General features: G+C 41.7%; 3 protein-coding genes, 2 long non-coding RNA genes and 2 other non-coding genes across 25 annotated transcripts; 4 read left to right on the top strand and 3 right to left on the bottom strand.

Moving 5' to 3' along the window:
- The first annotated feature begins 7,164 nt into the window (after positions 1–7,164).
- On the top strand, positions 7,165–10,914 carry Egr1 (early growth response 1). Its single transcript, XM_046460407.2, has 2 exons — positions 7,165–7,714; positions 8,386–10,914. Exons 1-2 carry the CDS (start codon positions 7,408–7,410, stop codon positions 9,711–9,713), a joined length of 1,635 nt encoding a protein of 544 aa, XP_046316363.1. The 5' UTR covers positions 7,165–7,407; the 3' UTR covers positions 9,714–10,914.
- Positions 10,915–28,782: 17,868 nt separating this feature from the next.
- Positions 28,783–53,055, top strand: LOC124103583 (uncharacterized). Of its 18 annotated transcripts, XR_009228297.1 has the most exons (9): positions 28,783–29,209; positions 29,760–29,998; positions 30,206–30,363; positions 31,962–32,151; positions 32,823–32,993; positions 33,402–33,589; positions 33,688–33,713; positions 33,921–33,983; positions 34,079–34,868. It is a non-coding gene; the product is annotated as an uncharacterized LOC124103583 (long non-coding RNA). The 18 variants fall into 18 exon arrangements; XR_009228299.1 differs by lacking the exon at positions 33,688–33,713 and having other exon boundaries at positions 33,402–33,504; XR_009228301.1 differs by lacking the exons at positions 32,823–32,993; positions 33,402–33,589; positions 33,688–33,713 and adding an exon at positions 31,307–31,405 and having other exon boundaries at positions 30,206–30,287.
- On the bottom strand, positions 44,265–70,598 carry Etf1 (eukaryotic translation termination factor 1). 2 transcript variants are annotated; one of them, XM_046460264.2, is made up of 11 exons: positions 70,461–70,598; positions 70,197–70,300; positions 54,101–54,276; positions 53,654–53,793; positions 50,535–50,673; positions 50,127–50,317; positions 48,978–49,107; positions 48,242–48,397; positions 47,842–47,906; positions 46,999–47,146; positions 44,265–46,578 (listed from the first exon to the last, which is right to left on the bottom strand). In XM_046460264.2, the coding sequence occupies exons 2-11, from the start codon at positions 70,280–70,282 to the stop codon at positions 46,496–46,498; spliced, it is 1,314 nt and encodes a 437-aa protein (XP_046316220.1). In that variant the 5' UTR covers positions 70,283–70,300; positions 70,461–70,598; the 3' UTR covers positions 44,265–46,495. The 2 variants fall into 2 exon arrangements, with proteins under 2 accessions (XP_046316220.1, XP_046316221.1); XM_046460265.2 differs by lacking the exons at positions 70,197–70,300; positions 70,461–70,598 and adding an exon at positions 69,999–70,023.
- An 11-nt stretch (positions 70,599–70,609) lies between these two features.
- LOC124103581 (uncharacterized) lies at positions 70,610–74,813 on the top strand. The gene is made up of 2 exons (XR_006855221.2): positions 70,610–71,488; positions 74,181–74,813. It is a non-coding gene; the product is annotated as an uncharacterized LOC124103581 (long non-coding RNA).
- Positions 74,814–78,947: 4,134 nt separating this feature from the next.
- Hspa9 (heat shock protein family A (Hsp70) member 9) lies at positions 78,948–93,144 on the bottom strand. The gene is made up of 17 exons (XM_046460262.2): positions 92,961–93,144; positions 92,020–92,078; positions 91,702–91,789; positions 90,492–90,673; positions 89,418–89,542; positions 88,816–88,889; positions 88,625–88,731; positions 88,026–88,188; positions 87,264–87,356; positions 83,584–83,793; positions 82,291–82,518; positions 81,929–82,033; positions 81,272–81,389; positions 80,927–81,021; positions 80,324–80,416; positions 80,010–80,150; positions 78,948–79,724 (listed from the first exon to the last, which is right to left on the bottom strand). The coding sequence occupies exons 1-17, from the start codon at positions 93,039–93,041 to the stop codon at positions 79,647–79,649; spliced, it is 2,040 nt and encodes a 679-aa protein (XP_046316218.1). The 5' UTR covers positions 93,042–93,144; the 3' UTR covers positions 78,948–79,646.
- LOC124103796 (small nucleolar RNA SNORD63) lies at positions 82,137–82,208 on the bottom strand. Its single transcript, XR_006855278.1, has one exon. It is a non-coding gene; the product is annotated as a small nucleolar RNA SNORD63 (small nucleolar RNA).
- A 45,058-nt stretch (positions 93,145–138,202) lies between the features above and the next one.
- LOC124103810 (U6 spliceosomal RNA) lies at positions 138,203–138,308 on the top strand. The gene has a single exon (XR_006855289.1). It is a non-coding gene; the product is annotated as a U6 spliceosomal RNA (small nuclear RNA).
- The last annotated feature ends 5,871 nt before the right edge of the window (positions 138,309–144,179 follow it).

Below are 144,179 nucleotides of genomic sequence, written 5' to 3'. Positions count from 1 at the left end.
CTGTGAGAGAAGATGCATGTCTGAATTCCAGTGGCTGGGGAGGCTGAGATAGGAGGATCAAAGTTCAAAGCCAGCCTCAGCAATTTATCAAGGCCCTAAGCCACCTGGCGAAACCCGGTCTCAAAATAAAAAATAAAAATAAAAAGGGCTGGGGATGCGGTTCAGTGGTTAAACAGTCTTGGGTTCAATCCTTGGTATAAAAAAAAGAAAAAGAAAAAAGAGAGAGAGAGAGAGAAAAGACTCTCCTTAATTCTCTGTCTTTAATGCATACAGCAGAGATAATATTAAATAAATGAGTAATGAATGAGTAGAAAGAGCTATTCACTTGTCCATTCCCCCTCTCTGACTTGACTTAAGATTCTTTCCAAGTGAAAAATTTGCCTGATCCATTAGGGGACCCCAGAAAACAGTTCTTGGTTCATCCAGAGGATTCTGAAGTCAGACTGTCTGGATTGAAATTCTGGCTCCACTGTTGATCTTACCTGCCCTCTTTGAGCATGTTTCCTTTCCATGATAAAAGGATGAGAATAGTCCCTTCCTCATAAGCAATAGTGAAGACAAAAACCTGTCTGAATGTTTAGCACAGAGCTTGTCCCATAGTAAATGGATGCTGGGGTCAAGGTGGGCAAGGTGAATGCATCCAGAGATTAAGGAAAACCAGAGGAAATAAGCATCACTGATACTGTTAGTTTCCCCAGCATGCTGGGGTTTGTTAGTGTGGGGTGGGGATGGGTGAGGCTACTGCCAGAATGGGGTAATCCCAGAGGTTGCCTGTCTCCTCCCACCCTCCCCCTCCTGCCAGGGCTGCAGAGTCTAAGCTCACCCACCAAGAAGCTGAGCAGCCCCAGAACTGGGTGGTGGTGAGGGTCCAGAAATAACTGCTGTTGCTATTCCTGCCTTTCTGTGCTGGATGGAAACGCTGCCTTTCTAATCTAAAGGCTGCTCTCAACTTCCTGCACATCAGTGGGCTCTTATGTAATGCTCCCCTCCCTCTCCTGCCCAGCGAGCTTCCAGAGATTTCTGCAGCCGGCTGGCTTTGCTGCACATTCAGCAGGGGGTAGGGGGAGCAAAGAAGCCACCACAGGCTGGATTGTACTCTGATCCCAGGATCCTGCCAGCCTCAGACCTGGGAGAGGGGCCACCCAGCACAGGGCAGAGGGACTGACATCCAAGGACAGGCAGCAGCCTCTTTCTGAATCTGCAAGACACCCTCAGGCAGAGGAGACCCAGACAGCCCTACCTAAGTATTCAGACCGACCCCTCATCTGCCCTTCTTCCCCTTTTTTTTTTTTTAAAAAAAACTCTCTCTTTATTTATTTTAGTTTTTTTCGGCAGACACAACATCTTTGTTTGTATGTGGTGCTGAGGATCGAACCTGGGCCGCACGCATGCCAGGCGGACGTGCTACCGCTTGAGCCACATCCCCAGCCCCCCCTTCTTCCCCTTATAGGCCCTCTTAAAGACAGATTACTGTGCCAACCACCCCCCAAGTTATAATATTTTAGGCCTAACCTAATTGTTTGGCATAGTGGTCCTGAAGTAGACTCTGAGGACTTGACTCAAGCAGCCAAATCCTCCACAAGATGGAGCTGCCCCTAGACCCATTCAAGGCTAAGCCCCCCATGTTTCCAGTGAAGCCCATCAGCCATCGGAAAGTGTGACAGGCAACCCAGATAGAACCCAAGAGAGAGTCATTTCCTGAGCCCTGGGACAACCACAGTGGTGGCAAACCACAGCGAGCAGCACATGTGGGTGCTGACGTAGCACAGCGCTGGGAGGAGGAAGCGGCAATGGAAAAAGGGACTTGTTTTCCTCTGAAAGCTACACCTGCTAAACCCTGGGTTGGGTGTCTGGGACAAGATAGCTGCACTGGCTTTCTCCTGGAGCTTCAGCTGTCTGGGCAAGCCCCTTCTCTCACTTCTATCTTCTCCTCCTCTCCAGTTTGTAGACCTTCCCAGGGCCTCCCTCCATAGGGCTCCTTGCACCAGTCACCTGGCCAGCAATTTTGAGAACCCCAGGTCATCCCTTACCATCCCTTGAGGCCCAGTAGCCCCTCAGACCAGGGTGCAGGAGTGGCTCAGAGCCTTCCTTACCTCCAACATGGTTTCCCATAGGCCCAAGGCCAGTTGTTCCATCTGGGTTTTTAGGCACAAGTTAGATACTGACAAGCCCAAGCCGAGATTTGGTTCCTTGGGAGGGGCCAATTCTTTTTACTATGTCTCCTCCCCTCTCCCACTGCCCCAATCACAACAAGCTTAAGTGTGCCATTGGACAAAAGGCAGATTAGAGTGGGGATGCCCCTAGCACAGCTGCTAAGAAGCCAGGTCAGTAACATAAATCTCTCCAGGGGGCAAATTTTAGATTGTCCTTCTTGCTGACTGCCCCTCCACAGAGAGCTACAGCCTGGGCAGTGTGCAGGGCGATGAGCTCAGCTCCTCTCACGGTTCCCAGCAGAAGCTGTCTTACAGGGGGGCTTCTGCCATGGAGCTGGGCAGAGTTAAGAAAACCCACTTCCATGAATGAGCCTCAAGGGTAAAATAGGAGAGAGTGAGGATGGAGGGGTACAGTTTAACCCTGGACATTCTCACTGTCCACTCTGATCATGGCTCAATTTATTTCTCTTACGGACTTTGCAAGGCTATTGTCTACCTGGCCTCCTCCAAGATGCCTTCCCTCACCTCCAGAGTATATGAATTGTACTTACTATAATATGGAATTATTCTTTTTATTTGCATAACTTTATTTTTTATCTATTTTATTGACTAGTAGCTTCCACAAGGGCAAAGACTCTGTAAGACTTAGCACTGCATGGGCTTGGGATAGAACTCACTAGTAGAGTACTTCCCTAACATCCTCTATGCCCTGGGTTTGATCCTCAGCATTGCAAAAAAACAACAACAAAAAATCCTGTTTCCCCACTTTACACCCCATTTTCTCCAAACAGACCACCTATGGGCCCTCCTGGCCACTTTACCCCCAAGCCTAACCTGAAACAACTTTTCACGTCCCCACCAAAGATCGGTAGGTCCATATCATGTTCTTTTTTCTCCAAAATTTCTTTGACTCTGCTCTTTTTCTTAGAACCCCAGAATGTCTTCCTCCTTTTATCCCGTATGTCTCTTAGTGACACCAACTTTTGGTGGCTAACAAAACTCCTTTCTTCCTATTTTTAATTTTCTTGTAACACATAATCCAGGTTCCCTTCTACCCAAGTTTGCAAGCTCCTAAAGGCAGGGATCTAAGTCATAGACCTTATTCCCAGATCTTGCCAACAGTAACTCCTCCGAGAAGTTTTTGATTGTTGTCATTAAAGGGTACATTAATTGGAATCTGATCTGGGTGCAATGGCATATGCCTATAATCTCAGCAACTCAGGAGGCTGAGGCAGAAGGATCACAAGTTCAAAGCCAGCCTCAGCAACTTAGCAAGGCTTTCAGAAACTTAGTGAGACCCTGTCTCAATATAATAATTTTAAAAAGGGCTGGGGACATGGCTCAGTGGTTAAGCACCCCTGGGTTCAACCCATGGTACAGAAAAAAAAAAAAAAGGAATCTATTGGGCTACAAGTAACAGAAACCAAACTGAGGCTGTTGATTTTATTGAATAAAAAAAGGAAATGACCTGCAAAACTAAAAAGCACATGTCACATGCAGGCACTTACTCTCATGCATATCTCTGCTGACTTCCTATACATTGGCTTCATTCTTAAGCAGGCTCTCCAGTCCAGAGGACAAGATGCACTCCAGGTTTACATTCTTTTTTTCTTTTTTTGAGGGGGGATTATTGGGGGTTTGTTTACCTGGGATTGAATTTAGGGGCACTCAACCACTGAGCCACATCCCCAGCCCTATTTTGTATTTTATTTAGAGACAGGGTCTCACTGAGTTGCTAAGCACCTCACCATTACTGAGGCTGGCTTTGAACTCATAATCCTCCTGTTTCAGCTCCTCCAGCTGCTGGGATTACAGGTGTGTGCCACTGTATCAGTCTTTAATTCTATTGGTTGACTACCACCAAGGAAAGAGAATTCTTTCCCAAGAGTCCAGAAATGATTCTTATTTCCCTAGTTTGGGTCATGTGCCCATTGTGACTCAATCTATGACGAAGGAAATGCAATTCTTCTAGAGCATCCTAGATGGATGGCCAGGCCTGGATTATAGATTTACTCTTAGATTTTGAATGTGCTTATCTTTCCCCAACCACATGAATTGGGGTGGTTCCAATAGAAGTTGCTGGCTGCAAAATAGTTACCAACAAAAGGGTGGTGATATTGGGCATGCAAAACCAAAGATGTAGACTGTGATGACTTCTGGTGTCCAGCTTCAGCAAGAACCTGAAGATATTTCAGGTCAGGTTGCATATTAGAATCATTGGGGAATTGGTTTGCCCTGGCATGGGGAGTAAGATGTTCTCTGGGCAGCTCCCCAGAGACAGCACAAGGATCCTAGGCTGAGGTGTTTGCTTAGTGCTGTCACTTACAGATTGTGATTCTGTTGGTCTTTCCTTTCCAGAGCCGGACTGGTGATTCTGCTGCCCAGTCAAGACTGAAATATTCTGCTCTAGGATAAGATATTCTGTAAAAAAAAATTTAGATTTCCTCTTAGGGACAAGATCTTGTATCAAGATTGGAATGATTTTTCCCAATCAGCACAACTTTTCAGAAAAGAACCACTGGGGGTGCTGGGGTTGTGTAGCTCAGTGGTGGAAGGCTTGCCTGGTGCATGTGAGACATAGGGTTCGAGTCTCAGCATCACATAAAAATAAATAAATAAAAAAAAGTATAGTGTGAATCTACAACTAAAAAGAATATTTGGGGGAAGAAGAAGGAGGAGGAGAAGAAGAATCATCATCATCATCATCATCACTGGGGTTATCTTGGAGGCTCAAGATGCATGGGTGAATGGTGGGTGATGCTGTGGGTCCCATGCTCCTGAAAATAACAATAGCCACTGTTTATGGAATGCCAACTGCAAGACAGGCACTGTGCTCTGGGATTTAACAGATGGCAGCCCATGTAAATTTCAGTCTTCACAATAATCCACCCTGTGAATATCATGAATATTAACCCCATTTTACAGTTGAAAAGAGTGAGATACAAAAAGCTTGGCCAGCGTAACCCACCTTAGAGTGACAAATGGACATGCAGACACGGGGACCATCTGATCTTCTCTGGCCTGGCCCTCCTGCCCTACAACAGGAGGTAGATAACAATGGGAGTGGGCCCCCTCACCTTGCCCTAGCTCTTAGGACCAGGAGTTCAAATACAAGAATCTCGGATCACTGCGGGATTCTGTAAGTTGATTTTATAAGAAAATGAGGCGGGGGAGGGGGCAGTGGCAGAGGACAAATTCAGAGGGATGAAGCCCAGAGTCTCTGTTTCAGGAACGCTCATTTAAACCCGGTGTTCTGAGGCTGTTGGGGCTCATGAAGACCCTGACCCAATCGCTTCCCTCCAGTGTCAACACCCTCGCTCACATATATTACCTGCTTTCTTTTTAAATTAAAACGCCACCTCCCCCAAATTCAGAGCTAGAGCAGGAACCTTCTCTTCCCAGAATCCTTGGTCCCATTGGGATGCGCATTTGACTGTGTGGTGGGGGCGGGGAGGGCTTCCCTGTTTACGTCTTGCTCCCGGCAGACCTGCGGAAATCGCTTTCCCAGCACCCGCCCCCCTCCGCGCCCTTGGCCTGGCTCGAGGAGGGAAGTGTTATCCCGGAGTCTGGGCGCTTTGGCAGTAGCGGCCTCCCCAGGGACTGCAGGGAGAGCCCAGACAGTGGCGCCTGCTCAGTTCGCGCTCACTGCGTCTAAGGCTCCCCCGGCCTGGCTCCGCGCCCAGCACAGCAGCCGCGAGGGCAAGTGAGGAGGCGGCGGAAGAGCCCGCTCGGCCAGGGGCCGGGTAAAGGAGCTGGCAAAGGGACCTCTAGGGGGCAGCACCAAGCCGCTAAGCACGTCCTCTGTTCGCGCTAAGCCTGGGGTCCCCAGGCAGCCCTTAGGGAAGCCCTTCTTTAGAATCCTGCAGGGTCCGCCCCGCCTCCACCGGGATTGGATAAAAGTGGGGAAGTGCCCATCCATCAAAAGCTGGTGGGAATAGGACTCAGGACTGTCCTGGGGCAAACGAATTCCTTCTTCCTACCCCCCAAAGGTGGGTTCTTTTCCAGCAGGGTCCAGGAAGCAGCCTTAGGTTCTGGGTGGGGTATAGAAGACCCCAAGCCCTTACAGCCCCAGCCCATTGGCAGGTAGCGGGGAAGAAGACTGCTACGCAGTGTCCCAAGAACCATGTGGCCATAATTTCCTAGCCTCAGTTTCCCTAGCGACTTCTGGAAAGTCGCCATGTTATTGGTCGAGGCCCGGGGTCAGGGCCCCGCCCATCCTGGGCGGCCTCTGCCCCAGCCGGCTCAGCCGCTCCTCCCCTCAGCTACGGGTTCTCTCCCACGGTCCCTGAGGTGGGCGGGCGGGCACTGGATGACGGCTGCAGAACCCCGGCCCAACTCGCCCTCGCCTCCGCTCGGTGTCTGGGTTTCCCCAGCCCAGCTCACGCCCGGGGGCCGCCTGAACAGCCGCGCGCCCAGAGCTACCCGCCTCGCGCCTTCTCCTCCTGGGCGTCCCTGGCTCCTGCGCGTTGGGTCTCCAGGCTTGGAAACTGGGAGGAGGGAGGGAGCGCGGGAGCAACCAGCAGCGACCCGGAAACGCCATATAAGGAGCAGGAAGGATCCCCCGCCGGAACAGCCCTTATTTGGGCAGCGCCTTATTTGGAGTGGCCCGATATGGCCCGGCAGCTTCCGGCTCTGGGAGGAGGGGAAAAAGGAGGAGGGAAGGGGCGGGTGTAACGTCGGGAACTCCGAAGCTCTAGAGTCCGGGAGGCGCCAGCTGCGGCTCGAGCACTAGGTTTCCCCGAAGCCTGAGCCCTGGGGATGAGAAAGCGGTCGCGGGACCCGGGGTGCGGGATGTAGGTGTCCACCGCTCTTGGCTGGGGGCTTCACGTCACTCCGGGTCCTCCCCGCCGGTCCTGCCATATTAGGGCTTCCTGCTTTCCATATATGGCCATGTACGTCACGACGGAGGCGGATCCGTACTGTTCCAGACCCTTCAAATAGAGGCGGATCCGGGGAGTCGCGAGAGATCCCAGCGCGCAGAACTTGGGGAGCCGCCGCCGCCGTCCGCTACCCGCCGCTGCCAGCTTCCGCCGCCGTCGCAGGACCGGCCCCTGCCCCAGCCTCCGCAGCAGCGCCGCGTCCACACCAGCCCGCGGCGAAGGCGAACCTGGGGATTCCACTTGCGTTCTCCCCAGTGCACCCCACACCCCGCATGTGACCTGGCTAGTCCCCCGCAAGTGTGTCCCCCCGGCGGCTCCATCCCCGGGCTGCGCCCACCCGCCCCAACACCGGCTCTCCAGCCCGCTCGTTCGGGATGGCCGCGGCCAAGGCCGAGATGCAGCTGATGTCTCCGCTGCAGATCTCCGACCCATTCGGCTCTTTTCCTCACTCGCCCACCATGGACAACTACCCCAAGCTGGAGGAGATGATGCTGCTGAGCAACGGGGCACCCCAATTTCTCGGTGCTGCCGGGGCCCCAGAGGGCAACGGCAGTAGCAACAGCAGCAGCAGCAGCGGGGGCGGTGGAGGTGGAGGGGGCGGCAGCAACAGCAGCAGCAACAGCAGCGCCTTCAACCCTCAGGGGGAGCCAGGCGAGCAGCCCTATGAGCACCTGACCGCAGGTAAGCAGTGGCCTAGCCAACGACGAGCCCCCTTGTCTACTACCATTCTGACGGCCAATCCTTCACCGCAGGAGTGCTCCCATACCACAGGGATGCAATCGGGGTTTCCCTTCCATTCGCGCATCTCCAGGGGCATGTGTTAGAAGGAAGCCCGGAGACAACCCCCATCCTCGACCCTAGTGGTGCGCAGAAGACTGAGCTTTTGGATGGAGAGCTCTAGAGCTGCGTGGGTGGGTGGAGAGGGGGAGGGCTTGTTTTGATGAGCAGTGCTGGGCCCCCATCCCCCTCCTGAAAGGCTTGCCTTGCCTACTGCCTGTCCCCAAGGAAGGGCCGAGATTTGTGGCCTGGGATGTCCCGGCAGCCCAGGGTAGGGGGCGCGCACTAGCCCTGGCCGTGGGGGGTGCTGGCGGGAATCCCTCACCCGCGCAGCCGCTGCTGCGGAGCGCTGGGAGCTGCAGTGGAGGGGGATTCTCCGTATTTGCGTCAGCTGTTGAAACGGGCTCTGCCACTGGAGCAGGTCCAGGAACATTGCAATCTGCTGCTATCAATTATTAACCAGCTCAGGAGTCAATGGTAGCCTGCCGACCTCTTGCCTGGCAGCTCGAGTCCTCCTTGTTCTCCAGTGATTGTTCTCCAGTAACCAGGCCTCTCCCCTTTCTCTCTCCTGCCAGAGTCTTTTCCTGACATCTCCCTGAACAATGAGAAGGTGATGGTAGAGACAAGTTACCCCAGCCAAACCACTCGGCTGCCCCCCATCACCTACACTGGCCGCTTCTCTCTGGAGCCTGCACCCAACAGTGGCAACACCTTGTGGCCTGAGCCCCTCTTCAGTCTAGTTAGTGGCCTGGTGAGCATGACCAACCCACCGGCCTCCTCATCTTCACCACCATCTCCAGCGGCTTCCTCCTCTTCCTCTGCCTCCCAGAGCCCACCACTCAGCTGCGCAGTGCCATCCAATGACAGCAGTCCCATTTACTCAGCGGCACCCACCTTCCCCACGCCCAACACTGACATTTTCCCTGAGCCACAAGGCCAGGCCTTTCCGGGCTCTGCAAGCACAGCACTTCAGTACCCGCCTCCTGCCTACCCTGCTGCCAAGGGTGGCTTCCAGGTTCCCATGATCCCCGACTACCTGTTTCCACAGCAGCAAGGAGACCTGGGCCTGGGCACCCCAGATCAGAAGCCCTTCCAGGGCCTAGAGAGCCGTACCCAGCAGCCTTCACTTACTCCACTCTCTACTATAAAGGCCTTTGCCACTCAGTCGGGCTCTCAGGACCTAAAGGCCCTCAATACCACCTACCAGTCCCAGCTCATCAAACCAAGCCGCATGCGCAAGTACCCCAACCGACCCAGCAAGACGCCCCCTCACGAACGCCCTTATGCCTGCCCAGTGGAGTCTTGTGATCGCAGGTTCTCCCGTTCTGACGAGCTCACTCGCCACATCCGCATCCACACAGGCCAGAAGCCCTTCCAGTGTCGCATTTGCATGCGCAACTTCAGCCGCAGTGACCATCTTACCACTCACATTCGCACCCACACAGGCGAGAAGCCCTTTGCCTGTGACATCTGTGGGAGAAAGTTTGCCAGGAGTGACGAGAGGAAGAGGCATACCAAGATCCACTTGCGGCAGAAGGACAAGAAAGCAGACAAAAGTGTTGTGGCCTCTTCGGCCACCTCCTCCCTTTCTTCCTACTCATCCCCAGTTGCTACCTCTTACCCATCCCCTGTCACTACCTCTTACCCATCCCCTGCCACCACCTCATACCCATCTCCAGTGCCCACTTCCTACTCCTCTCCTGGCTCCTCAACCTATCCATCCCCTGTGCACAGTGGCTTCCCCTCACCCTCTGTGGCCACCACCTATGCCTCAGTTCCCCCTGCATTCCCCACCCAGGTCAGCAGCTTCCCTTCCTCGGCTGTCACCAACTCCTTCAGCGCCTCCACAGGTCTTTCAGACATGACTGCAACCTTTTCTCCCAGGACAATTGAAATTTGCTGAAGGAAAAATGAAAACAAAGGGAAAGGGAGAAAAAAGAAACACAAGAGACATAAAGGACAGCAGGAGGAGATGGTTGAGAAAGAGGGGGAATCTCCTAGATGGAGGTTCTCAGAGCCAAGTCCTCCCTCTCTACTCAGAGTGGAAGGTCTGTTGGCCAACAATCCTTTCTTCCTGATTCCCCTTCCTCCCTAATTCCTGTTCCCTTTGACTTCAGCTGCCTGAAACAGCCATGTCCAAGTTCTTCACCTCTATCCAAAGAACTTGATTTGCATGGATATTGGATAAATCATTTCAGTATCATCTCCATCGTATGCCTGACCCCTTGCTCCCTTCAATGCTAGAAAATTGAGTTGGCAAAATGGGGTTTGGGCCCCGTAGAGCCCTGCCCTGTACCCTTGTACAGTGTCTGTGCCATGGATTTTGTTTTTCTTGGGGTACTCTTGATGTGAAGATAATTTGCATATTCTATTGTATTTGGAGTTAGATTCTCACTTGGGGTGGGGGGGAAGAAAAGCCAAGCAAACCAATGGTGATCCTCTATTTTGTGATGATGCTGTGACAATAAGTTTGGAGCTTTTTTGAAACAGCAGTCCTAGGTATTAATCAGAGCATGTGTCAGAGTGTTGTTCCGTTAACCTTTTTGTAAATATTGCTCGACTGTACTCTCACATGTGGCAAAATATGGTTTGGTTTTTCTTTTCTTTTGAAAATTTTCTTCCGTCCTCTTGGTTTAAAAAGTTTCATGTCTTGGTGCCTTTTGTGTGATGCACCTTGCTGATGGCTTGACATGTGCAATTGTGAGGGACATGCTCACCTCTAGCCTTAAGGGGGGCAGGGAGTGCTGATTTGGGGGAGGCTTTGGGAGCAAAATAAGAAAGAGGGCTGAGCTGAGCCTTGGTTCTCCAGAATGTAAGAAAACAATCTAAAACAAAATCTGAACTCTCAAAAGTCTATTTTTTTAACTGAAAATGTAAATTTATACATATATTCAGGAGTTGGAATGTTGTAGTTACCTACTGAGTAGGCGGCAATTTTTGTATGTTATGAACATGCAGTTCATTATTTTGTGGTTTATTTTACTTTGTACTTGTGTTTGCTTAAACAAAGTGACTGTTTGGCTTATAAACACATTGAATGCGCTTTATTGCCCATGGGATATGTGGTGTATATCCTTCAGAAAAATTAAAAGGAAAATAAAGTAGATGTGAGTGGGTATATTTCCTGGGCTGAGGGAAGGGCTCCGCATTCTTAGTGAGAGGTTTGAGGTTTTCTCAAGATTCTGAACCATGTCCACTGTGTCCCTGGAGTGAATTTTTCTTTTCTTTTTTTGGGGGTGTTGGTGTTGGTGGTGGATAATACTAGGGTTTGAACCCAGGGGTTTTCTATTACTGAGTCATTTCCCCAGGCTTTTTAAGTTTTTATTTTGAGAAACAGGGTCTTGCTAAATTGCTGAGGCTGATCTTGAACTTGGTATCCTCCTGGGATTATAGGCACATGAGACTGTACCAGGTCTGAAGTGAATTTTTTTAAATTTGTTTATTTTTATGTGGTGCTGAGGATTGAATCCAGTGCCTCACACATGCTACGTGAGTATTCTGCCACTGAGCTATAGCCCCAGCGCTGAAGTAAATTCTTTTTTTTTTTTTTAAAGAGAGAGAGAGAGAATTTTTTAATATTTATTTTCTAGTTATCGGTAGACACAACATCTTTGTTTGTATGTGGTGCTGAGGATCGAACCGGGCCGCACGCATGCCAGGGGAGCGCGCTATCGCTTGAGCCACATCCCCAGCCCCGGAAGTAAATTCTTAATGAGGACTGAGTCTGGGTCTCTCTCTGTGGTGTTGAGGACTGAAACCACACCTCATGCAAGCCAAGCAAGATCTCCTCTTGATGCTGGGCTTGTTCTACCTCACTCTGATGGGCTTCCACTTTGATTTATCTTAGTTTAAGAAGGTCACAGCTGGGCATGGGACGTATGGCCAGAGGCAGTGCCACTCCTCTGGTATTAAATGTGTGGCCAGTGCCACCTTTCACCTCTACCCAGAGTTTGGAAAATCTGTTCTTGGGAATCCCTGCCATGTGCATTTGAGGGAGATAAGAGGTGGGAACAAGGGTTTTGAGAAATAGTAAAAAGCTGGGACTAATTCCTCTTTCCCTTTCTCCATGTCCCCAGCAACTTGAGGGCATCAAAGAAGCTTAGAAGAGGCAGGGGCCAGTTCTCAAGCCAAGAATCCTTCCAGGAAGAAATTCTTGCCACTTGCCAGCTGGAACTGCCATCCTTGGCAGCTTCCTGGGACATAGGGCAGAGTGGGCAGGAGGCTAGCCTGGTATCTAAAGTTCTCATCCAGGCCAAATTTGTCAGACAGTGCTAGGTTCTTTGGGCCCCACCCCCCTAAGGGCCCCCTGGAGCAATCCTTGTGGATATGTGAGCATTTGGCTACTCTGTGAGAGAGCTTAACCTGGCCATGACAGGCACAGCAAGAACAGTTCCTATTCCAGGAATACGTACTGTTGGTTGGAGAGACAGAGATTTAAGCCAAAAATTAGAACAAGATGTTATGTTATACAATATGGGCAAGCATGGGTCTTTGAAAGCACAAAAAAAGGGCACCCAACCCACCCAGGGTCTTAGCACAGGTGGGAAAGTGGAGATGAGAAGCCTGAATAAGACTCAACACAATTGCCTTGGTTGTTGTGGAGGCAGAGAGGACATTGGCTAAATTTTTAATCCAGGAGTATGGACGAAATGGAGTACTGAGCTACCTCCAGCCTTTATATCTGAGTGTTTTGTGGATTGGTCAGATATACCCATTAATCAGGTAGATGGTGCAATAGATTTGATGTCCTGGAATTGCCAAACCTTGGCTCTTCTCCCAACCTCTGAGCCCTGGAACTGGAATGACAATGAAGTATAGTTATCTAGTATAGTTATCAGGCCCTGAGTGAAATCAAGGTCAACCCATTCCACCCCTTCTCTCTTAAGTTCCCCAGGTTTCAACCCACACCTCTGAGGGCTAGGGGAAGTTCAATAGTCCCTTGGTATTAGCCCAATACTTTTATTTATTTATTTTTTAGTTTTCGGTGGACACAACATCTTTATTTTATTTTTATGTGGTGCTGAGGATCGAACCCAGCGCCTGGAGCATGCCAGGTGAGCGTGCTACCGCTTGAGCCACATCCCCAGCCCCTAGCCCAATACTTTCTCTTGCCTTCTAGCCCTCCCCCACCAATACTGTTGGTCTCTCTGTTATTTCCCATTACCCCTAACTCCTCAACCTGGAGCAAGGGGAACCAGGTACTTTCTCTAGACAAGGGCACATCCCTGCAAGCCTTGTTGGTGAAATTGCCAGGTCCAGATGGGACATTTGTCTTGGCACACCTCTTCCCAGCCCTACCTACCTGTCCTCACTATTAGCTCAGGAATACAAGTCTGTGCCTGTCACACATTCTTAAGAGTATCTCACTCCAGACTCCCAAGAAACAAAGCCCAGCAAGAGTAATATGTGAAAAAATAATCTAAGAGGTTATTCCTTTAAGCCAGAGTCTCATAAATTATAGTGCATCAGGATGGGATTCCCAGGCCCAGTTCCCAGAGCATCCCACTGATACCTTACATCTGGCACGGAGTCCTGATAAAAGGCCCTTCTGACACCAGCTACTTTTTGTTTTTTTGGTACTGGGGATTTAACCCAGGGGCGCTTAACTACTGAGCCACATCCCCAAACCCTTTTGGTTTTGTACTTTGAGACAGGGTCTTGCTTCATTGCTCAGGCTGGCAATTTAGCAATCCTCCTGCCTTAGCCTCCCAAGCTGCTGGAATTACAGACTTGTGCCACCAAGCCCCAGTTGCTAGTTACTATGTGTGTGTGTGTGTGTGTGTGTGTGTGTGTGTGTTAGTGTGTGTTACCAGAGACTGAAACCAGAGCCTCACAAATGCTAGTCAAGTGCTTTGCCACTGATACATCCCCAGCACTATTTTATATTATTTTATTTTATTTTGAGGCAGGTTATTGCTAAATTGCCCAGGCCTGCCTCACACTCAGAATCTTCTTGCCTCAGTATCCCAAACAGTACCTCGTGCCAGCCCATTTTTATTAACCCTGTTGCTAGGGTTTTCTTTAGGTTTAGATAGTCAAACTCAATATCCTTTGCATGATTGAAATAGGGCATGACTCAAAAAATTACCCCATCAGGCACAGTGGCACATACATATATTCTCAGTGATTTAGGAGTTTGAGGCAGGAGGACAGCAAATTTGAGGTCAGTCTCAGCAATTTAGTGAGGTCCTGTTTCAAAATAAAAAATATAAAGGGCTGGGGATGCAACTCAGTGGTAAAGCACCGTGGATTCAATCCCCAGTACGGGAAAAAAAAAATTGTCCCATTTTATAAACCTGTAATATAGTGAATATGTTGACTGATATTAAAAAAATAGTGAAAATGTGGGATTGGGTATGTAGTTCAGTCGTAGAGCACTTAGATGCAGGAAGCCCTAGGCTTGATCCCTAGCACCCAAAAGTATTGTTGAGGTATTTGGTGTTTTGTTTGGTACTGGAGATTGCACCAGGGGTGACCTACCACTGAGCAATGTCACAGCCCTTTTTATTTTTTGTTTTGAGATAGGGCCTCACTAAGTTGACCAGGCTGTCCTTGAACTTGATGTCAACCTCCAGAGTCAAAAGGATACCAAGTGCAGAGCAAAAGTGTTGATTTTAACTCCTGGGAAGGAAATCTGAAACTAAAGTCACAGGGAATACTGATAAAAATCTTTCATCATCATAAACATTGAGGTTTTGGAAAGGACCTAGAGAATGTTGAACAATTGATTGCTACCTGTGGACATTGTCTAGGACTTCAAGAATGTGGGAAGGATGGAGAGAAGTAGAGTGGAAAGGGGTGGGGAGGGAAGGGGGAAACTTGACCAGCTGAAGACAGGTTTAAAGCTGAATTAAAAGAACCAGGCCCTAAGAACCCTTGACCCTTCCCTTCCATCTAGTACCTGAGAAGTACTCTTTTAGCTTGAATTTCATGAGTGTTCAATCTCAACCATTTTGAAAGGTTCCAAGCACTCTGGAAGGCATAGTGGTCATACTGTTTGGAGTGTGCTTCATCCTACTTTCCCCAACTCACAGCCCCTAGCCCCACCAGAAAGATAGAGAGTCAGGTATGGTACTACAAGTTCAGAGGTATTCCCTGCCAGGTCTCCCTACCTCCATCCTAGCTTCATGCCACACTTAGTGTAGTTTGTGAGAGGAAGATACTGGACCCAGTGAGGTCCCACTTTCCTAGGGAAAATGAGGCCAAATCTAAAAGAATCAGATGTAGGGCTGGGGTTGTAGGTCAATAGTACAGCACTTGCCTAGCATGTGTGAGGCATTGGGTTCGATTCTCAGTACCACATATAAATAAATAAAATAAAGGTCCACTGACAACTAAAAAAATATTTAAAGAAAATTAAAAAAAAAAGAATCAGATGTCATGTAAATAAGATTCCCAACATTTTACCCATAAATCTTTGAGTGATAATAAGATTTTTGCACCCAAGTAGCAAATCTAGCTGACTGCTTCAGCAATTTTTCTTACCCAGTCTTCCTTTTCCCAATGCTGGAATCTAGGCGACACTTTTGTGGCTAAGCCTACTTGAGATGATCTCTTAGGCTGAGATTGTAGGTCAGCTCCTCAGTTCCAATAATTTTATGTCATTTACCTTTGGGTAAAATTCTCCAACAAGCCCATTCTCCTCAATACTAAGGATTTTTAAAAATATTACAATTTCACCTGGGTACAGTGATGTACTCTACCATTGAGCTATATCCTCAGTCTGCATCATTATTATTTTTTTTAACTTGACCTCAGAGACACATCACTGGATTTATTTACTTATTTTTTTAGAGAGAGAGACAGAGAGAGAATTTTAATATTTATTTTTTAGTTTTCGGCGGACACAACATCTTTGTTTGTATGTGGTGCTGAGGATCGAACCCCAGCCGCACGCATGCCAGGCGAGCGCGCTACCGCTTGAGCCACATCCCCAGCCCCCTCCATTCATTATTTTTGAGAGTCATTGATGCTGTGTGTCTTAATCGCTCAATCCTTTTTACTGCTGAGTGGTGTTCTAGTGTATGGCTATACCACACTTTGTTCATCCTTTCGCTTATGGATGAACATTTGTGTTGATTCCCTCCAGGACTATTACAAAGAAAGCTGTTGTGAACATTTGAGTACAAGTGTTTGTTGAATGTGTCCCCATTTACTCCAAAGTATTCCTCAAACTTTCTGATTCCTTCTTTGCACAACAACCTTATTTATTCACCTCCCTGGTTCATGAAGCAATAATCACCCATTTCCCCTCACAATCATAGTCAGGGTCCAGCCTGTTTCTTTTAATCTTTCTTGAGTAAACAGAGCCAATCCCTTCATCATTTTTATTGCTCTATTCCAAACTCTCTCCTATTTGTTTATCTCCTCCTGGTAATGAGATGTCTAGGCTAAGCAAAGTATATATTGATTCAACTTGGCAAATATACATAAGTTTTTGGAGATACTTTTCTAAGGAGAAAAGGTATATGATAGAGGGTGAGCCACCGAACTGATAAGACACTCCTCTTTCAAAAAGGAAGGGGTGAAGGACCAGATGTGTGGGAGTTGCCCCAGCAGACTGGTCCTGAGAGGTTGTCTGTACACTTTGCCTTTATTGCTCTTTCCTATGACTGTTCCCCAGTAGGTTTTCTGGAACTCTGGACCCACTTACCCACTAGTTGTCACGACTCTAATCTATCACATTTCCACACCTCTGAGTCCTGGGAGGGTGCTTCTCCTCAATGGGCACAGGGAGTCTGGGACTGTGGAGTCACCTGAGAATATAAAAGGCAACTGAGGCTAGAAGAGCGGTGTGGCCTGAGTTCCTAGCATCAATAAACTGGCACTTAATGATAGTCTAGCGTGCTGAAGTTGAATAGAGAGAGGATGGCTTCACCTATTCAAAAAATTATCCTGAGCTCGGTTCATGCCTTCAATTCCACCTACTTGGGAGACTGAGGAAGGTGGATTGTCAAATTCAAGGCCAATGTGGGCAACTTAGGTGAGATCCTGTCTCAAAATAAATAAAAAGAGTCAGGGATGTAGCTCAGTGGTAAAGTGCTCCTAGGTTCAAATCCCAGTACTGGGAACGGGGTATGAGTGGGGAAGAACTTTGACAAATCATTATGCATGAAATTCTTATGGGCTGATAAAGGGAGAACGAATTGGGGCCTGATTTATTTTGGGGCTTGCTGGAGATAGGAACCAGGGCTTCTTGCATGCCAGGCAAGCACTCTACCACTGAGCTACAAGGGGCCAGTTTTCCTGAGGTCAATTCAACAGCATGTGCCAAGAACCTTATAAAGTCTGTGCCCTCTCTCCTCGTCATTCTGCCAGGACTGCTGTTTATCAAAATATTATTTGTAATGGAGAAAAAATGGCAACAAGCATAAATGTCCAATGGGTGATAGCTAAAATAAATTGTCACATCATCTGATAGACTGTGAGGCAGTCATTATAAATCATGTTTTGAAATAATTGTTGGCCTGAAAACGACTCACAATATAATTCTAAGTAATTAAGGTAGGATATAAAATGTTACATGGCATTATTCCAGTTTTGTAAAATAAATATGCATATAGCATACATCAGATGTTAATGGTTTTTATATCTAGGCAATAGGAATGCAGTCATTTTATTTATTATTTTGCAGTAATTTTATTTATTTATTTATTTTGGTATTGGGGGTTGAACTAAGGGGTACAAAACCACGGAGCAACATCCCCAGCCCTATTTTGTATTTTATTTAGAGACAGGGTCTCACTGAGTTGCTTAGTGCCTTGCAGTTACTGAAGCTGGCTTTGAACTTGTGATTCTCCTGTCTTAGCATCCCAAGTCACTGGGATTATAGGCGTGCGCCACTGTGCCTAGCTTGATTTTATTTTTTATATTTTCCCATCTTTTCCAAATGAGCAGGTGTTTTTGTCATTAGAAAAAGAATCATTCTTGGGCTGGGGTTGTGGTTCAGTGGCCCTAGCACGCATGAGGCACTGGGCTTGATCTTCAGCACCACATATAACAAATAAATATAAACAAATAAATAAATAAAATATTGTATCCACCTACAACTAAAAAAATACATATATATTTAAAAAAGAAAAAATAATTTTGTTTAAGGAAGAAGAACAAAAATAGTTACGCAAATTAACATATTCTAGAATCTGGTGTCACATGGGATCTTTTTTTTCTTCTTTTTTTGTGGTGCTAGGGATTGAACCCAGGGCTTGTGCAAGCAAGGCAAGTGAGGCAAGCAGCGTACCAACTGAGCTATTATATTCGCAGCCCCTATGTGGGATCTTTATGAAGGTCTTCTGATGGATTATTTTCTTCCCTTGCAACTATCTGCTCCTTCAATAATAAGGTGTTAGCCCCATGCGTCTCACACCTGTAATCCCATTGGCTCTGGAGGCTGAAGCAGAAGGATCACAAGTTCAAAGCAAGCCTCAGCAATTTAGCGAGCACCTGAGCAACACAGCAAAACCCTGTCACAAAATAAAAAATAAAAAGGGCTGGGGATGTGACTCAGTGGTTGAGCACCCTTGTGTTCAATTCCTGATACTAATAATCATCATAATAATAACAATAATAATAATTATATGTTAAAGAAAAGTGCTAAGGGGCTGGGGATGTAGCTCGGCAGTAGAGCACTTACCTAGCATGTATGAGGTCCCAAGTTCAATCCTCATCTACCCCAAAACCAGAAAGAAAGAAAGAAGAGTACTAAAAATAAAGAAGAGAAAGTATTCCTACAGATTTGGGGCTGTAGGCTCTTTGCTGGTTGGATCCAAATTGGCTGTTTAATCCCAGTGGATGGTCTTTAGGAGTTGGCATGATAGAAGCACCAGGCAGCCACTGTTGGCTTCTAAATATCTAGGCTTTAGATTTTTTTAAAACCAGGAAGGGTGCAGAGTATGGTGGGACACACCCCCTGACTCAGTAGACTGAGGCAAGAGGATAGCAAGTTCAAAGCCAGCCTCAGCAATTTAGCAAGGCCCTAAGCAATTTAGTGAGACCCTGTCTCAAAATAAAAATAAAAAAGACTAGGGATATGGGGTTGGGGTTGTGGCTCAGCGGTAGAGTGCTCACCTAGCATGTGCAAGGCTCTGGGTTCGATCCTCAGCACCACATAAAAATTAAAAAATAAAATAAATATATTGTGTCCAACTACAACTTAAAAAAAAAAAAGACTAGGGATATAGCTCAGTGGTAAAGCTCCCTGGATTCAACCTCCAGTACCAAAAAATAAATAAATAAATAAAAATCAGGAAGGGGCCTAGGTGAGGTGGCACATGCCTATAATCCCAGAAGCTCGGAGGCTGAGGTAGAAGGATCATGAGTTCAAAGCCAGCCTCAGCAATTTAGTGAGGCACTAAGCAATTCAGTGAGACCCTGTCTCTAAATAAAATACAAAAAAAAGGGGGCTTGGAATGTGGCTCAGTGGTTAATCATCCCTGAGTTCAATCCCAGTATCAAAAACAAAACAAAACAAAACAGGAAAGTTTTTTTGTTTGTTTGTTTGTTTTTTAATTGTTGTTGTTGTTAATTCATGGCGCTCCCTCAACTTTATTTTATTTATCTATTTGTTTGTTTATTGAGATGAGAGTCTTGCTATATTATTCAGGCTGGCTTGAATTCCTGGGCCCAAGTACTCCTCCTGTCTCAAGTGTACACACACCCAACTTCCTCAACTACTTCTTAGAGAACTGGTGAGATCTTGTCTGTGTTTCTTAATTAATTTTCCACCCCATTTCCAATATACAATTCACACATATGACTAGACTCAAAGCTTTTCTCTTAAATTTCCTTTTCTTTTGCCAGGTGTAGTGGTGCCAGCCTATTATTTGTTATTCAGGTGGCTCATAGGAGAATTAAAAATTCAAGGCAAGCCTGGGAATCTTAGCAAGATCCTGTCTCAAAATTAAAAAAAAAAAAAATCAAAATGGTGTCACCAGTTGTGGTGGCACATACCTGTAATCCCAAGGACTCAGGAGGATGCCAAGTTCAAGGCCAGCCTCAGCAAATTAATGAGGCCCTAAGCAACTTAGTGAGACTCTGCCTCAAAATTTAAAAACTGAAAAGGGGTGAAAAACTCAGTGGTTAGGCACCCCTGGGTTCAATCCTCAGGGAAAAAAATTATTTTTCTCTCTTCAGCTTATTGCTGAGTTGATGTTAGTCCTGTGGCCTTTCTGGTGATTATTGGGTCTGTTTACTTTGTTGTTCCCCAATTTAGTGAGCATCTCTAGGAAGGAAGAGCCCAAGTCTGGGTAACTTTCTTGGGACCACACTCAGTACTGGTCCATCCAGAGTCTATGTTGCTCTTTTAGCCACTCAAACTTAAGATCTATGTATGTCCAGGTGATGTGGTGCACACCTGTAATACCATTGGATTGGGAGGCTGAGGCAGGAGGATTGCAAGTTCAAAGTCAGTTTCAGCAACTTAGTAAGGCTCTAAGCAATTCAATAAGACCTTGTCTCTAAATAGAATATAAAAAAACAGGGTTGGGATGTGGCTCAGTGGTCAAGTACCCCTGAGTTCAATCCCCAGTACCAAAAAAAAAAAAAAGTTTTGTCTAGAAAGCATTTACTAAATACCTGCTTTATGTCAGGCACTGAACACAGGAAGATAAACAGGATAAACAATGTAGGGCAGCACAAAATTGGGTGGGGGGGATTTGGAAATAAATAATTACCAGACAGTGTGATATATTAGAGGTGTGTACAGGTCAGGGAGTGACTAATTCTGTCCAGGAGGAGGATGTAGGAACAGGGTGGAGAAGGAAGACTGGGAGTCCACAGAGGATTCCCAGGCAGAGGGAACTGCAAAGCATGAAGGCAAAGAGGTGTGAAAGGCCACAATGCTCAGGTGCTCAGGAATGGTGAATTAATAGCAGTGTAGCCAGGAAACCAGGAGAGGAAGAGCAGGGAATAGCTGGAAAGACAGGTCAGGGCCAGATTTAGAAGGACCTCAGTGATAGTGCAATGGGTTGTATTTTTCCAGAAGACAATTTAGTTTGACTGTGTTTGTGGGTATGTGAAAGGCTGCATACTTCCACTTCCTCCTTCTCAGGAGGTCCTTGTGCCCCTATTCCACTTCTGATCCAGTTGTTGCAGTAATAACATTAATTGAGATTGATCACTTCAGATTCTATGCATGCTTTTCATGTTCAGTTTGTAATGCAGTATGAACAAACCAGAGATAGTACATACTTGTAATCCCAACTACTTGGAAGGCTGAGGTGGGAAGACTGCAAATGGAGTCCAGTCTGGGCAAGTTAGCAAGACCCTGTCTCAAAGTAAAATAATGGAAGGGAAGGGCCAAGGATGTAGTTCATTGACAGAGCACTTCTCTGGCATGTGCAAGGCTCTGTATTCAATTATCAGTACTGCCAAAAATAAATAAACAAATAAAGTATGAGCCACTTCAAACTCAATTATTCAAACTTAACCCATTTTTCTCCAAGTAAGATATGCCTACTAACTATGCTTTCATTTCATTTCTTTCTCTTTTATTTAATATAATTTATTTATTTTGTGTCAGAGTGTGCCTAACCTCTGAGTCACATTACCAGTCCCTTTTATTATTTTATTTTGAGATAGGTCTTACTAAGCTGCTTAGGGTCTTGCTAAATTGCTGAGTCTGGACCCAAACTTGTAATCCTCCTGCCTTTGCCTCTTGAGTTGCTGGGCTTATAGGCATGAGCCACCATGCTAGGCTTTTAAAAAATTTTTTCATGTGGTGCTGGGGATCAAACCCATGACCTAGTACATAGGATGCAAGTGTTCTACCACTGAGCTACATCCACAACCCCAAGCCTCATTTTTTTTTATTGCAGAAACTTTCAAACATTCATAAAAGTAGGAGGGAAATGCATAATGAACCTCCCTATCAACCAGTTCAACAATTATCAATTCAAATGTGGTCTTGTTTCTTCTACACACTGGATTATGATAAAGTAAATTCCAGACATTATATTATTTCTTCTGTAAAAACTTCACCGTACATCTTTTTTTTTTGTATTTATTTTTTAGTTGTAGTTGGACACAATACCTTTATTTCACTTATTTATTTTTATGTGGTGCTGAGGATCCATTTCAGTCATAATAATTCCTCTTGTTATTTACTGAAAAAACTGGGTTATTTATCTGAAGAATTTTCCACTTTCGGAATGTGTTAGATTGCATTGTATTTTAATTTTTGTTTAATATGTCTTTTTATCCCATGAATTTCCTGTTAACTAACTTTAGACCTAGAGAGTGGGTCAGATTCATGTGCAATACTTAGGTGATGCTTTATGTTTATATAATAAGTTTTTGGTTTTCTCTTTCCTCTAGCTCTTTAATTACCTGGATATGATTTTTTTTCTTTTTTTTTTGTGGGGGGGAGGGGCTGGGGCAGTAGTGTGGATTTAACCCAGAAGCACTCAACAACCCCTGAGCCAATCCCCAGCCCTTTTTATTTTATTTTTTAAAATTTTGAGACAGGGTCTTGCTAAGTTGCTTAGGGCCTTGTTAAATTGAACTTGCAATTCTCCTGCCTCAGCCTCCCAAGTCACTAGGATTACAGGTGTGTGCCATTGTGCCCAGCCTGGATATAATTTCTAAAAATTGCAATATAATTCATATAACATTAAATTCTCCATTTAAAAAAAAATCTTTTTTATTTTAGTTGTAGTTGGACACCATACCTTTAATTTATTTTTATGTGGTGCTGAGGATCAAACCTAGGGCCTTGCATGTGCTAGAGGAGCACTCTACTGCTGAGCCACAACTCCAGCTCTAAATTTTCCATTTTAAAGTGCACAATTTGGGGGCTGGGGATCTGGCTCAAGCAGTAGCGTGCTTGCCCGGGTTGGATCCTCAGCACCACATACAAACAAAGATGTGTGTCTGCCGAAAACTAAAAAATAAATATTAAAAAATTCTCTCTCTCTCTCTTAAAAAAAAAGTGCACAATTAAATGATTTCCAGTGTACAACCATTGCCACTATAAAATTTGAGAACATTACAATCACTTCCAAAAGAAACCTGCTACCTATTAGCAGTCACTCTCCTTTCCTTACCCCACCCATCAGTGCATCACCTGACAACTACCAATATACTTTCTATCTTTATAGATTTGTCTATTCTGGAAATTTCATACAAATGAAATCACATTGTATGTGGCTTTTTGTGTCTGACTCCATTCATTTAACATAAAGTTTTTAAGATTCACTTATGTAGCATGTGTCAGTACCTCATTCCTTTCAATGGATAAATAATATTCCATTATATGGACATGACACATTTTATTTATCCATTCATCAGTTGATAAACATTTGGATTGGTTCCACCTTTTGAGTATTGTGAATAATGCTGCTGCTATGAACATTTATGTACAAGCTTCCTTATGTGCATATTTTTCCAATTACTGTAGGGGTTGTCTGTTTTTGTGATGTTAAAGTTGATTGGTTCAGGTATCATTGGTAGTATATAAAGTGCTCCTCTGCTTTTCAGCCCACAGTTATAGGTATCTCCCCCACTTTTTAAAAATTTGTTTTTAGTTATACATGGACACAATATCTTTATTTTGCTTATCTATTTTTATGTGGTGCTGAGGATCGAACCCAGGGTCTCACATGTAAGAGGTGAGTGCTCTACCACAGAGCCACAACCCCAGCCCTCCCCCACTTTTTTTGAAAGAGTGGGTGCTGTGTTGTCCATGTTGACCCTAAACTCCTGAATTCAAAGGATCCTCCTGCTTTAGCCTCCAAGTGTTAGGACTATAGGTGGATCCCACCACAACCTGCCTTCCTCCACTATTGATGATACTTGTCTAACTCCATTATCTCATTAGGAGTTGCAAAATGGTGATTTTGTAATTCTATCATTCCATTTGCATTTATTAGCCAGAATTTTTCTCTACTGAATCATAGGTATAAAAAAAGGCAAGATAAATACTTGACTCCTTTCATTTATCAAATAATGATATTTTTTACTTTCCTGTATAGAATCTTAATAAAATTTTGAGTGTCTACATGGTTAAAGTTCTCCATATTGTTGAAAAGAAAGAATTATGATTCTGGAGTGAGAAAATGAAAAGTTATTCTGAACAGGTGTCCACTTAATGCCCCACAGCAATACTTTTAAACATCCTCTTTTCTTTCCTGGCTTACCTCTCTCTCTCCTTATTCCCTTCCCCTTCCCTGTTCTTTACTATATAGATCAATATAACTTCTCTGCCCAAACTCTCCTTCCTTCTGGCCTATTAGGCTCACATCTTGTTTTTTTCTCACAAACTAGCACCCTAGCACCCTATTTTCAAATCTACATTACAAAAGAGCTGGTAAAGGCCAAGCATTGCAGCTGGGGAGTGGGTCTGAATTCTAAGCTGGAAACCTTCTGTGGTTGGGTAAGAAAGTAACACTCACACTTAAAAATTTTATTTCCATCACATGTATTGTCTGCAATGAACATGCATCACATATGGTGGAATAAAAAATAAATAAGATGTTTTAAAAATAAATAAAAGAGATGGTAGGGAAGGAAGTGAGCACTATTCTTTCTCACTTTCCACTTTCCTTTCCTCTCCATAGAGACTGCTGCATCCTTGACTCTCTGTTCCAGGGAAAGTGGAGTGGAACCTTTCCTGTGACTCAGGATTTGAAGTGTTTCTCACCCCCACAGGCCTGCTGCGGGGGTGGGAGCAATGGAGTCATGCTCCTGTACCAGTGCAGAGGAGCTCTGAGAAGGGCTCTGGAATCAAGCTACCAAAGGCCTTCAGGGAGAGAGGAGCACAGCTCTCCCATCTCCTGGACTAGATCTGCTGGGCTCTCCATCCTGTCCTCAAGAAAGATCTCCCTGGGTCTGAGACCTCTGGAGGTTTGTTCAATTTCAACACCTTGGCATCCCTCAGGAAAATCTCAAGGCTTGGGAAGGATAGTGGAACTGTATCAAGGCCTCCTGCCTCAGGAGTCTGCGATTAGAATGGGAGGCCACTGACATTGAGTTCTAAGAAAGACCCAGACCCAGGGCCCCATATCACCCATCCATGCCTATATATCCTGATCCTATAAGCACTCTGGTGGTGAGTCTTGAATTAAGCCAAATGGACACTGGACAGTTTTTTTTTTTGTTTTTTTTTTTAAATCTGTGTGCTGAGCACAAGGAAAATGAAGTGTGGGCAGGTTTTTGTGATCTCAGTCTTTCTGAATAGGAGCCCCCACAGGAGTGAAGAAGCCCTGGTGAGTCAGGAGACGCAAGACAAAGTGGTTAAACTGCAAGTGCTCACACAGATCTAAACTCTAATCCTTCATTCTGCTCTTACATACTTACTGATTATAGGCAAGTTCCTGATGTCACTGAACCTTAGTTTTGTTTCATCCTTTTGTTTTCTATTTTGCAGTACTGGGGATCAAACTCAGGGTCTTATACATGCTAGACGAGTGTTCTACCACTGAGCCTCAGTTTTTATCCATAGAAAGTGTGCATATGTGTTCATATCATTGGTTTGCTGTGAGGATAAATGAAACAATGTCTATAGGATCCCCAGTCACTCTCATTAATTGAGTTATTAGTATTAAGGAACCTATAAACCTTACTTTTCTTTAAAACAGGAAATGTTTCCCCATTCATTTAGGCTTCTCAGAGGCCCAGTTAGTTGGAAAAAGGCTAAAGAGATTCAGACAGCTGGTGTCTGGGCAGACTGTCCTCGTCCACAGCTTCCAATAACCCAGTAGCCACCGCAGACCATGTCCTTCTAAGGAGGTGGTCCTGTGGCATCTTCTCATTTTATCCCCACCACCCTCCGCATAGTAGGGGCCGCTCAGAGACGAAAGCTCTCGCCCAAGGTAACAAGGTTGGGGATGGTTCAGAGGAACAGAGGCTTGACTGGGGATTAGGATTTATCTGAGGGATGGGGATTAAATGAAATAATAAATGAAGAGTAGTTGACACACTATGAATTATTGACCCCCTCCCTGTTTTTTTTTTTTTTTTAAGGTCACAGCTTGCGAGTTTCCTCCTCCTACTGCTTACCTCCTTAAAGTTTTCCAGCTGCCAGGAAATGACGCTTCTTATCTTTTTGAAGGAAGACTCACTGATAGAAGAATGACATCTAGAAAAAATCATGTAGGAAGCTGGGGACGGTGGCACACTCCTGTAATCCCTGCAGTTTGGGAGGCTGAGGCAGAAGGATCATGAGTTCAAAGCCAGCCTCAGCAACTTAGTGAGGCCCTGTCTCTAAATGAAATATTAAAAATGTTTTTAATACACAGTGTTTAAGCACTCTTGTGTTCAGTAGCAGGTACAAAAAAAAAAAATCATGTAGAGAGAGAAGAGATCCTGAAGTCTCTCTCCTCCCTGAGATCTGCCTCTCTGCATTCCAACCCAGGGTTTTCTTATTAGTGTTTCTTTTGGGCCAAGCTCTGCCCAAGGGTTCATTTTAGCATTTTCTGTAATCCCTAGAGGATCAGTATTAATTTTCCCTACCTGTAACATGGCAGCTCAAAGCCAAGGGCTTCCCAGCCAGGGAGAGAACGAAATGGAAGTTTCCTCTTTTTATCTGTGTCTCTCTCCCCTCCCTTTTGCGGGGGAGCTGACTGCTCGCTCTGGAGGGACTGAGGGAAGCCGGGCTGGCTCTAATGTGATTTTGCCTAGATGAAGCTGGCAGCTGGGAACCACTTTTCCTCGGCTTGCCCTCTGCTGGGGAAACTCCATGACGGAGATGAGGCAGCTGGCAGGGAGAAGCCTCTGGATTGAGGCTGCTGGGCTGCTGCAGAGCTAGGCAGGGACATGCAGGACCATGTGGGCACAGAGACAGATGCTGATGGCACCTTTCCTTTCTGAGCACTCCCTAGAAGGGCGATGCCTTGGTGAAGGATTACTTCCTCAGTAGCACAGAAGAAAATACAAAAGAGCACAGGACATCATGGAAAGGATTTGGTACCTGGTGTCTCAAGACTTTAATCCCAATCCTGGTGTTATCACTTCATGGCCATGTGATTTTTGCTCTCAAGTTGTTTAGTGTCTTTGCTCAAATTCTAACTTCCCAATTTAGAAAACGAGTGTCAAAAACCTTTCTCATAAAACTGTGGGGGAGAATTAGTTGAAATAACTATAGGAAACTGGAATATGGGCGATGGTTAATAAGTGTTCATTTATTCCACAGAGAGGCTGAAGCAAAAGGAAATCACTGGATTCTGTAGGTTTTGTGATTTATCAGCTTATTCTATAAGATGAGGCACTGAGGCATTGAGTGGGTGCCTGATTTTAGCGAAAATGTTTCTATCATTAACCATGGGATCCCCAGAGGCTCCTGATATTCTGTCTCAGAATTAGTTTCTCTGGGTATTGACACCCAGGGCAGGCGATCCAATCTGCATCTCCCTTGAGCCCTTGGCTGCCCTTCAGGAACCAGTCCTTCCTTTCTGGTACCAGAGCCACATTTCTGTTCTGGGGAGGACTCAATGACGCAGTTACCATGTCACCCTGTGGTGTGTATGTGTGTGTTGGGGAGCTGTGTCCATGCTGGAATTGAAAAGCATCCTTGAGGGCTTCGACTTTAACAGGGAAGGTTACCATGCCAACCACAGCTTCCTTGCCCTACAGGGATGAAGGGAAACAGGCCATGGGTGAGAGGCATCTATTGTGTATCCACAAACTTGTTTGGAGCCTATTAGGGGCTGCTAACTGCTGCTCAGCAGGACAGGGCAAGGGAGATTCAGGTTAGGTTTCAGTGGGACTTGGGACAGGCAGGTCTGATGAGGGCAGGGCAGAGTCAATGAGGGAGAATCAGGAAATGCTTTTCTGAGATTGATATCCATCTTCTGGTGAAATGTGTGGGTGTGGTACTGACAGCAGGTGTGGGAAGGGATGCTGTCCTAGATATAGGTTCTGGCTGTGATGGGAACTTCAACTTCTTCCAGGTTCTATTTGCCCTTTTCAGACCATACAGGAGGTCACCTATGCTTTAGAGGAAGTAGACAAGGGTAGGGACAATAGGTAGGTAGAGCAGTGGCTGAACTGAGAAAAAGAGGCATGCTCTGGTAAAGGCATTAAAATCTTGGCAATAAGGTCCCCAAGACCTGGGGGTGTGGCTCAGTGGTGGAACAGCATGTCTAGCTTGCTGGAGGCCCTGGGTTCAATCTCCCAAATCAAAAGAAAGAAAGAAAGAAAAAAAAAAAAGTTCTAGAAGGACAGGCTCACCCAGGGAGGGCAAAGCTCCCAGAAGAGCGGCCATGTGCACAAGCCTGCATTTCCAGGTTAGGCATTTTACACAAGTGCACACACTCCGTTTCGTTTGATTCTAACAGACTTGCAAAACAAGCATTGTTTCCCCCATTTAACTGAGGACTTGGAGGTTCGGAGGACATAAGCACCTCTTCCAGAGTCAATCCACTGGTAAGCGGAGAAGCTGGGATTGGAACTTCTTGTGTGAACCCCAAAAAACTCCAAACCTTAAGGGTGCCTTATTTTCTTCTGGAAAGATCTTTTTCGAAGCAGTCGGCTCCATGTTTCCCCATTCATTTAGGCTTCTCAGAGGCCCAGTTAGTTGGAAAAAGGCTAAAGAGATTCAGACAGCTGGTGTCTGGGCAGACTGTCCTCGTCCACAGCTTCCAATAACCCAGTGGCCACCGCGGACCATGTCCTTCTAAGGGGGTGGTCCTGCGGCATCTTCTCATTTTATCCCCACCACCCTCCGCATAGTAGGGGCCGCTCAGAGACGAAAGCTCTCGCCCAAGGTAACACAGCGACTGCGAGGCGGAGCGAGGTTCCCGGTAGGCTTCCTAAACGTCAGGGCAGCGCGGGGCCTCGGAGGGCCGGTCTGCAGTGCGCGCAACCCCGCCGGGCTGGTGTCCCGGGCTCTGGCCGCAGCGCGGGCTCAGAGGTCTGCGGCGGCGGAAGCACCTCCCTATCTGGCGGGATCCCCGCCCCCGGCCCGCCCCGGCCGCCCCGCGCCATGTATGGTGCTTCCTCCCCGAGCCCTACAAGGCGCTTCCTTCCAGCCCCAGGCCCATACAAGGCGTTTCCTTCCCGGCGCGTCTGGCTGGCGGCCCGCGGGCGGCCGCGGGCTAGGAGCCCAGCCCTCGGGGGCCGCCCGCGCCCGGGAGCCCGAGGCCAAGGGACCCAGCCAAGGAGGGGGCGGCCGGCCGGAGGGTCCGGAACGCGCGGCCTCGCCCCGTCGCCGTCCGGGCCCAGCTGAGGAAAACGCTGGACAGGCCGACTTGGGAGTCCCTTGGGAGGCGCCTTCCTCCACCCCGCTAAGGTCAGAGGCTCCCACTGTCCTCTATCGTTTTCCTGTTTGTCCCCACCCCTGAACGCAGCACATCCTTGTTGGAGATCCTTAAGCGGCCAGAAGCCCAAGACCTGAAGCCCACACTCCAAGCGTGGTGTCACAGCCTGCTGGCCCTCGATTTACCCTCCACCCCTTGCATTGGGCAGGTTGGTCTTTGGTAATATCTAATTGCTTCTATTTCTCTCTCCTTTTCTTTCCGTTTTTTCACTCCCCCCAGCCTTTAATCAAGCTGTTCCCTCTGCTGGAATGCCCTTCCCGCACCATTCTAGTGAAACGAATGCTGCTGCTACCCATCCTCTACTTGATTCAGTTGGCCTTGTGGAAATCCTTCCCACCCCACTCTATAGGTCCTCAGACCTAGGTACTTCCCAGTGTCACACATCATTTGTTTATTGCAACTGTGATTTGGTCTTACTCATCTTTGAACTTGTTCTTACCTCAGAAAATGAGTAAGCTTGAAGAGGAAGAGGACCCTGTTAACAGGCCTCTACAGACTGTTTTCACCTTGGATAGAGGTTCTTCACTTTAGGTCTGGTCTCCAGGATCTCTGGTCATGGCTCCCTGTGCTCTGGGGTTCACAAGCCCCAGGACCCTACAAGAGTAGTTTGGCTCTGTAGGGGATGTTGGGAGTGGGGTGGGGTAGTGCCCACTAGGTGCCCTCACCACTCAGAGGGCCTGTCTTGTTCACCCTGACAGCTCTGACTATCCACCTCTGTAAGAGCCTGCAAGCCCCCACAGGTGCTCCCTACAAAGCCTTAAATTTGGCCAGCCGCGTGGTTACTGTGATCTGCCATGAGCAAAGGTCAGAGGGACCAGATTTCAGCAGAGACCAACAACACAACTATCATCAAAGTCCAGACTCTACTGGGAGGAGACAAGCCAGCTCCCATATTGCCATCTGGACCAACCTGTGGCTCCTGATTTTTCTGCCTCAGGTGAGAACCAGAAAAAAAAGCAGAGCTTGGGGCTGGGTAGGGGGAATATGCCAGAGCAGGGGCTTCTAGTGCCAGGTAGCCTCTGGATTTGATCCAGAATAAAAATGACTCACAGGCTTGTAGTTTGTACTAGTTTGCAAGTGTGCACACACACATGCGTGCTATAACTACAGCACCAAAGTTAAGGAGTTTCATGTGTCTCCCCAGCTCCCTCAGAGAAGATCTCAAAGGTCTAGGAATTGGATTTCAGATAAGACCCGGTTTCAGGCTTCGGCAACCACCATCTATGGTACCTCTTGCTTTGTTTTGTACCTAGACTGTAGCTCCCCAAGCCTTCTCTGCCGGGCTCCTGTTTAGGATTGTGGGTAAGAGACCAGGCTCAAAGGGGTTCCTTTCCACCCCCTCTCCTACTCCTGCCTTCCGCCCCCTGCTGGCCACTGCCCTTTCCTGCTCCAAGCTGAGGGCAGTTCAGGGTGAGGAGGCGGTGCTTGCTCCTTACAGGGCTGGGAGATCCCCAGCTGGAAACCAGTTAGCTATTTATAACTGAGTCTAACTGAAGGGGAAGGCCTGAGAGGAGGTGTGGAGCTTCTGCAGGCTGCTACAGCATTTGCAAGAACCCCAGGCTTCTGCTTAGGCTGGCCTTTTGTTCTTTTCTGGGTGAGGGTACTTTGAGCCTCTGAAAGCTCTATGAAGCTTAAGGATCCCAGGCTGTTTTCTGACCTAAAAAATAGGACACGTACTCCAGTTGCCCTGCACTGGGCATTTAGGCCCTTCTCATGGGGAGTATTGAAAACTGGAATTGGTAAAATGAGACTTTTTTTTTCGGGTGGGGGTGGGAATACCATGTGATGCACAATAAGATGGTCTCTGATATTTCCATGCATTTTTCTTATTGTATTCCTATGCTTGCCTTCTCAACCAAATTATATACTCTATAGAAATAAAGAGAGAGGAACTAAATCTCTTGCTAATGGTACCAACCCCTCCTTACCAAGACTGGGTTGGGTGCAACTTTTGTTTCCTAACCCTACAAAACCTTTCCATTGCCTTTTGCTTTTGCTTGCCTGGTTTTGCTACTATTTGGTGACTTCTTATTGATATGGACTTATCTGCCTTCTTGATAATCCCATTGTGGCATAGTAAACAATTGTTGAATGACTGAATATGAATCAGTGATGGCTAATTCTGCTTGTGGAATGCTTGAAACATACTTAATTGTCACAGTTTTTCTTTAGTATCGGGGGTTGAACTCGGGGGTACTCAACCACTAAGCCACATCCCCAGCCCTATTTTGTATTTTATTTAAAGACGGAGTCTCACTGACTTGCTTAGCACCTCACTGTTGCTGAGGCTGGATTTGAACTCGAAATCCTCCTGCCTCAGCCTTCCGAGCCACTGGGATTACAGGTGTGTGCCTAACCAGCTCATTGTCACATTTAATCAGTGTTTTATAGGTTGGAAAATAAACTTGGCTGGGTGTAGTGCCAAACATCTGTAATCCCAGTGATTTAGTAGATTGAAGCAGTAGGATCACAACTTCAAAGCCAGCAATTTAGCAAGACCCTAAGCAATGTAGTGAGACCCTGTCCCAAAAGAAAGAAAATAAGCTGGCTGTGGTGGCACATTCTTGTAATCCCAGCAATCTGGGAAACTGGGGCAGGAAGATCGCAAGTTCAAGACCAGCCTCAGCAATTTAGCAAGGCCCTAAGCAATTTAGCGAGACTCTCTCAAAATAAAAAAGCAAAAGGGCTGGATCTGTGACTTAGTGCCCCTGGGTTCAATGGCCAGTACCATAAGAAAAAAAGATTAGCTTTGGTCATTATTTTTAAGTGCCTTCACCCAGATCTTTTTTTCTTTTCCTTTGGTGATAGTGGGGATTGAACCCAGGGCCTCATGCATTTTAGGCAAGTGCTTTACCACTGTACTACATCCCTGAGCCTTTTTAAAAAATTTTTTGAGACAGGGTCTCACAGAGTTGCCCTGACTGTCATGGAACTTGTGATCCTCTGCATCAGCCTCCTGAGTAGCTGGTTAGATCTTAAGTGGAGCTGTGATAAGACCTGGTGTCCGACTTCAGAGTAGTTCTTAGGAGGAGGCTGCCTCCGTGCTGGCATCCAGTCAGAACCTGGTACCTGTGACTGCACAGCAGCCAGGTAGGTGAGGAGGGACACATGGGGTATTTGGCTGGGTTCTGCTGGGAAACTGAGGCAACACAGAGACCTTCTTCAAACCCCAGTTCTTGTGATCAAATCAGAAAGATTTCAGATATGTTGCTTAGAGTGACAGGCATGAGTTTATTAGAATGGATAGGAATGGGGCTGACGATATAGCTCAGTTGGTAGAGTGTTTGCCTTGCATGCACAGGCCCTGGGTTCAGTCCCTAGCATCACACAAAAAACAGGGATAGGAATGGGGAAAAGGAGAAGGACAGTGCACTTCTCCTGCCTTCCAGTTTTTTTCCTCCACATTTTTTAAAATTGGTACATTATAGTTGTATATAATGATGGGATTTGTTGTTACATATTTGTACATGTATAATATAACTATATAATTTGGCTAATATCCTTCCCAGCACTTCTTCCCTCCCTCCCTTCTACCCCGCCTTTGTCCTTTTCCCCCATTCTATTAATCTCCTTTGCTTTTCATGCATGGCTTCCCACCTTTCTTTTTCTTTTTTCTCTCTGGCATCCACAAATGAGAGAAAACATACAATGCTTGACCTTCTGAGTTTCTGCCCTCCAGTTTTATTGAGGGTCCCAGGGAGGTTTCCAGAGAGTCCTGCCCAGGTGCGCTGCTTGGCTTTTTTTTTTTTTTTTTTTTGTAGCCATAGATGTGTTACCGCTGCTTGCTTCCCTGAATGCTGAAGTATAATACCAGAGAAGCACGCCGAGGCAAGTTTAGAGTGGAAAGTGGAAGCTTTATTAAAGGACAGCAGAAAAGACTTCTCTCCAGAGGAAGAAGGGGACCCAAAAGGCGGAACCCGTGGAAGGGGGAGGTCTTCCCTTTTTTATAACTAAGGTCTTCTTTCAGCTTTCCCACACTCCTGTCCTTTGTTTCCCTTTATCTTTCAGTGAAAGAATGCAGGTGGGAAGGCCCCAAAAGGTGGGAGATAGGTGGGCTGGAGGATTAATCTGGGCAGGAAGGGTCTGGGGTGGCTTTTGATTAGCATTTCCCTGTTTGCTGGGAGCTGTTTCATTAACAGTTCCTTAGAATGGGTTCCGGGCCTTGGGGACATTAACATTTCAATTTCCACAAGTGCTGCTTTGGTTTCCTGGACTCCATTCTCTATAATGGCCTCCATTTTATTTATCTTACTTGGTATTAGACCCGATTTACCTAACTACACTAACTACCTATCTGTAAATCTGGCCTCTTGGTTTGTTTAATTTTATGTGGTGCTAAGGATCAAACCCAGTGCCTCACTCTTGTGGACAAGTGCTCTGCCACTGAGCTACAGCCCCAGCCTGCTACCACTTGACTTTTGACTGACAGCAGGATGACATCAGGTTTTCAAGTCCCTACTGCCATTACCACTCTAAGTGACTTTGGCCCATGCTGACCCTGCTGGAACCTGTTCTTACAGATTTTATGGTTAGGGGGAATTATCCTTATCTACCCGAGTTCCAGGTGTAAGGGTCTCTCCTTCAGTGTAATTTGTGTTTTTTTTTTTTTTTTTTTTTTTGTACCAGGGATTAAACCCAGGGGTGCTAAAACAGTGAGTCATATCCCCAGCCCTTTTAATACATGTTTATTTTGGGACACGGTCTTGCTAAGTTACTGAGTCTGGCTTTGAACTTGTGATTCTCCTGCCTCAGCCTCTCAAGCCACTGGAATTATAGGCATGCACCACCTTGCTCAGCTAATTTGTGTTCTTATCGTTGGCATTTCATGCCTACATTTCATGCCTACATTTCTTCTGCAGATATCAGGTGGTTTGCTGAAGAATGTAACATATCCTGTTGACTCAAGCCAGGCAGTACCACAGGTAAATTGCTTTTCAAAAGAGAAAGAATGTGGGGGTCAGCACAGTGGGCTGGGTTTTATAGAATTCTTCCCTTAACCTCATGTTCCCACCCTCAGGTCTTTCTGTCCCCTATCAGCATGAGCCTCTCCCTGCCAAGCTTGCCTGTCTTGCGATTAGTGTTCCCCGGCCTGGCTCAATGACACAGATACTTCAGACGGCCAGGAAAGCTGCCAGGGAATCCTCCTCCTAAGAAGCTTATGGAGAGAAAGACCTGCTCTCATCTGCCAGTGGGAGGATCCTGAGGTAGCTGCTGTTGAGGCTGGAGTCAGTGGTTGGGCTGGAGGGCTGAGCGACAGGTCACTGGGATTACTGGCATGTGTGGCCACACATCCACCAGGCTAACACCTCTATTTAAACTTGAGGGAATGGAAAGAAAAGTTACAAAACATGTTCAAGACCACATAAGTATGTGTAAGAATTAAGATCTTACCCTGGACTGCTGGCTCCAGAATCCAGTTGTTAATCCTGAAGTACTTTTAAAAGTAAACAGGAAGGGTAAAAGAAAGGTGTTAGGGACAGAAAGGGGGCTGCTCCCCTCTCCAATCATGGAAATGCAAACGAAGATGTATTTCCACCAAAAAAAAAAAAAAAAGATACTTGAATAGTTAATAAGCATATGAAAAGATAATGTCATCAGAAAAATGAAAATCAAAAGCAGAATGACACCAGCCATGAACAATTTGAAAAAGAGATGAAAATAATTTAATTTTCAATACTATCCAGAAGAATAAAATACTAGGAATAAATTTAAGCAAGGACATAAAAGATTTATACACTGGAAACTATAAAATGTTGCTAAAATAGATTAAAGAAGTCCTAAATAAACAGAGAGACGTCTTAAGTTCATGGATTGGAAGACTTAATATTATTAAGAATGGAAATGCTATCTAAAACAATCTATAGATTCACTGAAATCCCTATCAAAATTCCAATGGCCTTTTTTGCAGAAATGGTAAAGCCCATCCTTAAATTCATATGGAATTATAAGGAGCACTAAATAGCTAAAACAGTACTGAAAAAGAAGAACAAATTTGGAAGGCTTGCACTTGTTTTAAAACAATGCAGTTGGGTGTGGGGTGCACACCTCTAATCCCAGCTACTTGGGAGGCTAAGGAAGGAAAATTGCAAGTTTCAAGCCAATCTCAGCAATATATGAAGACTTTGAGCAATTTAATGAGAACTTGTCTCAAAAAAATAAAAAGGTAAGGCATCCCTGGGATCATTCCCCGGTACCAACAACAACAAAAACCATTTACTATAAAACTACATAATTCAAAATAATATACTGTTATTAAGATTAGATATAGACTGATAGAATAGAATTCAGAGTTTAAAAACTATCCCACATGTCTGTGGCCAACTGATTTTCTTCAGTAGTGTCAGGACCATTTAATGGTAAAATAATAGTCTCATTAACAAATGGTGCTGTGCCATACATAGTGGCCCATCCTTGTAATCCTAGCTATTGAGGAGGCTGAGGCAGGATGATCAAAAGTTTGAGGTCAGTCTGAGCAAATTAATGAGACCTTGTTTCAAAATAAAAATCTGGAGATGTAGCTTAGTGGTAGGATGCTTTCCTAGCATATGCAAAGCACTGGGTTCAATCCCTGGGATCACAGAACAAAAACTGGGACTGGGACAACTGGGTATTCATATGCAAAAGTATGAAGTCAGACCCACCCTCCCATCTCACACCACATGTAAAACAAATAAATGAGCTAAAAGGTAAAATTCTTAGAAGAAAATATAAAAGTAAATCTTAATGACTTTGAAAGTTGCCAAAGGATTCTTAGATATGGCAAAAGAAAGAAAAAAGATAAATTGGATTTCATCAAAACAAAGTTTTAGCATGGTGGTACATGCCTGTAATCCCAGCAGCTCTGGAGGCTGAGGTAGGAGGATGGCGGGTTCAAAGCCTGCCTCAGAAATTTAGCCAGGCACTAAGCAACTTAGTGAGACCCTGTCTTTAAATAAAATATGAAAAAGGGTTGGGGATATGGGAGCGCCCCTGGGTTCAATTCTTAGTACCAAAAAATAAACAAATAAAATACAAAGTTTTGGGATTGGAATATAGCTTAGTGGTAGAACACTTTCCTAGTATGTGTGAGTCCCTAAATTAAATCCCCAGTAGAGCACAACAAAATAAATAAAAAGTTTTGTGCATCAAAGGACATAATCAAGAAAGTAAAACAACTTACAGAATGGGAGAAAATATTTCCAAATCATATATCTGGTGAAATTCTAGTATCCAGAAATATGTAAAGAATTCTTATAACTCAACAGCAAAAAGACAAACCAATTAAGAACAAGGAAAGGACTTGAACAAACATTTCTTTATAGACATACAAATGGCCAACCCACAACAAACAAAACCATTTATACAAAGATTTACATGTGAATTTTCATGGTGGCATGAGAATTCTTCCAGCTAAAAACTAGAAACCACCTAAATATCCACCAATGGAAGAGATAAAATGTGGTATACATACAATGGTATACTACTTCTCTGCTATTTTATTCATAGTTCTGACACCAGATATGTGGGATTTTGTTTCTATACCAAATAGTTCTCCAACTCTCCAAACACTATTTGGGTTTCCTACCATTCAAATAAATTCTGACACTCATTTACCTAGAGTTAGGGCAGACCCCATGGCTTTAAGGATCAGTCCCAGAAGACTGCCTCTATTTCAGAAGACAGGCACAACTCCCGGGTTGCCAACTATACTTTTTTTTTGGTACCCTGGATTGAACCCAGGAGTGAATAACCACTGAGCCATATCCCCAGCCCTTTTTTTTTTATATTTTATTTAGAGACAGGGCCTTGCTAAGTTGCTTAGGGCCTTGCTCAGTTTTTGAGCTGGTTTTGAACATGGGATCCTGCCTCAGCCTCCCAAGTTGCTGGAATAACAGCTCTGTGCCATGGTGCCCAGTCCAGCTATACCTCTGATTGACTCCTGGCTCTAAATCATGGGTTTCCATGACCCCCTCCTCAGGTTGGATAATTTGCTAGAATAGCTCACAGAACTCATGAAATTTGCTTACTGGTTTATTATAAAGGAATACAACTCCTGGGTGAGGAGGTGTAGGCCTGTAATCCCAGTGACTCAGGAAGCTGAGACAGGAGAATGGTAAATTCAAGGCCAGCCTCAGCAATTTAATAAAGACTGTCTCAAAGTAAAAAATAAGGCTGGGGCTGTAGCTCAGTGGCAGAGCGCTTGCCTAGCATGTGTAATGCACTGGGTTCTATCCTTAGCACCACATAAAAATAAACACATAAAATAAAGGCATTCTGTCCATCTACAACTATAAAAATAAAAGTTAAAAAAAAAAAAAGGAGTAGGGATGTGGCTCAATGGTAAAGTGCCCTGGGTTCAATCCCAAGTACCAAAAAAGCAATAAAATTTAGGGGCAGCCAATTGGAAGAGATGCATAAGGCCAGATATGGAAGGAAATGGGGGTTTAGAACTTCCACACCCTCTCTGGGTATGACCCCTCCCAGCATTTTAATGTGCTCTTCATCAACTTGGAAGCTCTGAGAACTGTCTTTAGGAGATTTTAGGGAGGTTTTGTTTTTGTTTTGTTTTTTTTTTTCGGTACTGGGGATTGAACCATTGAGATATATCCTAAGCACCTTCCCTTGTTTTTTTTTTTTTTTTGTACTGGGAGTTGAACTCAGAGGTACTTTACGACTGAGCTACATCCCCACACCTTTTTATTTTTATTCTGAGACAGGGCCTTGCTAAATTGCGTGCTAACCTCGAATTTGCTATCGTCCTGCCTTCCCTCCTGAGTTGCTGGGATTACAGGCTGCACTACTGCACCCAGCATCCTAAACCCTTTCATTTTTAATTTTGAGACAGAGTCTCACTAAGTTGCCCAGGCTGGTGTTTTTTTTTTTGGTACCCAGGATTGTTCAATCCATCAGGGGCACTCAACCACTGAGCCTCACATCCCCAGCCCTATTTTGCATTTTATTTAAAGACAGGGTCTCACTTGCTTAACTCCTCGCCATTGCTGAGGCTGGTTTTGAACTCCTCAGCCTTCTGAGCTGCTGGGATTATAGCACGCACCACCTAGTGCCCGCAGGCTGGTCTTGAACTTGCAGTTGTCCTGCTGTGACCTCCTGAGTAGCTGGGAGGTGCCACACTGTCAAGTTTTAAAATTTCAATATGGTAGACACCGTGGCACAGCCTATAATCCCAGTGAATCAGGAGGCTGAGGCAGGAAGAGTGCAAGTCCTGGGCCAGTTCTAACAATTTAGGACCTTCAGCAATGTAGCAAGACCCTGTCTCAAAATAAAAAATAAAAAGAATTGAGGATGTTGCCCTGTAGTATAAGCACCTTGTGTTTAATCCCCTCCTCAAAAAAGTTTCATTATGTAGGTGTGATTGATCACATCATTGGATATCAGTGATTAATTTAACTTCCAGCCCTGTTCCCTCTTTGGAGGTGGAAGGCTGAAATTTCAACTCTCTGACTGTGCTTTCCAATTAATCTTTTTGGTGAACAGTCCCCATTCTGAATCTATCTGTGCACACTCAATCACCAGCTCTTTCATTAACCTACAAAAGATAATATATTTATAATTTTATTATACTACCTAACAATAAAAATGAACAAACATGCAATAACAAATGTACTTAATCTTTATTTTTATTTATTTATATGTGGTGCCGAGAATTGAACCCAGTGCCTCACACGTAAAAGGCAAACACACTACCACTGAGCCACAACCCCAACCCAACATATGTATTTAAAAAAATTATTATTTGAGAGGATTAGGCAGGAGGTTCACAAATTTGAGGCCAGGCCTGGGGATATATGTGGCTCAGTGAGTACAGCCCTTGCCTGACATGCATGAGGTTCTGGGTTCAGGTTCCCCCCCAAACTTGCCTCGCAGAAAAGAAACAAAAACACACATTACAAGTTCAAGGCCAGCCTTAGCAATTCAGTGAGACCCACAGCAACTTAGGAAAACCTTGTCAAAAAATAAAGGGCTGGGGATATAGCACCCTGGGTTCAATCTCTAGGGCCAAAAACAAACAGAAACAAACAAAAAACAAGTCCAAGTCCAATTTAAGTAGCGGTAGCAGTGAGGTATGTTTGTGGGATAGATGTGTTACTAGCAGTTTAGACAGGGAGCATGCCTGGATCTCAACTGCCTGGATTAGACCACCTATCCACATAAGAAATAGGCAAATGAGGGACTGGGGCTGTGGCTCAGGGGTACAGTGCTTGCCTAGCACGTGTGAGGCCCTGGGTTTGAACCTCAGTACCACATAATAAATAAAATAAAGGTATTGTGTCCAACTACAACTAAAAATAAGTTAAGTATTAAAAAAAAAGAAAATAGGTAAATGGTATACAAAGGGAAAATTGATTTTATGCAGTTTGATCAAATTTGGCCAGCTAGGATCCAGGCAGGTTCCCTGACTTGACTGCCACTAACAGAAGGCTGGAGGAAACAGTTTCTGAAGGTCTTTGCTCAGCTCCCCAGAGAGAAGCAGAATTACCATGCTACTTCGGAGTTGAATTGGAGCAAGGAGCACAAGTATGCATTTTTTTTTTTTTTTCTGACGTTGCATATGGAACTCGGGTCCTTGGGCATGCTAGGCTAGTGCTGTTATCACTGAACCACATACCTAGTCCCAGAATGCAACTTTACTATGAGTATCTTTATGGCCGCCTCTTTATGCAACTCCTATCTTCTTACAGAACCCATTGTGTAGGCCTTCCAGGTGGCTCATCTTGTCCCCCTAGAGAGCCTAAGCTGGGGACTTATTTAGGTCTGGAAAGCCATTAATATGGGGCAGGTGTCCCGTCATCAAGCCTTGATTCCTCTGCATTTTCCAGCCTACCTCTTTCCCAGGCAGCAGCAGATCTGCAGCTTTGCCTGTAATTTAGGAGCATCTTGCCTCTCTAGCTTAAAACTTTCTCTGGGTTCAATCCCTAGGACATAGAGTGGGTTGGAGAGCCTGAGACCAGGTAAGGTATCTTAGCAGAGTGGAAAAGGGTGCTGGGAACCTGGCAGTTGGGGAAACTTAGGTTGAGCTATTTTAGAAACCTGGGGACTGAAGAATCAAGTTAATGTATAGTCAAGCCAACCCTGACTCAGGGAAGTGACTTCAAAATAGATTTCATAACCCCACCTAGATGTTAGCCACCTTTACCCTCCCCGCACTGACTTTGGTGTTATCCATTCACTTGCTCCCTCTGATCCTCCCTTTTCTATATCTGGAGAGAATGGGGCTTAGAAGAGTAACAAGATCATCCATCCAGATTTGGAGTTGTAACATCAGGTGCTCATGTTGGCTCTGCTAATTTGCTGAATGGGCCAACAGGCCATTCATTCTGTTGCTCTCTGGACTTCAGTTTTCTTCTCTCTTCAACAAGGGGATGAGGATGAAGTCCAAGGCTCTTTCCAGTATTAAAATGACGATTTCTTAAGGAATAAAAGTGTTAGGGTACCACAGAGAAGAACTATAGAAGGGTGTAGTGTAGACAGATTCTTAAAGAGATTCTTGTCCTTTCTGAGAATGGGCTGTTTCCAGGTATAGCTTTGCCTTCCCATCACCTAGCTAAGGGTCAACCCTTGCCCAGTTAGCCCTTGTATTTCACAGTACCCCATCTCCCCACCCAGCTCTGGACCAACCTCAAGGCCGATTCTATCACCAAGGCACATAGAACATGAGCACCTGATGTTACAACTCCAAATCTGGATGGATGATCTCCTTTATTGGTCCTGCCCCTGCTCCCTTCCAGCCTTGGCCCCAACTCCCAAGTCTCATCCTCCAGGCCCACTGGTTGACTCATGAAGAAGCAAATGAAAGTGTCAAGTAACTTGTGAACCATTTACAAACCCCAAACTACACATTGTTCTATAATGGGTGTTCATTAATGATCCTAAACTGTTAAAGACAATGGAATGATGCTGTTTTTCTTTATTTCTGATATTTCAAAAATTTCCTTAATGGATGTCTTATTTTAAGCTTCTTGATACATTAATATATATTTCCTAAGGAAATAAATAATATATAACCACAGAAGTTTTTAAATTTAGGAGCTTTAACATTGATACTTTTTTCTATAGTCCACGTCAGGTTTTGTTTTCATTTTTTGGTACTGGGGATTGGACCCAGAGACACTTAACCACTGAGCCACAGCCACAGTCAATTATTACTATTTTTTCGTATTGAGACAAGATCTTGCTAAGTTGCTGAGGTTCTTGCTAAACTGTTGAGGCTGGCTTTGAACTTGTGATCCTCCTGTCTCATTGGGATTATATGTGTGTGTCATCATGCCTGACTACATTTCAATTTTGTTAATTGTCCTATTAATGACATAATTTTAAGAGCAGGGACAAGTCAGGCAGGGTAGTGCCTGCTGGTACTCCGTGCTGGCCGGGGTGCTGAAGACAGAACTGCTTGAGCCCACGAACTTGAGCCCAGCCCAGGCAATGTAGCAGTGTAGCAAGACCTCATCTGTTAAAAAGGTAAACAAACAAACAAACAAACAAAAAAATGCAGGTGGTAGTGATACAGTGGTACATGCTTTTAACCCTCAGTGGTTTAGGAGACTGAGGCAGCATGATCAAAAAATTGAGGGCCAGCCTGGACAACTTAGTGAGAGACTATCTCATAAAAAGGGCTGGGATGTAATCTAGTGGCAGAGCACACCTGGGTTCAATCCCCAGTATTGCAAAAATAATAATAAAATGAAAGGGGTTGGGATTGTAGATCAGGGGTAGAATGCATGCTTAGGATGTATATGGCTCTGGGTTTGGTCCCCAGCAGCACCAGAAATTAATGTTTTACCCTCCCCACCCTTTTGTGGTATTGAGGATTGAACCCAGGAATGCTTTATCACAGCCACATCCCCAGCTCTTTTTATTTTGAGACAGGGTCTTCTAAGTTGCTTATGGTCTCGCTAAATTGCTGAGACTAGTCTCAAACTTGCAATCCTGCCTCAGCTTCCCAAGTTGCTGGGTAACAGGCATGTGCCACCACACCCAGCTTAAAACCCCTTTTTAACAACATTTTTTAAAAAAGAAAATTACATAACTTTTCAACAAATGTCATTGACTCTATCTATCTATCTATCTATCTATGTATCTGTCTATCTATTTTGGTGCTGGGATTGAACCCAGGGCCTTATGCATGCAAGGCAAACACTCTACCAGTGAGTTATATCCCCAGCCCCTGACTGTAGTTATTTTACAGATGGATAATTCAAAACCCAGATTGCAGAGTGCTAAGAAAACTGAGCAGACTCAGTGAGACTCCTAAGTGCTCCTCTCTGTTCCCTCATCCTTGCTTTCTTTAGTAGACTGCCCTCTCCATTTCTCCAAAATTTAAGGGCAAAGCAAGCTGTCCCAGGCACCTTTTAGAACTTGTTAGAAATCTGCTCCCCTTCAGATGAAGCAAAATTCTTCCACTGCCATTGTGGTCTAGCACCATCTTGTGGCCACCAGCACAAACTCACTCTCACCACTTTAAGTCTACAAGTTGGAAACAAAGCATTCACCAAGGCTCTCATCTGAACCCTAGCTAAGTTGCCAAGCACTGTACCATGGACTTCATATGTCTTTGTCTATTTAATGCTTATCAAGGCAGCATTACTACAGGTAGAAAAATTGAATCTTTGGCAAATTATCCCATGTCCCTATCTCCTGGAGAGTCAGGATGTCTATTCCTATGAGATGTGAAACTCCTGCTCCACACCATGCTAGCCTGATAAGTTTCACAGCTGGAAAAGCACTTCAGATTTAGGACCTGCCTTATAGTGAGAGGGAATCTGGACAGGAAGGGACTTGTTTGAAGTCAGAAGTCTAGCTAATGGCAGAGCCAGAAAAAGGGCTTTATTCTGGCCTCTTAACTGAACCTGCCACGCAAGTTCAGGGAAGTTTTGTTGAAGATGGCTCAACCTGAAACTGTTTGCACCTATACCCTCTGTTCAGTCACATCCTCAGCAACTTAAGGCACCAAAACACCTACAAAATGAGCACATAACTGGCCCTATTTCACTGGCTCTAGTATCAGTTCCACACCCTTTGGCTGGAGTCAGTTCCTAGGTCTCTTTAGGCACAGTCCCATCAGGATGGGGCTTGGAAGCTAGAAGTCTCAGATGGCACGCATTCAACTTGGCAACAAGGGAGAAGCTGGCATGAGGCTTTAATTCCACCTTGGCATTCAGCCCTGAATCTACTTGGCCTGTCTAGGAGTGCATGGTATGGGAATTAGAGCCAGGGAACAAAAGATGGCAAGAGCTGCAGGCCAAGACAGGTGAGCACTGCAGCCCACACATCCGGCTGGCACTACTGTGCTGCCTTCCAACAATTTGGCTTCAAGAACATCACCAAAAGATGAATTAGAAGGAAAACTACTTGCACAGGCATGCCGGCCTTCTTCTCAGAGTGACTAGTTTCATCAGGGGATTTTATGGATCAAATGAGAAAATGGGTGGCAGTATGCTGAAAGAGAAGTGACAGAAAAAATGTTAAACTGACCAGTAATGGCAGTTTATCTCAAATCTGGAGAAAGTAAACCATGCACCATCTTGATTCCTCAACTAGGCAGGCATCCTAAACTACCAAACAGGAGAGGCTCCAAGCAGCTTGAACTCTGGGGAAGGAAAAGAAATCCTCTTCTAACCTGGTCTAGAAGCTTTGCTCTACTGGGCCAGCCCAACTTGCTCTTGGATGGTCTTGTTATTCTCCTACCTACAGCAAGGTATTCAAGATAGGGGAAAGCAGTAGGAAAAGGCTCAGGCCTAGTTTCTGTTTTTATCAGAGATGTTCTATTATAGGACTCAAAGGCAAGCAGAATCAACTTTGTAATTGGGATAAATTTTTTTACTTTATCACTATTAAAACCTCTTGGTCCATTTTTCCCCCCCCCCCCCCCTTTTTTTGCAGTGCTGAGATGATGGGCATTTAAAGCTTCATGTTTGCTAGTCAAGTGCCCTATCACTGAGCCATACTCCCTACTTTTATCACCTGTTAATAGTTTGGCCTTATCAACTTGAATCTCTTTCCTCCAATATAACCTTGGGATCATGACCCCCAGACATTCCTTTGAATATACCTTTGCACAGGCCAATGTAGCGAAGAAACTAAAGTCTAAGGCTGCAAATTTATCAGCTATGACTAATCTGACATAAACTTCAAAGACCTCTCATACTGTCTCTAAAGTTCAGACTTTTCTAGGAAACAGTCCTAAAAAATCTCAAGCACACAAAGTATATTCTTAAATATGGTTTAATACTCTTCTCCATTTCTGTACATCACAACACCAAGATTTCGCTGCTTAGATCTCTCTGCAGAGGCTATAGAGAATGCAAAGGCTACGTTTTTCACCCCCTCTTATTTATGTGTTTGCATGTGTAAGTGTAATACATACCAGTATATATTGATACACACATCAATATATAATGCAATATATATCACCGAAGAGAACACATTGATTAAAGAAATACAAAAATTTGGCATCATTTCCAAACTTAAATAGTAAAAATAAAAACTACAAAAGGAGCTGCATACCCTAAATGTATCATGTGAAACAACAAGCATATTCAAAAATGTAAATTTACATCCAATTTCTCTGGTCTTATCATATCACATTAGACCCATTTACAATGGCAAAACCCTAAGGTACTGCTGTGAAGAGAGCATGTTTACTTGCTCTTGGGTGTTCTGCAAACAAACAGCAGAGCCCAAAGCAAAAGCCTGTTCCGGTGAAGCCTCCCACATCGGTGAACACCAAAGAATTGACTCTTCTCACTGGGGGTTGAGACATCAGGTTATACATTGACAGACAGTTATTTGGACCTCAGAGCACAGTGTGAGTACCAGAAGCTTTACATTTAAGACATACTCCCTTCATTCAAGTGAAACAGGATTATTGGAACGATAGGCAGGTCTGTAACCTGGGAACAAAGAGTTGGTTCAGACCAATAAAGCTACGAGTGACTGAATCAAGTCAGTGAAGAACAGCAGTCAGGCACTAAGTGTTGAAAGTACCCAATTTGAAAACCAAATGCACCCCACTACCCTAGTCACTGGGGTGGTGGTGATACCAATTGACTTAAAAAACCTTTGGTCCTTCAAAGTCCATTCGGTATACACTTTCTCATTGCTAGCACTGGGCACATCCTATACACTTTGTTCACTGTCACCACATCGAGCACGCCATGACTTGCATGGGCTGGGTTCTAGTCCACCTTATAGCCTAGCTATGAAGCATAAGCTTCAGGTTTTCAGGCCAACTTTTTAGATCCAACATGGTTTAGTCCATCGTGCCAGAAGCTGTGTCCCATCCCTTCCCACCCCTTCCCTTCCCACCCTCCTCCCATAATTTCTCATCTGAGAGGTGCTTTTAAGTCCCACATTTGAAACAGATGCTCAAACCCCACCAAGGGTTTATAATTCCATGCAATCATACATGTCTTGTCTGTCGTCCCGGTGAAAAATCTTGCATTTCATTAAAAAAAAAAAAAAAAAAAATCAAAACATTCACATAATCTCATGCCACCCAACACAAGGAAACACGACCACCTCCCTTTTTACCAAGGGTAGACCCAAGCAAAATAAAATAATCTTTAAATTTCTTTGCTTCCACTAAAATTGTTTGTTTTATTTCTCCCAATCCCAGCAAATAGCACAGAAGCCCAACCATATCCATCCCAAACTGATTTCTAGTAGGCTAGGTTTATGGGGACCCTTGTTAAAGTAAATGATACAAAGGGCTCCCAAACATCGGGCACAAATGTGTCTGCCAAACAGATGAAAGTAAACAGTGCACTGGCCTCAATGCTTCATGAGTCAGTTTGACTTTACAATGCAATCTGCATCCTTGAAACTGACAGTTTGGGGAAGGGGTGTGTGGGAGTGAGGTTGAAACTGCCTCCTATTAGCTCACCCTTTCAACATTAAACAGAGACCAAGAGAGAAATGGTTCCAACATTTCACCACATGTATTTCTTCTTATGCAGTCTAAGCTGAGAATGCCATGTAAATGGGTCACTGCGAAATGCAGCAATTTTAATTTTTCTCCAATCAAAATAAGAAACAAACCAGTATGATCTCGCTTCTATTAACTTTTGAAGGTTTACAGCAGTTAAAGTATTTTGCTTCTATGTATGAAGGTTAAAAAAATCATTTTTTTTTTCATAAAATACAAGAGCAACCAATTTCACCATCAAGTAAAAGTAAAAACTGGGATTCTTTTTAAATTAGTCCAAAGTGGCATTTAGGAACTTAGTTGCAGGCTGCTGCGCTGACACCATGACAAACCAATGTACAGGGTTGGGTCTGGTTTTGTTTCGGTTTTCTTTTCAGTATCCAATGCTCATGGATTAAGTTCTGGAAATGTTCCAATTGTAAGGCAGGGATCTGTTTGGATTCCACCACGGGTATGCTCCTTGGGTTGGATGCTGGAGGGTGAGGCACATTTTGCCGGACCCATGTCGACTACCTAGTAGTCATCAAGGTCAAAAAATTCATCGTCTCCTCCTTGGTATTCCATTCCCTGGAAATCTACTCGGTACCGCAAGATACCTAGAGAAAAAAATCAAAGGGTAAGTACCAATGTTCATGGAATAGGGAGGGGTTGCTCTATAAGGGTAGTCCATTCATTTGCAGAATTCTAGAAAGCAAAGAGTGACTGATTAAAATTGTTCCAGCTGGGTGTGGTGGTGCACACCTGTATTCCTATTGACTTGGGAGGCTGAGGAAGGACTGCCAAGTTTGAAACCTGCATTGATAACTTAAACTTCATCTCAAAATAAAATAAAAAGGGCTGTGTGAACCCCTTGGTTCATTCCCCAGTAATGGAGAGGGGAAAAAAATCCAAATCAAGTTGTGTAGCCACCTGCCTCAAGTAGACCATGAGTACACTTTACCTGAAATTACTTAATCCAGGAGAGGCCCTGGCCTGAAACCCTTGTTTTAAGTTATATTTGCTGATTTGCTACTCACCTCCAATTCCACCAAATCCTTTCACAAATTGGGATCCTTCTTGTGACTTATCTGTGACAATTTCCAATGTAGCTCCAAATTTTTTATAGTTGTTAGCAAACCATTCCAAAAGGGGCATGCTCTCAATCAGCTCATGTTCCTGCCCCGTCTATAGATGCGACCATGAGAAACAAAAACATTATACACAATGAAGTTCATCTTAACCCTCTCAATCCCTCTTTCCACCACTCTAATTCTCCTACTCATTATGCATATGTATAAAATGTGTGTAAAATAAAGTGAATTCTGGTTTCTGGTAACAGAACTGAAATAGCAGAGAAATTCTGATTACTTTATACTTTAATACTTCTCAGGCTCTACCCTTTAATGAAACATTAACAAATTCTTCAACTTATGATTCCTACTGTTGATTCCAGAAGTCATGCTGTTGCTCACTCATTCACACCCCAGAAGAAGCATGCCACAAATGCTTTTGGGAGCAGCTTCATAAAGGCCCAAGTCCTCCAACTCATAGAATTTTAAACTGGTATACATTTACATCAAATGCAGAGAAGCCACTGCAGTGGAAGAACTGATAAAAGCAAAGAAAGCAGTATAGGTTCACAGATAGCAGAAACTATTCAAATTATTTCAAGGATAACAACAATGTTTTCCTGACTGCTTAATTACTTAAAAAGATCTGCAGTAACCATTCCTAGGCCCCCTTCCTTGGAATCAGATCAGTGCATGGCAAATAGAAGCTGACCCCTTCCTGCTGACTCCCTAACTAGTATGAGGTTTGGTCTCCCAAGGCTGAGAGTCTGTGCTTCCTTGCGTTTACCACCAAAGAAAATAATCACATACCTCTTTGTCTGTGAAATGAGATTTATCCTTTTCTTGTTCTGGAGTTAAATAGAGAATTTTCTCCTCTGTAGTTTAAAATGAAACAACAACAACAACAAAAAGAACTTGTTAATCTGGCTCTCATGTATTAATAGGTATGAGCCCTGTGACATTAGATGAGAAAACGTCTCCTGGACTCATTGTATTAACCTCCTTTCCTACAGAGTTTAGCATGCACTCAGCATCTACCAGGTACACTACTTCTACCATAAAGACATATCAAACAACCAAAAGAGAGTGGTACATACAACTGCCTTCTGGTTGCTTCTGAAATCAGCCACATGTCCCCAAATGCCCACCCCAGATTTCCAGCATACACAAGAAAGTAACAAATAAGAATCTTATTTTCTAGTTTTCTTACCTTCTGTGCCTTGGCAATGAAGAACATATCTCATTATATCCAGATTTTCATAGACTATTAGAATCTCTACAGCGCCCATTTCCAAAGCCTTTAATGTATCTTCAACACCAAAGCAGTACTTGCCTGTGTCCTGACTAATTTCATCAAAGTATCGTCCTGTGGATTAGAGACAAGACAATAAAACATACAGTTGGCTGACTATCCACAAATTCAATGAACTTCAGATCAAAAATATTCAGGAAAAAAGTTACATTTGCTTATGTGTATTATGTACTTAGGTCTATGATGGATGCATCTGTACTGAACACATACACCTTTTCTTGACATTGTTCCTTAAACAATATATAGCATAACAATTATTTACATAGTATTTATGTTGTAGTGGTTATTATACATAATAATCTAGAGATAATTTAAAGTATACAGGAGGATGTGTGTAGATTATATGCAAATACTAAACCACATTTTATATAAAGGACTTGTATATTCAAGAAGATTCAAGATTGTGAATCTTCTGCAGATACTCAGGGATGATTATATATTACATTTTCTCTTGTAGCTACAAACACTTATTAGACCTAACTAAGGAAGATTAAAAATGATTCCATGAAGGCAGAAAATTTTATGAAAATGGTAAATCTTCTATATTTTCAGTGCCTTTTCATACATACAGTTATGTACGTACCTACATTTACACACAAATATAATGAGCAAAATAGTTGCATTTCATTGATACCTATTAATTTCTTCTCTTGAATGAATTTCACGTTGGAGAGGACTTCAGTAGATAACTCAATAGCTTGGTTGAATCCATTTTCACCACCATAGGATATATCAACTAATTTTAAAACTTTTGATTGCAACCTCTGATACAATTAAAAACAAAAACAAAAACATTAGCACTTCAAAATACCCAGAGGTGTTCAACCTCTCAGCCACATTCCTAGCCCTTTTTATTTTGAGACAGGTCTTGCAAAACTGCTTAGGGCCTTGCTAAGTTTCTGAAACTGGCTTTGAACTTCCTATCCTCCTGCCTCAGTCTCCTCACAGGCATGTACCACTGTGCCTTGCTAGCTCTTTCACTTAAATAAAAAAAAAAAAAAAAAAAGGAAGAAAAATTTTTAAGTTGCAAGCAACACTGAGCCTCAGCCCCACCCCCAGCTCTCACTTCTGAACCCCTATCACAAACCAAAAGATCCTCTGAATTTAAATGCTTTGATCCTTTTTTGGGGGTACCAGGCATTGAATCCAGGGCACTCAAACACTGGGCCATATCCACCCCCCCCCTCTTTTTGTATTTTATTTAGAGACAGGGTCTTGCTGAGTTGCCCAGGGCTTTACTAAGTTATTGAGGCTGGCTTTGAACTCAAGATCCTCTTGCCTCAGCCTCTGGAGCTGCTAGGACCTGGCAATGCTTTGGTCTTAAAATTCTGCCTGTCATACAGCTGAATTTCACTACTTGATTTAATTGCAGTTATAACTCAGGAAAAAAAAAAAAAGAGCTGCTAGTTTCTCTGAAATCAAACCATTTTAAAGCTAATTATGGCAACCTGCCTAAAAATGATTTCAACAGAGAAAGTATCCAGAAAAGAATGAGGCATTTTAAACTAAATGCCTATAAACCTGTTACTGTTTAATTCAGAGCTAAGTTTTTTCTTTTTCTTTCCTTTGCAGTGCTACAAGATTGAACCTAGGGCCTCATGCATGCTAGGCAAGCACTCTACCACTGAGCTATACCTCTAGCTCTCATAGCAAGGTTTTTTAAAGTCAGGGAAATATTTATGTAAATTCAAAAAGATATGCATGTCCCAGGGTAAATACAGAGGACTTACCTATTCCCACTTAGAGACTTACATAAAAATTGATCCATCTATTTCTCACTTACCTGATCAAACATATCAGATTGACTTAGTTCAGTTTTAAAGTCAGCTGATCCAGCTAAAACGAGACCAGCCACATTCACTTTGTCCCCAGAAATAAACAGCTGCACAGCAGTCTCTGCTACTTTCCGAACATAGTTATGTCGTTTTTCCATTCTTAAACGGGCAAAACGCAAGGCTGACTGACCTCCTCTACCTATGACACAAAAGGGTGATTATTGAGAAGTTATCCAAACACAAAAAGTGAAAGTAAAAGAGAAAAACAACAACAAGAAAAAAATCTATCCGAGAAATGAACAGAGAAATATAAATGTCCCCATTCCCTTAACCACATGTTTAGCAGAATAAAATGCTCCTTGTTTTCAGAAACTGACTTTCTTGCTAGACACAAAGTTAAAGGGCTCATGCATTACCATGTTTCTTTGGGAGATCCACAGTGAATTTGTGCAGGACTTCTCTTGTGTTTCCTTGGAGTGTGCCAAAAAGTGCACCACTGCCATCTATTACAATGAAGCCAAATTTGCTGTCATCTGAAAGTAGTGCTGTAAGAGCCTGAAAAATAAACGTAAGTATCACATAATAAACTCTATAGCTTTGCTAAGGTCAATACAAAACCTAGGAGGACACATGAGCCCTTTTACCCAACTCGGTATCGTATAAATACTGTGGTAAAACCATTTTATGGAATAATTTGTAGACTTCAGCTATAAACATGTAACTTATGTAAAATGGTGGTTGCCAGGGACTGCAGAGAAGAGGGGAATAGGGAGTCATTTCTTGTTTATTGTTTATAGAGTTTTATATGATGAAAAGGACTTTGGAGATGGATGGTAGTAATGGTTGAATAACATGAACGCATTTAATACCACTGGACTGTACACTTAAAATAGTTATGATAAATTTTATTCAATTTTTAAATTATTTTGGGTTACCAGGGATTGAACCCAGGAGCACTTGGCTACATCCCAACCAATATATTTTGTATTTTATTTTGAGACAGGGTCTCTCTGAGTTGCTTAGAACCTCACTTTTGCTGAGGCTGACTTTGGACTCATGATCATCCTGTCTCAAGTCTCTAGAGCCACTGGGATTAGAGGCGTGTGGCACTGTGCCTGGCATAATAATTTTTTATGTACTTTGCCACTCCCCCACACACACATAAAAAGGAAAGGCGAGGTTGCACATGCCTGTAAATCCCAGGAGCTTGGGAGGCTGAGGTGCTATAAACCCAGTGGGACCCTGCATCTAAATAAAATATAAAAAAGGGCTGGGGATGTGGCTCCAGGGTTAAGCATCCCTGTTCAATACGCAGTACCAATAAAACAAACAAAAACAACAATTAAAAAAAAAAAAAAGAGAGAGAGAGAGAGAAAAGAAAACAACAACAAAAATCCATCCAAAATCCAAACTCAAGGGTTATAACTTCAACTTCTTCCTATTCCTTAATTTCATTTAGATAGTTTGTGGAACATTAACATTCAAATCTACCTTCCAAAAGTTGGACTTAAGCAGAGTTCTTGATCTATTGTAACAAATAAGATGATACTGTACCATCAACTCCAAAGCAGAAGTACATAAGCACAAAACTCAAACTATCTTTAAAAATATCTTCTAGTTTTGAAATGTTTAATTCCTGTGGTCTTGGGCAACATTAATATTATCTGGAAACAATTTCAAAATAGTTTCAAGGCTAACAATTCTGAATTTAATGCAGAAAACTTCTGGGTTAGTATTAAATGTCCTATTACTATTTCTCTGAAGAAAAAATGTTTATATAGTCCTAGAGCCCACATAAGATATGTTTGCATGGTGAATTCCTTACCCCACCCCCAAGCACTGGAGACTGAGCCCAAGGGTGTTGTACCAATGAGCTACATCCCAGTCCTTTTTATTTTTATTTTTTTAAATTGTTAAAGGTAGGCCTTGAATTTGTAATCCTCTTGCCTCAGCCTCCAGAGTAGCCAGGAATACAGCAGCGTGCCACTGTACCTGGTCTTCACAATGGATTTTTGAAAACTACAGGCTTGGTAATCACTAATTGCCAGATAGCAATCTACTTAGAAATAAAGAATTATTATCCATTCCATTTTAACTAAGGAAAAAAACAGTTCCTTCAAAGGAATGTCTGGGAAGCAAATTAACCAACTAAGAATCTATTTTCAACCACACCATGCTTAATAATTAGCATTAAGACATGAATACTGCACGCTAAAAACAGGCTAGGGTTTTATCTTAGTGGTAGAGAGCATGTACAGCATGCACAATGTCCTGGGTTCAACCCCCAATACCCCCAAACAAAAATAGCCTTGTATTATCATAATCATGTCTGTTAGCTTAATTAAGGTTTTCAACGAATCTGCTAAGAAAGATTTTATTATTATTATTATTATTTTTTCCAGTACTGGAGGAATTGAACTCAAGAGCTTTCTGCATGCTAATTACTTTTTATAAGAATGTATAATTACCTTATTAAACTGGACACAAATTGCAACATCAACATACCTCAATCATTTCTAGTTATTGATATCATATCAGTTATAGCCAAAATATGAAAAGCCAGTAAGATTAAACAGTATCTTAAGAGAAACTGAGATTTAAAAAAATTAATTAGGAGGCAGACAACATAAGTAGCATATACTATTTAAATCAATAAAAATCTGCTTTCATCAACCCAGATACAGGTAAAAGTGACAGAGTGGCTAAGAATCTCTTCAACAAAGCCTCTTCCAGAAGGAGACTGTGGTATCTAAGAAAAAAAAAAGTCTGGATCATCTATGCACTCAAACAAGATTCAACTGGAACCGGACTTCCTGTCAAGTTAGCAAAAATCATCTATTGTAAACAGTGTCGACAAATGTCAGTTCTAATTCCACCGTAGAGATTTTCCCCTAGGTCAATGAAAGGAAAGAGAATAAACTGGGAGCCAGCTGTGAATTCCTGATTGTTTTACTGTTGACTGATTTAGGTCACTCTAATGAGGTTTCCTTTCCACCATTAAAGTTCATCTTATGGCAGCTGTCACTCCAAAGTTTCATGGGGAAATGTAAAGGAAAAAACAAACAACAAGAAAAAAATACAAATACAACCATAAAAACTTCCATTATTAAAAAAATTATAACTCGCCAGCTGAAAATTGAGCATATAGAGAACATAGGCAAGTTATCACTGTAAATAGGAGGAGAGAAAGATTAACCAGCCAATTATTTCTTTATCTCTAATTAGTTCTCTAGGTTAGCACATTCTTTGAACATGAAGAATGACTAGTGTCATAATAAATGTGAGTTATTTTATTTTTTAAAAATAGCCAGCTGTGTAAAATGTACCATTATTTCCCATCATGGTTTGGAAAACCGTAACAACTTCTCAAAAAAAGGTTTGATACAGTTACTATATGACCTAGCAGTTCCATTCTTAGATATAGAATGAAATAAAATGAGAACATGGTCACACAAAAACCAGTACATGAATGGTCATAGTAACATTACTTATAAAAGGCAAACAGTGGAAACAACCCAAGTGTTCAAACTCTTACCTCTGTGTGGAATTTGTTGTCACACAAATACAATGACGTATTAATTGGTTTGAAAGGTTCAAAATCAATGTTGACTTTCTTTTCCTTTCCTTCTTCTGTTACAATTGTTCCACAGTAAACAACCAGACCATTTGGAGGTACTGCAAATAACAAACAATTTCTCTACTTTAAATGTTCCCAGTCAAAAATTTAAATAAAGCAGAAATATCCTTAAATCTCTCAGAACTCTCTCCTAAATTTAAAAATTCTCCTGAGGTATTTCAGTAGAATTTATTCCTTCAAGTAAAGTTAACTTTCTATAAATAAAAAAGTTAAACAGCAATGCTATGGAGACATTGATGATGGCTGGCTGCAGGAAAACTTAGTGAATAAATCACCATGTCAGAATCCGAGTGGAAGATGCAACCAAGATAAAGCAGAGAACAAAATGATCCAGTTCCAGATTACCTTTGTTATAAAGTTTGAGTCTTTGTTGTACAGATGTAATGGCTCCCAGGACTGAAAGGCGGTTTACTCGTGACTTAATGTTAGATGCAGTTCCAAACTCATCTGCTAACATTTTTGCCACTCGTGAAATCTGGTCTTTGGGAGGAATGATCAATGATATCATGCTGGTGCCATTGCTGTGAAAGAAAGAATAACTCATTAGAGGTTCAAAGACCACTAAAGCAGAATTTACACAAGTTAGGGTGAGCTGCCCTTAAGTAATTATAGAAATGTTATTCTCAATGTGACAAGGACTATACTAGTAATATACTGGCTCACACTGAAAGTGTTTAATTATTTGAATGAATACTGAGTAAGATTAGCCATGTGAGGAAGGCACTTGAAGGGGATGCTTGCCAAACAAGTTATTTCCCCGAAGATGAAGAAAGAAGCTGTAAGTAGGCCTTTGCATGGCAGAGACTTAGAATCTGGGGCTTTTCAGTGGGAGACACTATGCCAGGACAGTACAATAAGTCTTTCCAAAGTCTAGACAAAATTCCACTTATTATCCTCTAAATTCCAAGCTTGCCTTGAACATTTTTAAACAATAACTTAGCACCCTAAGTGCTTTGATGACAGCACTAGAATTTACACTATCCAAATTATGAGACCAAAAGAAAGAAAGTAAAAAGACAAAACTATGAAATGGGAGAAAATATTTGCAAACCATTGAACCCAGAGCCTTGTGCATGTGAGGAAAGCACTCTACCATCTGAGCTATATCCCCAGCCCTGAGGCATTACTCTTAACAGTAAAAAAGTAGAAACCCACAAATCTGAAGAATGAATGGATAAACAAAATGTGGTATAAAAATACAATGGATTATAGTGGCAAAGCGCTTGCCTAGCACCACATAAAAAATTAATAAAATAAAGGCATTCTGTTCATCTACAACTACAAAAAATAAAAATAAAAAATTACAATGGATTATTATTCAGCAGCAAAAAACCCCCCAATGATTTTATTTACATTATAATAAGTAAAACCAGTCACAAAAGATCACATATTGTACAGTTCTATTTAAATACGTAATGTCCAGAATAGGCAATCTAGATACAGAAAGTAGATTAGTGGTTGCCAGGGGATGGGGAGAGGAAGGAACAGGGTGTGATTATTAAAGGATATGTGTATGTGGTTTATTTCCAGGTTGATGGAAATATTTTAAAATTAATGGTGATGGTTGCATAACTCTGAAAGATTAGTGTACTGAGAATTTTAAAGGGGATAAGTTTTATGGCATGTAAATTAAATCTTAATAAAATTACCATTAAAGAATATATATATGGGGGATGGGTTGGTGGCTCAGTGGTAGAGTGCTTGCCTACCATGTGTGAGGCACTGGGTTCCATTCTCAGCACTGCATAAAAATAAATAAAATAAAGGCCCATTGACAACTAAAGAGTATTTAAAGGCTGGGGATGTGGCTCAGTGGTGGTGTGCTTGCCTAGCACATGCAAGGCCCTGGGTTCGATCCTCAGTACCACATAAAAATAAGTAAACAAAATAAAAGTATTGTGTCCAACTAAAAACAAAACAAAAAAACTATGGGAAAGACAACAGTACATAAGACATTGCTCTCTTTTTTAATATTTATTTTTTAGTTATGGGTGGACACAATGTCTTTATTTTATATTTATGTGGTGCTGAGGATTGAACCCAGTGCCTCACGCATGCTAGGCGAGCACTCTCTTGAGTCACAATCCCAGCCCCTCAAAGTGTTTTCCTGAGAAATGTGCTCATTAAATTACCAATGCTGTATATAAAGAAAACTATATTACATTGAAAATTAATTCCCAAAGCTGCCCTGACCAGGAAAAGAGGCTAGCTTTATTTATCACAATAGCTATTAGTATAAACTGAGAGGATTTACACTTTCAAGGAATCAAGTCTGATCTGATATGAACCAAAGCATGTTAAAAAATGTGACAATATGGGCTGGGGTTGTGTTGTGGCTCAGTGGTAGAGCAGCCCTCAGGGCCTAGCTTGTGTGAGGCCCTGGGTTCGTCCTCAGCACCACATAAAAATAAATAAATAAAACAAAGGTATTGTGTCCAACTACAACTAAAAATATAAATATTTTAAAAAATTGTGACGTCATTTTACAAACTGTGATACTTCAGTGTGAGTCTGTAAGAAAGTTACTTTTTTTTTTTAAAAGAGAGAGTGAGAGAGGGAGACAGAGAATTTTTTTTAAATATTTATTTTTTAGTTATCGGCGGACACAACATCTTTGTTTGTATGTGGTGCTGAGGATCGAACCCGGGCCGCACGCATGCCAGGCGAGCGCGCTACCTCTTGAGCCACATCCCCAGCCCCAGAAAGTTACTTCTTGAGATCCTTATAGATCAGGTCCTTAAAGACTATAGCGAGTTTCATACTTATATAATTATTAGTGTCATGGGGGAATTGGTGGGGTCAAATCAAGACACATTAAATTGGGAAGACTGCCAGAATGTTTAAGCTTTATCACTAATTACTGAGCTTGTGTATTTTCACAGTAGCCCAATATGCCAGTCTTGAAAGGTCCTGGGTTCGATCCTCAGCACCACATAAAAATAAACAAGGGTGCTGTGTCCCAAACTACAACTAAAAAATAAATATTAAAATAAAAAAATAAAAATAATAATAAATAAAAAGAGAAGAGGGACTGTGAGGGGGTAAGGGGAATAAAAACAAAAAGCAAACATTTCTCCTTTTTTTTTTTGTTACTGGGGATTGAACCTAGAGGCACTCAACCACATTCCTTGAGCTGCACCCCTCCATCCCTTTTGAGACAGGGTCTCATTGAGTTACTTAGGGCATAGTTAAATTACTGAGGCTGATTTGAATTTACAACCATCAACCTCAGCCTTCCAAACTGCTGGGATCATGGGTGTGCACCACCACACCTGGCTCTCCTTTTTTAAACAGTTCTGTGGAATGAACCCAGGTACTCTACCACTGAGTTACATCTCCAGCTCTTTATTGTTTAGGGTCTTGCTAAATTGCCCAGGCTGACCTTGAATTTGTGATTCTCCTGCCTTGGCCTCTGAAGCAGCCATGCCATGGCAGGCTCCCTTATTTAACTTTATTACTGCAGCTGGGCACAGTGGCTACACCTGTAATCCCAGCAATTTGGGAGGCTGAGGCAGAAGGATTGCAAGTTCAAGGTCACACTCAGCAAAAGAAAGGTGCTAAGCAACTCAGTAAGACCCCATGTCTAAATAAATACAAAATAGGGCTAGGGATGTGGCTCAGTGGTCCAGTGCCCCCGAGTTCCATCCCAAATTACCCTCCTTCCCTCAAAAGGGATTGCATTTCCAGAAGACCTTGCCCAGGATGTTTTTTTCCTAGCAGTAAATTCTACAAGTCCTCTAGACAGAGTTTTATTTACAAGCAGGCAATTTGCTTATCAAATCCTTTTCACTATCAAAAATGGTTACTTCCAGATTGTGAGTTCAAGCAACATCTCCAAAACCAGCAGTGTTTGCTTAAAACCAAGAAGGCTTGTTTATAATAAACTTTATGAAAAAATTCCCAATAATCTACGAATTGGATAAAAGCCAATAAATGTGGAGAGTATGGTGTGTACTTTGCTGCCACCCCTTGGATATGGGAGCAAGTATTCCAGCCAAACCAGGGAATCAAGGAAATTTATGATAAACAGCTTCAGCTCTCATCACACTTGGTATATGCTTCTAAAACCAAATTGCCAAAAATACCTTTCTGTAGTTTTATGTAAACTCTGTAGACTAAGGAGTAGAAAAGGAATTTTCTGAGGCTGGAAATATTGAATAAGCAAATTTAACCTAAAAAAATGATTCAGAGACAGGCACAATGGTGCATTCCTGTAATCCCAGTGGTTTGGGGAGATCTCGAGTTCAAAGCCAGCCTCAGCAAAATCAAGGTGCTAAGCAATGAAGTGAGACACTGTTTCTAAATAAAATACAAAATAGGGCTGGGGATGTGACTCAGTGGTTGAGTGCCCCTGAGTTCAATCTATGGTACTGAAAACAAAAACAAACAAACAAAAAAATGGTCTGGGGACCACGACATCACTGGGTAGGGTGATGTAATCCCAGTGACTTGGGAGGCTGAGGCAGGAGGATCAAGTTTAAAGCCAGCCTCAGAAACTGAGAGAGGCCCTATCTCAAAATAATAAAAAGGGATGTAGTTCAGTGCTAAAGCACCCCTGGTTCAATTCCCAGTACCAAAAAAGTCTGGTTTGGGAGCTGGAGGAGTAAGTAGCCCAGTGGCAGAGTGTATGCTTGGCATGGGGTGAAGCTTAGGTTCAATCCCCAACACCTAAACAACAGCAACGACAACCAAACCAGTCTAGACTGCAAGTGCCACGTATTTTCTATGTCAACTTATACACACAAGAACATGAAAAGATACAAGATGGCAAAATGAAGAAGACAAAAAAAGTTTTAATACCAGCTTTACTGGCTTGTGATTGTTTTCTGATAAAAGATTCTAAAGGGGGTATACATTACCACCCTAGGGGCTCTTGGAAACTGTAGGGACCAAGGGAATTCTTTCTTAAGGGCTCAGTTTTTTTTTTTAAAGCGAACATTCTCTGATTTACAAAATAGTTTCCTAGGAGATGGAACTGGCAAAGAGGCAATCAATAAGGAATGGAATGAGAAGGGGCTCTAAGAATGGCAGGGGTGAAGGCTAAGAGTTGAGGTGAGAACAGGCACCAAACCGCAAAGGATTGGAAACTTTCAGGCTAAAGAGAAGGTTGGGACAAATTAATTGAGTGAACCCAAAAATGCCTAAAGGCAATCCTTAAAGCAAGATAATGATATGGAGTGCACAGCAAAGATCTTAGATAATAAGCAGCTATTAGGGCTGGGACTCAGTGGTAGTGCACTTGCCTGGCTAGTGTGAGGCACCGGGTTCTATCAACTTAAAAAAAAAAAAAAAAGATAAGCAGCTATTTACTTCCTACTGCAGATAGGTTAAGAAGATAAACATCCATTAAGCAACTTTACTATATAATACAGTTGGGAGGCCATATACTCACATCCAATTAACACTTCAGAGAGGACAAAGTAGTGAATACACCTAAGGACATGATCTTGTTATAGATTCCATTTTTAAAATGGATTCAGAAATGTAACTAATAAGAACTTTTTTGTTTGGTAGGTTTCTACCAAGTTGCTAAAGTCTTGGACTCTCAGAATTTTGAATTTTAGGCACAAAACTACCTTTCATTACTTTCTCTGCATGCCTCTCCCTACTCTGTGTTGAAAACCTTAAAGTTTCTGAATTCACCTTTATTATAAGACATTGACTGGGAGAAATGCAGATTATTAAATATATGGTTTCTTTTAAAATTTAAAGGCTATTTTAATAACATCTACTGTTTATGTTTTTGTTTTAATACAAGAAGATCAGAAATTTTAGGAAAATTTTCAAACAAGATAAACATGCTTTTATCCCCCAGGCAAACCAATCAAAGTTGTTAGACCAGTTTGTGTAAACACAAAAATAAAGTCAAGGAAGCTCAATATTTCGAGTAGAGCCAATACCTCTCAGAGGAGAAATATATAAAGCTCTACAGAGCTGCTTGCTACAAAGGCAAACTGCAACCTTAAATTTTCCTCCATTTTCTGCTGTCATTATTTTTCTTTTCCAAAATCCAAAGACTCTCACCAAGAAGTCAGTGAATCATGGGGTACAGCAATGACTCATATGCAGGAACATTTCAGACTCCTTACCCAAATCCCAAATTAAAAATTAGAGTAGAGGCACCTTAAGAAGCTTTCATTCCAATGTTCAATAATTTGGTTGTGCCTAGGATATGGATGAACAAGGTTTTCACCATTCCCTCTTCCAAACTCACATTTACTCCTGTCCCACAAAGTTCAACTCAAAACAAAAATCAAATCAATCCCCCTCCAACTTCTACTCCATTTTCAAGTCGTCCTTATTTGATTCACTGTAGGTTTTCTATCTTTTTACCTCTTCTCCTAATTGTGCAAAACTAAGTTTAAACTTTTAAACCAAGACAATCAAGATATAGGTTAAATATGGGAACAGACTAGGAGGAATACAGGTTTTAGAATCATGAACATTCAGGCTCACGTCCTATTGTTATTTTTAGTTGTAGATGACACAATATATTTATTTATTTTTATGTGGTGCTGAGGACCAAACCCAGTGCCTCACATGTGTGCGAAGGAGGTGCTCCACCACTACAGCACCAGAACTCCTATTGTTATTCTGTGACCTAAAGCAAATTATATAAATCTCTGTGGGTCTCTGTATCTACTTATTTCACAAGGTCATGAAGGTCAGGCATGGTTGTGCATACCTGCAATCCCAGCTTTGAAGGCAACCTCTAGATAACTTAGCAAGACCCTGTCTCAAAACAAAAAAATAAAAAAAAAAAAAAGGCAGGGTGGAGCTTAGTAGCAGAGTGCTTGCCTGGAATGTATGAGGTCTTGAATTTAATCATCAATAATGCAAAAAAGAAAAACAAGGTTTGGTGCAGTGGTGCATGCATACCTGAAACCCTAACAACCTGGGAGGCTGAGGCAGGAGGATCACAAATTCAAGGCTAGCCTCAGCAACTTAGTGAGACCCTGTCTAAAAATAAAAAGGACTGGGTTATTGCTCAGTGGTAAAGTACCCATGGGTTAAATCCCCAATACCCCATTGGAGATACCAGAAGATCACTAAATGACAATGATGAAGCTCTAACTCTTTACCTCCCTCACCCAGCTTGGTAACAGTAAAAGTAAAAAAAGAAATATTACTGCACAACTAGAAATGGGAGGCGGAGGAGAGTAATGTCAGGTGGTGCTGAAGTCTTATCTGAATTTGGGTAAGCCCAAAGAAAGAGGTAAGAGTTGACTTTGTGGTAGATAGTAGCTACCTTTACGGGATGGGAGAACAAGAGATTCCTTTCCTTTAAAATAGCTATAAAATCTTCAGTGTCCTTATTCTACATTTATGGCTTGAGCTCAGTATTTTGATATAACCAAGGTCCTGTTAATTTCTATTTGTGCATCAGTCACTTCAAAGAAGCCTCATATTTGTTTTCTTTTCCATCAAGTATCAAAGAATGAAAAAATACATTGCATCAGGCACAGCAATCCATGCCTGTAATCCCAGCAAAATGGGAGGCTGAGGCAGGCCAGCTTCTGCAATTTAATGAGGTCCTAAGCAACCTAGTGAGACCCTGTCTCAAAAAAAAAAAAAAATAAATAAAAATAAATAAATAAAAAAAATCAAATACTGGGGATATGGCTCAGAGGTTGAGAGCCTTTGGGTTCAACTCCCTGTATAAACAACAAAAACAAAACAAAACAAAACAAAAAAAAAAAAACAGAAGAAACACTGATCATACTGCATCTACATAAGCTTCTTGACAGCAGAAATTTTAGGACATAATGGTGCTTAAACATTTGAGGAATAAAAAATTCCTAACAAAACTAGGGTCTTCTTTTTCCTTTTTAGGTATTTTTATTTGTAGATGAACACAATACCTTTATTTTATTTATTTTTATGTGGTGCTGAGGATCAAACCCCAGTGCCTTACACGTGGCTAGGCAAGCACGCTACCATTAAGCTACATCCCTAGCTCTCTATATACTGTTTTATAAAGCAGACCCCAGAAATTTAGTCTAAACTACCAAATAAAACATCAATTAAAAGTCTGCCACTCCATGCTGGTGCATTCCTATTATCCCAGCTCTTCCAGAAGCTGAGATAGGAGGACTGCAAGTTCAAGGCAAACTCAAGCAACATAGTGATAACGGGTCATAAAAAACAACCCCTGCCTCTATTCCTTGCAAAGGAACACACACGTGCCTTAAAAATAACTCACTGTCCCCAGATTCGCTTCATTAAAAAGCTCAAACCATCACTTCTAACAGTGTTTTTTATTTTGCGAATTCTCACTATAATGTCACCCCACCCCTATTCTGCAATTATCAATGAGGAAGGTCAGGAGGTAGATGGGGCTGCCTTTTATAAAAACAACTTGGTTAAAATAGCATGTAGAAGGGAGTATTCTGTTCCCGTTCCAGTTATCTGAAATTGGTTTGTCAATTGACCAGATACTACCGCCAGATGGGAGAAATATCAAGATTTGAACTTACTGAAACATTAAAGCAGCCTTCTGTCTCAGGTACAGAATAGCTCAAATTTCCCAGTATTTCAGCAGAAAGTTTGCAAATACCATTTTAGTGTTCTACCCTCAAAAGCACAAAAATTACTCAGTCATCTAAAATAAAAATGTAACATCTGGTAGAGTATTACTTTTTCTATAGTTATAGGCATTTACTAAAAGAACTTCATAAAAGTAAACTAGTGGAATATTCCACCAGGGAGCAGCAGAAGCTGAAAATTTCCTTTAGTTTTCTCACAACAGTGCAAAGCCAGGAAACAGCAATCACAAACAACATTAGGGACTTACTACCAGAGTTCTACATTGGACCCTGTGATAGAGTCATATATTTTTTTTAAACATTTTTTTTTAGTTGTAGATGGACACTATATCTTTGTTTTATTTATTTACGTGGTGCTGAGGATCAAACCCAGTGCCTCAGGCATGTAAGGCAAGTGCTTAACCACTGAGCCACGACCCTACCGAACTACTTTTCAAATAAACCCAAAGTCACAGCCTTCTCATTAATCACCTTTTTAATATACAAATGATGGGGCTGGGGATGTGGCTCAAGAGGTAGCATACTCTCCTGGCATGCGTGCGGCCCAGGTTCTATCCTCAGCACCACATACAAAACAAAGATGTTGTGTCCGCCGATAACTAAAAAATAAATATTAAAAGAAAAAAAAAATATATACAAATGAACATCCAGTGCAGCCACAAGTTATTTCCCTCATCACCAATGCTCATTAAGAGTAAACATGTTTGGTATTCAAGTTCTTTCTAAGGAAGATGTACAAATGGCATGCCTGTTTTCCTTTTATCTTGTTCCTGAATCTCAGCACACCTGCTCCCTCTAGAAAATTATAAATCTCCTTAGACAAAAGTCCTCCTTTCAAAAGAGAATGGGAGGATGTTTCCATTCAGCAAAAGAAATACCTGACAAAGAGCGATAGGGAGTAGAAGCACAGGCTTTGAAACTGGAAAAGCGGGAATAGAAGAATATGACACTGCCTCTCACTAGGCTGTGATACTAGGCAGCTACCTACTCTTTCTATACTTCATATTCTCCAACCATGAAACGGCAATATCTTCCCTCATACATCTGTTATAAGGAGTCAAAAATGTATGTTACTCATTTATTTATCCCTCCCCTACCCCTAGGGATTGAACCCAGGGGTGCTTAACCACTGAGCTACATCCCCAGGCCTTTTTAGATTTTGAAACAGTCTAAGTTGCTTAGGGCTTTGCTGTTGCAGATGCTAGCTTTGAATTTGCAATCCTCCTGCTTCAGCCTCCGTGCCACCGGGATTATAGGCATGTACACCACACCTGGCTCATTTACTTATCTTTGGAAAAGTAGTTTTATTACTTGATTAAAATAATCTCAGGGGGCTGGGGATGTGGCTCAAGAGGTAGCACGCTCGCCTGGCATGTGTGCGGCCCGGGTTCGATTCTCAGCACCACAAACAAAGATGTTGTGTCTGCGGAAAACTAAAAAAAATAAATAAATATTTTAAAAAATGTATCTCAGGGCTGTGGGTGTAGCTTAGTGGTACAATGTGCACTTGGCATGTGCAGAGTTCAATTCCCAGCACAAAAACACATCTCAAACTAAATCTCTAAATCTGCATCTTTCCTGAGTTAGACCCTAAAATACCACAAATATCAGAACATAGGTAAACCAAAGCTCTTCAGTAAAAATATCAGAAACATTAGTACCAGGCACAGTGGCACATGTCTGTAATCCAAGCTATTCAGAAGGCTGAGGCAGAAGGATCACAAATTCATGGCCAGCTTGGGCAACTTAGACCCTTTCTCAAAATGAAAAAGGGCTGGGGGTGTGCTCAATGGTAGAACATGTGCTTATTAGCAAGCAGCTCTGGGTACACCCCTAGGACCAAAAAAGAATGAATTACAATTTTAAAGTTGCAGATCAGGTATAGCTCTACTTTACTGCTGTATCAAAGACACTGTATCAGTCCAATAATACTAACATCTAAGTAACATTCTTTGACACTTGCCTTGCCTAGGAAATTGTTAAATTTTGCCCGAGTAGCTACACAGTCTCTTTTCCTTTTTTACAATGTCTAACACCTCATTCAAGATCCTAATCATCTGCTTATACTAAACCTCTTCAACATATACTGGCTATATCATTATTATAGGGATGTGTAGCTGACCATGTTCTCATTTTATTACACACTTCTTTCAAAATGTCTAGCCCAACTAAGAGCAGATGTTTGATGAATCCTGTTGGTTCACTGGTCAGTAGTAAGAATACATTTATAGTGCTGGGCTTGGTAGAGCATGCCTGTAATCCTAGGGACTCGGGAGGTCAAGGCAGGAGGATTCCAAGTTCAAAGCCAGCCTCAGCAACTTAGTGAGGCCCTGTGTCAAAATCCTGGGCTTGATCCCCAGCACTACAAAGTCAAACCTAGACATAGCAGGAAAGAGAACCTTTTGACTATGATAATTTTTTCTAAAGGAGAAATTAGAAGATCAAATGAAATATGAAATAAATATGGTTCTAGCATGCAAGTTATATGCATGGTAAGAATCAATTGCTGGGTACCTGAAAACGTCAAATCTTAAGTATGTCAAAGAGCATAAAATAAAGCTGTTTTCAGAGGCATTTTAATCATGCTGAGGACACAGCCCAAGTGAGAAACCTCACATTCATAATTTCTAACATGGTGAAAAATCTTAATCTCTTTTTACCCTAAGATAGTAGGCTGAAAAATGGAGAGACAGCTATAGAATGTATCCCAGGAGAAGGTTCTATTCTGAGATCCCTAGAGAATAGGCTGAACTCAGAAGAAACTTCTGTCCTTCCTATTCTTCAAATAGGATCTAAGACCATTTAGTCCTGCAAATCTCAAAATTTAAGTTTTTTTTCACAACCACACATCTTTCCAGGATAGGGGGTCTATGCTGAGCATAACTTCAATCCCAAATTTGGAGAAAAACAGCCTCCCCCCCCACCACCCGAAAAGGATCCAACTGGTGGAGGCAGGGGGCAGGACAAGCTTGTAACCTACAATGTACTCTGCTTTAAATGGTATTCTAATTAGTTATTCTTGCTTTACCTAGTGTGTGTTCAGAGAATGCCATCGTTCCCTGGAAGGATAAGTGTATCTGCTATTACAATGAGAAGTTTGTCAAGACTTGAAATTCAAAGAGTGATTGTTCCCTAAGTCCACAATGCACAGAACACCAAGCCAAAATACTACAGCTGTTACAACTAGTTCTAAGTTGAGACAGGAAGCCTATGACACTTGTGAAGACTGAGGAACACCAACACATCCCATTATATATACTCTGATCTCCCTCTTCCTTTTATCACCTCTTTTCTCATGGCTCAGATCTGCTGGTGGTATTTGTATCCTTACCCCTTAACAATTCTTTTATAATTTTTTTCTGGTTCTGGGAAATGAACCAAGGGGTGATCTACCACTCAGCCACATCCCTAGACCTTCTCCCCCCCCCCCCGCCCCGTATTAGGGGTTGAGTGCCCAGGGGCACTTAACCACTGAGTCTTACCCCCAAGACCTTTTGTGTATTTTATTTTAAGACAGGGTCTTATTGAGTTGCTTAGGGCCTAAGTTGCTAGGGCTGGCTTTGAACAGGCATGCCGCAGCACTTAACTCCAGTCCTTTTAAAGACAAGGTCTCACTAAGCAGCCAGAGCAGGCCTCAAATTTACAATCCTCAGTCCTTAGGCTCCTGAGTAGCTGGGATTACAGGCTTGTGCAACTGTACCTGGCTTCTATTTCTAAAGGCTCAGTATTTGTGTACACAAAGGAGAGAATTAACATTTGCAGAACACTCTATGGGATAAATGTAGTATTTGACTTTTAAACCCATATCACATTGACTGTTACCACCTAATCCAAGATATTGTTCATAGTTAAGCGTGAAAACCAAAGCTTTGAAAGAATAACTTGCTATAGGTCAAATAGGTAGTTGGGGCCACTAAGACCTCTGAAGTCTCATCTCTTTTGGAGAAACTTTTAAACATTCTAATTGTTGAGTTTTCTCTCAGTGGTCTTTTATCCCATCAGAGATGGGGGTGGAAGATGGAAGGAGCAAGAACCAAGGATAAAAAAGTCCTCTTGCTTGTAATCTCAGAGATTCTAGGATACAGAAGGAAGAGCTGAAGTCTTTGTTAAGCCAGGTGTGGTGGTGCATGCCTATAATCACAGCGACTCAAAGAGGCTGAGGTGGGAGGATTGATCCCCTGGGTGTATCAATCCCCACCACAAAACAACAAAAACTTCTTTAAAAACCTGATCCCAGCAGCTTGGGAGGCTGAGGCAGGAGTTTCACAATTTGAGACCAACCTCAGCAACTTAGTGAGGCCCTAAGGACTTACTAGACCCTGTCTCAAAAAATTAAAAGGGCTGGGAATGTGGGTCAGTTATTTAGCACCCCTGGGTTCAATCCCCAGCACAAACAAACAAACAATAAACAAACAAAAACCCAAACACTGAATAGTTCAATTATCTATATGAAAGATTACAAGGTATCCCTTAAAGGGTATTATAATTTTTGGCAGTGCTGGGGATTGTATCAAACCCAGGGCCTTATGCATGCTATGCATGTATTCTACTGCTAAACTAACGCCCAGCCCAGGGTATTACTTTAGTTAAAAATCAGCTCTCCAAGAATATTGAGGAATTAAAAAAACCAAATTATGCCTCAATAAGTTTATACTTGAAATATGCAAGATTTCTTCATGAAGATAAGTGAAAAATATTCTAAGATCTACAGACATAACCCAAACTAACACCATATTTTTCCTTGTCACATTCCTCATGACCATTGATTAGATGAGGCTTTGGTTATTTTATTACATAAACTATAAAGCTTCCAAACCATTTCTGGGGCTACCTCTTGCTTGCTTAGAAAACATCAGGGGAAACAAAAACAACCAGAAATCCGTACCTAACTTTCTTGTGACATGTTCACCTGCTTTAGTTCCTTATTTGAAACCAAGGACGGTTCAACTCACATGGCCCTATTCCCAGGCTATGTACACATTTGTCCTCATACGCCAACTGTGAAGAATATACCAGGAACAATCATAAGTAGGGAAAAACTACCATCAACTTTAAGTGAGGATTATGTTTAGCAAAAGAGCTGGCTGGTTATTTTACTTGTCAATATAGACTAACATTCAATCATACTTATATAAAACCAAAATAAAGTATGTTCCACCCAACTTAAAAAAATCGTATTAAGTATAATACTATGAGAATGTTAGCAAAGTTTCCCATTTCAGAAATGTCGCCTTTATAAATGTTCTTCCACAGGCATAACACAGTCTGTTATAGTTCAGATTATGTTGAATAAATCCAGACTTTCATATTTTGGAAAACATAAAATATATCCAGTAGAGCACACTGGTTCAAGTGCTGGACTATTATACATTATCACTCTATGACATTATGGACTGCAAGTTATCTAACTTCTCAGTCTGTTTCCTTGTCTATCAAATGGTGGCAGTATTTATTGTTGTGAATGATACAATGTATTTTTAAAAACAGTGTAATATACTAAGTGCTCAATAAATTATTTTATCTAGATACCTCATTCTGTTCTAATGTATCATCTTGCAGGTGGTTCTTTTTAAGCTACACTATGTTTGGGTCATATATCAAAAGATAATCATTTATTATCTAAATTTCAGAATAACACTCATATCTTAGAAATGTTAAAAATGAACTAATTCCTGATTCTCATGTTCAGAATTCTATACCGTTGGAGAAGTCATTTTTACATTCTGTTAACCCACCACTAAATTTCACCGTCTTGTGCTAATAAACATGCTTTAACACAACCCATTTTCTCCTGAAAGCTACACGGTAGCCCCGCAGACACCAGCACACATGGATTGACTCAGTTTGTCTTTATAGCTCATTACAATTACTCCTAAAATATTTAACTTTAGGTAAAGAAGAAAAACATTTCTCACTATACACTATGAAAAACTAGAGTTTGACTTTAACACAAAAAAGAATTGAAAATACAATATTTTTGTTTCCCATGAGAAAACGACATATACCAGGAACCTGGTGAGTCACAGAACAAACTTGACTCCCTAACCAACATGAGAAATGGCTAAGATTTTAAGTTTTCATGGAATCAAGATGCAACCAAAGCCTGACTAGAAGCAAACAGGACATGATCATTAACCACACTGTTTAGAGGAAGAGTCCCTACTATTTTAGACAGTTTAATCATGTCTAAAATGTTCAAACTACCACTTGGAAGAAGAGCTGTGCCTAATAGCTTCATTTTTTAGCATGCTTCAAACTTTACTAAACAAAGAGTTTAGTAAAGCCTTCAAACCTTTAAAAGGAGGTACTTATAACTTTCAAGTGGCTAGGTGACATGCTTAGGAACAAATTTAAGAATAAGCTTTCTTCATCAAAGAGTAGAAAGGAATATTGTTACTTATTAAGCAGCATTATCAATGTTACTTCACTCAGACAACAGGCCGATTAGTAATAAATTCATATTTTAGACTGCTTCAGAGAATATAATGTGAATCTTCCTCCAAACAAAAAGAACAAATACTTTAAACAACACTCTACAAAAATCAATATACAACTGAAGGCTTCAAGTAACATGACAGAAAATCCTAGTGACAAAAAAGTACTTGGCATCATAATGGCTCATGACCTACATTACTCTTTTACATTTTGGGAATTATTTTTTTTCTTCTATTGTAGTACAAATTCCCATAAAAATTAATAAGTAAATCTGATATTCATCCTATCACTGCAAATGCAATGCCAATGACAAGCATGAGCTGAAAACCAGAAACTCCAATTCTTGTGCTGAAATCAACTTTCCAAAGTCCTGGGACAAAACCACTATGCTAATCTAAGAATGCAGAGATTTAAGAATATGTAATGTTCCACTTTTGGGGGCCACTTCCGGTAAGTAAAAACTTTCTATGACTGGGAAAGCCAGGAAGTGAGGAAACAGGAATACTCTGGCACCTTCCTCAAATGAGCAATATTAAAAAAAAGAAAAAAAAAAAGGCTAATCTTAATCTAGTTTACTCTTCTCAGAATGGATACACCTAAAGTTTCTTACTAAAACTTAAAAACAGGAGACAAGAAGTTCACTTAATTCAGTTCTGAATTTCAACAAGCACCCTCTACAGTGATATCATAAGAAGTTCCACCGGAAGGTCAACAGGAACTCTATTATTATGGACCATATCAAATAGTCCCACTATCCGGAATTCTCCTGGATATACACATATAGGTTTGTCAACCAAAAGCAGCCCCCACTCCCCCATGCTGCACACGTTGGCATTTTCAGTTTATAGGCGGGTCCTGGAACAGCTAGAAACCAGGAAGCTCCAGGATAATTAGAGGACTTGAAGGAACTCATCCTGGGAGAGGTGGGAGACCCTCAGAAATCATAAGGAGCTAGAATGAGGATGTCCCTGTCCACCTCTCCTTCTCGCCCCATCCAAACTTCACCCGGGCCTTAAAGTCCAAGAGGGGGAGGCCATTTTAATAAGGCCTGGCTGAAGAACGTGAAGGGAGGAAACCAGGGAAGGACGTTCGGAAAGGAAAGCCAAGTACTTTTCCCCAAAAGCAGTCGAGTCTGGTGTCAGCACCTGGAGCCTGAAGAGTGAGGAGCAGGTCTTAAGGGCCTGAGAGGGGTACAAAAGTAGTAGTGGCTTATCACGAGGGGGGGTCGCATGGTCTGAGCCCAGGGAGCGCAGGCCCCTTACCCCCAAGGGGGGGAAAGACCCCTTCTCCGGCCAACAGCTCCGACCCTCGCCCCTGAGTCAGAGGCTACTACCCAGAAGTCCAGAAGGCGGGAGTTGGCTAGTGCCGGGTTCTCCTCATCCGGCCATGCGGCGCGGGGGCGGCCATCCTGAGGGGTCCGGGATCCAAGAGGGCACGGGGGGGCCGGACGCGGCGCTCACCCGCGGGCCGCCTCCAAGCTCTTAATGAGCTTCTTGATCTTCCAGATCTCCACGTTCCTGTCGGCAGCACTGGGGTCGTCCGCCATCTTCTCGCCTCCTCCTCCCTAGAGCGGCCCGGCGGGGCCCGGAGACACCAAGACCACAGAGTTAGCGCCGCCGCTGGGGCAGAGCGGCCCCCTTCCTTGCCACCCCCGAAAGGCCCTCCTCTCTCCGCCCCGCGCGGCCCGCCAGATAGGTCACTGGCCTTTCCCTTCCCTGTCTCACCTAAAGGCCCAGTCCTGGGCGGCAGCGGCTGCTCCTCCCCGGCGGCGGCTCCGCGGCGGCGGCGGCTCTGACGTAGGACACCGGCTCCCTCTCTCCAGGCAGCTGCATGTGTTGCAATCCGCTCACATGGGGCCTGTGATATCACTTCCTCCGCCAGGGGCGGAGTGGAAGGCGGCGGGCGGAAGGGAGGGGGCTGGTTCTGATGAAGAGAAGCTCTGCGCGCGCCGCGACTTTCCATTGGCCCTTTGTGCCGCGGCCTACAACGGGCCTGGTGATTGGTTGCAGCTGCGGCCGCACTGCCTTGTGAGGTAGAAGCAGGGGGCGGGAAGTACCGCGTTTCTTCCGTCCCGGCATGCAGAGAGTAGGAAGCGGGCGGAAGCCAGCGGCTCTCGCGACGATTTGCTTAGAGCTTCGCCAGGCTCCAATGGGGGCGGCTCTTAAAGGGCGAGGCACGGGGGTTGTCGTCTTTTGCTTTTTCTTGAGTGAACAGGGTAGGCACCTGAAGCTTTGCGACACCAGAGAGGAGCTTGGGGCTCGACGCGCACGTCCAGTGTTGCTTCAGAAGGCTCAAAGGAACGTCTCGGGCTAAGCGACTTCGCTGACGAAGTGTTTGGGCCTGTGTGCGTCACTGCTTCGAGGACTAGTGTTCAGAATCCTGGCCAGTGAGCCCGGATCAGGAGCCTGAACTAGCTGGTCGGGGACCCTCATCCACAGAGGCGAAGGAGGCACGTTCCTTGTCGCTCTGTATGGGTTCACTCTGGACTTGGAATTGTGTGAGGTTTAAGAAAGCACGAGTGCGGTATCTTGACTCCATGTATATAGTTTGGTCTGAGCTGTCTAGTCTTGACTCCATGTATGTTTGGTCTGGAGCAAAATTGGTAGCTGTATATATTAGAACTTTTTTCTATTTGAGCTAAATTTTTTTAGTTGGCCATTTGGTCCCTCTCATCTCAGGTTCATTCAAATATTTGAACCCAGACCGTGTGCTACATTCTGTTTTCCTGAGGATACAGGAGTGCATCAGACAGGTAACAGTGCCTACCCTGTTGGAATTTACTGTCTAGTTTGGTTTATAATCGTTTTCGGGTTTTTTTGGCGGGGGGTGGTGGTGGTGGTACCGGGGATTGAATCCAGGGGTGCTCAACTACTGGACCACAGTCCCAGCCCTTTTTTGTATTTCATTTAGAGGCAGGGTCTCGCTGAGTTGCTAAGTGGCTCGCCAAGTTGCTGAGGCTGGCTTTGAACTCGCAAATCCTCCTGTCTCAGCCTCCTGAGTCTATGGGATTACAGGTGTGCGCCACCGCGCCCGGCTTCTAATATCTTGGTGTAATAATCTAATTGTACAGATAAATTGTACTTAAGGCTCTGAGTGTGGATGATGGGAGATCCAACTCTGAAATGAGGCGTAAAAGATGAATAGAAGTTGGTTAGCGAGGCGCATAGCACATCTGAGGAACTACAAAATTAACCAGTGCTGGAGCATGGGTTGGGGAGTGTGGTTTGAGGAAGCAGCAGGGGAAGGGGTCACGTAGTGGCTTTTTAAGCTGTTTGGCTTTTTTCTCTAAATATTTTAAAGACTTTAGAGCCCTTGCTTGGATTGGAGAGGGCAAAAGTAGAAACCTATAGACCCTTTTGGTCGCTTCAGTACGATGTGAAAGATGACTGTAGCTTAGAAGAGGGTGGCGGCAGTGCAGATGGAAGTGAATGAATAACGATACGGTATATATGAGGTTAATCTGTATGGATTGGACCCATATATGGCCTGGATAAGAAAGGAAGAAAGGTTCCCATAGAGTACTGAAATTATGACATTTACTGAGGTAGGAAACAGGAAGAACAGGTTTTGCTCCGGGATAATTGAGAATTTCATCTTAGCTCTATTAAGTTTACAATGGTTGGAGCCTGGCTTGCAGCTCAGCGCCAGAGCATTCTCCTAGCATGTATGAGACTGTGGTTCAATCCGCAGCACCACAAAATAACTACTGCTAAGTTTGAGATTGCTTATAAGATGTTTAAGTAGTGATGTCAGTCATGCAGTTGCGTTTATTTGGGCTTTAAATACTTTTGGCATGTTTTCTCAACTTTGTCTACACTTTGGAAATGGGAGTGTCACCCCATTTCATGCATGGGAAAATTGAGGTAAAGAAAGGTGAAAAGGTCACTCAGTCACTCAGCTAGTTTGTGCTTTCCCAGCTCCATATTCATTATTCAGTGCATAATATCAATGATCTGATTACCTATCTCTCCATAGGGTGGGAACACAGACTTCTATGGGGCAAGTTTTCTTTCCCCCTAAAAGCATCTCTTTAGGTTCTGTTTTAATTTCTAGTATGTTGTGTCTCATTGTTTAACATTGTACTCCAGCTCTGCCTGTTATTCACTGTGCTTGGCAGTAAGGTCTTATTTTTTTTTTTTAGTTGTCTGTGGACCTTTATTTTATTTATTTACATGTGATGCTGAGAATCAAGCCCAGTGCCTCACACATACTAGGCAAGCGCTCTGCCACTGAGCCACAACCCCCGCCCCAGTAAGGTCTTCTTAAATATACTGTTTACTGACTAGGGTCTACTGTGTCCCAAGCTTTTCTCTATTTCATTTCCCTTACCCTACTTTCTATTTTCTATATTAGGTTTCCTTGCTTTGCCTTCCTTTTGTTATGTTTATATTGTGTCTTTAGGTTCCTTTGAATACTTTCCAAGCTTTTTAGACCAGCTCATGGTTTCATCTGGTCACATCTCAGGTGGAATTGGTATTTGTCAACCTTTGAATATTTTGGGGGGGCCGGTTACTGGGGATTGAACTTGGGGATGCTTGGCCACTGAGCCACATCCCCAGCCCTATTTTGTATTTTATTTAGAAACAGGGTCTCACTGAGTTGTTTAGCACCTTACATTGCTGAGGCTGGCTTTGAACTTGTGATCCTCCTGCCTCAGCCTTGCGAGCTGCTGGGATTATAGGTGTGCACCACCGTGTCTGGCTAACCTTTGAATTCTTGAAATGTGTTTCAATATTGCAGCTCCAGGCAGTTCAACTGTATCCCCAAAAGCTCATTTGCCTTATTGCTGCAAATTCACCATCTCTGCATTTAAACTTGGATATCAATGCATTAGAGGCAAAGGCTCTGATAGAGAGAATTTGGGAAGGAATGGAGTGGGAAGCTAGTAAGTAAAGGCTTTTAAATGGAATGATGGGGGCTGCTGGGGTTGTGGCTCAGTGGTAGAGCACTTGCCTAGCATGTGCAAGGCCCTGGGTTCAGTCCTCAGCACCACATTAAAATAAGGTACTATGTGGAACTAAAAAAAAAATATTAAAAAAAATAAAATGGAACTATGATCATTTAGGGTTGAGAAGGAAACTTGTGATGTCAGAGTGATGCTGATTTTTCAAACTGCTACATGGTAAGAGTAGAATATATAACCTCTGATTCTCTGAATAATGAAGGAGTTGTTCTTGATTATCAAATCTTGTTCAAGAGTTTTTATAAAACTTACTATAGATTATATAGAACTTATCTGGGTATATTGCAGCACATCTGTAATCTCAGCTACTCAGGATACTGAGGCAGGAGGACTGCAAATTCAAGGCCAGCCTGGGCCACTTAGCAAGACCCAGTCTTAAAAAGGGCTGGGGATGTAGCTCAGTAAGAGTAACCCTGGGTTCAATCCCTATTACTCCTACTCCCTGACCCTCACATCTCTAGAATCTCTCCTTTCTTCCCAGAGGTCTTTGCATTGGCTGAAAGTTCCAGCCCTCTAACCAGCTGGTCTTTCTCGTGATCGGCCCCTCCAGAGGTTTCCTTTGGGCCCCTCTCCTAAGTGCTTAAACTCAGTATAAACTGCGGCCATCTGAAGAGGCTCATATGAACAACAAAAGAAACTCAGAAAATTCCAAGGATTCAAGAGTTGTCACTGGAACTGAAAACTTCATCGTATACCACAGCTAGGGTATATAAAGACCCAATACTTTAAATTGTAATTCTGAAAGGCTCTAAATTCCTAACAGTTGTTAACACATCAGCCTCTTAGCAGGATGAAAGATCCTACATACCCATTCTACAGACTCCGTCTTTCTACCAGGATAAACAAATCTCCAGGAATTATACTTTGGATTTGCTTTATCTTAGTCTCATAACTTTATTTTCTGCCCCAGATTTGATGAGTTTCTGGGTTGGTGAATAAATCCTTGAACTAGGAAGATTCTGTACTCCAACTCTACAGGAATAGAAATTCCTGCACTCAGAGGACGCTCATGAACCAACTCTTGTGTACTTCTTCATTTGGCTGTCCATGTGCATCTGTTGTAATATCCTTTATAATGAATGGCTAAATTGAAATAAAGTTTCCCTGAATTCTCTGTTCCACCACCACAGCAAATTACCAAACGCAAGGAGGGTTAAAAGATCCCTGATTTTATAGTCACTTAGTCAAAAATAGGTCACAATCTGGAACTTGTGATTGGCATCAGAAGTGGGGATAATCTTATGAGGCAGAGCCATTAACTTGTGGGATTTGATTCAAATTCCAGGTTGATAATATCAGAAGTTAAAAGTGAATCATAGGATACCCAGCTCGTGTGCAGAAAGTTGAAGTGCTTGGTGTGGAAAAAACCCACCATTTGACCATGACCAAAGAAGTGTTCTGTGTTGAGTGTAGAAAAATGGAATTTGTATTTCTTCATTAATATAAATTAAATGAACAACATTTTCCTTGGGTGTCTTAATAGTTATATGTCTGTCTGTTCTGCCCCTGATCAGAGATTTTTTTGAGGGGAGGGGTACTGGGGATTGAACTCAGGGGCACTCAATCACAGAGCCACATCCCCAGCCCTATTTTTTAAAAATATTTCTTAGTTGTAGATGGACATAATATCTTTATTTCATTTTTTTTCACGTGGTGCTGAGGTTTGAACCCAGTGCCTTTCATGTGCTAGGTGAGCACTCTATCACTGAGCCACAACCCCAACGCCCTCCCAGCCCTATTTTGTATTTTATTTAGAGATACCACTGAGTTGCTTAACGCCTCAACGTTGCTGAAGCTGGCTTTGAACTCCATCCTCCTGCCTCACCCTCATGAGCTGCTGGGATTACAGGCGTGCACCACCATGCCTGTCCAGAGAGTTCTATATATTTTTAGAATTTTTAAATATTTTTTCACTTGTAGGTGGACACAAAACCTTTATTAAGTTTTTTTAGTTGTAGTTGACACAATACCTTATTTATTTATTTATTTATTTGTAGTTGACACAATACCTTTATTATTTATTTTTATGTGGTGATGAGGATCGAACCCACGGCCTCACCATGCAAGACAAGTGCTCCACCACTGAGCTATGACCCCAGCCCCAGAGTTCTGTATTGAGGCTGGGGTATACTCAGTGGTAGAGTGGAAAAAAATAGTTTGAAAAGTATCTGTGGATTTGGTTATCTCTAAGGCACTTACAACTTCACTAAGTCCCAGCAAGATGCAGTGGCACACACCTGTAATCCCAGCAATTTGCGGGGGGCTATATCCTGGAAAATTAAAACCAAATACATGGCCCAAGGTTTTTCTGGATAGCACACAGAATGGGAATGACCAGAATAAATGGCAATCCTATCTCAGTCCACTTTGTGCTGCTATTACAATACTGACTGGGTAATATATTATGAATATATTGGTTCAATTCTGCAATGTGGAGAAATCCCAGAATCAAGAGCCACCTTGCTGATACCAAGTGTGGTGATGTAATCCTGGCTACTAGAGAGGTTGAAGCAGGAGTATTACAAGTTTGAGGCCAGCCTGGGCAATTTAGTGAAACCCTGTTCTAAATTTTTAAAAGTGCTCTGGGTTTAGCTCAGGTATATAGTGTTTTTCTATCATGAGGTCCTGGGTTCAATCCCCAGTGTCACCAAATGGGGGCGGGGGAAGCATTGCTGCATAATCCAAACAGAAGGGCAGCAGGCAAGAGAGGAAAAAAGACAGACCTTGTAGCCTCAGTCTCTCATAACTGGCATTTGTGCATTCATGAGCCATGCAGACTTCCCTTGTATGATCTTAAAAAAAAAAAAATGTATGCCATTTACCTCAGTTGATTTTTTTTTTTTAATTTCATACATTCTTGGGAAAATAATATGGCTGAGCAGGGTGGTGCAAACTTTTAATCCCAATGGCTCAGGAGGCTGAGGCAGAAAGATTGCAAGTTCACAGCCAGCCTCAGCAACTTAGTGAGTCCCTAAGAAATTTGGTGAGACCCTGTCTCAAGGAAAAATGCTGGAGATGTGGCTCAGGGGTTAAGGGCCCCCTGGGTTCAAACCTTGGTACTTAAAAAGAATGGCACACACCAATAATCCCAGCTAAAGTGTAACCTTAGCTATTTGGGAGGCTGAGAAAGGAGACTTGCAAGTTTGAGATGAGCCTTTTCATCTTGTTGGCCATGGTGACACATGCCTGTAGTTCCAACTACAGAGGCTGGGAAAGGATTACCTGGGCTCATAAAATTATAATAGCCTGGGCAATGTGGAAGACCCCAATTTAAAATGAACCCAAATTCACCTTTTATCTTGGCCTGGAGATGGAGAGAAGCATACATGAACGCAAAAATTTGATCCACAGCACATTATCAATTAAATTTGGTATAAGCTCCCCCCCCCCATTGTGAGTTTGGCAGACAAGGATGTAATTTATAAATCAATAACCAAAAGGCTTTAATTTCTAAAATGGAAATGTAAAGCCACTCTGAATTTTGGACAGTAGAGGTATTTTGAAATATTTTAGTGTTTATGTGCTAGGAATTATTCTGGGTGCAGATACATTGTCAATGAACAATTTTTGGTGTTAATGTAGCTTACATTTTAGGTGGGGAAAGGACAAATTGAATAGTAAAAAATGCTAAGAGGAGAGTAGGAATAGGAAATGACAAACTTGAGAAGGGGGGGCTATTTTTATATTTCTCTTTCTCAAAAAAAAAAAGTGATAGGTGAGTCAAATGGAAATGTTGAGACTGTTCCATCAAGGGATAAAAGCCAGAAGATAAAATTTGGGAGAAAGGAGTAAAGTGGTAATGAGGGGCCACATGATGTGAAGCCTGTAGGCCTTGGGAAGAGCTTAGAGAAGGGGAGTGCCATCTCACTGCTGTGAGAAAATACCAATGTACCAATATAGCAATGGTTTAAGTGGATAGACTGGTCAAAACTCAGGGTAATCCAAGGTAATTTACAATAAAAATAGTAGAGATGGTAATTCTTTACATACTTTGGTAAGATTTGATGACTGCAGGTTTTGGTTTGAGCAACTTTAATTATAAGCAAATTTCTTATAGTGAGCCTCAGACTATATAATATCCTATGAGTTTATATCTCTGGGAAATCCTAATGAAATTTTTTATGCTATTACAGCTTAGATTGAGAGAGAACTGAATTACAGTTCAATGTGTTTTATTTCTCCCACTGGGCACCTTAAGACAATAGCTATAGACATCTACTCAAGTACCCTTTCCAGTAGAACCCAGATTCTGTTCAGGGCATGCTTCAGTCTCAAGGGTAAACCTTGATTAAAACATGCTATTAATGATCAGTCAGGGTACTTGGAAATCTTAGAGAACAGTTTAGCTACCATACTGATCTGAACACAGCAGAGGTCAATCAGAAAAGCATCTTCCAACATAACAAACCATCTTTTATGACAGAATCATTGTAGGTCCCTATCAAGTGTTCATGTGGCTGAAAACCTGAGTATCAACTCACACAAATCCTAATAATTTTCACATGGGTGTTACGAAGTAGACAAGTGAATTTTCTAGTTATACAATGTAGAAATCACTCACTTCCTCCACAGTAGGGCATTGAACTGATTTCTTGTATTGACCTTAAAAATGGAAATTTCTGATAGGCATGGTGGTACATGCCTGTAATCACAAGACGCTGAGGCTCTTAGCAATTTAGTGAGACCCCTATCCAAAATACACCTCCCCCAACAGAACCCTACATTTCTAAATACCATTAAATTATAAAGGAGCTATGTTACATGGTATAAGTTTACTTAAGTATCCATGAAATTCAAAGAGAAGTATGTTCAGAGACATGGGAAATAATTCTACTTAATGAGACATTCGAACAATATCACTTAAGTCATTGGCATGTGACATCGAAATTTGGGACAAGCCAATACACTGAGGATGGGAAAGCACAAACAGATCAAGAATCTGGGTTCCTTATTTTTGAAATCACTCAAAATACATCTTATGACTACTATATATCAGTTTCTTCAAGTAAGCCAGGCTTGGTTGTATACATTTCTAAGCTGACAGCAACCTGAATAAAAAGACCTGGTTTTTGTAATAGACATCTAAAATTTGCCTGTGACTTTTTATACCAATCCTTCTGAATCTTTGGATTTGTTCGTCTCTTTACCCAGTGCTAGAAAATCCCGTTTTCTTCCTTGGAAAATATGGAAAGTGTGACATGTCATAGTCCTGAAGCTAAACTGCAGCTCACACCATAAAAACAAGAAATCAAGATATTTTTCATATTTATTTTTTTAAAAATCCAGAATGGATCAGAAAGAACAATCTCAAGGATGTAGGTAGGTGCCAGATGGGCCAGAGGGTAGCTAGAAAAGTATGCCTTAGGAACATTAGGGATTTAAGAACTACCTTATTTTAAGCTACCTAACATAAATAGCTTAGTTTTCCACTGACCAGCTTCCTCTGTCCCACCTACTACAACCTTAGCACAGCTAGCTCTCTTGTGCTTCAAGGCCTCAGCCGAAGGACCCCGAGTACACATCGGCTATTACAGCAGTGCTCTTGACCAACTAGGATCTTCATCCTCATTATGGTCTCATTCCAGGTTATTATGGTACATCTCCTTTATTGTGTTTGATATAGTTTCACACCTTGAAAATATTGCCACTTTAGCACAAACCAACAGGAAGTCTTTATAATGATTAGTAAATCGTCTACCCCTAACCCTTTCACATGCAGCTGAAAATTAACAGGCCAGGGAGAGAACATTGTGAACTTTGTACTGCATAGAATTATTGCCCATTAAATGTTCATCAGCTAATGGTCACTAAATTTACATATCAAGGAAATTATATATTGAATACTGCAAAAATACAGTAAAGACTGAAGGTTGCCCATTTCTGCTCAGGAAGTGCCTTCACTCCTAAGCTTCATATAGAATGTGGTCTTTTTGGCTCCAATGTACTATTACTGTTTCTCCTCCTTTTGATCTTCCTTTTGTTCCCCAGTGCCAGAACTTCCAGAGCCTTCTCTCTCAGATGCCATCTGTTAAGAAAACATTTGATACCCATTCAGAATATTAAGCTAATACTTCAACACCAAAACAAAGGAGTCTCATCCCGTGCACTCCTGTTCCATCCCCTACACTAGTGCTTTCCCGATTCCTTTGACACTATCATCATTCCCTAAATAGAATCAAGATGGCAGGAGATGTTTTAAAATCCTATTCTCAATTCCATAAATGACATGGAGAGAAGAACACCAGTAACAGTAATTTAAAAAAGTTACAAGAAAAGTAATCAGGATCAAAATACCCGTCAGCCCTTGTACCTTTTTGTATGCCATTTCAAAGAGCTTTAATGATGCCTGCTGAAGGGAGGATGCTGCCTGCCTGATGTTTTCTCCCGTTTCACTGTCTTTTCGAGCCAGGAGCTCCCTCATTTTGGATATCTCTTCTTTAAGTTTGTTGCACTTAAAAAAAGACAAAAATTTTCATTTTCTCAGGTCTTCTGTCCCATTATGTGTTGCAGTAATATTCAGAACACTTAAAAAACTGATTACTTATATCATGATACACAGAAAAACAAACTTCACTCAGTGGTGATAATTCCCCCAATCTCTTCAATTGTTTGAGAACAGTTTACCTCATCAGCAGGTAATTGGTCCTTGAATTCTTCCATCTTGGTTTCTGTGTCATGAATGATTCCTTCAGCCATGTTAACTGCTTCAACTCGTTCCTTAGAGAAATGAAAAGTTTAATACAAATGTTTTTCCAATCAAAACTCTGAGAGAGGTTTGAGCTAGACTCTTTTCATAAGACTTCTGATAGAAGACTAAGAAAAAACATTTCAAGCAAGGGTGTTGTCATGCATACCTATATCCCAGCTACTCAGGTAGCTAAGTGGGACATTATTTGAGCCCAAGAGTTTGGGACCATAAAAAGACCCTATATGAAAGCAAAAGAGATCTGAGTAATAAGCAAAGGTGAAGATAGTGGTAAAAGAATTCAGCCAAATGTTCAACTCTACTTCCATGTGTCAGCTTTACTAAAATTAAGAAGCCAAGAAGATGGGCTGGGGTTGTAGCTCAGTGGTGGAATACTTGCCTAGCATTTGTGAGGTACTGGGTTTGATCCTCAACATCAAATAAAATTGAAATGAATAAAGGTACTGTGCCCATCTACCAACATTAAAAAAAAAAAAAAAAAAAAAAAAAAAAAAAAAACCAAGACAAACAAAAGCAATTACCTTCTTTCGCCGGTCTTCTTCAGCATACTTCTCTGCATTTTTAACCATATTTTCAATATCATCTTTACTTAATCCACCAGAGGACTGGATTACAACTGTAAGAAAAAACATCTATTAGCTCTTTGGTAAAATTACATACCCGTTCTTCCTCTGGCCAAGGTCAACTGGTTTACTTTTTCCTACTTAAAATTCACCAGGGGGCTCACTGCTTACCTATTTGCCCCCATTCCCTGAAAAACATTATACTTGTAAAGAAGACTCATTCTGCCCTCAGGACAGAGAAGAAAACAGGATCTAATTCCCAACAGAGGTCCCTCATCTTACACTTAACTGATAAGGACTTACTCTGCTGCTCACGTCCAGTGCCCTTGTCTTTTGCAGAAACATGTACGATCCCATTGGCATCAATATCAAAGGTAACTTCAATCTGAGGGACTCCACGAGGGGCAGGGGGAATTCCAATCTAAAGTAAGCAATACTCAGAGTAAGATCCTTTAACAGGAGGTCCAGTGCTCCTATTGTCACAACTATATGATCATTAGGTAAACAAATTATTTGCTTCCTGGAAGGAACAAGTGATACCTTCACACAGTGCACAAAACCATGAGTTTATAAAAGTGAGGGTGGTAGCTTCATTGCTGCTTGAAATCAACAGGGCTTTATATTTGTGAAGTTTAGTTAGATTTACAGTGAATAACTATAATGGCTATATTTATCTGGGGACATGGTGAATGATAGGAAACCTCTCCACTGTAGTTCATATCATTAAGAACAACAAGCAATACTGATCGAAAGCCAGTAACATCATCAAATGACTCTTACATGATTAGAAGAAACATTTTATAAAGTACTTGATGAAATTTCTAAGGCTCTGATAAACACCAAAGGCATGGATTGCAGAATTCATCCTATGTATGTCAGCAGTTTATAGGATCTGGAGTACTATCTAACTTTAGAATGAAGCAATTGGAGAACACAATTTTCAGATTTTTCAATACCTACCAAAGTAAACTGTCCAAGAAGTTTGTTGTCTCCAGCCATCTCTCTCTCACCTTGACACACTTTAATTTCCACTTGAGTCTGTCCATCAGCAGCAGTAGAAAACACCTGGGGAACAGTGCATCACAGGTTGACAATCTAATTAAAACACTCTCCTTATAGATATAGCATTAGCACAGAAGGTGTTAAAGACAAAAACCAGATGTTATTATGTGCTCAGTCATAGGATGTCATCACATACTTTTTCCTTCAGAATGATGTGTTGACAAAAACATCATTGCACAAATGCAGCAATAGCTGCAGTTTTTCAGAAATATAGAGAGATAATACTTCTGTGATGAGGCAAAGAGAAGGAGAGCTCTTACCTGACTCTTCTTGGTTGGAATAGTGGTGTTTCTATTAATAAGTTTGGTAAAGACACCTCCCAGAGTCTCAATGCCCAGAGACAAAGGCGTGACATCCAGGAGCAGTACATCTGTGACATCACCAGCCAATACACCTCCTTGAATGGCAGCTCCAATGGCCACAGCTTCATCAGGATTAACAGCTTTACTTGGGGCTCGGCCAAAAAGATCTTGCACAGTTTGCTGAACCTGAGCATTAAGAAGAAAAATGCCAGCCAATATTTAGGGTAATTGTCCGATAAGAGTGAGACAGAAAACTTAAGATGGAGAACTCAAGTGGACAACACAATATTCTCCAATTAAAACACAAACTTAATTTGGTAGGTAATGAAAACCTGAATATCGTGTTCTCCAATTAAGCCAATCAGATCTAAAGACAGAATTCTACTAAAATTATTTCATAGTTGAATTCTTGTTAATGCATTCTTTAACCAGAGTTTCTCACTCACTGCCCTTTTATATTTGATATCCTTTATTACTAAATATCCCTAATATTTATTATCTCGTTTCCTGCACATTAATGAAATCATTTTAAACAGATGGTGTTAAGGCAAGGGGACTTAAAATTTTGTCATCCAAGTCCTATTAACTGAAGACCAAATAATGGAAGCAACATAATAAAACTGTTGCTAACATGGGGCACATTCTTCGGTTTATTAGGACTAATCAGTACAACTAGAATAGGACCATGAATAAGTTGTTAAAATTCAGGACTCCTCTTGTCCCAGAACCCCCCACCATTAATTTTGTGCTCTTTTCCTGAGCCCAAATACTTCAACAGAAAAACTAAGAAAATACCAAAGATCACTAATTCAGAACCCAGAATAATTCTAATTCAGACTATCAAACACTAGGCACTAAACTGTAAAGACATATATCCTGCCAGGTATGGTGGTGCATGCCTTAATCTCAGAGGCTTGGGAGACTGAGCCAGGAGGATCACTAGTTCAAAGTCAGCCTCAGAACTCAGGGAGACTTTGTCTCTAAATAAAATATAAAAAAGTGAATGTGTTTCAGTGGTTAAGCACCCCTGGGTTCAATCCCTAGTACCAAATAAATAAATACGAGATGGGGATAAAACTTCAGTGATAACAGCAACTCCATGGGACAGTTCTCAAAGACATTCTGCTTCCCTTTAACTAAAAAAGCCAAAAAGTCTCTAGTGAGGACACAATCACATCCCTCTTAAGTCACCCTGGCAGTTTACATGCTGGCCCCCCTTTTCTCCAAGCCAAGAATTCCATGGGTTCACACCTTGGGCATTCTAGTCATACCACCAACAAGAATCACTTCTCCTATGTCACTTTTGCTGACTTCTGCATCCTGCATAGCTTTTTGACATGGAGCAATGGTCCTCTTGATTAAATCAGTGACAATCCCTTCAAATTGAGCCCGGGTCAGCTTCATATTCAAATGCTTGGGTCCAGAAGCATCCATTGTAAGATACGGCAAATTGATGTCAGTCTGCAAACAAAATTAGTTTAAATTGCATGTTAGAAAGTTTATTGTTTTATGTAGAAGCTAGAGTTAAAATATAGGAAATGGGGAGGAAATGATAGGATGGCTAAGGGAAAGCAATGCAGAATGAACTCTTAGAAAACAGCCAGGTGCAGTGGCTTGGGAGGCCAAGGCAAGAGGATTGCAAATTCAGATCAGCCTCAGCAACTTATCAAGGCTCTAAGCAAGACCCTTTCAAAATAAAAAATGGGCTAGGGGTGTTGCTCAGTGGTTAAGTACCCCTGGTTCAATCCCTGGTAATCCCCCAAAATCACATTATGTGCATATATGAACACATGACAGGGAACCTCACCTTTATGTGTACGTAGAAAAAAACCAATCAAATATAAATTAATAAAAATGAGCAAAGGGAAGTCAAAACTACAAAGGAGAATGTGAGAGGAGGAGGATGGGAAGGGAAAGGGTGGGGAATCATGAACTGAAATAGAACTCCATGCATTTGAGTTTGTTGGGATGAGCCCTACTACTATCTATATCTATAAAGCTTTAATTTAAAAAATAGACCAATTGCAGTTAAGTTTAATACTCAGTAAGGGGACACAAAACTTGAAATGCCATAAAAGGGGGTCAAACCCACTTTAATTGATTAACCAAAGGCAGTAACTACAACTTATCTTTCTAGACACAAACATTTCAAAATCCTTCTTAATAAGGTCTATATATATATTGACAACTAAGAATGGAGTGGACAAGGAAATCCCCATTCAGAAGAAAGAATTGTTCTGCCACTTAACATTTAAAACCACACTACTGTTTTAGGTTTTTTTTTTTTTTTTTGCCCCCTCTTTGTAATACTAGACAGTGAACCTAGAGACACTGTCACTGAACTACATTGCCCACAGCCCTTTTTAAAATTTTTAGACAAGTTGCCCAGGCTGGCCTCAAAATTGCAATCCTCCTGGCCTCAGCCTCCCAAGTAGCTATGATTATGGATACGTGCCACTGTGCCTGGCACACATTTTTTTAAACCAAGTTTTAAAAATATTCTTTGTACATATGCCTTAAGTTTGCACTCAAATAACCTGAGCTTTATACATTCCAGAAAGTTTATATATGTTAATAAAGCTGCAGAAATACACTTATTAGAGAGATTACAAGAATTGACTTATACTGCCATTACATTAATGCGGAGCAGTGAGTAGTCCCATTGTGTAACATCCAGTATTTTATAAATCCCAAATGAAACATGGGATCTTATAATGTGTTACTAAGAATTTTCTAGGGCTGGGGATATTGCTCAGTTGGTAGAGTCCTTGCCTCACATGCACAAGGCCCTGAGTTCAATTCCCAGCCCCCGCCCCCCACAGTTTTCTGAAGTGTCCCAGAATGGACCCTCAAGAACAAAATTCCTACAAGGTGTGGTGGTGCATGCCTGTAATCCCAGTGGTTCGGAAGGCCGAGGCAGGAGTTAGCCAGCCTCAATCTCAGCCAACGTGAGGCATAAAACATAAAATAGGGCTGGGAGGTGGCTCAGTGGTTAAGTGTCCCTGAGTTCAATCCCTGGTACCAAAAAAACAACAAACAAAAAAAAAACAACAACAAAAAAACCAAAACACTGTTGATCTTCTAAGAAGTCACTGGGATTGTAGGCATGCACCTCCATACCCAACAATAATACTTTTATTACTGAAACCAATTCTAACAGCAAAAGTACTAGTATTATCCAAGAGATTAAGATAAATAATTCATGCAAGATCATGCATTTAATTGATAAAATAAGGAACCCCAGCAGTTTGCCTGGAGAACCATCACTCTTTTGCTTTTCTCAGTGCATGATCAAGCACAGGGCCTTGTGCATGCCAGCAAGTGATGGAGCACTTAGCAACAACACCCCCAGCCCCTAAAACCATCACACAAAACTTCTATTTTATATCATTTCTGGTTTGACATTTACTAATATATAATATCAACTATCAATGGGATAGTCACATTAAAACCAGTCTCTTCGAGCACTCTGCCCTTCAAAGTGTCCTGGGAAGCATTAGCTGGCAGTTTAGTGACAAATACTTTAACCCTATCTCTAACCACCACATTGTGAAGTTCTGCCATACTACCTGAAGCAGAAATGAAACAACATTTAGAATGACTGTACACAACTTTGTTACTCCATACAAACCACTTAAAAAATCCAGATTTAGGCCAAGTGTGGTGGTATATGCCTCTAATCCCAGTAGCTCAGGAAGCTGAGGCAGGAGGATTTTGAGTTTAAAGTCAGCTTCAGCAACTCAGAGAGGCCCTTAGCAACTCAGTGAGACCCTGTTGCTAAATAAGAGAAAAAAGGGCTGGGGATGTGGCTCAGTGGTTAAGCGCTCCTAGATTCACTACCCAGTAGAGGGGAAAAAAAATCCAGATCTGGGGGGCTACAGATTACCTTGGTGGTAGAACATGTATGTGCCTTGGGTTCAATCGCCAGAGAATCCAGGTTAATGAGCAACAATCACTTTATCAACAGGATAGTATCATAAATAACTTTTCCCTATGGATGATCAACTAGTCACTGCTCTGCTTTTCCTGATGTCACCGAAGAACTCAGAAATAGATTACAGGACTTCCACCTTGGTGGGTCTGAACCCAGATCCAACATGAGAGTAAAGGCAAAATTAAGTTTCACCTCTCAAAACTAAAGCCAAATGTGCTGACATCTTAAACAGATGCTGAGCAAATTTGATGCTCAGAGGGAAAAACACAGGTGCATATGCCTCAGACTTGAACCAGGTTTCTTTCACAGCATTTTCTAGTCTGATAATCCGAATTATTAAATGAGAGGCAATTAGACTCTTAAAAGATTCACAAGGACATGTACTCAATTTTAAGTGAAAAGAGCAGTTTTTTCAGGCTAGTGATTCTAATTCTGCACATTGCTAGGCTAGCTTTTTAAATCAATGTATTAGGCTGAGAACCACTCAGTGGTAGAGCACCTGCCTTGGGTTCCACTGTGGCACACACAAAAAATCAATTTTGGGAGCGGAGAAAGGAAATCAAATTTGGGGCTTTGTACATGCTCGAGAAGTGCTCTACCACTGAGCTACATCCCCAGCCCTAAAATAATTTAAAGGTAAATAAATGTATGATCTGTCATTTGTACATACCACCTCTTATTTTGGTGGCTAAAAAATTTCAGCGCATCCAGATGAGGGGCTGAGGCTGTGGCTCAGTGGTTAACGCATTTGCCTGGCATGTGTGAGGCACTGGGTTCAAATCTCAGCACCACGTATAAATAAATAAAGGTCTATCAAAAACTAAACTAAAATAAAAACCTAGATGACTGCACTGCTCCTTTGTTCATGGCAAAGGTTTTACGAACCAAAAAACTGTAACGAGATTACACTTCCATTGGGACAAACAGAATATACTATTCAAACAAATTCAAGTTAAGTACAACCATAAACACTGCTAGGATTTTTCCCACATCTTACCTGAACAGATGAGGAGAGTTCACATTTAGCCTTCTCAGCAGCTTCTCGAACCCTCTGAAGTGCCATATTGTCTTTGGTCAAATCAACCCCTGTCTACAAAGTGATGATATGATATTACCATTAGTGAGGTGATAAATACTACTGAAGTTGCAGTAACAATGCAAAACACCATGAAATGCAGCCGTATCTTCATAAGCTAACATAAATTACTTTTCATTAATCGTAAAAATCTGTGGGGAAGAAAACTTAATTCTTAAACGGTTATCTATCTGCCTGGAGTCTGGAGACTGAAATGAATGATTTTCAGCTCTTTCTGGCTCTAGAACTCCTAATTCAAAGAAGGAATCCCTTAATGCCTTTTCAAATACTATATAGTGATTGACATTATTCCCATTCTAAAGCTACAATAACCAGAATAGTTCATTGCCCATCAAAGTGAAACACAATTATTTCAGTAGTTGTTAAGAGCAAAAAGTTGTAGAAAAAAGCCAAGAGCAGCCTGGTGTGATAGTAAACGACCATAATCCCAGCTGCTCAGGAGGCTGAGACGGGAGGATTGAGAGTTCAAAGCCAGCCTGAACAACAGAGATATGCAAAGCAACTTAGTGAGACCCTATCTCTAAACAAACAAAAAAAAGTGAGGCATGGGTTCGATCCTCAGCACCACATAAATAAAATAAAGGTACTATGTCAAGAGTATTCTGAACAAAGAAATTCTCAAATTCCCCAAGTTCACACTTATTAACCACAATGGTAACCAACCTCTCTCTTGAACTCCTTCACAATGTGTCGTAACAAGGCCTGGTCAAAGTCTTCACCACCAAGGAAAGTGTCCCCATTGGTAGATTTCACCTCAAACACGCCTTTCTGTATTTCCAGGATAGAAATGTCAAAAGTGCCACCACCTAAATCATACACAGCAATGCTAGAAAGAAAAAGAAAGCCTTATGGTACAGAACTTATCCCAAGGACTGAATTTCAACAACCAAAGGAAGTTAAACTTAGCTATTAAAGTATAATCATGATACATGCCTAAGTGACATTTGAGCACACATTAACACAAGGCCCTGATTTAAAAAAACCATGGAAAATGCAGAGAGAAAATGAACTCGATTTTTAGTATCAGTTAAGACAGCACTCAACCCGGTTTTGGAGAAATAATTGTCAACATGAATATCAAGAGAAAAATAAATGACCAAGGCCCCAAAGTAAATAATGGAATGATCTTAAATAACTTGAAGGAAAAGCAAGCATATTATTACTCTAAATACAAACAAAGCTCAATGAGGATTCAGAATGAATCTCATGGCTACATGACCTTAGTTTCATGCATCCAGGCTGGACTGTATTTACAAACTTACATTTTGTCTTCAGATTTGTCTAAACCATAGGCCAGAGCAGCAGCTGTGGGTTCATTAATCACTCGAAGCACATTCAGTCCAGATATCTGGCCAGCATCCTTAGTGGCCTAGAGAAAACAAAGATAAAAGCATTTTCCCCTACCTTGTGTCCCAGGCAACATTTTGTAAAGAAGAAAGCTAACTGATCTCACCTGCCTCTGTGAGTCATTGAAATAAGCAGGGACTGTGATTACAGCATTTTTTGCTGTGTGACCCAAGTAATTTTCTGGAAAAGAATCAGAATAAATTTAATCATGGTATTATGCCACAAAACACAAGCAACAGAATTATTAACATAGCCTTGCAACCTGTGTCATCCTTTTAAGGCCAAAGACAACAGGTCACTGTTTTAGCAAGTAATTAACATGAGACAGACCTTTTAAGAAATACTCCAAAATTAAAGACACTGGCTGAAAACTCAAAAAAATCTCACCTCTAGTATGTTAGTGAAGGTTCACCAAGTCACAATGACCTTTAGACTTAAAACAGCCACTAGTTTTTAAAATGCAAAAGTTATAAGCTTAATAGGGGCAAAAGCTTACGGCATTTCAATTCAATGCTAAACTCTCCAACACAAAAGCAGCAAGCCCACATAGTATCAGGAAAATGTGAAATTAGGGAGGTTGATATAGTGAATAATAAGAGTTTTGCCTTTCCTAGGTTTTCTGTACAAAGGGCATGACTCAGCTACAGAACAGTAGGGTAATCTCAGGTAAGTCAAAATATTCAAACTTTTCCAGATGTGAACACTCACCTGCAGTTTCTTTCATCTTCATCAACACAAATGCTCCAATTTGACTTGGAGAATACAGTTTTCCATGAGCCTCAACCCAAGCATCACCATTGGAGGCACGGACAATTTTGAAGGGAACATTTTTACTGAAAGCCACATAGAAATTATATGAGATAACTACCATAACAAAGTTATGTCACAAATGTCCACTATCCACCCCACAAGAGACTCATGAACAAAGGATAATTTCATAACATCATTTAATGAAAATCTTTAGAAAATAATAAAAATGTGTACATGAATGCTTAAGGTAGCATTCATTCAGATGCCAAAAGTGAAAATAACCCAAATGTCCATCAAATGACAAATGGTTAAACAAATGTATATATCTATACAGAATATTATTTAGTCATGAAAAGAAATGAAGATTGATATAAGCCACGAGATAAGGATGAACCTTAAATTACCCTAACTGGGAAAAAAACAGTCACAAAACCCAATGATTACTATAGAACTGACACTCCAATTAAAGTTCAACAAACCAATTAAAAAAAAAAAAAATTGGGGCGAAGGTTGTGACTCAGTGGTAAAGCACTTGCCTAGCAAGCATGAGGCATTGGGTTCGTTCCCCAGCACATTAAAACAAACAAAACAAAAAAATAAAATATAGGTACTGTGAATATCTACTAAAAATATTTTTTAAAAAATTATACAAAAACGGGTAACTCTACATGTCTGGTATTTTTAACCCGAAATAAAAGCAAACTCAAGTGTCCCCCCCCATTGCCCTGCATCTGTATATATTTGATCAATACACGATAGAACCTATGCCATTAACTTATTCTGCCATTGATTCACAAAGTTCAGGAATATCTCATAAACCTTCACATGCACGATCAAAACAGCAAATACTGAATCAAGAAGGCAAAAATGAAGTTTCTGTTGTAAGAAAGGATGAACCCCTACTTCAGAGGCATGGATTCCTCTCTTGACTCCCAACATGTAATCCACTAAAGAAAGATGTTTTGAGGATCTTAAAGTGCTAAGAGTGTTCTGTGTGGCCCTTGCAAATAACTGTTTTTTGCTATTACTCACATGTCTTTCTGTACTTCAGGGTCATCGTATCGCCGGCCAATGAGACGCTTGGTGGCATAGAATGTATTGTTTGGGTTGGTGACAGCCTGTCGCTTCGCTGGCATCCCAACAAGCCGTTCACCATCTGCTGTAAAGGCAACAACGGAAGGGGTGGTTCTGGCACCTTCAGCATTCTCCAGCACCTAAAGTCCCCAAAATAAGAATTAAGATTCTAGTAACCACCAGCATCTTTTTTTTTTTTAAGTTGTAGATGGACACAATACCTTTATTTTAAAATTCATTTTTATGTGGTGCTGAGTATTGAACGCAGTGCCTCATACATACTTGGCATGTGCTCTACCACTGAGCTACAACTCCAGCCCACCAGAATATTAACAGCAACTATTTCACAAAAGTTTAAATACAGCATTAACTGGCATGCTTTACTACTGTGAATTCTAACTCAGTAAATACCAACTCTTGAAAGCATTTAACAGTTTGGTACCTTTAAACCTATAACTTGAAATAACTCACAACTAATAACAAAAAGTCGTAGAAAAACTATTCATCAGGTTTTTCAAACTCAGTGTTGAAAAAGATAACCTCTCCTTCGGCATAGAAAATTAAATCTTACATTTCTGTGATGGCTACAAATTTCAGGCATGTAAAATATATACCAAGAAGCACAAATATACACTAAAAAGGATTACTCATACTAAACAAATGGAGAAAGACTCCTCTACATAGTGTTTCAGACAAGGACATGAGGGAAACGCATTAAAGCCCATGTAGGAAGAGGCAAGACTGTAGAATCTCAGGTGCTCTAAATCTTGGTAACAACCCAGAGGGAATAAAAATGTTACATACAAAGAGTTAAGTAGGCTTCAGAGTAACAGCCTTTATCTAGAAAGCTCTTGCATGTGTGACTCCATTTGCTTCTAGCCTGCAACCTCTCATCTTGGTTCAATATATTTAAAAAACTGCTGCACTATTACACGGCAAGCCAGTCTGGCCTCTGTCCCAGGTGAATGTTTTTCAATCCCATAGGGAAGTGAAATTCATTCAATTATCAGCATCACAAAGATTCTCACCTCACAAATCTTAAGAAACCAAAAGCAGCTTTTAAAATGCAAACCAAACCTCAGAATTCCCATCTAAGCCCCAAAGCACATAATTCTGGAGTGGACACTAGCTATTTCTATGTGACCCAGAGCTTCTTTATCATGCTCACCTTTGCTTGTTTACCCTCCATAACTGCCACACAGGAGTTGGTAGTACCCAAATCAATACCAACAACTGCGCCCTTGATTGCTTCTGATCTGTAAGACATTTAAAACAATGTCATAGTTATTACCTTATTACTGGACTCCAAAACAACAGAAGGACTCCAAAACAACAGAAGGAAATACAAATATTTGTTATGGGAGCAAAATAGTGGTACACTACATTATAAATAAGCAGGTTGAAGTAGTGCTTCTCACTAGGTTATTAAAAAAGGAATAGACCGCTAATATGTGTCCTCTGTCAAAGGAAATTAAGTTATACTTACGCATAATCTCTCCTTGAAACAAACCTAAAAGCCTCATGACTAAGGCCATTCCAACCATCCTAAAAAATAAAAAACAGTTGCATCAGTCATCAACAACATAATTAAACTTAGGCTTGTTCTAATGATTTCTTTAAGAGTTTTATGCATCAGCCTGAATGTGTGTGTACTCCGATTCTAAGTAACTCAGAAGTTTGTGCTGACCTTGTCACGGTATTAATATTGTAGAGCCATTAAAAAAGGGGGAGGGGGGTTAGGCAGAAGCTTTCCATCTGGATAAAAGACGTTTTATTACTTTGTTAACATCTAACCTAGGACTACTTTCAAGCCTTCCATTAAACCCACGTCTCGGTGGATAGCTTCAATTCCCATTCACCAAAGATGTAACTTTCGTTTTAGATGAAGAGCAACCACAACCTTCTTTCTTGTCCTTACTTTTCTGAAGTACAAACGAGTACAATTTTCAGAAGGTGTTCCTAAACACGAAAACTGAAGCTGAAATTTGATTTTGGATTTCTTCAGGCATTTCTCTTCCTTTATTCACCACACCACCGGGGTCCTACACACACTACTCTGCACAAAGGAAGACCTATCCTTCGACTCAGGTGAAATTGAAACGTATACTAGCGGCTCCCTCCCAACAGGCTGCATCCCTCACCCAAGGCGAAACCTATCCAACCAGACACAGAACAGACTGTTAGGACCACCACCTCGTAATTCGTGGGATAAGAGACTAGATCACGAGTAGTGTGACTCAGCAGGACCCGAAGGGCAGAGGAAGAGGGCCCAGAACTAGGCCTTAAGCCGGCAACGCTAAATACTTAAGTCCGTTACCTTCTTTCCCTCGTGATTTTCCCTTGAAGAACCTAACCCTGAAGGGCGCGGCCTGCCCTACTGGGTCCTGAGACCGTGAGCCGTTTCGGGAAGGCCCGACAGTTTCTTACCTGGTGGCGAGCAGCCGTGGGGCCCCGGGAAGCTGCGGCGCCCACGAGGCGGGCTGCTGCGGCTCGGCTAGCGCTTATCATGACCGCTAGACCTAGGGAATAGGAAGAAGCAAAGAAGCGCTCGGCTGGACGGGAGTAGCGCGGCGCGGTGGTGGCAGCGATTCTGGAAACCTCCAACCACGTGGGGTGGTGGGGCGGAGATTGGGCACTGAGGCCCAGAGAGCCACTTTTCCACTGAGGCGTCGCCCGCGCCGCCTGACCAGAACCTACCCGACTGCCGCTTTCGGAACTAGGGCGTGCTCATAACGTGCTCCGAAGCATGACTGTTGAAAACACTTTGCCCTCCAGTTTTGGCCGCAGCTGCAGAGAGGATAGTGAAAAGCGAAGAGGTGGCGATGGATATTCAGGCAGCGCCTCAGACAGCCGCGGTCCTCAGCTTCAGGAAAGACTCAAGGTCACACGGGATAAATTGCGAACTGATTACAGACTCCTTGCGTCAGTTGCGTGGAGGGAGGAGCTTGTTGCGCCTACGCAGGTGGCATTGAGCTAAGGCTCGAGAACGCATGTGCACAGAGACTGGCGGAAAACGGAGTGGGAGATTAACAGTGTTTATTGGATGCCCCCGCGCTAGTGAGTTTGGCCTGAATACAGCTGAGAGCGAACCCGCGCGTGTGCACTGTGCGCGTGGACGTTTTCCCCGCTCCCTTCTTTGGCGGAGGGCGCCATCTTGTCCTGAGGCTTTGTTTTGTTTTTTGGTACTGAGGTTGGAACCCAGGTTGCAAAACCACTGACCTACATGCCCTGCTCTTTTTTGTGTTTTATTTTGAGACAGAGTCTCGCTAAGTTGCTTAGTGTTTCGCCAAATTGCTGAGGCTGGATTTGAACATCCTTTGGAGCCGCTGGGATTACAGGCGTGCGTTGTGCGCCCGACTGGGGGCTTTGTTAAGTGCCATGGTTTGTTCATAATTTGAAATACACCTAGGTATGGAGACCGTAGACAAAATTTTTGCTGTGTTTTACCTCGGGAGTCTCTGGTTTCCAGCTCTAAAGCAGCGTTTCGTTCAGAGTTTTGGGTCGCCCCAAAACTAATCATCGTGCAAACGATCAAGGAAAAAACTACTTGAGCTCAGGCTCTTCCCTTTTTGTTGTGCTGGCCGAAGGCCTCCTCTGTACCGTTTCAAACCTTGTGCTGGTTGTAAAATGTCAGTTACTCCTTTGTGACAAGTTTCACATTTTTTTTAAAAGGAATTAATTGATTCCACAAACTGTGTGTCAGGCATTTTTCTAGTTGGTGGGAATACAGTAAAAGCAAAACGTGTTCGTTGATGAGAGGACAGTGAGATTGAACTTGATTTTGGTGATGAAGCCATTTGTCTTTGAAGTCCTCTTTCAAAAGAGGAAAATGCTTAAAGCCCCTACTTCCTTAAGGTAAATAAGTACTGTATTATTAAGTGGTCATCACTGTGATGAATTGTGAAGGAAATGTGGAAAAATTGGGAAGGAAAGAAGATAACTGAAGAGTTTACATTCTGAGGGGAAGAAAGTGAAAAATAGAAAAGGTGCTGGGCTTCGTGGCTCACGCTTGTAATCCCAAAGGTTTGGGAGGCTGAGACAGGAGGATAGCTAGTTAAAAGCCAGCTTCAGCAACCCAGGAGCTAAGCAACTCAGTGAGACCCTGTCTCTAAATAAAATACAAAACAGGGCTGAGGAGGTAGCTTAGTGGTCGAGTACCCCTGGGTTCAATCCCCAGTACCCTCACCCCCCAAATAAAAAGTCAGATATAACGTTGGTCATAGATTATGCAGGTTCTAAGATTTTTTAAAAGCCTCCCACACCCTCTTTTCTAAGCATTAACTATTATTATCCTCACTAGTCTACTTAAAAACTCCCTTTCAAGATTCAGAGATAGGCTTTCCTAAGATCAAAGCTATAGGTTCATGAACCGTATTTGTAGAGATTTACATTTTAAAACAGAATGCTAATGAAGGGAAAAAATACTAAACAGTGAAGTAAAATAAAAACAACATTACATCTTTATGTTGTATATGACAGAGAGGGAGAGACTGTTCTCAATTCTCTGTGCAGTCAAGAGGCTAAGAATTTGCTTTTCTTTTTGTTCCATACACTTAAAAGCCTCAAAGTATTAATCAAAAGTATCCTGGAATCAAATTGTGTTTTCTAAAGGGTGTCTGAGACCACGATTGTGTGGGTATGACTTTCCTGTGGTTTCTCCAGGCGTCTTGCAAATATTCTCCATAACCACAAGGGGGATGTGGTAGTGCTAGATATTCAAAGCATGAACCTGAGAATGAGGGCTTTTAATATTTGCCAGTATAAAAGATAGGCTTCTGCACTGCCTTGCAAATTACCATAGCCTACAGCCTGAAGGCTGGAAGAAATGAATCTGATTCTAAGAAAACATAAGGGTTCAAATGAATAAGAGCAGACAGATCCTCAGCCAAGTAGTGTACATCACAGAACTCTAAATAGAGATTGGCATCTCACTGTTACTTTGGGAAATGGAAGGAAGTGGTGCATAATTTGCATGAGGGTAAATGTTTACTAAACAGAACAAGTGGCTGTCCAATACCTGTGCATAGTATAGTTTTTTGTTGTTGTTGTTGTTTTTAGTACAGGGGGTTGAACTCAGGGACACTTAACCACCAAGCTACATCCCCATCCCCAGCCTGATTTTTTAATTTTTTATTTTGAGACAGGGTCTCACTAAGTTGCTCAGGGCCTCATCAAGTTGCTTATACTGGCCTTGAACTTGCAATCCTCCTCCCTCAGCCTCCCCAGTCACTGGGATTACAGGTGTGCATCCCTGTGCCCAGCATATCATTCTTTTTAAAAAAATATTTATTTTTAAATTGTAGGTGGATACAATATCTTTATTCTATGTATTTATTTTTATGTGGTGCTGAGGATCAAACCCAGGGCCTTGCATATGCTAGGCGAGTGATCTACCGCTGAGCTACAACCCCAGCCCCATATCATACTTTTAATAATATTCTGGGGCTACAGCCATTAGTAGGAATTTTCTCTAGAATAGTAATTAATAGTAGCTGTTAAGTGTTTACTTAAGCTCCACAAACTGCTCTAGATTCATGTACATTTTATAGTGGAATGTCAAAACATGACCTAAGTAAATGTTGTTGTGTTCTCATTTTGCAAATGTAGAATTTGAAGCTTAAGATTGATTAAATATGTTACCTGGGGTCTTATGGCAATTGAATGGTAAAGTTAGAATCTGGGTCAGTCAGTCTGACTCCAGAATCTACACTGCCAACAACCACTGTTCTGCTGCCTCATAACCAAACAGGATCTGATGTTTCACCTCTACATTTACATTTACAAAATCTGAGTTTTGTAATACTGGCTTAATCCATTATTAACAGCAGTTACTCTGACAATGGAATAAAAAGTTAGAAATACTTTAAATTTTTTAAATGTAGTTTAAGGGGCTGCGGTTGTAGCTCAGTGATAGAGCTTGCCTAACATATGTGAGGCACCAGGTTCGATCCTTAGCACCATGTAAAAATAAATACATAAAATAAAGGTATTGTATCCATCTAAAACTAAAAAATATTTTTTTAAAAAATGTAGTTTAGGTTCCAAAACAACCTTAAGGAAAATTTGGGGCTAACCAAGTGTGATAGCTCATGCCTGTCTGAAAAATAAAGTAAAAAGACATGGGTATATAGCTCAGGGCCAGAGAGCCCCTGGGTTCAATCTGTAGGACCCCTACTCCTACACACATACATAAAAGAAAATTCCAGACTAGGGATATAGTTCAATGGTAGAGGGCCTACCTAGCCAGTACAAGGCCCTGGGTTTGATTCCCCAGTACTGTTCAAACAACAACAAAAAAAGGTTGGAAAAAAATTAATATAACTCATAGGATCAAATTTGTATTTTTAAAGCAAAGTCTCTAAATTGGTGTCTCGGGAGACATTTTATTCAGTCTCCTGAAAGATGAATGTCGTGTGATAATTTCCAACTTCCGAAAATAAAAATGAGGCATGTAGGGGCTGGGATTGTGGCTCAGTGGTAGAGTGCTTGCCTAGCATGTGTGAGGCATTGGATTCGATTCTCAGCACCGCATACAAATAAATAAATAATAAAAACATAAAGGTCCATCAACATTAAAAAATAAAATCTTTTCTCTTAAAATGATGATTTGTCACTTTTGTTCTTGAAATTTTTTATAGCTGCATCAGATTTTAGGAAATAGTTCCCACCTTTCTTCTTTGGCATCACTATCAGAATGCCTTATGCGATGTTGCTCCTCTCAAACAGAGCTTGCCCCAGTGAAACGTAGGAAGTGTTAGGGTGGGTGGGTGATGTCTCTGTCCCCAGGGTTGATGACAACTAGTAGGTTTCATTCTCTGTTGAATGTCTAATAATCCACCAACTTGCCTGCCTTCTGGTAGGAGAAGGAAAGAAATAGAATGACCGTGAAAGAAAAGTAGAGAAACAATAAATCAAAATAAGATGTCACTTTCATTATATAGGACATTTATATTCTAGTGATAATCAGTTACATTGAACAGGTAGAAAACAATCTTGGGAGCTGGGGATATAGCTCAGTTGGCAAAGTGCTTACCTCACATGTACAAGGTCCTGCATTCAATCCCTGGCAACACACACACACACACACACAGGCAGTCAATCTCATTCTGGATATGTATTCAGGTATAGGACAGACAAAGGACCTGAAGCCCCTACAGTAGGACTGACAAAACCAGAGATTTGGCTCTTTATGAAGATCCATTTAATGCTTAATTTTTAAGGATGTAGTGACCTTTTCTAAATTTTTTAGTGTTAAAAGCCAGAATCATTATTCATTCTTGTCCAGCATAGTATAGCAAAAAAGAAGTTTTAAAGTAGGAGTGAGCCAGAACTTGGGTTCTAGAGACACACACAAAGGACCTTAAGTGTCATTTAAAGACTGAAGAGAAACAATGAATTGCCCAGTGTCACACAAACAGTATTAGCTTCTGCTCTACCATCTCCTTTTTTTTTTTTTTTAATGCTTTTTAGAAATCACCCACATGATTTCACTCAATTAGTACAGTATCTTTTCAAATGTTTACAGATAACCTGGTTCATATATCTACTTCCTCACTCCTTAAGGCACATGATTAGTGAAATTATGTCAGCTGTTTTTCAATTTGCATGGATTACTTGCTTTATGTGAAGGGCTGTTGGACTAAACATTTATGTCCCCACAAAATTCATATGGTGAAACCTTACCAGCATAATATTGTTTGGAGGTGCATCCTTTGGAAGGTAATTAGGTCATGAGGATGGACCCACATAATGAATTAGTGGCCTTATAGAAAGAGTCATGAGAGAGATTTCCCTCTATCACGAGGAGCGCTCTCAAGAGAACCCAGCCATATCCTACTATTGAATGTCCACCTCTAAAACTGTAAGAAATAAATTTTTGTTGTTTAAGCCACCTGATCTATAATGTTTTGTTATAACCTGAGCTGATCAAGATAGTTTCTAAGCTTCCCCACCCCTGCTTCTCAACTATCAGTAGAGGAAATGCCTAGATTTCTACAGGTGACAAAGGTCTTAATGGAAAACTAACTACTTGGGGAAGTACAGGCATGGTCTCAATATTCACAGATCTAGAATTCTGAAAGAACAGAGAATGTCTTCTCCTCCTTGGTGGGACCAGCAAGACCTCTACTGGCTAGTTACCCATTTCCTCTAAGAAATGGGCTCCTGAGCTGGGTGTGGTAGTGCACACCTGTAATCCCAGCTACTAGGGAGGCTGAAGCAGAAAGATTGCAAATTTGAGGACAGCCTGGGCAATCAAGTGAGAGCCTGTCTTTAAGTAAATAGATAAAAAGTATGAGGGTATAGCTCCGTGAGTACAATCCCCAATACCAAGAAAAGAAATGGGCTCCTGGTATTCTATCAGTACTGACTCTGCACTTTTTGGATTTTTTCCTTTTGTTTTGTCGTGGTAGGGTTTAAACCCGGGGCTTTTTTTCATACTAGGCAAGTACTCTACTATGAAACTAGCCCCCACCAGTCCCAGCTCAGCTTCTTCATGTCTTCTCTAATTCTTCTGCAGTGGTCCCCAAACTTCAGTAGAAGTCAGAAGCTTATAAAGCATTGAGAGCCCTAGCACCTGACATTCAGACACTGATGGTATGAGGTGGATCAAAGAATCTGCATGTTTAACAAGTTCCACAGGAAGGAGGGAAGGGAAAATGAAGATACTGGGGAATGATATTGGCCAAATTATATTGTTATATCATGTACATGTATGAATATTTAGCAATGAATCCACCGTTATGTATAATTATAATGTGCTAATAAAAATATGGGGAAAAATTTCTCCAAAGGATTTTGATGGGAGTGGATATTAAAGTCCACACCTTATTTAGAAACATCTCAAGCACTGTGATATCTTCTTTCCTCTAAACTTTTTCATTACATATCCCTAGTAGAAGAATACATGTGGAGCTAGGCATGTTGCTTAGTGATAGGGCACATGCTTAGTATGTGCATAAGCCCTGGATTCCATCCCTAGCACCAGACACACACACACACACACACACACATACACACACAAATGCTGAGAGCCATAGCCAAAGAATCTCACCCCTCCACTGGTGCATAGGCCTATCTACAAGTATGGCTACAAGTATGTCAGTGATGGGTATGATCCAATTGCAGTGGTACCAACCTAAGACAGGAGGCTGACGCCTAGAGGTCAGCTCATCCGATGACGGGTAAGGACCATATGTTGTATTGGACAACCTAACAGGCACGGTCCCTAAGCCACATTGCTTGTTGCTTAATTAAACAGAAGGGGGGAGATGCTGAGAGCCATAGCCAAGTAGGAATGATGCATGGCATTTTTGGTTGAAAGGTGACGCCAGCAAGCCATTGAGATGATATGATTATGTTAAGATCTGCATTCAATTGGATATTAGACCCCTGCTGTCCGCCCCAGCCTGCTACTTTGGAGCTCTAGTGGGACTCCCGGAGAGTTCCCATTGGTTGGGGAAGTGCGGTAGGAGGGATTTCCTGTTGGTGTAGTGTGGCCCGGGAGAACGCCGCGTGTGTGGTTAGGCATATTTCCCGGGAGCGTGCGTGGCATTGGCGGGAGTTTCAGAAATAAAGTTTGTTCCTGCTTGAGTGGCTCGTGATTTTGTGCCCAGCCAGACTATGGCAAAAAAAAAAAAAAAAGAGAGAGCGAGAGAGAGAAATATTTGAGCTTATACCCCAAGATGTGTGTGTTTGTGTGTATTTATAAACTACCTACATGTATATAGAACCATTACTAAACATACATGAAAATGGAAAAGAAATATAAATATATTTAGATATTTCTTTCCTATACCCCAATGTATCTCCTAGGTTACTTGTACTACTCTTGCTATACCACCCTTGAATTATACCATCCTGTATGGAGAGCTTTTATTAGGCAGAGGAAAGGTCCAGTTAAGTTCCAAGGTGTGTCAAGGATCCCCGAGTTAACCTCAGCCCAGACTTTGGTTTAAGTGCCAATTCCTTGTTTATGTAGCTAGGGGGGTGGGGTGGAGCAAGGAGCTATGTATGTGCATGCCATAACTTGAAGGAAGCCAGTTTATCTGAAAGGAACACTATGACCACTTATTGGGAGTTGGGGAGGATATATGAGCATGATAGCTACCTACCAAGGGTCTCATGAACACCTGTCCTCCATAGAATAATTAACTAGCTTTTCTTTCAATTTTTTTTTTTTTTTTTTTTTTTGCAGGGCAGGGATACTGGGGATTGAACCCAGGGACTCTCTATCACTGAGCTATATCCTCAGCCTATTTTACTTTATTTTATGTTGAGACAGAGTCTTGCTTTGCTGAGGCTGGCCTCAAATTTGGGATCCTTCTACCTCAGTCTTCCAAGTTGCTAGGATGGCACGCATGTTTCACCACGCTTAGTTTTTTTTTTTTCCTTCATTTTTTGAAAGAGACAATTTCATCAGTTTCATTATGTTGCCCAAGTAGCTAGGGTGACAGGCATGTGCTGTGGCATCCAGCTATTGGCAGAATGAGACTCCACAGAGGCTGTGGATGCGTCTAGCTGCCGTACTCTGCAGCTTTGCATAGCTTCCCAGAAGAAATTCTAATCTTCCCTGGAATGTGTGGGGTTATCTGCCTTTGTGTATATGTATATGGTGCTGGCCCATTTCTTTCATTATGGCATAACTCTGGCCTGAGCTGGGGAGTTAATTTTCAGGATTAAAGGCAATCAACAGAACACCAGAACCCAGAACCTTGAAGAATAGCATCTATGTATGAGTGGTCAAGTGTTAACAGGGACCTCAAGGAAAAGTGGTAACTAAGTCCCTGAACCCAAGTGCATTCTTCCCTGGGGTCTGTCTGTAGATCTGTTCTGCTCTCAGATGTACTTCCATTTGTTAAAGGAGCTTCATTTCTCTTGGTGCATAATTTGTGTTTCTTTGATGTTGCTCTCTTGTTTTAGGGCACCATTTTGAGAGAGGAGCATCACTATCATGAATTTGAGTAACTGCATTGGGACAAGCAGACATAAGGTGTTGCTAGGGCACAAAGTCAGAACTGGGCAAATCTCACACATTATTTAAATTTGGAAGTAGTTTCCCTACCTTTTATCCCCTCAGGTATTGGGGATTGAACCCAGGACCTCACACATGCTAAGCATTGGCTCTTACTGAGCTATACTCCTAGCCCCTATTTTCCCTTTTTTTCCAAGTAATTTTCCTACTGGAACTTTTTGTGTTTTTAGCTTTCTTTTTTTTCTTAAGTTATAATATGAATTCTTGCCGGGTTTCTGTTCTCGAGACTAAAAGGCTCAGGGGTCACTCTAGTTAAACTGGGCTAACTGGGCTGCACGAAATAACCACACAAGAGACACAAATACCTTTATCTTTGGGGTTGCTGTGACGGCTCCTCTGACCTTAAGGGTCTGCAGAAAGAGAGAGAGCGAGAGCACGGGCTGACCCCTTTTATTGAGGAGAAGCTATTCAAATGAGGCAAGGGGTCAGGTTTCAGGGGGCTGAGTCTATCTTCATGATGTCCACTGTCAGCAGGTTGACTGACACCTGGGTAGGCCACACCCAAGGGCACAGTAAGAGGAGGGGACACACACAAGGCACTTTCTTGGAAGATTCTATCCTAAACAGGGCAAGGGGTTATATTACAAAGGAACAGGTGAGCATAGCTTCACCCATGGGGCTGTAGCAAGACACACCTATTTCTGTGACTGAGCGCCTCAGCACCCAGCTGGGGAGTGTAACTCAGTCACCCATAAGGTTGGCCTCCCACAAATTCTTTTCAAAAATATTTTATTATTTTTTGGTGGACCTTTATTTACTCATATGTGATGCTGAGAACCTAACCCAGTGCCTCACACATGCTAGGTGAGTGCTCTACCACTGATCTACAACTCCAGCCCACGTTTTCAACTTTCTTCTTCACACTTAGAAATTTGAGTGCTAGTGGTTCTATATTCTTCTTATTCTTCTTCTTCTAAAAAATATTCTCAGTTTCTCTCTTTTTTTGTACCTTTATTTAATTTATTTTTATTTTTATGTGGTACCTGAGGGTTGAACCCAGTGCCTCACACATGCTAGGCAGGCACTCTACCACTGAGCTACAACCCCAGCACCAGTTCTATATTCTTGAAGGGCAGAGAGGGAAGAACACTGTTTATAGAACTGTGCAAAGGAGGTAAGAATAGGTTGCTTCTTGCATTCCGTACAGTCAGCAGCCATGTGTATGTGTGTATTTCCTGATTGATAGGGAAGTTTGAAAATAAATACTTTCATTGTTTTCACTTAGCTTTATACTATCAAAAATCTCTAGGATAAAAACACCATTTTTATTATCACTTTGTATTCTGCTTTTTGCTTAATGTTATCTTGTCTAAAGATTTCTGCACGTCAACCTGATCCCATATACTTGTCACTTTTAATGGCTGTCTATATAATCTTATTCTTTCTTGAGATACATAAGTTTATTCCACTGAATATTGTTTACTCCACCCTCCTTTTTTTTTCAGGATATAGGAAAAAATCTGCATTTCTTTCTTTCTTTTTTTATTTGAAAGAGAGAGAGAGAGAGAGAGAGAGAGAGAGAGAGAGAGAGAGAGAGAGAGTTTTTTAATATTTATTTTTTAGCTTTTGGCGAACACAACATCTTTGTTTGTATGTGGTGCTAAGGATCGAACCCGGGCCGCACACATGCCAGGCGAGCACGCTACTGCTTGAGCCACATCCCGCATTTCTTGTCTTTTTCAAACTTTTGTTTGTTATTTATTTATTGTGGCACTGGAGATTGATCCCAAGGGCACTCTACTACTGAGCTACATCCCCAGTTCTTTATTAAATATATATATTTTTTGGTATTGGGGAGTAAAACCAGGTACTTTATCACAAACTGCATTTCCAACCCTTTTTATTTTTATTTGTTTATTTATTTATTTATTTTGGTACCAGGGACTGAAGTCCAGGGCACTTAACCACTGAGCCACATCCTCAGCCCTTTTTTACATTTTATTTAGAGACAGGGTCTCACTGAGTTGCTAAGTGCGTCACTAAGTTGCTGAGGCTGGCTTTGAACTTGTGATTCTCCTGCCTCAGCCTCCCACACTGCTGGCATTACAGGTGTGCATGAGCATGCCCAGCCTTTTTTATTTTTTATTTTGATACAGGGTCTCACTAAATTGCCAATCTTTCCTTGAACTTGCATTTCTGCCTCAGCCTCCTAAGTTCTGGGATAATAGGCATGTGCCACCATGCCTAGGGGATCTGCATTTTTAAAATGTTTCTGAAAAAAGGCTGCATTTCAGAATCCAAATTAGTGTTTGATTTACTTTAAGGGTGTACACAGGAAGCCATTGGATGCAACAAGGTATCTAATTGTCTTCTCTGAAGTCTACCTCTGTGGATCTGGCAGGACCACTTGATGAGAAATCTCAGCAAGAGGGCTCATACACCATACTGGGGAAAAAATTAAACTGACATAGTGCTTGATATTTTGAAGGAGTCACTTAGGTTCTGTCTATTACTACAGAGTTCAAAACATAGACTTAGTTCAATGCTGTGATTAAAGTGACTTTTGCCGTTAGCCTCTTTGTTCATAAGATATACTGGTGGACTACAGCCATTTCATCATTTGAGGGTATAATGGTTAGCTAAAGCTATTTTTCTCCAAAGGGCTGGTTATTTCTTTAGTTTTTCTCCAAAACTTCAGCTTCAGCAGGAAGGAACCATAAATTCTGTGACATAGCTGCCTTCTTATCTATCTGGGGAGTTATAGACTATACATATAAGACAATTCATGTACCTCTGCATAATGAGGTGAGTTTTATAAATCATAAATCTTCACTTAACATGCAGGTGGTGTTGGGTGCCAGGTTTAGAAAAACTAATGTAGTTGCCAAGTTCATGAATGTCTTAAATCATTCATGCTAAGGTAGCCCAGAATCTGCTGTCCTCTGAGGCAGACCAATTTCAAGGTGGTTGTTAAACACAAAAATGAGAGTCTCCATGATTGTTTTTCAAAATCAAATGTACTTTTTATTTGAAGATTAAAACCAAATTATCTTTTTTTAAAATTTTTTGATATCCTCCTCACTCTCAAATAATCAATAATATCTTTTCTTCCCTGGTCCCCGAATTCTATCAGAAATACATCACAAAATACATTACCTGTACATTTGCAATCCAGATCTTTAATGTGCTGAAAATTAGATTTAGACTTTTCAATAAATCTTGAGACACATTATTAGAAAAAACCCCTGGAGTTTTGGGGGGTTATTTTCTTCTTGTTCTATATTTTATATGATGTTGCCATGGATTAAAGATATACCAAGGAGTTGAATATAGATAGCCCTCTTCCACACCGCCTGCCTCTCCAGGCAAATGAAGGGAAGTAGTAGGGCCTAAAGAGATGTGATCCCCAGGACACTCAAGGCTAGGCAGTATGGATGAGTCCTTCTAAGTTCTATAGTTTATACAGACTCCTGAAACATGCACATTAAACTGAAGTGTTTTTTTTTTTTTTTTCTGAAAGTTCCTCACTTGGTAGATGAAGAAAGCTATGAGGATGGCTATAATTGAGGAAGGAAAACCTACAACTTTTGGTGAGAAGCACTCAATAAGGAAAACAGAGAGAAAATTAGTTTTGAAGGAGGCTATTAGATGTTTGTTTGTTTTTGCAGTACTGGGGCAAGAACCAAGGGGTACTGTATGAATGAGCCATATCATAGTGCAATAATCCCACTTACTCTGTGAATCCTAACTCTGGGGTTTGTAAATAACTCCTTTCCTACTTATGAATTTGCAGAATCATGTATGTGATTTCTGTAATTGAATTTATCTTACAAAAACACTGAGAAAATCACTTCTTGCCAACTTCTTCATTCCTCATTTCTCTATTTCCCACTGCAGTCTCACTATTTTTTTATGCTTCTATACTTTTCCCAGCTATCTGTAATGTTCTTCTATTCTTATCCAAATGCTGAACTTCTACTCATCCTGTAAAACCCACTTAAATTTCACCTTCTCTGTAAAACCTTCTCTGGCTTCCTGAGGCAGAGCTTAACACTTGATTTTCTGTGATTCTAGAGTATTCATCCACAGTGTTCAGACATATTAAAAGGGTTTTAATAATTCATTGGCATATCCATCCCTCTCACTGATGGTGAGCATCTCAAGAACAGGAACAGAGATTTTAGTAACCTCAGTATTGCTAGTACCCCCTGTATAAGGCATGAAGTGGAAATTCAGCAATTAAATCTTCTCTTTTTATATTACCCTGCTTACCTGAGCACTAACATACATCCTTGGTAGAGAACAAAGCTGTTTTTTAAAACCATTTTACTTTCTGTTTTTTAAATATTTGTTTTAGTTGTAGGTGGACACAATAACCTTTATTTTATTTTTATGTGGTGCCAAGGATCGAACCCAGAGCCTCATGTGTGCTAGGCGAGCGCTTTACCACTGAGCCACAATCGCAGCCCCCATTTACTTATATATATTTTCTAGTTGTAGATGGACACGATCCCTTTATTTATTTATTTATTTTTATATGGTTCTCCCCAACAAAGCTTTTTTTAAAAAATATTTATTTAGTTTTTTAGTTATCGGCGGACACAACATCTTTGTTTGTATGTGGTGCTGAGGATCGAACCCGGGCCACACGCATGCCAGGCAAGTGCGCTACCGCTTGAGCCACACCCCCAGCCCTCCCCAACAAAGCTTTTTAAAGTTACATTTCATCATAATTTATAGATGCTAGGACTAAATTGTAAAGCATTTACTTGAGTCCCCTATTGGAATGCCTAGAGGTAGACAGAACAGAAGCAAGGAGAAACTTTCTGCATTTTCTATGTGCCTTGGGATTTTCTGTATATTCGGGGTAGATCAAGACTTGTTCTTTTTCCTGCATCATTTTTTTTTAAATTTAGTTGTTGATAGACATTTATTTATTTTTATGTGGTGTTGAGGATCAAACCCAGTGCCTCACACATGCTAGGCAAGCGCTCTACCACTGAGCAACAAACCCAGCCCTATTCCTGCATCATATTAATAGAATTTTATGCCTTTGTTTTCTCATTGTAGTCATTCTCATCTAAGTGTCATTTGTTTACACTTAAACTTTAGCAATTATAGCAGGTGTGACTCTCAATTTATGAATTCATGTATGTAAGAAGGACCACATCTATTTATATTCTTAAATAAAGGTAAACTCCAACTATATGCTCTGATTGCATCTGAATGGTGGGAAATTCAACCTCACTTATCTTTTTCTTCAGGCTTGAATTCTAGGATCTTATACTTTGCATGAGATTGGAAGGGGCTTTGAGTTGCTGGTTATAGCTGAGACACCTGCTGTCCCATCATTTGTACCATCCCTTTGGTACAAATGTTCTTCATCCTTGTCTTACAGGTATCATTTGCAAGTGTGAATCCTGCTGCCTGGAGTCTTATCTCCTAGGCAGCCCTCTCTAGAGCCTTGTGCTCTCCTCAGGTGCTTCCAGGAAGCAAGATCTGTTTCTCCATTTCAGGACCTATGAGCCATCATCATTCCCAGTCCCAGGGAATCTCTTGCTAGTATGTATTGAGTACCTTCCTGCATCATGCTACTCTGAGGTAAATTTCTTTAAGATCTAGTTTTTCTCATATTGTTCTACAATAGTTTTTGGTAATTTTTTAGATACTGAAAGCCCCTATCACTACACCCTATAGCAGCTATGGTTTATTTTCTTATATCTGTTTCTACCTCCTCATGTAGATTCGTGAGCTTCTCAAGGGCAGATCTCCATGTTCTTGTATCCTGAGCCATCACAAGGCTCTTCATAGTGTAGGGTACTTACTAAATGATAATGAATGATGATGGTCACATGGACATGGAGCCCTTCCTGAGCACACCCAGCTCTGCAATACAGTGAAAATTAAGAAAAATGAAGAGAGGAGGAGACCAGGTTTCATTACTGCCTTTCAGTCATGACTGTTTCACTGATTAGTATCATTGAGGAGTAGCCTCTGTGTCCTGCTGCCAGCACAGGAAGAAGCATTTTCCCTAATAATGATGTAAAAGTTCCATTTATCAGAGTATATGGGCCAGAGCTCCTCTGGACACTGGTCACTCTGGTTTTGCTCCCCTTGGTTTATTTGCAGGCTGCTTGACTTGCCAAGTCCTCAACAGAGATTTCTCTGATAAAAATGCAAACTAGCCAAACCCCTCTTGAACAAAACAACCTCCTTGACACCTGCTCAAAGTAATCATCCTTTCAACAAGTTGTGGTTATAAACATGAATGACTGTTATCCTCTTTTTGGCAATTCTGTGAGGGTATCATCATGTAAATAACCAGGCTGCACAGAACACCAGCTTTAACTCACACTCTGGGATCAAAGAAATAGAATCAAAACCCTTTTCCCCTCAACCTTTGAAACTTAGTGGGTACTTCACCTGCACCCTTACATCAGCCCCCTGTGACCTCATGCCAACCCTTTCTGGCCTCCATTTGTATTCATCCAGTGGTACAGAATGGGCAGAGAAGATTCTAGCATCATCTGGACTAGTTAACTTAGCTTCATATTCAGTGAATCTTTTTTTTTTTTAAGTTATCGATGGACCTTTATTTTATTTATTTTTATGTGGTGCTGAGGATCGAACCCAGTGCCTCACACATGCCAGGCAAGTGCTCTACCACTGATCTACAGCCCCAACCCATTCAGTGAATCTTTGATCATGTATTTTTCACTTCTTTGTTCTTAAACAACATTTAAAATCCCCCAGCCCCAACTCTCTACTGATGCTTTCTAACTTCTCACCTTGATTCTGTATCCCCCTTGATAGATTTACTCCAGTCACATGGGCCTTCTTTCAGTTCCTTGAATGTGTTGCTTCTGCATTCCATATGCCCTGCCTTTTCCCTAGATCACTGTCAGCCAATTGTCCAACCCTACTTAGGCTTCAGGTCTCTCTCTTTCTCTCTCTCTCTCTTTCTTTCTCATGGGTTTTGTTTTATTTCATGGTGCCTAGAATTGAACCCAGAGCCTTGCACATGCTAGGCAAGTACTAAAACCCCAGTCCCAGTTTAAATGTCACTTGCAAGCTTCTCTGGCACCCAGAATAGATTAGATTCCTAATGCCTAGACCAGTCCTGCATACTATCTTTCATAGCACTTTCTATACTTATATTCATTAAAATCATTTTTAGTAAAACATTGTTTAGTATTTATCTTTTTAGTAAAAATTATTTAGTATTTATCTTCTCAGTATTTTGAAATAGTGCAGGGACTATGACTATTTTGTTCAAAAACTTATTGTGAGAGCCAGGCACTGTGGCACATGCCTGTAATCCCAGCAGCTCCAGAGGCTGAGACAGGAGGATCATAAGTTCAAAGCCAGCCTCAGCGAAAGTGAGGCACTGAGCAATTCAGTGAGATCCTGCCTCTAAATAAAATACAAAATAGGGCTGAGGATGTGGCTCAATGGTCAAGTCCCCCTGAGTTCAATCCCCAGTACCCTCCCTTTCTCTCCCCTACAAAAAAACTTATTGCAAGAGCCAGCACAGTGGAACATACCAGTAATCTTAGCTACTTGGGAGGCTGAGGTGGGAGGATTATGAGTTCGAGGTCAGCCTGGGCAATTTAGGGGAGTCCTGTTCACCCCCCAAAAATTTGTTGCCAGAACCTTGCCCAACACCTGACACCTATTAACTGTTGAGTAAACATTCATTGCTTAGCTCTTAGCTCTGCATTTACCCTGCTGTTCATTCATAGATTGGTTTAATACTGCTTTCTGCTATTTATGTTTATGCTCATCGGTTAAATGGTAGCTGTCTTAAGTTGTACATTCTGGGGGCAGAGAAACCATGTGTATAATTTTCTTTGTACCATGCTTTGTATGTGGGTGTATGTGTATCACATCCTGTGACTGTAGGGAAGGAATGAAGATATAACACTGAAAAAGTGCCTGTAAAGTGTTACCATGGAGGAGATTCTGAAAGTCTGTTGGGATAAATTCTGAGTTGCTATATTATCCCTGAAGATGGGCAGGGTTCAAGGGGCAGCATATAGGGCAGGATTGTGACAGCACAGGAGATTCTAAGACCAAAAGAAATTGCTCTTGGAACTGGGTTCATAGTGCAGGGTAATAAAAGGAGGGAAGAGAGGATGCTGCAGTAAGTTAAGAAGGAATAGAAGAAATGGGCAGAGCTTGAAACCATAGGCCTTATTTTCTACCAGGACATAGAGCTGAGTTAAGCCAGGGAGAAACATTAGGTCTGACAACAGCTTCTTTCAATAGGACCCATTTAGTGACAATATTTATTTATTTATTGCAATACTGGGGATGGAACCCAGGGGTGCTCTACTATTGAGCTACATCCCCAGCCCTTTTCATATTTATTTATTTATTTTGGTATAGGGATCAAACCCAAGGGCACTCAACCACTGAGCCATATACACAGCCCTTTTTTAATAATTTGAGACAGGGTCTCACTAGGTTACTTATAGCCTCGCTAAATTGCTGAGACTTGCTTCAAACCTGTGATACTCCTGCCTCACCTTCATGAGCTGCTGGGATTACAGGTGTGTGCCACCACACCAGGCCTTATTTTTAAATTTTGAGACAGTGTCTTGCTAAGTTACCAGGCTAGCCTCAAACTTGAGATCGTCCTGCCCCAGTCTCCCCAGTTGCTGGATTTACAGGTTATACCACCATGCCTGGCTATTATTTTTTAAAATAAAGTTTGAAGAACAACTTTTTATAATTGGAACTGGAACAATAACAAATAGGATTCATTGTTTATAATCATAAGCGTTTTAGTTCCTCCTCTCTCCTTTTTCTGGAAATTAAACCCAGTCTTGCACAAGTTAGGTAAGCATTCTTTTAAAAAAAATTTTTTTTTAAATTCCATCTGCTGTTACTTTTGTTTATTTTTATGTGGTGCTGAGTATCGAACCTGTGCCTCACGTGTGCTATGTGAGCACTCTACCACTGAACCACTACCCCAGCCCCTAGGTAAGCATTCTTAACATTGAGCTACATGCCCAGTCCACTGTTTCTTTAAACTTGCTTGGTAGTGATGGTTCTAACTTCTCTCCAGCTCAAATACTTTCCTGGATCCCTTATAGGTGTCCAAAAGCTCTAGAGACCCTTTAAGTAGTAAAACATAACTTCAGTTAGACACTTAAAATGTTCAGCCTGGTATTGGCGATGTTTGTAGTTTTTTTTTCTATTAAGTTATTTTTCTTTTTTTAAATTTTTTTTTAATATTTATTTTTTAGTTATCAGCGGACACAACATCTTTGTTTGTATGTGGTGCTGAGGATCGAACCCAGGCCGCACGCATGCCAGGCGAGCGCGCTACCGCTTGAGCCACATCCCCAGCCCTTAAGTTATTTTTCTTCCCCATCTGGAACCTGCTGCAAGCAAAAAGAGGGGATGTAGTCTTTTTTTCTTGACATTTCTGACCCTTTCAGGGAGGGAAATATTGCACTTGCGTCCCATTGTCAAAACTGGCTTTGCGCTCTCCAGGTGTGGCTGGTATTTAAATCTAGTTTTCTCCTGGGGCACTTTTGTGAGTACACATGTGCATGCATGTACAAGTACTAATAGGATCTGGGTGGGTGCACTGTCCTCTATTATGCTCCTAATAATTCAACAGTCCATTTTTCATGCCTATTCTGTGGAGGTCTGTTTGCACATATTGGGCAGGATCTAAGAGGATCTCCAAGCCATCCCCCAAAGTATGTCGCCCACCTCAGGTCAGTCAGAAACAGGTTCTTTGCCCTCACAAACCCTGAGCACATATTTTGAAGAACACCTGTTTATAATTGTAACTGGAACAATAGCAAACAAGATTCATGATTAGATCTGAAAACAGCTCCTCTCAATAGGACCCATTTAATGGCAATATTTATTTATTATTGCAATGCTGGGGATGGAACCCAGGGGTGCTCTAACATTGAGCTATATCCCCAGCCCTTTTTATTTTTAATTTTTATTTATTTGTTTGTTTGTTTATTTATTTTGGTACCAGAAATCAAACCCAAGGGCATTCAAAACCACTGAGCCATACACACAGCCCTTTTTAATATAATTTTGAGACAGGGTCTCACTAGGTTGCTTACAGTCTCACTGAATTGCTGAGGCTTGCTTCAAACCTGTGATACTCCTGGGATACTATGGTCCTTCCTTAAGTTTCTTGAACTGAAGTCAGAAATTAATCCACTTGTCTCCATCCATAATTGCAGGAGACACATATCAAGCTCTCTGAAGTGTCCCCTTGAAGTCTTCAAATTAGGCTTGTGGTGAAACACCAGCATCTCTTTCTTTGGAGTGGGGTGCCCAAAGCATTCCAAAACTCCTTATTAAATAAACATTTTTTTAAAAAAATTCTCTTGGTTTTACCTTTATGTATATGTAGAAAGTACCAATAAAAAAATAAAAAGGAGTGAAAGGAAGATAGTAAAGAAAGGAGAAAGGGTGAGGGGGAAGGAAAGGAGGGAGGAGAATGAGGATTGAAATCAAATGTATAATTTTGTCAAAATGAACCCAAATACTATGTATAATTATAATGCTTTAATAAAAAAATTCTCTTGGGCATGCATGTAACTCAGTCCTAGAACACTTGTCTGGAGTACACAATTCTTACTTGGATTCAATTCCTAGCACCACTGGGGTGGGGGGGAAAGGAAGAAAGAAAAAGAAAATGGAAAAACACACTTTCTTGATATCCAATAACTTCTTTTTCTATGACATATGCATTTTTTTGCTGACACATCACTTCATTAAGACATACTCTATTTGGGAATCTCTGCCGAAACTTTTAAATAACAATGTAGTTACTATAGTCAAATGGGGGATTTCAGGAATGATGTAATTAATTTCTGAGTAGGGATAGGTAATAACATTTTTCTCCTGTTGAGGAAGTGTAATTATCCTTATCTTTAAAGTACACTCCCCATTCTTTCAATCATGAGTATAAAGATGATTCTGGATGGGCAACAGGCCCTGTTAACAGGGAATAGTTAAATAATCTGTAGAGGAAGCCTTTTCTCATATAGGCAGCCAGGAGAGATGAAGGGCTTGATGGAAAGAAGAAAATGCTATTTTTTAACATTTGTCAATGTTTTTCTAAATTTCACTCTAAATCCTCCTGTTTCCATCTCACTTTGGAGCTGTCTTCTTATATGCAGATCTCTATATAGTCACAAAACAATGCTTGCCCAGGACAGGTCCTTCTCCAGGTTCCTGTTAGATAGATATAGATGTTTATCATCTGTATTTCTGTCTGTGATTCTGGGTTTAAGGTAGGAGGGATAGATGTCCTCACCTTTGATAAAATGGCTGAATATCTTTATCATGATAAAAAGACATTTTAGTCTTTTTGTTCAGAAGCAGGAACTGCTTTGCAAGAAATTAAAGGCTTCAACCTGAAACTGGTGTCAAGCCAGCAGATGGAGTAGTAGTCTTTTTCTGTATAGGCCTGGCCCACCTGGGCTGGTATGCTGGGTGATGCTGGGCCCAGCTTTGTGGCCAGAGGGAATAGGGAAATGAATAACAATGATTGTACAACATTGCCACACCTATTGTCCTGTCTGTAAAGGAGTTTGCTAAAATATGATCCTGGGGAGGTTGTTTTCATGTGATTCTGTGTAATTACTGCAGAAGCACTTGTAAGGAATGGGTGCTTGTCTTGAGATTATCGTAGGGTGTCGGAGAAGGGAATGTGTAGAGACGATAGAGTCAAGTTCTGGGCAGTGGAGGACTTTGCATAATTCTCTCTCACCTGGAAAACCTTGGAGACTATTCAGGAATATGACCAGTGTTTCTTGGTGGGAAAGGGCAGCTATAAGAGGAAAGTTTGGACAATGAAGTTCAATTGCTATCTTCCAAACTCACTCCTCTCTGAACTACAGGCCCTCGAGGCCTTCTTTAAATCTGTAGACAGCTTAAGGAATTGACTTTGGGGCTAGTAGAATTTAAACTTCCCGTAAATAATTTCTTTCTATTTTCTAAGCACCCACCACATAGATGGGTAGATGGCCACTCTTGATAAATATGATACATGTGAATGGTGTTTTCACTGAAAATTGCCTCCCCCTAACCAATAGGACTTTTCATTTCTTTAAAATAGAAAATTCTGGGGCTGGGGTTGTGGCTCAGCAGTAGAGTGCTCACCTAGCGCATGTGAGGCCCTGGGTTCAATCCTCAGCACTACATAAAAATAGATAAATGAAGCAAATATATTGTGTCCAACTACAACTAAATTTAAAAAAATGTTTAAAAAAATAAAATAAAATAGAAAGATTTTTCCCATCCTCTCATAGCTTCATAATGGAGCAGCAGTAGTAGATGTGTTCCTACTCTGTCAGGGTAGGACCTATTTGACTTTTCTCTATCAAAATAGTCCAAGTTCAGAAGTCACAGGGGACTGAAGTGATCAGGAGAATCACCTCCATAACCCAAGGCCTAACCCCTGTAGACTGCCCAAGAAGCCAGAGGGAAGACGGGCCTCTTGTCTGGTCCTTGCTCAATCTTGAAGTCTGTGAGTGGAATAAGGGTGCTTAGAGTCAGCTGAAGAACAGGTGGCACAGCTTCCTTTTCATTGGGAATCCAGAGGTGTCTGGCAAATCTCTTGGCCACAGGACTCCCTGGAGCCCAGAGCTCTTTGAAAAGAAGAAAAGGTTCTGAGAACAAGGAAGCTGTTGCTCCTGAAGAAAAAGTGAGGACTAACAAGAGCTGAAGGGAACTGTCTGTACACTGAAGAGAATGTTAATGGCTCTGCTCTCAAACTCCGAGCTGGGTAGGAGCACACACAGATGCCTCAACTACAGAATACTTTCTAAGGACTGCGGCTTGCAAATAATCACAGCCTGATTTTCCTGGATCAAGAAGCAGTACCTATTGGGTGAAGTGGGGCATACCTATACTCCCAGCTACTTGGGAGGTTAAGGAAGGAGGATCCCAAATTTGAGTCCAGACTTGAAAACTTAGACCTTGTCTTATAATAAAATTCAAAAGGACTGATGATATAACTCAGTGGTAAAGCATCCCTGGGTTCAATCCCTAGTGTCTGTCTGTCTCTCTTTCTCTGTCTCTGTCTCATACACACACACACACACACACACACACAGTAGGATATGCTGAGACAGAGGAAAGAAAAATTGTTGGGAGCTGCATGTGGTGGCACACACCTGTAATTCCAGTGGCCTGAGCCCATCCTGAGGTAGGAGGATCATGAGTTCAAAGCCAGCCTCAGCAAAAGTGAGATGCTAAGCAACTCAGTGAGATCTTGTCACACCCCTAGATCATACTTTGGTCCATCTATTTTCATAATGGTCCCCAGGAAATCTATGGGAGAGCTTAGTAGATGCTTATCAACATGCTGCCAAAGATTTAGGGACATACCTCAAATAGCCCTAATCTCTTTAGCAAGCACTTTAGTTGACTATTTCTAGAAAGAGAGTAACTCCTGATCCTTGTTCTCAAGAGATCTGGAATATTTTATTTAGTTCTAGAGGTGAAAGAGATAATTTTAAACAACTATTACTCATTTCTATAACATTTCTCCACTTATTTTGTGGGGGGAAATAAAATAGCAACAATAGAAGGAACTTATCCCAGAAAGAACTGAAAGGTAGGTGTCTGTTTTCTTCCACAACCTCTCCAACAAAGGCAGACTTGCTTTGGGAAGAACATATCCATGAGTTCAAACAATGCATCAGGGAATAGACTACCTCTATTAGTTGGCTTTGTTTCCTTCTCAGATAGTATATCTGCACATGGCAGCCAGATTGCCACCAGCAGCCCCAAACCAGTGCTACTCTTAGAACACACCATTCCAGAGTGAGAGAATATGTATTTGCCTCCACAGCTCCTGCAAAAGTCCAGAGAAGACCATAATTGGTTTGAGATGTATGTCTTTCTCTGAACTAGTTGCTGTGCCCAGAGGTGTTGAGTACTCTGAGGGGCTAGGCTTGGCTCATGTCTTTATCCTGAAATTGGGGAGGAGGATCTTCTTGTTCCAAAACCATGTAGTATTTAAATAAAATTGGAGAGACTGATTCCCTAAGGAAGCAATGCTTAGGGAGGAATATGTGTCCATTATAGCATGTATTGTCTATTCACTGTTTTGACTGTAGCTTATTCAAATGAAATTGCTTAAGAAACACAAATTATGGGTTCAGTAGTTTAGTTTTGTGAATAGTACTTTCTAGACTCAGATGTGAAGAAAAGCAAGTCCAGTATAAGAAAGTATTAAATCATAGCTATATTAAACCAATATAGCTCAGTTGGTAGAGTGCTAGCCTCGCATGCACAAGGCCCTGGGTTCAATCTCCAGCACCACAAAAAAAAAAAAAAAAAGAAAGAAAAGAAAAGAAAAAAAGAAAAAGAAAAAGAAAAAATTAAAGTATTAAATCACTCCAGCTATTTGGGGGAGACTTCTGGTCCTACAGCCCAGGGAACCAGCTAGGAATGTTGGAAAACCACAAGGATCAAGCAATCTTACCATGAACCCAAAGGAAGGGCAACTTGGCACATAGTAGTGCTTAGTTAATATTTATGAATATCTTCTCAGAGAATCATAAATCAAAGAGAGAGCTGAAAGAGGCAGGAAGAACCAAGAATTAAAGGCAGGTTCCTGTGCTCATGCTCTGTTTACTTTGTTTTTTGGTGGGGGGTGTACCAGGGATTGAATTACTCAGGGGCACTCAGCCACTGAGCACTCAGCCTTTTTTGTATTTTATTTAGAGACAAGGTCTCACTGAGTTGTTTAGCGCCTTGCTTTTGCTGAGGCTGGCTTTGAACTTGTGATCCTCCTGTCTCAGCCTCCAGAGCTGCTGGGATTACAGGCATGCGCCACCACATCCAGCTCTATTTACTTTTTGACCAAGCCGTGTTCCCACAATTTGCCAGTTTGTACACAGACTATTCAGTATGATTTTCCAATACTATAATTAAAATTGTTGTTTTGTCGTCTTCATCCTAAACAGTTAGTAAACATAACTTTCTAATGTCATATGTCATTCTAACTAGTTAGTAAACATGATTTTCTAACTCATGATATGGAGGAAAAGGCAGGCAAATGACAGTCAGGTACTCATCCCAGGGCCAGAGCCCTCAGAAACAATCTTCCTCCTAAAAGGGGCTTTTAGACTTTGTGTCTTTGTAGTAAACTGTCAAAAATATAACCAATTGTCAGAGATATCCCACAATCAGGGTTTTTATTTTCTTTTTGCTGTGGTGCTGGGGATTGAACCCACAACTTTGCACATACTAGGCTTTACCACTGAGCTATATCCCTAGTCCAATCAGGGTTTTTAAAGTAGCAGACACAGGTGGACTTTGGAAATATGTGCTGATTTACTCTTCCCACTATTTTTCCTCCCATGTTTCAAAGGCAGCCACTGCCTTTGTGGCTGGTAGACAGGCAGACATCAATGTGTATTGCAGGGAAGCATATGGGTTCTCAGACCAGGAGTTGCTATTCAGTGACCTGGTCCAAGCGCAACGAAAAGATAAGGAACTTAGATATGCGATGGAGGCTACAGTTTGGAATAAATGGGTTCAGGCCCTCTGCCCAGTCAGCCTAATGCTCTGGCAGCTGCTGCATTTAATGGCCAAGTCCATTAACTTTTCCCTGGATGATTCCATTAACATTTCCCTTCAGGAGGCTGGGTGGGGGGTGGGGGAGTGGGTAGAGAGGAGTGTGTGTGTGTGTGTGTGTGTGTGTGTAGAAATTAAAAAGTGTTGGAGCTTTCCTCCACATTGTTTTTTGAGTCTCTCTATTTATGATTCTAAACTTGTTGAGTTGGCTTTTTTTGTGCCCTGAGGGAGTTTTGTGCTTCCCTTAGTTTGTGTGCTATCACTGGCTTTGGTAGCTGAGGTGGAGCTGGGAAGGGTAGCAATTTAGATTGAGTAGAAGGGGGACTCAGACCACTTGCCTTCTAACTCCACAGGCTAGAGATGATGATTCCTTTATTATTATTAATGTAATAAAGAAATTGTTGGTCCTGGAATTCGGAAGATAAAAACTTGAGCAAAGGGCTAGGGATGTAGTTCAGTGGTATGTTGTTTGCATAGCATGTACAAGGCTCTGAATTGAATCCTCAGCATATGTGAGACTCTGGGTGCAGTTGCTAGCAGTGCAAAACAAACATGGGGGACTTTGGGGTCTTCTCAGAGAGTCTGTGATGATGCAGGTAGTTGAGGAGAGGGTGAGGAGAGGAGACGGGAGCGGAGTTCCAGGATTCAGAAAGGGGGTTGTGAGTGAGAACAAACTGGTTGTCACTAAAGGAAGAGAGAAGGAACAGGTCTAAAGAAAAAAAAAAAACAATGCAGACTCATCATCCACCTGAGAGTACTTAGGTTCAGGCCCTCTCTGGAGATAAGGAAGCATGAGATACCTCTTACCATGGCTAATGAATGAAACTCAAAACCTATCATATAACTGTGATGCCTGAGACTTCCAGAGTCCCTGGTACAGAGAGAACTCACAAGATAGTAAGAAGAAGCCACGTTTCCACTGAGGGATTTTCAGTTGTAGTATCTTCCCACTTGAGCCTTTTAGCTTCTGTCAAATCACATTAGGGCAGAATAGTGAACCTGACCCATATCGCAGCTGCTGGGGATTTCCCCAGAGGAGAATGTGTGTCAAGAGTAGGCAGAGCAACTCTGATCCAAGATTCTCCTCCTGGCATAATCGAATACCCTCACTAGCTCTCCTCCTCTCAAAAGTCACTTCTAGAGTCTCAGCTAAGGTATTTGGGATGCTGTCTATTCACAAGTGCTTGTGCTCAGAGACAAGTTCTCGGTCTGTTGAAATCTATGATTCTTGGGTATACTGGCCTGATCATAGGTCCTGGGTTGAAGGAGAGGCCAAGGTGGAGAGTACAGTGGATAGGTAGGCCCCTACCTTGGAGGTGAAAAGTGCAGGGGTCAGGTCCTGATTTTGCACCCTATAGCTGTGTGACCTTGAATTTTTGCTAAATTCTCTAAACTTTAGAGTTTTTCATCTCTAAAATGAGAATAATAATAATGCCTTTCTCAGAGTGCTCTTTTCAACATAAGATGAGGTAATACTTTATAAAATGTTGTATTGGTGGAAGGAATTATTTCCTTCATTCCTTTATTCTGTCTCCTAAATCCAAAGTCCTATCTTTGGAATGTTGTGAATATTTTTGGATTACTTACTCTGAATCCCATCTTGGCTCAGCATAAGCATCTGGAAAGGTTTTTATTTTCTTTCTTTCTTTTTTGTGTGCTGAGAGCAAGGAGAGAGGAAGACAGAGTAAAAGATATGGGGAAGTAGTGTTCTCTGCCATCATGGAGGACAGGGCATTTACTTCTTACTCATACAATAAGAGTCTGTAGACACTCATTGAGTTGGTACCACAACCACAAAGCTACTAGCTTGAAATATTTGAGGGTTTAAGGCTGCTATGATAAAGGGAGAGCAAATAGGGTGCTATGGTTTGAATGTATGTCCCCCTTGCCAAAAGCATGTGATGGAAACTTAATTTCCAATGCAACAGTAGTCGGGGTCTAGGCCTAATGGAAGAGGATTGGATTATTAGTGATTACAAAAGGGTTTGAAGTTACAAATTCAACTTTTGCTCTGTTATGTGTCTTGTCCTACCATTTTGCCTTCTGCCAAGAGGTGATGCAGCCAGAAGTTCCTCCCCAGATGTATGCCCCTTGACCATGGACTTCCCAGCCTCCAGAACTGTAAGAAATAAATCTTTTTTTTTTTTAATTACTCAGTATTGGGTATTCTATTATAGCAGCACAAAATGGAAAAAAGACACAAAGACAGCCAAAAAATGGAACTCTGGGCATGGAGAGAGAGGGGTAGATTCTGGACTAAGTTGCTCATTATGACTTTTCATGCCTTCAATCATATATTCTGGCACCTCATTCTATGCATCTTTGCAGCTTTCACTCCCACCACTAGTCATTTGGCCCTGAGTTCTTTTCCTAATTATCCAAAGAGAGTCTGATTCCTCTCACCAGGCCTCACTGGGTTGCCCTGACTCAGAGCTCAGGCTGAAGGGCTTGGGCTCTTATCATAGAACATATGGTTGCATCAGATAAAAATAGTAGCTCACCTTCATTGAGGGATTCCTATGCGCCAGGTACACTGCTAAATGCTCTTCATGGCTTAACTCACTAATATAATCCTCTCAACAATCCTATTGAAGTAGATTCTAATATTTTCCCCATTGTGTAGATAAGCAAACTGAAGCACAGAGTCTTCATGACTATTAAGCAGTGCCGCAGTCTGGCTGGGCACAATCAGGAGCCACTTGTCAAAAGAAACTAACTTTATTTTTAGAACCACACACGCCAAACAAAACAGCCTCTCAGGAAAAACCCTCAGAGCCTCAACTGCCACCACCGGCTTTCCACAAGCCTCTCTCTCCCACACAAGCTTCTCTCCACCTCCCACAATCCTCCTGCTCTTGAGGCCGATTGGCTGGGTCACGTGGGCGGAGCCAAAAAAGTCCCCCAATGAGCAGCTCCGTGGTCTGAAAGGGCAGGGAAACAGCCCAATGAGCATCACCGCAGAGGAGCCAATCAGATAGATGTTGCTGGGGCGGCTGTGAGCCAATCATCAGCCGGCAGCTGGAAGTTTGCTGGCAGCTGGAAGTTTGCTGGGGCCCCTTCGGCTGTGGCTCTCAACATCTCCCCCTCTCTGTTTAAACAACAAGCATGTGGCTTAGGGACCGTGCCTGCCTTAGGTTGTCCAATAGTACATATGGTCCTTAGGTTGGTACCATTGCAATTGGATCTTACCCGTCACTGACTACCGGTCCAGTATACAGCCACACCTGTGGAGAGGTCTTTGTACCAGCGGGGGGATGAGGTTCTTTGCCTCACCTCTGTTGGCCCCCAAATTTTAGCTGGACGATCATGACAAGCAGAAGGGAGGAAGATACACCAAGCCAATTGACGGCTCCTTTTGGAAAAATTGTACCACCAATGACATCATCAGCAAAAATACCCCAACACTACCACAAGTCGCTGCACCAACAGATAGTTCACAATGCATACAGGTGAGCTCACAATGTGTCCAGGCAAGTTCTGCAAGCAGTTCAGTGATGGCTATTGTAGAAGCTGTAGATTGCTTTTATCTTTGACTTCACCAGCACAGGGATGAAGATAGGAATTCTGGCAATAATGGCTAAAGAAAAAATTATGTAACATTACAGAAGGCACTAAAAGAAAACAATTTTCTTAACAATTTACATTGTCTTCACCGGCACTGGGATGAAGATAGGAATTCTGGCAATAATGGCTAAAGAAAAAATTATGTAACATTACAGAAGGCACTGAAAGAAAACAATTTTCTTAACAATTTACATTGTCTTCACCGCACTGGGATGAAGATAGGAATTCTGGCAATAATGGCTAAAGAAAAAATTATGTAACATTACAGAAGGCACTAAAAGAAAACAATTTTCTTAACAATTTACATTATCTTTAAGAGAATTATTAAATATAATGAAAAGGAAAGGTGAAAGTAAACAAACAGATCTGTTAACCTTCTTTTTTGTTTACATATTAAAACAATCCTCAACAGTTGTTTACCCAATTTAAATTAAACCATATAAATCACGTGAAAAAAAAAATTTGGATCCATTTTATCATGAGCGCTCATCATATATGATATATGGACATATATACATTCAAACATATAACACAAAACACAAGTGTGCACACATAATATAATACATACAACACATAACATTATAGTAAAGGCCTTATAACTTTTTACAGGTGAAATCTCCATTGCAATGTTTAAAAACTCTATAGTCAAAAAATAGAACTGATCAGCAAAACATTAACCTAGGTCTGTATGAGCTCAAAAAACAAAATAGAACTTCATGATATGGCAAAGGGCAATAATAAAATAGATATTGAAAAAAGCATCCTGGTTCTGTTGCAGATGTAAGAATAGCCAAACTGGAGTTTTGGATATCAGTTGTTATGGATTTGAGCCAAATCATCTTCTTTTTGGTCTGTAGAAATCGCTTTAGTTAATCTTTCTGGAATCCAAATCGGCTGCTGTTCTCCCTGTGGAAACACATAAACAGACCCCCGACTCCAGACAATCACTGGGTCAGGACCTTGGTTAATCTCTCTGGAATCCAAATCGGCTGCTGTTCTCCCTGTGGAAACACACAAACAGACCCCCGACTCCAGACAATTACTGGGTCAGGACCTTTCCATTGTCCTGTTAGAATATCCTTCCAAAGTACCTTGGGCTTATGCACATTTTTTGGACACATATGCCTTTCCGCAGCACTAAGTCCTGATGAATCCAAATTTAAAAAGTTTAGAGTAAAAAGGGTTATTTTAAGTTTATCTTTGGGGAATATATACCCCTTCCCAATTCCTTCTTTTTGCTTTAATAAGTACATTTTAATAGTTTGATGAGCTCTTTCAACTATGCCTTGTCCCTGTGGATTGTATGGGATTCCTGTTATATGAGTAATGCCAAATGTTGAGCAAAATTGTTTAAAAGAGGTAGAAGTATAACCAGGGGCATTATCTGTTTTTAACTGTTTTGGAACACCCACAGTGGCAAAATTTTGTAAGCAATGAGCTATAACATCTTTAGTTTTTTCTCCGGCATGAAGGGAGCCCATCAAAAATCCAGAAGAAGTATCAACTGTAACATGCAAATATTTTAATTTTCCAAATTCTGGCAAGTGTGTGACGTCCATCTGCCAAATATGGTTAGGTATCAATCCTCTAGGATTGACTCCAAGATTAACTTGTGGTAAAAAGGTCACACAATTTTGACATTGTTTTATTATTTGTCTAGCTTGTTCCTTAGTTATTTTAAAGCGCTTTTGTAAAGTATTAGCATTGACATGGAACTTTTTATGAAAATTTATAGCTTCTTCTAGTGTAGAGAAAATATGTATGTCATGTGTAGTTTTATCTGCTAAATCATTGCCCAAACTAAGGGCTCCAGGCAATCCTGTATGTGCCCTGATATGTCCTATAAAGAATGGATCTTTTCTGTCCCAGATTAGACTTTGTATAGTGGAAAGCAAAGAGAAAACAGTAGAAGAAGGGGAAATCCTACCAGCATCTTCAAGAGATACTATAGCATTAACTACATACTGACTATCAGAAAATAAATTAAATACAGAATCTTTAAACATCACAAAAGCTTGTAAAACTGCATTAAGCTCTACCTTTTGAGCTGATTGTTTGGATACTAAAAATGTAAAAGTTTGATCAGGGGTAACTACTGCTGCTGTACCATTATTTGATCCATCAGTGAATATATTTGGAGCATTCATGATAGGTGTTTTTCTTGTCATTTTTGGAAAAATTACAGGACGCAATGACCAAAAAGACAATAAAGGATTAGATGGTAAGTGGTTATCAAATGAAACATTAGATTTGTACATGATTATTGCCCAAGTATTTAACTCATTAGCTAACTCATCAATTTGATTCATAGTATATGGAGTAATAATTTTATTGGGAGAAATTCCAAACACTCCCTTTGCTGCTTTTATTCCTTTGAGTATTAATTGTCCTACAGCCTCAGGATACCTAGTAAGAATAGTGTTAGGAGAATAAGATAAATGTATCCATAATAATGGACCTTCTTGCCAAAATACTCCTGTAGGAATATTTTTTGTTGGTAGTACAATAAATAATAAAGGCAAACTTATATCAATTCTATCCAAATGCATATTTTCCATATATGTTTCAATGATTTTTAATGCCTTTCTTGCTTCAGGCGTTAACATTCGGGGTGAATTTGGATCTGATGGACCTTTTAGGATATCAAATAAAGGTCCCAACTCTCCTGTTGGTATACCTAAATAAGGCCTTATCCAATTTATGTCTCCTAATAACTTTTGAAAGTCATTAAGTGATTTGAGTTGATCTACTCGTATTTGAATTTTTGGTGGACGGACCATGGTTGAGGATAATAGAACTCCTAAATAATTAATTGGAAAATTTAATTGTACTTTATCTATTGCTATCTCTAGATTATAATTTTTTAATAAGTTTGTAAGTGTGGCATAACATTCTAGCAATGTGTTTTTATCTTTGTGTGCTAATAATACATCATCCATATAGTGAAATATTTGTAGTTCAGGATTTTGATTTCTAAGTGGCTGGATTACTTTGTTAACATAAATTTGACACATAGTTGGGCTGTTAGCCATCCCTTGAGGGAGTACTTTCCATTCATATCTCTGATCAGGACCTTCATGATTCAGTGCAGGGATAGTAAATGCAAAACGTGGACTATCCTCAGGATGAATTGGAATTGAAAAAAAACAATCTTTAATATCTATAACTAAAACATACCAGGTTTTTGGCAAAGCAGACAACTGAGGAATCCCTGATTGAGCAGGTCCCATAATAACCATCTCATTATTAATGGCTCTTAAATCTTGCAATAATCTCCATTTACCAGATTTCTTTTTGATGACAAAAATGGGAGTATTATGGGGAGATACAGAAGGTTGTATATGTCCTTCTGCTAATTGTTGTTTGACCAGGTCATGGGCTGCTTGTATCTTTTCTTTAGTCAGGGGCCACTGAGGAACCCATACTGGTCTTTCTGATTTCCAAGTAATTTTTATTGTCTCAGTGGCCCTTTCTGAAAATCCAACCCATGTCTGTCTGTTCCTTGATCTATTTGTATTGGTGCTGCTATACCTTGTTCTTGTTTTTCTAATCTTTTTCCTTTCCTAAAACCTTGTCTAGTCATAATAGTGGGTGCATTTTGGTTGATGTTATTTGTTAATGTCAAACCTAATTGATCTAGGACATCTCGTCCCCATAAATTTACGGGAAGATGATCCAATACATATGGCTGTATAGTTCCTTCACATCCTTCAGGATCCTTCCAATCTAATACCATTGCACTTCTATGGGGATTAGTTGCCACTCCTAGGCCTCGAAGCGTTTGAGTGGCTTGTTGTAATGGCCAATGTTTTGGCCATTCTTGACGAGAGATGATGCTAAGGTCTGCACCTGTATCCAGTAGCCCATTAAATTCATGTCCTTGAATATTTAGTTTTAGCATGGGGCGAGAATCTAAATTTAAAGAAAGCATAGCCCAGTCTACACCTGTGGAGCCTAATCCCTTGGAACCTCTTTCTACAGTACGACTGGAAAATTTATCATGTAGGCTGGGTATTATTAGTAACTGTGCTATTCTATCTCCTGGTGAAATTACTGATATACCCTTTGGAGAACTGGCTATAATTTTTATTTCACCTTCATAATCGGGATCAATTACCCCAGGACTTATCATAAGTCCTTTTAGAGTAGAAGAGCTGCGTCCCAATAATAAGCCTACTGTTCCTTTGGGAAGAGGTCCTTTCACCCCTGTGGGAATGATTTGAACTCCCATCTCTGGAGTTAGTACTGCTCTGGCGGAGGCGCAGATGTCCAACCCTGCGCTCCCTCTGGTTTGTCTGATGAGGGATCTGATGGACAATGTGTCCTGGGCACTACCCTGATGGGGTTGCTGGGTTCCTCCAGTGCTCCGTATATTTGTGGTTTTGGGCCCCGGAGCATTGGGCCCCCCTGTCCATTTTTTGGCAATGGAGCCCGATGCCTTTCTCCACGATATCGTGGATAAACACCTGGTCCTTGTTCGTTTTTTGATAATGGAGTACCCTCTATGGTGGTTTGAGAACGGCATTCATTAGCCCAATGTCTCCCTCTACGGCATCGTGGGCAAATACCTGGTATTCTACTCCTTTGATACCTAGTTTTGTTAAACCCTCCTCCAATGGGGCAATTCCTTTTAAAATGTCCTGTTTGTTCACAATTGTAGCATGTTCTTGGCCTGGCATCTAAAGCCTGTTTTACTGCAGCTGCCACAATTTGCCCTTGTTCATTAATGTCTCTGGCATCTAAAGCCTGTTTTACTGCAGCTGCCACGACTTGCTCTTGTTCATTAATGTCTCTACATAATTTAATATATGTGTTTAAATCTTCATGTTTCCATGGTCTAATGATATCTCTGCACCAACGATTCGCTTGCTCATAAGCCAGGTGTTTTAGTAATGGCATTGCTTGTTCTGTATTCCCAAAAACTCTGGTAGCTGTTTGAATAAGCCTATCTACAAATTCAGCATAAGGTTCATTAGCTCCTTGTATTACCTTAGATAATTGACCTTGTAAACCTCCATGTCCTTGTAAAGTCTTCCATGCCTTAATTGCATCTGCAGCAATTTGTGCATATACGCCAGGATCATATGCAATTTGTTGCTGCTGATCCTCATAAGGTCCCTTTCCTAACAACATATCTAGATTTCTCTGAGGATAACCAGCTGCTGCATTTCGCCTAGCCGTCTCCTTGCAAAATTCCTCATTGGCAACCTTCCATAACAGGTATTGTCCTCCATTTAGCACAGCTTTACACATATTAGCCCAATCTGCTGGCGTCATGTTCAAGTTGTTAATGGATTCGACCATGCTTACAGTGAAGGGTGCTTGAGGACCATAGGTTGTTACAGCCTCTTTTAGCTGCTTCACTGTTTTGAAATTTAAAACTTGGTAAAATCGCTGCCCTCCTGCCTCAAATACAGGGCATGTTAGTATTTGAGATCTTGTCTCAGGATCCCAACTATCAACTGTGGGGGTTGGGGGCCTCCCAGCATATGGAGGTGGCGCTGTTGGTTGGACACTTACGCCCTCTGGTGATAGAAAGGTGTTAGTAGCAGTCTCCTGTAGAGATGGTGCTGTTGGTTGGACACTTACACCCTCTGGTGATAGAAAGGTGTTAGTAGCAGTCTCCTGTTGTAACTTTCCCCCTGATGACTTTTTCTGTTTTACACTTTCTTTCTCTGTCTGACTAGCTTGAGAGGCCTTCTCTTTTACTTGAATCATTATGTTTTCTCCTTCCTCTACCATTGTCTGAACTGAAGGCTTTGGACTAAGCAAACAAGATACGAATGTCCACAATGGCAACGTGCCAACTGGCAGAGTCCCTGGGCTTTTCTTTTCTATTCTTTTTAAATCTTCACCATGATGGTTCCATTGTGATATATTTAACAACTCCTCCTTAAAAAGCCATGGGCTACATTTTTGTATTGTATCAACGTATGCCCTGACTGCTCTTGATTTTACTGGGATGCCTCCTTCCTCTAACAATTTACTTAACACTCTTTCAGTTTGTTTTTTACTAATTTCTGATCCCATATTTCTACTATAATACAACCCAACAAGATGACGCCAAACAAAACCGAGACAGAATGAAATAAAAAGGGAACAACAAAAAGTCATTATAGCCTTTCTATCCTCCTGACATGTGCATCCGTCCTTTCTCCCTATCTGTTCCTCAGACGTAAATAGTTTTTCCTCAGATGTGAGCGGTTTTTCTTCCGTCTCACTCATCTCCAGGGACAGGCAACTTAAAACAAAAGTGAAGCAAAATAAAAGAGGAATCTTAAAATGGCTACCCATCCTCTCGCCCTGCCCTCAGGGGCGAGCAGTTTCACTTACCCTCAGTCGCTCCCCGTACGGGCCACCAAATGCCGCAGTCTGGCTGGGCACAATCAGGAGCCACTTGTCCAAAGAAACTAACTTTATTTTTAGAACCACACACGCCAAACAAAATAGCCTCTCAGGAAAAACCCTCAGAGCCTCAACTGCCACCACCGGCTTTCCACAAGCCTCTCTCTCCCACCAAGCTTCTCTCCACCTCCCACAATCCTCCTGCTCTTGAGGCCGATTGGCTGGGTCACGTGGGCGGAGCCAAAAAAGTCCCCCAATGAGCAGCTCCGTGGTCTGAAAGGGCAGGGAAACAGCCCAATGAGCATCACCGCAGAGGAGCCAATCAGCTAGATGTTGCTGGGGCCGCTGTGAGCCAATCATCAGCCGGCAGCTGGAAGTTTGCTGGCAGCTGGAAGTTTGCTGGGACCCCTTCGGCTGTGGCTCTCAACAAAGCAGTAGAGCTAGGATTTGAATGCAGGCAGACTGGCTTTAGAGCCAAGGCTCATACGCAGCTTCTATACTGCTTCTGAGTAGTGCTGTGAGTGAAACTACCCCTCTCAGCAAGAGCAGGAGGCATACAAGCAGTGTACTTGACATATGTAGTCCAGATGCATCTGCAGGAGGCAAGGCAAACAAACTTAATTCCAGAATCTTCCAGCTGTTTTGTAGGTGCTCTTTTTGGAGTTGTAGATGGGTGTGGCATGAAAAAGACTATCTCCATTTAAAGGTGATAAATACTGAGGGGGAAGGATATATGACCCCTTTGACATATTCTAGTCAAGAAAATTTTTCCCTCCCAGATCTAACTTCCACCTTACACCACTCAGTTCCTGAAGTAATGACAGCACCCTGGTTACAGCTAAGATTTCTGCAACGCACAAAGAGCTCTGTGGCCAGTCAGCTCAGATGGCAACCACCGGATGCTAATTAAAACAAGGTTAGGCAGCCAACTGACATTCCTAGTCTGCACGAAGAAGCCATCCAACAGAGTTGGGTGGTTTATTTCTTGCATTCATTTCCCCATCACTGCTCTTGTCTAGACCCTTTACATGTCAAGTTTGGGCTGTCAAAACAGTCTCCTGCCTGCTGGTTTTCCCTCAGTCCATTCTGCACACCTGGCCAGATCTGTCTTCCTAAAGCTATGCTTTGAATATGCTGCACTCCTGGCTCAAATGTATTAACTCAGCTTTTGAGACTGTCCCGGATGGCACTGGCCTACCTTCTCTGATTCCTCTATACACCCTACATTGTAGATGAAACTGAATCATTCCAGAGTCCTTCTGTGCTCTGCACGTGCTGCTTCTTTCATCCAATGCTTGAAAAGTTCTTTCCTGCTACCCATTTCCTCCTGTGACAATTTCCTGTTATCATTTATTCTCCTCAACAAGCAATTAGGTTATGCCTATGTGTCAGGTCCCAGGCTGAAATAAAATTCAGTCCTTAACCTTGAGGAGCTAATACAAATGTAAATATACAACTAGAATGATATGGTGTTTTGTTGTTGTTGCTGTTTTTGTTGTTGTTTGTTTTTATGATGCTGGCAGTTGAACCCAGGCCTTGCACATTCTAGGAGGACTAATATTTATTATTATGCTAGAGTGACACAGGGTTTCAAGGTATGTGCGCTTATATCTTCCTAGAGCACAAAAGGCAAGTCAGGGTAGGTTGGCTTCCTGGGGAAAGAGATGTTGAAGCTTACAAGATGAAATGGTATTAGTCATTTGAGAGCATATGACATGCCGAGAACTGGCTAAGGATGTGTTGGGTGCATGGATCTTTGCTGTAGGCTAAACAGAACAGGTTCTCCTCAACCTCCCTCCTCAGGGAGAATCTCCAAGGGATGCTGTTGACATGGAGAAGTCAGGTGATGTGACAACACTGTACTCATTAGGAGATTGGGGTCTAGGTCTGGGAGGAAGAAAGGAGCATAATGACTGACCTGCTGTTTGTACCCTGTAGTTAGGGACTGCTCCCATCCTCCCCAGCTCCCAGGCTCCACTAAGATACAGACATTCAGGCACTTTGGTTGCCAGGGGCAACCTCAGAAGGCAGCCTCATTCCAAAGGCAGACATTGAAGCCCCCTACCTGTGGCCTCATAGTTTGGATCTGATAGACAACAGGTAGGTGGCTGAACTCAGCCAGTTCCCTCTGGGAAACTACAGAGCAGAGCCAACATGCTCAGGTGGGTTTGAGTGGAGGGAAGGAGAAAGAATGCTTTCATTCAGCAGGGTCCTGAGAAAAGAAAGGTGACCTGCAAAACAGTAGATGGCATTTTTAATCCACACAAATCTTAATATGAGTAATATAATCTTGTTTTCCTGAGATGCCGCCTAATTTATTTCAGGCCTCAGGCTTAGTAACTTACCAATGACAACCTGCAGTCTGATGCATGTGTATGTGGGGCTGCAGTGCTAATGAGAATGTAGAAGGAGTGGATTCCTCTTGCTCACAGTTTTCCTACTCTGTTGAGGTTGTTAACCAATAAGTTTCTCCTTTTCCTGAGCTAGGACCTGTGATCTGGGCATATGGGCATTACTAGAGAAGTCAGAGAGTATAGGCTCCTTTCAAGAGAAAGTGTTCCCGGTGCCACTGAGATGTAATTGCATTTTCCAAGACTCCCAGCTTCTTTTCTCTTGTTCCTGCTGTTCTGCCTGCTTGAATTGCCTGCTGCTTTCCTCACAAAGAGGGAAGCCTGTGCTATGTAGATTCAGAACACCTAGGTTTCATTTTCTGCCCTGTAACTTTGACAATGTATTTAATCATTCTGAGCCTCAATTTCTTCACTTGTGAAATGGAAACAGGACCATCTGCCCTGCCCAGGCATAGGGTTATTGTAAATATCAAGTGAGGGAATTTGCCAGAAAGTGTTTTGTAAACTGTAAGTAACACAATGAGAAAGGGGAAGAAGAGAAGCTGCAGCTGCCACCTATTGAGTGGTTACGTACTGATTGCTGTCTTATTTATTTGTATGACCTCTTTCTTTTTCTTTCTTTCTTTTTTTTTTTTGTACTGGGGATTGAACCCAGGGACACTCAACCATTGAGCCACATCCCCAGCCCTATTTTGTATTTTATTTAGAGACAGGGTTTCAGTTGCTTAGCACCTCGCTTTTGCTGAGGCTGGCTTTGAACTCGCAATCCTCCTGCCTCAGCCTCCCGAGCCAACTGGGGTTACAGGCATGCACCTGGCTTGTATAACATCTTTCTAATCAAGATATCATTACTTGGGCTGGGGATGTGGCTCAAGCGGTAGCGCGTTCGTCTGGCATGCGTGCGGCCCGGGTTCGATCCTCAGCACCACATACAAACAAAGATGTTGTGTCCGCCAAATACTAAAAAAAAAAAATAAATATTAAAAATTCTCTCTCTCACTGTCTCTCACTCTCTCTTTAAAAAAAAAAAAAAAAAAGATATCATTACTTTTATTCAGATCTTCCCTATCCTTTAAAGTAGTTCACTATTCACTTTCCCATGAACTCTTTTTTTTTTTATTGTATGTATTTTTTTTTTTAATGTGGTGCTGAGGATCGAACCCAGTGCTCACACGTGCTAGGCAAACTCCCTACCACTGAGCCACAACCCTAGTCCCTCCCGTGAACTCTTCTTTGAACTTTTGATCATGTTGATCCCTAGCATTTCTGAACTAGTTTGTATCTTTTAGGTTAACTCACTATTATTTCACCAGGTCAAATTCTCTTTCCTCAGATGAATTATAAACTCTTTCAGGATAGGGATGAGGTGCTCTGTTTCACTTGCTTTTCTCAAGATACTGAACACATGTTTGATACTAATAGAAAACTTGACCAAATAATTATTGCATAAATTGAGAATATTCTACTTTTCTAAGCAAAGCCCTGGGTGGAGAGATAATTACTCCTCTTGGTTTTCTTCTTTTTTTAATATTTATTTTTTGTTTTTTAGTGGACACAACATCTTTATTTGTACATGGTGCTGAGGATCGAACCCCCAGGGCCGTGCGCATGCCAGGCAAGCGCGCTACCACTTGAGCCACATCCCCAGCCCTTGGTTTTCAATTTAGGTTGATAAATTGTATCTTTGCAAAGTCTTTACCAAGTTCCTGGATTGATAATTCTGATTGTAGGACCTTCCTCTAGAAGTGCTAATTACGTTATCCCTAAACCCCCTTCTAGCCCTTGTCCTGTCCCATACCTTTTCTGTATTCATAGTTATATATACAGATTTTACAGATGCATTGTGTTGTTAAAAGTTGGAGTGGCCCCAACATAAGACTAAAGAGGAATAGCAAGGAAAACTAGTGTTAGATGTCAGAAATGACTTCCCTTCCACCCAAGTGTGAATACTCAGGAGCAGGGATAAATGAGCACAATGGAGTCTTTATGCTTCCCGATTTATCTCCAATCACTGCTCTCTGGCCCAGTGTGCCCAATCACATGGACTTCCTTTCTCATCTCTAGACCTGTCATATCAAGACCAGCTTAGAGTCTTTCTTTGCACTGGCTGTTTCTACAGCCTAGAAGCTACTGCTCTGAGAAGATGCTGGCACCTTCTTATCATTCAAGTTTTAGCCAAATCACAAGTCTTCCCTGATCTCCCAAAATTAAATAGTTTTCTTGGGAGCAAAAATGTATACTATGTACATGTACTTCTTTTGTATGAATACATTTCTCTGGGAAAAAATGCATAAGAAATTAATGTTGGTTGCATATAGGAAAGGAAACTTAATAGCTGGGAAATAGAGCCTGGAGAGACACTTCTTTGTCTATTCTTTCTATTTTTCTTTTTTAAAAACAATGTAGACTCATTAAATATATATTCAAAAATTAATTTAAAAATACAAAGATAATAAATAAAGTAGACCCCTGCTAAGCATTCTTCATTTACTTTATAAATTTTATTTACAAAACAGGTGGTAGACAGATTTGGCCTATAGGCCATAGTTTGCTGATCTGATCCCTGCTCTATCATATCATCTTGAGAGTCAATCCTGGCACTGATTTTTGTTTATTTGTTTCTCATCTGTCATCCAGCACTAGAATCAAGCTTCATGATCAGTCTCTGGTTCATAAAAACTCAATAAATACTTGAATTAATATCAGAATGAATTATTTTTGGGCTGAATGGAAGAGAAGGCTTATATAGGAGAATATAAGATAAAGTAAACTTTTGGGGGCAGTCCCTCTGGGAAGAATAATCTCTAGTTTGGTCATCTTCAAGCAAGTCCTAGCTTTAGTTCTTGCCTCAGGAGAAATTGCTTATATCTGCTTCCTGGAGGCAGACATGGAACTGAGTGAGTACCCACCCTCATAAAACAGGTTTCAGAAGGTAAAGAAATCAATGGATTTACTTTGTGTATGTGTGTGTGTGTGTGTGTGTGTGTGTTTGTGTGTTGCTTGCACATGATAGGCAAATGCTTTACCACCATGCTATATCCCCAACCCCATCTTTGATTTAAGAAGAAGAACCGATAACTAATTAAAACAAATTTAAAAAAATAAAAAAGAAGAAGAACTGCTGTCTGCTCCCTTCGTGTCCCATATACACATGGCCTAGGAGAGACCTCTGAGCTTGGAGAACCTATTCAGTTGGCAAGTTGAGCTTTGCAGACTAACAGTCACCTAGCCTGAGGGAATGAGGGAATGGACTCTTCCTGCCAGAATGACGTGGGTAACAGCCAAGACCTAGGAAGGGAGAGAGCTGGGGGAAGTGGCAGGGGGAAGTTTGGCAATTCTAATGTAGGCAGCACATTGCCCTGAACAAACAACCTGCATCACCATGTGCTTATTAATTTTAAAACTGTTTCTAAATTAACACATTCTTTGTGTGTCCGGCCTGGGCTTTTTACAGCCATACGGCATACTGACCAAGAAACTGTGAGGTCCTGAAGGAAAAAATAGAAGCATCACCTATGCCACTGGGCATTGCTTACCTAGTACAGAGAGCAGGCCCATTCCACAATGCTTGGAAGATAAGCAGAGTCCAGAGACCCAGGCAGTGCTACTTTTTCTCCTTTGGAAGAAGGTCATCAAACAGGTGCCTTCTCCTTTACCTCCCACAACACTACTTTCTCCATCAGACACAATCTTCTGCTTGCTCCAAACAAGGAGAGAGGGCCAAGATTACACATTACTCACAACCTTTTCTTATGCCATGCTGGAGATTGAACCCAGGGCCTTCAGGACCTTGTGCATGTTAGGCAAGTGATCTGCCACTTAGCTACATTCCCAGCACTTTTCTTAAAATCTTATTTTGTGACAGCGTCCATTAAGTTGTCCAGGCTAGCTTCAAATTTGTGATCCTCCAGCCTCAGCTTCCTAAGTAGTTGGAATTACAAGCACACACCACAGCCCCCTGCTCTAGTTTTATAATCTTGATCGAATCATGTAAAATCCATGAACCACAAGCTTTCTCAACTTTCTCTTCAAGAATACCTTGTGGAAAATTTAATTTAATTTAAATTAAAATAATGAGCATAAAATACAAGGACTAGCATAGATGCCTGATAAAGAGAAGGGCTTAGGGAAGTAGAGAATTTCCTTTTGACATTCCTGGCCCAGATTCAGTTTGGCAGTGTTGGGTCCTTTTATATTCAGGCATTTCACCTGGCTGTCATTGACTGCTTCTCCTAGAGCTTAAGAGATCATTGAATCTTTCCTCTTTCCTTCATGAGGCCTTATCTCAGAAAAACCTGAGACTACTCTGCCATCTGTTGAGCCAGAGGGGAGTGAGACCACTCCTATTGGCTATTGCCAGCCCTTCCTCTGCCCCTTGACTGGGACTTTTGTCTGTGCTTTGCAGAGCATTCTGCTGGAGCACTTGGTGGGAGCCCCAGAGTCCTCTATGCAGAGGCTACTGTGGAGGGGGTTGGGCAGTCTACTGGTGCTGACCCTGGTGTCCTCTGCTTGATGTGCCAGGTGCTAATGGAGTCTAGGCACTCAACACTCACCATTCTCTTGTGTGGCAAAAAAATGCTTGGACCCCAATAGCATTCTCTGGCTCATTAGAAGGGAAAGAGATGGGAGGAGGGGGATTTTGGACATCAGATGCCTGGGCAGATTCATGCCAGTGTGACATCGGATTTCCTGCCTGTTATTGACTGCAGGGCTGTGTCTGCTCAGCTCCAGTCCTGCATGTGTGTCCATGTGTCCATGTGGGCAGGTGTGGGGGCAGTGCTCGGCTCTGTGTGTATACACATGCTGTGCATATGTAGGAGGGTCAGCAGTAGGGGGCTTCCAGGTTTTGGCTATAGCCTCATCTTCCGTCTTGCTGCTCCTGGAGGGGGAGCTATAACTCAGTTCTGAGGCCACCTAGCTGCATTCCCCACCCCCAACCACCAGCCTTTCACTCTGTCACAACAAGAAGCTTTGGCAGAAAGGGAGGGAGCGTGGGTGCTGCAGAGAGAAAAACACCCCAAAGTTTCAGTAAAATGGCAGGAGAGATGCCAGCACACAGGGAGCAGGAGCCTTATGCTTCTCACAGCCTGTACTACCGGGCTGGGGGTATATACCATGATTTCCTTTCCTTCCTTCCTTCTCTCCCTTCCGGCCACACCCTGTGACATTCAGGAAATGAAAACCTAAGTGAGGGGAACAAAGAAATGCTATTCTAAGGGTCTACTGTAATTACCAGGACAGGCAATTCTGGGTTCTGCTTGCTTTGGGCAAAGTGATGTATGTGTGTGTGTGTGTGTGTGTGTGTGTGTGAGAGAGAGAGGGGGGGGGGAATGTGAGTGTGAGTGTGTCTGTGAGTGTGTCATTATATATGAGTACTTCTTAATATTTGAATATGTGTGCATCTGTTTTTGTGTGTGTGTGTGTGTATGTGTGTTGGGGAGCAGTAAAGGTTAAAGGATGGCTAGAAGAGAGAGAAGAGAACACAGGGTTGGTTAGAAAACTGTTTTGAATAATCCACATGTGAATAATTGAAAATTTACTATATTTGTGCAATAAATTGACCATTACTCAATATTTGGCAACACTGGAATAAATATGGGTAAAATGAAAAACCTCATTCTTTTTCCTCATGCTTTTGAAATTAGGGAATGTCATGGGCCATATAGCTCCTTGTCCAAATGGTAAAATCCTCAATTATTCAAAGCTCAAAATACAGTTTTGTGATCATTTCACATAAATAAGGGCTGGAATTTATCAGAGTTCTATTTGCTTACAAAATATTTGAGTTTATAGACAAGATCCCAAGGGGAGTGTTTATCTCACTCAAGAAAACAAGTTACTTTTCACCTCTTTGAAGTATCTATTTGCATTCCAACAATATGGTAATTATAAATCACTTCTTTCTAGCAATTCATTAAAGCAACTCCTAGAGGCAATGCTTTTAAATAGTGAGGTTATATTTCTTTATTTAAAATCTATAATGAGTTTTAACAGTTTATCTGACTTACTGAAGTTTATTCATACATGATTGTAATTTCCAATATTTATTGAATGTTCATCATGTACCAGAAATTGCATTAAATGTTTTATAAATGTGTTTGCAGTTGGTCCTTCAAACCAGAGAGGTATTGTTATTTTACAACTAAGATGTGGAGAGGTTAAGTAGCCTAACCAAGGTCATGTAGGCAAATAAGTATCAGAGAAGAACTTAAATTCTGATTTTGACACCAAAGCCTTATCCCACAGGCTTAATTGCATTCCTTTATATTTACTGCCCAAGGCTGTCAAAGCATTCAGCAAGAGGAATGACTACGCAGATGCCTATAGAGGGTTGTCCCTAGAAAAATCTCGGTTCCTGTTCTAGAAACTTGGCATTAAGGGTCAGTTCAGGTCTGAAACTGTAATTCCTATTGTTGGGATAGGGGAGGATAAATACAGATGTTATAATAATTGAATCTCCTTGGGATTTAAAATTTTTCCTCTAGGACAGCAGACTTAATTTTTTTTTTTAAGTTGTAGATGGACACAATACTTTTATTTTGTTTATTTATTTTTTTATGTGGTACTGAGGATTGAACCCAGTGCCTCACAGGTTAGGTGAACGCTCTACCACTGAGCCACAACCCCAACCCCAAAGGGACAGCAGATTTTTGTAGGATTATCCCTGATAGAAGTACACCTGAGACATTGGCATGAGAAAATCTGGGAATATAACGTATTTTGTGAAGTTTGTATTTAGCGCTGTAATGACCAGGCCAGAATGAGCTCAGAAGTTTCTTGGAAGAGTGTAGAACTCTGAGAAAGGGCTATGACCCTGAACTCCCTCTGGAAAGTGTGAGGGAAAGGAGGCAGAGAGAGAAAAGGAAGGTGATTGAAAAAGGTTGAGGAGGGCGCATGTGGGGTGTGACTGGGAGAAGCCTGCAACTGGATGAATAATGAAGAACAGCTTTATTACTTGAACTGTATTGAAATAAGAACTAGCTTATGAAGATGGGAAGGGAGCAGCCTGGGAATAAATTAAATGAGAAAGGAAATTGAAGTCCATTATTTCTGGCCTGCTGATGAGCAGATGTCAGCATGCCCCTAGCCTCTTGCTGTATTCAGTACTTTCCTAGAGATAAATGGTGGAGCTCAAAGAGGTTCCAACAGGGCTGTCCTGAAAACTCGAAGGCCCTAGGGTATTTTCGTCACAAGAAAAGAGGGCTGGAAGTTGGGGACCAAGCTCTAGTTTCTGAGAATTTTTTAAAAATATGAGCTACTTTACTATTATTACCACAGGATTTAACTACAAAACTAAAAGCAGATCAGGTAAGAATTTATAAAAGAGAAGATTATAAGGTGCTGGGATTCCTACCAAGATGACTTTAGGGATTTGTTGAGGATTCTAGAAGGGAAAAACCCTCACCAAGCCTCTGAGAAACTTTGCAGAGCAGAATGCTTGAAACACTCCTGCCTTAGGGCTTTTCCTTAAAAGAAATCAGGACAGAGGGCAAGGGAAACAGGCAGTTGGGTCAATACCTGGCTGAAGAGCATAGATAGGGAGCCTAGCTCAGGGACCTAACCTGGGAAAGCAGCCCCATGTGGAAAGGAATGTAAAGTTCTCTGTGAAGATTCACTTTACGCTAGGAGAGACATGCAGCGGGTAGGGCATGCACCAGAGACCTGGCATCCTCATCCTGGATTCTTCAAGATCTCTTCTGCATCCAACTGAAGGGAGTTATTTGCTAACAGTTAGAAGAAATGGGCAGAAATAAAAATATGATTTTTACGGTGCATGCCTGTAATTCCAGCAACTTGGAGGCTGAGGCAGGAGGATCACAAATTCAAATCCAGCCTCAGCAATTTAGCAAGGCCCTAGGTAACTTGTCAAGACCCTGTCTCAAAATAAAAATCAAAAAGGGCTGGGGATGTTGCTCAATGCTTAAGCACCACTGAGTTCAATCCCCAGTACCAAAAACAAAACAAAACACAAACAAACAAAAAAACCCTGATAAACTAAAAGAAAACCGTGATGGGCTAACCAAAGTCTGTGGTCTCCTTTTGGGTGTATAGACCTAGTTCAGAAAGGTTTTTTTCCTATAGAGTTGATTCTGGTGACTCAAAGCCTATACAGCCTGAATCCTGCCTCTAAAACATATGGCGGAGAGCCTGGGAGGGAAAGAGGAGGGTGCCATGAAAGTCAGAATTCCAATCCTGGGATTCTGGTCCATAAATAGCACTGGAATCAACAAATACTTACTGAACACTTTTGGGTGTAATGTAGGGGATGCAAAAATAAATGAACAAATAAGGTATGAGACTGCTCCTATTCTTTTTTAAATATTTATTTTGTTTTTAGTTGCAGTTGGACACAATATCATTATTTTATTTTTATGTGGTGCTGAGGATCGAACCCAGGGCCTTGCATGTGCTAGGTGAGCGCTCTAAGGCTGAGCCTCGATCCCAGCCCCAAGACTGCTCTTATTCTTGAGGAAATTAATGTGTCTTCTAAAGGGATTGGCCTCTTCATTATGCCTCTTTTCTTTTTCAATGTTTTCACATGTGTGATCATTCACCTCTACATACTTCCTCCTCTTTTCTTGCCATCTTCCTTCTTTGGCTCTTTCCTACTTCCTTTGGTCATTTTCCTCTCTAAATATTTTTTTTCTTTCTCCCATTTGGTCTTCCCTAACCTCTCTGTACTTTATCTTTTGGTTTTCCTGACTCCTCTCCTGCCCTGGGCTATTGATAACCTAGCGACATCATGGGCTCCAGGGAAGGCTAAAATTCTGTGATCCTGGATTTGGATGGGCACAGGTACTTCTGATGTCCTAGAACTTGGAAACTGCTCAAAGGAGCAGTTTAAAGAGGAAGAAAGAGTGTCGCTTCAGCAGCACATATACTAAAATTGGAACGATACAGAGAAGATTAGCATGGCCCCTGCGCAAGGAGGACATGCAAATTCGTGAAGCGTTCCATATTAAAGAGAGAGAGAGAGAGAGAGAGGAAGAAAGACTTTTCCTCTATTCTTTGAGGATTCAGTGATCGAATATATGAAATAAATTAGTGGAATGAAGATTGATAGGAGAAAATGTCTACACATTTACAAGGGCATTACATGAAGGAAAAGTAAATGCCCCCAAACCCCATAAGATCTAGAAACATATACCCTCTTCACAGAGGAAAGGGGAGGGGGCATGTAGGCAACTTAGGGGAGAATAAGTGATTTGGGGGAAAAATGAATGGGCTTTCAGAAGAATAAGTTGTAGCTTGTAACATCTCTGTCTGGGTGTGGTGTCAACTTCTAGTCTCCTCTCCTGTGATAAGAGTTTAATCTCTGGTTGATGAGATTCCTGGGGAGGGGATTCATGGCAATGAAAACCCTTTTCTGCATTTGCTATTCTCTAATTTCCCTCAGTTTAAAGCCCAAAGCAGCATATTTTGTGGTGGTGCTATGGATTGTTTATTTGTTTTGCTATACTGGGATCAAACTCATGGCCTCACAAATGCTAGGCAGATATTCTACCACTGAGCTACAACTCTAGCCCAGTGCTATAATTTGAATATGGTTTGTCCCCACCAAAACTCAATCTGGAAGCATGCATGAGACCCTGGATTTAATTTCCAGCACCACAAAACAAAACAAAAACAAGCGGAGTGCAGTGGTGCATGCCTGTAATCCTAGCAGCTCAGGAGGCTGAGAAAGGAGGATTGCAAGTTCAAAGCCAGCCTCAGCAAAAGCAAGATACTGAGCAACTCAGTGAGACCCTGTGTCTAAGTAAAATACAAAATAGGGCTGGGGGTGTGGTTCAATGGTCGAGTGCCCCTGAGTTCAATCCCTGGTACCAACCCCCCAAAACAACAACAAAACAAACAAATAAACAAAGCCCTTCAGTGTTGAGGGATATTGGGGGTTTTTCAGAGGTGATTAGGTGTTAAGAGAGATTGATCCTAGATCACCAGGACTAGATTGGTTACTTAGGGAGTAGGTTGTATAAAGGGAGGCAACCCCATGTGCTTGGCCCTTCTGCACACAGCCATTTTCCTTTCTGCTTTTCTGCCATTGAGCAGCATGTGGCCCTCACCAGAAACCAAGCAGATTCTGGCACCATACTTTTGGACCTCCAGAACTATAAACTAAACATATGTCTTTTCTTTATAAATCACCCAGCCTCATATATTTTGTTATAGTAAAAGAAAACAGACTAAGACAGGTAGCATTTCTTGAACTAAGCTGTCAGAAAGCAGGTGGAACCTGAGTCAGGGAGTCTTAGCCATGCCCAAGTTACATTAAATTTGTAAGTCAAGAAGCACATCCTGAGCTGGGGTTGTGGCTCAGTGATAGAGTGCTTGCCTAGCACGTGCAGGGCCCTGGGTTTGATCCTCAGCACCACATAAAAATAAATAAAATGAAGGTATTGTGTCTGACTGCAACTAAATTTTTTTTAATTAAAAAAAAAAAAAAAGAAGCACATCCTGCCGCACTTTGTAGCATAATGGCTCAAAGATATGGAAAAACTAATGTGGAATTGATGGAGAAGAGCTCATTAAAATTATTATAATAATTAGGAAAAAGCAGAGAAAGACCATAGAAAAAGATAGTTTCTTGGGCAAAATATTGTGTTTTCCTACATTTTATATTTGGTGAGTGTGTAGGAGTGATCAACACACCCAGACTCTGCTTACTCTTTAACTACAATTTCAATTTCAACAAAAACCTAAATCTGAAGCCCTCAAACCTGACTCTTTCCCTTCACTGAGTGCTAAGGCTCCTGTTTGTATTCTTGGCATTAGTTGCTTCAAGATAGAAGCGATGGGTTTATGTAAGTGACTTTGTGAGTGAAATGGTACCTGAATTTTCTTTGTTTGGCTACAGCAATACCTCAGGCATTAAAGTTATAATGAAGGCAACCTTGATCAGGGAGTAGAGTTGTCTCAGACTTCTTTTTATACTCCATGGGAGAAGGAGCCTAATTTTATTCCCTTAATCGATAGTTGCCTCTTAACTCTAGACTGCTCAGAAAAAGAGGTTAGATAGTTGGTCAGTTCATTGGTTTTTGGTTGTTTTTCAGTCATTTATTCACAAACAGTCACTGATGATATGAGAATGAAAAAAGTCATGGTTTTCACCCTTCAAGAGCCACAGCCTTAGCTGAGCTTGGTAGTATTCACCTATAATCCCAGTGAATCAGGAGGCTGAGGCAAAAGGATCACAAGTTGCAAGCCAGCCTGGGCAAACGAGAGAGACTCTGTTTCAAAATAAAAAATAAAAAAGGCTGGGGTTATTGCTCAGTGGTAGAGTGCTTCTCAGTTTAATCTCCAGTACAAAAAAAAAAAAAAAAAAAAGAGTATTCAATGGTGTATTTTACTATTCTGATGAAATGAGAAAAACAAGAACAATGTAATGTAGTATTTAAATAAATGAAGCTTAATATATTCAACATTGTAGTGAGTATTTAAATAAAGCTTAATATATTAACATAAACTTTTCCTCTTTAGTGTATATAATATACACTAATATATATTTGAGGCAGGGTCTTGCTAAGTGGTAGAGGCTGACATCAAACTTGTGATTTTCCTGCCACAATCTCCTGAATAGCTGGGATTACAGGCATGTGCCACCAGACCTGGCTTAGTTTATATTCTTGTATATATGTTCTTTCCTCAAAAGATATTGATAGCAACTGGTCATGGTGATGCACACCATATAATCCCAGCTACTCAGGAGGTTGAGGCAGGAGGATTGCAAGTTTGAAGCCAGCTTCAGCTTCTGCCACTTAGCAAGACCCTATCTCAAAAAAAAAAAAAAAAAAAAAAGGTGGGGGGATGTTAATAATAGATGATAGTTGTCATTTAAAAAATTTTTTTTCCTTGGGGCTGGGGTTGTAGCTTAGTGGTTGAGCGCTTGCCTCGCATGCGTGAGGTACTGGGTTCGATCCTCAGCACCACATAAAATAAATAAATAAAGCAAAAAAAAACTCCGGTAAAAATTTTTTTTCCTTGGTAAAATGAAAATTAAAGAATCATTTTTATATTCCACAATGTGTGTGTGTATATGTGTGTGTGTATGTGTGTGTTCGGGTGTTTTTTGTTTGTTTTTGTTTTATACTGGTTATTCATTTCTTCATTCCAAAGGTAGAACTAAGAGCTGGCTTTTCTCATCCAACAGAACTGAGACTAATGCAGGACCTCATGCTCTGTCCTACCCTCCCTAGATTCAGGAGGGCATAAAGGAGATTCCTTAAGCCCAAAAGAATTAGGATTCAGCCATCCCTTTGCTAGACAAGGGCAGCTCCTCCTGACAACACAGAGGAGATGGTTGGTATTTCAGGATTCTACAGGCCTAGAAGCCCTGGGCTCATCTCATCTGATTGGAGAAAGAATAGCACTTCTACAGAGGGATGCAACAGGTAAACAGGAAGAGCTGGTGAAACAGGAACAGGCTGCTCAGAGAGAGGAGCCTCAGGCTCTGTCTTTTATGGCATAATAATTTTCACCAGCTTTTACCAAAATTAGCCTTGCACTCAGGATTTCCATGGCTCAGGTACAAATAATCTACCCACCTCTCTTACCTCATCCCCTACTTCAAATTATATCCCTTGGCCAGTCACAGGCCTGTTGCATAGCATTAGCACCAAAACTCAAGCTACAACAATAATAGGACTACACCATCCTGCTTATCACTGAAGACTTATGGACTTAAACAAATTTAGGAGTCCATATGGAACCAAAGGGAGAGAGTATTATAAGGTGGCAATTTGCTTAAGGAAGAGGATGCATGTGAAATCCTGAGGTTGGGGAAACACTAGTCTCATGCATGGGAGGGATAAACATGTAAGCAATTTTTTTCAGTTCAGCATAATAAATTTAGGTACAAAGGTACAAAGAACCATGAAGTAGGGGAAGAACGGTGAGTTCAGTATGAGTAGTGATAAGAAGTATCTATTTGGTGTAGGTGTCTGAAAAAAGGACTAGAAAGGGAGGTTGCGGGGCTGGGGCTATAGCTCAGTAGTAGAGCACTTGCCTAGCACACGTGAGGCCCTAGGTTTGATTCCCCAATACAGAAAAAAAAAAAAAAAAAAGAAGAAGAAGAAGCAAAGGAAAGGGAGGTTGGGGCCTGACTGTGAAGGGCCAAGCCAGGAGGGCAGAGCTGCTGACCAGCAGACTATGGAAACTGGGAGAGGCTTTCCCAAGGAGCTGACACCTGGATGGGTCTCTTACCTCATCCCCTACATCATGGCTCTCCTTTCTCCTTTCTTTCCCCCTGCCCCACATTTCCTTTGCATGCTGGCCTGAACATCCTCACAGACTGCTGCTCTAATTACTTCATCCCATTTTAATTCTGCTGAGTTAGGAGCCTGTGAACTCAAGAGGAAATTCATGCAAAATACCCAACAAATTGAATGTGCTGGCGTTTTAGGAACAAGTCTAACCCTAGCTGCCCCTTTCATCCTCCCTTCCTTTAGCACTGCCTCTGACCCATCTCAGCTTGAAAAATCCAGGGGTGAATGTGCTTGAAAAATATGAGGGTGAATGTGCTTATGGGAACAGAGTGTGGCTTTAATGGAATGAGATATTGGATTTGGCTTTATCATTTGAGCCATTTCTGGGGAGAAAAGAGGATAGGATGCGGCTTTCTGATAGCGGGGCTTCTATGACCTCTTTTGGAAATGATGGAGTTCATTTCTGCAGCTCCAAAATATTGTATTTTGTGAGTTGTGAACTTCTTTATCTCTTGAGATATTTACAAATTAGGAAAGATTTCTTATTTCAAGCCGTCTGTTCGTGGGGATGGAGAGAATAACCTCTCAAAATGAAGGGCTTTGTGTGTATGTGTGGGTAAGTACTGGTGATTGAACCAGGGCCTCATGCCTGCTGGACAAGTGTTCTACTGCTGAACTATGTCACTAGATATTTTTATTTTATTTTGAGATGGAGTCTCACTAAAGTTGCCCAGATTGGCCTTGAACTTTTAATCCTCCTTTCAGCCTCTGGAGTAACTGTGATTACAGCTATGCAGCACCACAGCCAGCAGTTTATATTTAGTTTATATTCTTGTATATATGTTCTTTAATTTTTAGTGCATTTTAGTTATACGTAATAGCAGGGTTCATTTTGTCATATTTGGGGTGACAGTTTTTAAATCATCAGTTCTCAAATTTTTTTTTTTGGTTCCAAGATTCCTTTACACTCTTAAAGATTGAGGGCTTCTAAGAGTTTTTGTTTATGTTATGTTTATATATCTATTGATATTTACTGTATTAAGGATGAAAACTAAGAAATTAAAAGAACATTTATTAACCTACTTAACATGAAAGTAATAAATCACTGTATATTAACATAAATAGCCCATTTTGATGAAAAAGAGAATATGCTCCCCCCTCCAAAAAAGAGTGATGAAATTGGCATGTTTTACTGTTTTATAGATCTCTTTAATATTTGACTTAGTAGAAGATACCTGAATTCTCATATCTGCTTCTACACTCAATCAGTTTCAATATGTTGTTTTGGTTGAAGTATATGAAGAAAGTCTGGCCTCACAGAGTTGGAAAAGTAGGCAGTATTTTAGTATTTAGTATTTTAGTATTGTAATAAGAATTTGATACCCAGTTTGAGAAGAATTTTTAAAATATTTTTATTAGTTGTTGATGGACGTTTATTTTATTTATTTATATGTGGTGCTGAGAATTGAACCCATTGCTTCACACATGCTAGGCAAGCACTCTTCCACTGAGCCACAATCCCAGCCCTGGAGTTTGATAAGAATTTGACACACAGTTTTGTAAAGGTCAATTACATAGTGGATTCTAAAGCCAATCAACTAATTCTTCTTCAATTATATTAAAATCTATTGGT

Source organism: Marmota monax, unplaced genomic scaffold (genome assembly GCF_021218885.2).
Source record: "Marmota monax isolate L192 unplaced genomic scaffold, Marmota_monax_Labrador192_F-V1.1 WCK01_AAM20220418_F8-fsc00006, whole genome shotgun sequence".
NCBI classification, from domain to species: Eukaryota; Metazoa; Chordata; class Mammalia; order Rodentia; family Sciuridae; genus Marmota; species Marmota monax.
The sequence above is the reverse complement of the archived record's forward strand: the minus strand, read 5'-3'. Positions and strand labels throughout refer to the sequence as shown.

Excerpts from the sequence above, each read along its gene's own strand:
- Etf1 (XM_046460264.2), bottom strand. The coding sequence starts at position 70,282 with ATGGCGGACGACCCCAGTGCTGCCGACAGGAACGTGGAGATCTGGAAG. Across the intron at positions 53,794-54,100 it reads ACTCAAACTTTATAACAAAG|TACCTCCAAATGGTCTGGTT; the intron begins GTAATCTGGAAC and ends TGTTATTTGCAG. Across the intron at positions 48,398-48,977 it reads TCAAGAGAAGAAATTAATAG|GACGATACTTTGATGAAATT; the intron begins GTATCAATGAAA and ends TCTAATCCACAG.
- Egr1 (XM_046460407.2), top strand. The coding sequence starts at position 7,408 with ATGGCCGCGGCCAAGGCCGAGATGCAGCTGATGTCTCCGCTGCAGATC. Across the intron at positions 7,715-8,385 it reads CTATGAGCACCTGACCGCAG|AGTCTTTTCCTGACATCTCC; the intron begins GTAAGCAGTGGC and ends CTCTCCTGCCAG.
- Hspa9 (XM_046460262.2), bottom strand. The coding sequence starts at position 93,041 with ATGATAAGCGCTAGCCGAGCCGCAGCAGCCCGCCTCGTGGGCGCCGCA. Across the intron at positions 89,543-90,491 it reads CCTGAAGTACAGAAAGACAT|TAAAAATGTTCCCTTCAAAA; the intron begins GTGAGTAATAGC and ends TGTGGCTTTCAG. Across the intron at positions 80,417-80,926 it reads AAGAAGACCGGCGAAAGAAG|GAACGAGTTGAAGCAGTTAA; the intron begins GTAATTGCTTTT and ends CATTTCTCTAAG.